This window comes from Scyliorhinus torazame, chromosome 7, assembly GCF_047496885.1.
Source record: "Scyliorhinus torazame isolate Kashiwa2021f chromosome 7, sScyTor2.1, whole genome shotgun sequence".
NCBI lineage: Eukaryota > Metazoa > Chordata > Chondrichthyes > Carcharhiniformes > Scyliorhinidae > Scyliorhinus > Scyliorhinus torazame.
The window spans coordinates 234,779,387-234,923,565 of record NC_092713.1 but is presented as its reverse complement, the minus strand read 5'-3'; the positions used below and the strand labels follow the sequence as shown (position 1 = coordinate 234,923,565).

Here is a 144,179-nt window from a genome sequence, read left to right as displayed (position 1 = left end):
AGTTCAAAGTGCAAGTTGCCTACAAATACAGTGCTTAGACAATGGTGCTTTTTGTCTGTTTTTTACAGTAAATGTCTTAAATTGGGAAATCCTGTCATGTCATCCAGTCAGCTATTAACTAGAATTTCTGTTTGAAAGCTTTTGTTTTTATGGGTGTGTAACAAAATGAAGCAAAGAATGGTCCTTGACAGATTGTGAAATGCCCTCTGCTTCTTTGTCACTTACCTTACTCATACCCCAGTCTTTCTCTGGATAATTCAAAATCACTCATTATTATGACCTTCTTTAATGTATCTCTTCCCGCTGTTATCAATCTATAATATAACCAAAAGAAAGTAACATTTAAGTTCTTACTCCTTGCATAACAACAGAGGAACTGTGTTAGGAAAACAAAATAGTTTTCGGGGATTTATATTTGTATTGGTAAACATTAGAAATAAGGTATAGTTTTGAGTGGGTTTAATGTAATGCTTCGGTGTCTGGAAGAGTAAAACCTATAGTTAGATTCATGCCGGACAAATGTGTTTGTATGTATGGGGGATTCATTTCAATTTCAAATAGGCTGGTTTAGCACAGTGGAGGGGCTGGTTTAGCACAGTGGGTTAAACAGCTGGCTTATAATGAAGAACAAGACCAGTAGCGTGGGTTAAATTCCCGAACCGTCCTCCCCAAACAGGTGCCAGAATGTGGTGACTAGGGGCTTTTTACAGTAACTTCATTGAAGCCTATGTGTCACAATAAGTGATTATTATTCTGTGTTTCTATTGTACTTAGAGAAGGTTACAGCATGAAGAATAAACTAGCAGTGGTTGCTTAGCAACTAGAGGTCTTGTAAGGTAGAAAAACTTTTGAATTTAGTTTTAAGCTGAATTTGTTGACAGTTGAAGGACACCAGGGAATTAACTTCTCTCAACTCTGCCAGAAGAAAGGCTGGACATGACCAGGAAGCTGTAAAGTGGCAGGCTTCCAAAGAACCAGATATGGTCCAGATAACTAGGGAATTGGGACAGGAAGAATGTCTTAAGAAGATTGAAGTTAACAGAATAGAGATCAGGGTATTTCAGTTCAACGCCATCTTAATAGATTCTGGGGGTTGATAGTTAAACCAAGCGTGAACAGTTTGTAGATCAGTCAATACAAATAAATCCTATAGGGGAAGAGGTAAAACCTGGATGCTGGATTTATTGTTAAAAGTGGAGCAGAAACTTTGTTTAAAAGAGTCAATTGAAATACCTGGACTGGAATTCTGAATGCAAACCATGAATGGAAAGCATTATTGTCAAAGAAGATCTTAAAATATGTTTTTTTGGAGTGGAGTTTGGAAACTCTCATATGACAATCATCTAGGGGATTCTGAGGGGAAATCCAGAGGGACAGCACCATTATTTTGAGGAGCCCGAGGACGCGATGGACTTCGCCAAAAAGAAGAATGAAGATCGCGAGAGAATGGCTGGTGCCGAACTGAGGATTTTTGTACTTAATTTAAAAAGTTACTAAGTGATGTCTACATGTTTTTCTTGTTTCTTGTTTTTTTCTTCTATATTCGAGTTTTCGTTGGAAAAGAGGGAAGTTAAGGTATTTGGTGCTGGGGGCTTTTTGTGTTTTGATCGGGGTGGTTGGAAGTACCTATTACTTATTTGTAATACTTGATCTGCACTAGCGCGGGGTTTTCTTTGTTCCTTGTTTTTTTTCAGAGCAATTGCTCGAGGATGGCTGGTTTGGGTGTTAATGAGTGGGGGAGATGGGTCAGAGAGAACAATAGGTGAGAGACTTGTTGGCGCCGGAGTCGAGAGTCACCAGGCTAGCTGGGTGAGCTGGCCTATGGAAGCCAGGTGAGGGGTGTGTTTATAGCTAGTTAATGGCAGGGGTTGGGTTACAGGGTGTTGTTGCTGGGGGGGGGGAGAAGCGGAGTAGTTGATCTGCTGACGAGGGAGGGAGTTGGGTTTGGTAACATGGAGGAGATCGGAGGTGGGGGCTGCCAGGAGGCAGGCCAGGGGAAGCGCGGCACAGGGGCTAGGGGTGGCCCCAAGAAAGGAGATGGCTGATCTACGAGGGGGGGGGGCACGGTGCCCCCAAACCAGGCTGATCACCTGGAACGTTAGAGGGTTAAATGGGCCGGTAAAGAGGGCACGTGTGTTCGTGCATCTGAGGGTGCTGAAGGTGGACGTAATAATGCTTCAGGAGACTCATCTGAAAGTACCTGACCAGGTCAGATTAAGGAAGGGCTGGATTAGCCAGGTCTTCCACTCGGGGCTGGACACTAAAACCAGGGGGTCATGATTTTGGTTAACAAGCGGGTGCAATTCGAGGTGGGTAGCACAATCTTGGATGTGGGCGGCAGGTTTGTCACGGTGAGTGGCAAGCTTGAGGGGATGAGGGTAGTTTTGGTCAATGTATATGCCCCAAATTGGAATGATGTGGATTTCATTAAGAGACTGCTGGGGAAGGTACCTGTCCTGGACTCGCACAGGCTGATTATGGGAGGTGATTTTAACACAGTCCTTGACCCCGGCCTGGACCGGTCGTGTTCAAAAATGTGTAAGGTGCAGGCGATGGCAAAGGACCTGAGGGGGTTCAAGGAGCAAATGGGGGGGTTGACCCATGGAGGACTAGTCAGCTGACAGGGGTGACAGACGTAGAATATTCGGCGATCGCTATTTCGGGCCACATTGGGTTGATCTGCAGGTCTGTGAGGAAAGTTTTCAGCACCCTCAATGGAGGCGAGAGGTCGGTCTGTTGGCGGACGAGGCGGTGTGTGAGAGCGTGAGGAAATGTATGCAAAACTACCTGCAGGTCAATGACACTGGGGAAGTCTCAGCTGCGGTGCTCTGGGAGGCGCTGAAGGCAGTGGTGAGAGGGGAGCTGATTTCGATTCGAGCACATAGGGACAGGACGGACAGGGCATAAACGGACGGCCTGGTGAAGGAGATTTTACAGATAGACGGGAGATTTGCGGAGACCCCGAGGGCAGAGCTTTTAAGGGAACGACGAAGGCTAAAGACGGAGTTTGGGGTGTTGTCCACAGGTAAGGCAGTAGAGCAGCTTAGGAAGGCAAGGGGCGCGATTTACGAGCATGGGGAGAAAGCCAGTCGAATTCTGGCACAGCAATTGAGGAAGAGGGAGGCGGCTAGGGAAATAGGGAAGGTAGTCGATGGTGGGGGGGGGGGGGGGGTGCGGACGGACTTGGTAGGAGATCCGGCAGGGCTGAACAAGGTGTTCAGGGACTTCTATAGTCAGCTTTATACCTCGGAACCCCCCGCAGGGCTGGAGGGGATGAGGCTCTTTCTGGATGGACTGACCTTCCCGAAAGTGGGTAGACGGGCTGGGGGCCCCGATTAAGTGGGCTTGAGAGCCATGCAATCGGGTAAAGCCCCGGGGCCGGATGGGTATCCGCTGGAGTTCTATAAAACGTTCTCTGAGATAGTGGGGCCGGTGCTGGTTAAGGTTTTTAATGAGGCAAGAGGCAGAGGGGTTTTACCCCCGACAATATCACAGGCCACCATCTCCCTGATATTGAAACGGGACAAAGACCCGGAGGCAAGTGGGTCCTATAGGCCGATCTCTCTGCTCAATGTAGATGCAAAATTACTGGCTAGGCTCTTGGCTGGTAGGATTGAGGACTGTGTGCCGGACGTTATTATGGAAGACCAAACCGGGTTCATCAAGGGCAGGCAGTTGGTGGCCAACCTAAGAAGGCTGCTGAATGTGATCATGATGCCCCCGGAGAGTGGGGAGGTAGAGGTAGTTGTGGCAGTGGATGCCGAGAAGGCTTTCGACCGGGTTGAGTGGGACTATTTATGGGAGGTGCTGGGACGATTTGGGTTTGGGGAGGGCTTTATCGACTGGGTTGGGCTGCTGTACCAGGCTCCGGAGGCTAGTGTAAGGACGAATAGGACGACGTCTGACTATTTTAGACTGTACCGAAGGACAAGGCAGGGGTGCTCCCTCTCCCCCCACTGCTGTTTGCGTTAGCAATAGAGCCGCTGGCAATTGCCTTGAGAGCTTCTAGGGTTTGGAAGGGGCTGGTACGGGGCGGGGGGGGGGGGGGGGGGGGGGTTCAGAGTTTCATTATACACCGACGACCTGCTCTTATACATCACGGATCCAGTGGCTGGGATGGATGAAATTATGGGGATCCTGAGGGAATTCGGCTGGTTCTCATGGTATAAACTAAACATGGCAAAAAGTGAATTGTTTGCAGTCCAGGCGACGGGCCAGGAGGGTCGGCTGAGGGGGCTGCCGTTCAGGTTAGTAGGGGACAGTTTTAGATACTTAGGGATACAGGTGTCGGGCGACTGGGACCGGTTGCACAAGTTGAACTTATCTCGGTTGGTGGAGCAAATGAGAGTCGAGTTCCGGAGGTGGGATGCGCTCCCGCTGACATTAGTGGGGAGTGCAGACGGTTAAAATGACGATCCTCCCGAGATTCCTGTTCATATTCCAGTGTCTCCCCATATACATTCCGCGGTCCTTTTTTAAGAAGGTCAATAAAATGATTATGTGATTTGTGTGTGCGGGAAAGTCCCCGTGGGTGAGGAGATTGATGCTCGACAGGAACCGAGGGGAAGGTGGGAAGGCGCTGCCAAACTTTAGTAATTACTACTGGGCGGCCAACATAGCTATGATAAGGAAGTGGATGGTGGGTGCGGGGTCGGTTTGGGGGCGGATGGAAGCCTATTTGTGCGGGGGCACCAGCTTGCCGGCCCTGGTGGCAGCGCCCCTGCCGCTCCCGCCGGCACGGTACTCCACCAGCCCTATAGTGGTGGCAACTTTGCGGATCTGGGGCCAATGGAGAAGGCACGTGGGGGAAGTGAGAGCATCAGTTTGGTCCCCAATTTGAAACAATCACCGGTTTGCCCCAGGGATTATGGACGATGGGTTGCAAGCATGGCGAAGGGCTGGGATTGAGAGGATGGGGGATCTGTTCTTAGAGGGAGCTTCCCAAGCATGAGGGCGGTGGAGGAGAAATTTGGGCTGGCGAGAGGGAATGATTTCAGGTACTTGCAGGTGCGGGACTTTCTACGCAGACAGATTCCATCCTTCCCACGCCTGCCGCTTAGGGGGATCCAGGACGGGGTAGTGTCCAGTGGATGGGTGGGGGAGGGGAGGGTCTTGGATATATATAAAGAACTTATGGGGGCAGAGGAGACGCAGACCAAGGAGCTGAAGCTTAAGTGGGAAGAGGAGCTCGGAGGTGAAATAGAAGAGGGCTTATGGGCGGAAGCGTTGAGCAGGGTTAACACGACCGCAACATGCGCTAGGCTCAGCCTGATTCAATTCAAGGTCATTAACCAGGCCCACATGACAGTGGCCCGGATGAGTAAATTCTTTGGACTGGAGGACAGGTGCGCCAGATGTGCGGGAGGACCAGCACATGTGGACTCATCCACATGTTTTGGGCATGTACAAAACTCAGGGGGTACTGGCAGGGATTCGCGGACGTTATGTCCCGGGTACTGAAAACATGGGTGGTGATGAGTCCAGAGATGGCAATTTTTGAGGTCTCGGAGGACTCGGGAGTCCAGGAGGAGAGGGAGGCTGACGTTCTGGCCTTTACTTCCCTGGTAGCCCGGCGACGTATTCGGCTGGCATGGAGGGACTCAAAGCCCCCGAAGTCGGAGGCCTGGCTATCGGATATGGCGAGCTTTCTCGGACTGGAGAAAATTAAGTTCGCTCTGAGAGGGTCACTGTCAGGGTTTGCCCAGAGGTGGCAACCATTTATCGACTTCATGGAAAATTAACCATCAGAAGGGGGGGGTTAGGGCAACGTAGATTAGGGGGTTAGTTAGGTACGTCCTTGTGGGATGAGTGCTGGTTTTTTGCACTATGTTGATTGTTCTTTGCACACTGTTTTGTATTGTTGTTGTTTACTATGCCAAAATGCCTCAATAAAATTGTTTACCAAAACTCAAAAAAAAATTTAAAATCTGTGTGTAGTTGTTAAGCTAAGGGGGTGTAAAGGGGTAGTGGATGATAATCCAGTTTTTTCAGGTTGAATATATGTTTTTTTTCTTGTTAAAACGAACTAGCGGTCCTGTGACTGTTCCCCAAGTGGTAGAAACCATTCGGCCCTTTGAGCCTGCTCCGCCAATCTTATGATCATGGCTGATCATTCAACTTAGTAGCCTGTTCCCGCCTTCCCCCATATCCTTTGATCCCTTTCACCCCAAGAGCTATATATAACTCCTTCTTGAAAACACACAAGGTTTTGGCCTCATCTGCGTTCTGTTGTAGTGAGTTCCACAGGCTCACCACTCTCTGGGTGAAGAAATCTCTCCTCATTTCAGTCCTAAATGGTCTACCCAGTATCCTCAGACTGTGATCCCTGGTTCTGGACACACCCACCATCGAAAACATCATTGCTGCATCTAACTTATCTAGTCCTGTTCAAAGTGTTTAGGTTTCTATGAGATCCCTCCTCATTCTTCTGAACTCCAGCGAATATAATCCTAATTGACTCAATTTCTCCTCATATGTCAGTCCCAGCCTCCCAGCAATCAGTCTGGTAAACATTTGCTGCACTCCCTCATAGCAAGAACATTCTTCCTCAGATAAGGAGACCAAAACTGCACACAATCCTCCAGGTGTGGTCTCACCAAGGCCCTGTATAATTGCAGCAAGACATCCCTGCTCTTGTGGTCGATTCGTCTCGCTATGAAGCTAACATACCATTTGCCTTCTTTACCGCTTGCTGCACCTTAATGCTTGCCTTCAGCGACTGGTGTACAGGGACACACAGGCCTCATTGCACATTCTCCCATTCCCCTCTTAATTTACATCCATTCAGATAATAATCTGCCTTCCTGTTTTTGCGACCAAAGTGGATAACCTCACATTTATCCCCATTATACTGCATTTGCCCACTCACTCGGCTTGTCCAAATCATACTGAAGCATCTCTGCATCCTCCTCACAGCTCACCCTCCCACCCAGCTTTGTTTCATCAACAAATTTGGAGATATCACTTTTAGTTCCCTCATCTAAATCATTAATACATATTATGAAGAGCTGGGGTCCCAGCACTGATCCCTCAGTACCCCACTAATCACTTTGGAAAAAGAACATTTATTCTGACTATTTGTTTCCCGCCTGCCAACCAGTTTTCTATGTATCTCAATACATTACCCCCAATTCCATGCGCTTTAATTTTACATGCTAATCTCTTACGTGGGACTTTGCCGAAAGCCTATTGAAAGTCCAAATAAGCTAAATCCAATGGTTCCTCCTCACCAACCCTACGAGTTACATCCTCAAAGAATTACAGTAGATTTGTCAAGCATGGTTTCCCTTTTGTAAATCCACCCTGACTCTGTCCAATTCTGCCTCTGTTTTCTAATTGCTCTGCTATTAAATCTTTTATAATGGGTCCTAGAATTTTCCCCACTACTGATGTCAGACTGACTGATCTATAAAGTTACACTCTTTTGAGACAGCATTCCATTCTGGGATCTTCCCATCCAGTTATAACATCAACTGGGATTGTAGCAACAGGGGTTTGCCATTCAACTCTGCCAGCCTATTCTGCCAATTAGATCAAAATGTATCTGTATCACAACTGCATTTACACACTTTTGTTCCATAATCTCTAATCTCCTTACCCCTAACCAAATACGTATTCTCTGTATTGTTCCCATGTTCTTGTACTTTTTAAAGTTAACATTGGCACCTTGCCTCCTGTTTTTTAAATTATTTATTGAGTTGATTTGGTCTTCTGGTTGATAATGTTGCCTCACCTATATTGTCACCCAACCCCTTGCATCATCACACAGCTCAAACCTCGCCTGACAGCATTGCTCAACTTATTGTGCCCTGTTTCTGACCTTTACACTCCTCTCTTTTGCTTTACTTTCTGTTTCCTCATCTTGTAATTTCTCTTTACCCGGCAATCGTTGTAAAAATTTCATTATATGTCAATAATTACAATACCACCAATACCTTGGTGTAGAAATTGATCTTTGTTACACCTGTTTTACAGGTAGAAACTGGGAGCAAAATGGCCCAACATTGTGGTGCACTATCAGACGTTTGATTGGTGTAATATTGGTAAAGGTGGCTTCATAGGTGCCTCTGGCAGCTGCCTAAAACAGACATTGGCCTCCTGACACACGTGAATGAACAACAACTGCCACCAAAACATTACTTTACTTTTTCTCTTGAAATGTTTGTAAACGTCACTGGGATTGGAGTAGTAGGCTCCCTCAACCCCACATTCCTTGCAATTACTTTCACCTCCCTCTTGGTACATATCTTTGAACCACTACTTCGAGTGTGACCAGTGGTTCCATTTTCTTCCAAGTAAGATATGAAGACCAATTTCTGGCTGGCCTTGGGGTGTGCGCTGTCGGTGTGCAACTAGTTAAGACCATCTAAAATGGGCATGGCCCATTTCTACCCCATTGCTTTAAAACCTTGAAGTAGAATAGAACATCAGAACCACAGAATCCCTGCAGTGCAGAAGGAGGCTATTGGGCCCATTGAGTTTGCATCGACCCTCTGAAAGAGCACCCTACCTAGGCCCACTGCCACACGCTATCCCTGTAACCCCACCTAACCTAAAGGGCAATGTTATCATGGCCAATCCACCTATCCGGCACATCTTTGGGCTGTGGGCACCCAAAGAAAACCCACGCAGTCACGGGGAGAAAGTGCAAACTCCACACAGTAACCCAAGGCTGGAATTGAACCTGGGCCCCTGTCGTTGTGAGGCAGCAGTGCTCTCCATTGTGCCACCATGCTACCCCGATGGAAAGTTATTAAAATATTCAAATGGGATTGGACTTGTTTATAATTTTTTACATTCATTACAAGTACTGACATTTTCAAGATGAATGATTAAATTCTCTTTCATTTTCTCATATTTGCTAGTAAATGTGAATTTAGGGGCAGCATGGTAACACAGTGGTTAGCACTGTGACATCACAGCGCCAGGGTCCCAGGTTCGATTCCCCACTGGGTCACCTTCTGTGCGGAGTCGGCACGTTCTCCCCATGGCTGCGTGGGTTTCTTCCGGGTGCTCCGGTTTCCTCCCACATTCCAAAGACGTGCAGGTTGATGTGTTGGGTAAGCTGGGTCTGCGAGGACTGTGTTTACTGTAGCAGAGAGAGAGAGACAGGCTTCCAACACTTAAAGAAATGCAACTCTATTTTATTAAACTCTTAACTATTAAACGTGCTTGAACTGTGGGTTGACACTCTGCTGAGTTAGAACATAGAACATTACAGCGCAGTACAGGCCCTTCGGCCCTCGATGTTGCACCGACCTGTGAAACCACTCTAAAGCCCATCTACACTATTCCCTTATTGTCCATATGTCTATCCAATGACCATTTGAATGTCCTTAGTGTTGGCGAGTCCACTACTGTTGCAGGCAGGGCATTCCACCCCCTTACTACTCTCTGAGTAAAGAACCTACCTCTGACATCTGTCTTATATCTATCTCCCCTCAATTTAAAGGTATGTCCCCTCGTGCTAGACATCACCATCTGAGGAAAAAGGCTCTCACTGTCCACCCTATCCAATCCTCTGATCATCTTGTATGCCCCATCTAAGTCACCTCTTAACCTTCTTCTCTCTAACGAAAACAGCCTCAAGTCCCTCAGCCTTTCCTCATAAGATCTTCTCTCCATACCAGGCAACATTCTGGTAAATCTCCTCTGCACCCTTTCCAATGCTTCCACATCCTTCCTATAATGCGGCGACCAGAATTGCACGCAATACTCCAAATGCGGCCGCACCAGAGTGTTGTATAGCTGCAACATGACCTCATGGCTCCTAAACTCAATCCCTCTACCAATAAAAGCTAACACACCGTACGCCTTCTGAACAACCCTCTCAACCTGGGTGGCAACTTTCAGGGATCTATGTACATGGTCACTGAGATCTCTCTGCTCATCCACACTGCCAAGAATCTTACCATTAGCCCAGTACTCAGTCTTCCTGTTATTCCTTCCAAAATGAATCACCTCACTCTTTTCTGCATTAAACTCCATTTGCCACCTCTCAGCCCAGCGCTGCAGCTTATCTATGTCCCTCTGTAACTTGTAACATCCTTCCGCACTGTCCACAACTCCACTGACTTTAGTGTCATCTGCAAACTTACTCACCCATCCTTCTACACCCTCCTCCAGGTCATTTATAAAAATGACAAACAGCAGTGGCCCCAAAACAGATCCTTGTGGTACACCACTAGTAACTGGACTCCAGTCTGATCATTTCCCATCAACCACCACCCTTTGTCTTCTTCCAGCTAGCCAATTTCTGATCCAAACGGCTAAATCACCCTGAATCCCATGCCTCCGTATTTACTGCAGTAGCCTACCATGGGGAACCTTATCAAACACTTTACTGAAATCCATATACACCACATCAACTGCTTTACCCTCATCCACCTGTTTGGTCACCTTCTCAAAGAACTCTATACGGTTTGTGAGGCACGACCTACCCTTCTCAAAACCGTGTTGACTATCTCTAATCAAATTATTCCTTTCCAGATGATTATACATCCTATCTCTTATAAACCTTTCCAAGATTTTTCCCACAACAGAAGTAAGGCTCACTGTTCTATAGTTACCGGGGTTATCTCTACTCCCCTTCTTGAACAAGGGGACAACATTTGCTATCCTCCAGTCTTCTGGCACTATTCCTGTAGGCAAAGATGACTTAAAGATCAAGGCCAAAGGATCAGCAATCTCCTCCCTAGCTTCCCAGAGAATCCTAGGATAAATCCCATCCGGCCCAGGTGACTTATCCATTTTCACACTTTCCAGAATTGCTAACACCTCCTCCATATGAACCTCAAGCCCTTCTAGTCTAGTAGCCTGAATCACAGTATTCTGCTCGGCAACATTGTCGTTTTCCTGTGTGAATACTGACGAAAAATATTCATTTAGCACCTCTCCTATCTCCTCGGACTCCAAGCACAACTTCCCACTACTGTCCTTGACTGGCCCTACTCTTACCCTCGTCATTCTTTTATTCCTGACATATCTATAGAAAGCTTTAGGGTTATCCTTGATCCTACCTGCCAGAGACTTCTCATGTCCCCTCCTGGCTCTTCTTAGCTCTCTCTTTAGGTCCTTCCTAGCTAACTTGTAACTCTCGAGCGCCCTAACTGAACCTTCATGTCTCATCTTTGACTGGAGACCTGAGGCTAACCTGACCAGACTATCTTACTACCACATGGTGAATCTCCTAGTTGTTGCTCACAGGCTCTGACTGTCTCAGAGGCTGCATCCCAAGACATCGGGAAAACTAGTGCCCCCTGGTTATATAGTGGCCGTGTCCGGTCAGGTGATTGGCTGCTGTGTTCTGTATGTTCATTGGTCATCCTTTGTGTCACTCACTGTCTGTCTGTGCACCATCATATACTTGTGTGTATATTATGACATCTCCCCCTTTCACAAAAGGTGTGGAGGTGTCAATAAATAGTGGGTATGTGTATGAGCCTGACTATGTACAAAGTATGTGAGCGTATTTACATGAGTAGGAGCTGAACTATATACAAAATACGTGAGCGTATTTACATGGGAAGGTGTCTAGTGCAGATAGAGTGCATAGAACAAATTAGGAAGAAACAATATGTACAGATGTGTAAACGAAACACAAGGCAATGCAACATTCAGTCTGTAAGTTCAGTCTCTGTGGCGGGCGACAAATTCTGGTTGACCGCCTCAAGGGTGGGTCAGGGGCCGCCTGCACTGGAATGGGCGGAGCTGCGTCCAACGTAGACGGTGGCAAAAGAAACGGCAGATCAGTGACCTCTTGGAAGGGTGTGTCCTGAGGAATCAGCAGGTGAGGCAGGACATCACGTTCAGGTGGCGAGTGTGGAAGCAGCTGCAGTGCCCACCTATCACGGCGAAGAAAAGAGCCATCATGCATGCGAACGAGAAATGACCTGGGCGCCACTTGCTTGACCACCACAGCTGTGGGAGACCAGCCACCGTCAGGTGTAGCTGAACATGAACTCGGTCAGCAGGGACCAGAGCAGGGAGATCTGTGGTGTGGGCATCATACACCGACTTGCATTGGGTCCGAGACAGTTGCATTCTTTGCAGGACCGGAAAATTGATACGGTCCGGGACGTGGATAGCTGGCACCGTCGTCCGTAGTGAGCGGTTCATTAGCAGCTGTGCTGGGGACAGGCCAGCAGACAAAGGAGTCGCCCTGTAGGCTAGCAGTGCCAGGAGAAAATCTGAACCCGAATCAGCAGCTTTACACAATAGTAATTTTACAATGTGTACCCCCTTTTCTGCTTTCCTATTTGACTGGGGGTAGCGGGGGCTTGAAGTGACGTGCGTGAAATTGTACTGTCGGGCAAAGTCCATCCACTCCTGACTGAAGAAGCACGGGCCATTATCTGTCATGACCATAAGTGGAATGCCATGATGGGCAAATGTCTCTTTGCACGCCCTGATGACTGTTGCTGATGTGAGGTCATGCAGTCTGACCACCTCGGAGTAATTTGAAAAATAGTCCACGAGGAGGACATAGTCCCGGCCTTTTGTGTGGAAGAGATCAATGCCAACCTTGATCCATGGGGACGACACCCGTTCATACGGCTGTAAAGTCTCTTTTGACTGAGCCGGCTGGAACCATTGGCACGTTGGGCAATTTAGGACAGTGTTGGTGGTGTCGTCATGGATGCCAGGCCAATATACTGCCTCTTGGGCTCACCGGCGACACTTTTCCACCCCCAGGTGACCCTCGTGGAGTTAGCCGAGGACGAGCTCTTGCATATTCTGTGGTATCACTATCCTGTCCAGTTTCATTAGTATGCCAACGACCACTGCCAGGTCGTCTTTTATATTGTAGAACTGTGGGCACTGGCCCTTCTGCCAACCATCTGTGAGATGGCACATGACCTGTTGGAGTAAAGGATCCCTGGCCGTCTCTTGACGAATCTGCACGACCCTTTCGTCAATGGTCAGAAAGTTGGATGCGCAGGCCTTCACATGGGCGTCGATCTGGCAGACGAAGTCCGACTGCTCGCACAGCGTGGTGTTGGAGCGAGAGAGTGCAGCAGCCACAATGAGCTCCTTGCCCGGGATGTAGACCAGGTCGAAATCATAGCGTCGGAGTTTGAGGAGGATACGCTGTAGGTGTGGCGTCATATCGTTGAGGTCCTTCTGAATGATGTGAACCAGTGGCCTGTGGTCCGTTTCGACTGTAAACTTGGGGAGTCCATACACGTAATCATGGAATTGGTCAATCCCCGTGAGGAGGCCCAGGCACTCTTTCTCGATTTCAGCATATCGTTACTCAGTAGGGTTCATGGCTCTAGATGCATATGCGACTGGGCCCAGGAGGAGGATTCGTCGCGCTGGAGGAGTACTGCCCCAATGCCAGCCTGGCTCGCGTCGGTGGAGATCTTCGTCTTTTGCAGGGTCAAAAAACGCCAGGACCGGGGCCTTGGTGAGTTTCGCCCTGAGCTCATGCCACTCTCACTCATGAGCGAGTCACTTGAAGTCGGTGTTTTTTTTTTACAAGATTGCGGAAAGCTGTGGTGTGAGATGCGAGGTTGGGGATGAACTTCCAAAGGAAGTTGACCATTCCTAAGAAGCGGAGGACCGCCTTCTTGTCCTCCGGTGTCTTCATAGCATTGATCGCCGACACCTTATCTGCGTCTGGCTGCACACCAAACTGCAAAATATGGTCGCTGAGGAACTTTATTTCTGCTTGACCGAACGAGCACTTGGCTCTGCTGAGTCTGAGGCCATGCTCGTGGATCCTATGGAACACTCGCTTGAGGCGATCGATGTGTTCCTGAGGAATTGTGGACCAGACAATGATGTAATCGACGTACACTTGCATCCCCTTGATGCCCTCCATCATTTGCTCCATTATTCGGTAGAACACCTCCGAGGCGGAGATGATGTCAAAGGGCCTCCAGTTGTGACAGTAACGACCAAATGGGGTGTTAAAAGTGCAGAGCTTTCGATTTGATGCATCTTGCTGTATCTGCCAAAACCTCTTGGAGGCATCCAGCTTCGTAAATAACTTGGCGTGAGCCATTTCGCTAGTGAGCGCTTCTCGCTTAGGGATGGGGTAGTGTTCCCTCATGATGTTACGGTTCAAATCTTTGGGGTCGATACAAATGCGAAGTTCCCCTGAAGGCTTTTTGGCACAAACCATGGAGCTAACCCAGTCCGTGGGTTCCGTGACCTTAGAAATGACGCCCTGGTCCTAGAGGTCTTGCAGCTGCTGCTTCAGGCGGTCCTTAAGGGTCGCCAGCACCCGACGCGGTGCATGAACCACGGGTGTGGCATTCCATTTCAGAAGTATCTTGTATGTGTAGGGTAGTGTGCCCATACCCTCTAAGACGCTGTGGTATTGTGCAATGATGTCATCTAATTGGGTTTGAAAGTAGGCATCTGGCGAGGCTGATGCCTCAGCAGACGACATGGATTGAACCCGCTGCACAAGATTCAGGATTTTGGAGGCCTGAGAACCGAGCAAGGAAGCTTTGTTGGATGCTACTATTTCGAAACGCAGGGTGGCTCTTGAGGAACGATGAGAAACCACAAGCTGGCATGAGCCACTGGCAGCAATGGCATTGCCATTGTAGTCGATTAGCTGGCAGGCCGATGGAAGAATGCTCGGCTTGACGTGGATGGTATCCAGGTCAGACTTCGAAATGAGGTTCGCTGAAGCGCCTGTGTCCAGCCTGAAGCGTATGCGAGATTCGTTGACCGTAAGGGTGGCACACCACTCGTCGTCTGGATCAATGCTCAGCACTGGGAGTGGATTAGCCTTTTTTTTGGAAAGCATCGTATGCTTGGTGATGATGCCCACCCGGAATGGGGATAAAAATGAAATGAAATGAAAATGAAAATCGCTTATTGTCACAAGTAGGCTTCAATGAAGTTACTGTGAAAAGCCCCTAGTCGCCACATTCCGGCGCCTGTTCGGGGAGGCTGTTATGGAAATTGAACCGTGCTGCTGGCCTGCCTTGGTCTGCTTTCAAAGCCAGCGATTTAGCCCTGTGCTAAACAGCCCCTAAATGAAATGAAATGAAAATCGCTTATTGTCACAAGTAGGCTTCAAATGAAGTTACTGTGAAAAGCCCCTAGTCGCCACATTCCGGCGCCTGTTCGGGGAGGCTGGCCTACCTTTGTCTGCTTTCAAAGCCAGCGATTTAGCCCTGTGCTAAACAGCCCCTGATGTGAGGTCCTCGGCGTCGGGATCTGGAACCATGTCGGACTCGGAGTCTGCAACGGGTTGCTGCACTGACCGGGCGTTCCTGCGCTGCGGCTGGGATCGCTGTGTGGTGGGCAGTTGAGCAGATCTGCACAGGGCTGCATAGTGACCAAGCTTGCCACACTGGAGACAGCGTCGAGATTCGGGGGACATTGCCGCTTTAAGTGGGCGGAGCCACAGTTGTTGCACGTCATGACGCCGACGTCAGGACGTTCCGTGCTCTACCACGCATGCGCGGTGCAGTCGAAAGATGTGCGCACATGCGCAGTTCGATCCTCGGCCTCGCCGTCCCCTAGGTCATTGTGAGCATGCGCAGGAGCCCGGGAAAAGGGCGCGAAATGGCTGCCCTCATCCAGACTCAGGCCCTGGAGCTGTTTTACGGCCTGCACCCGCTCTGCATCATGGGGGCCTTGCCGCGCCGTCTCTGCTGCCTTGATATGGGAGTATCGGTCATTAGCGTGCTCATGTCGGACGCAGGTTTCGGTGGCGATGGTGAGGGTTAGCTGCTTAATTTTGAGGAGTTGCTGGCGAAGGGGATCGGAATGGACACCGAAAACGACCTGGTCGCGGATAATGGAGTCGGAAATGGAACTGTAGTTGTAGGATTGCGCGAGGATACGGAGATGGGTTAAGAAGGACTGAAAAGGTTCATCCTTACCCTGAAGCCTCTGCTGGAACACATAGCGTTCAAAGCTCTCGTTGACTTCGATGTCACAGTGGCTGTCGAACTTCAGCAGGACTGTTTTGAACTTTGTCTTGTCCTCACCTTCAGCAAAGTCAAAGTGGATAGCGTGGTCCCCGGCTGTAGAGAGGAAGAGGGCAATCTTTCTGCTATCCGATGCGGTTGATGGCTTCAAGATACAGCTGAAACTTCTGCTTAAAAATCTTCCAGTTCGCACCGAGGTTGCCGGCGATGCGGAACGGCGGGGGAGGGCGGACACTGTCCATGTTACCGGATGGCTGATCGCTGGTCAAAGACAGACTATCTCAAGGTGGGTCCGTCAAACTCAAACATAACTCACTAGTACCATGATGTGTTGGGTAAGCTGGGTCTGCGAGGACTGCGTTTACTGTAGCAGAGAGAGAGAAAGGCTTCCAACATTTGAAGAAATGCAACTCTATTTTATTAAACTCTTAACTATTAAACATGCTTGAACTGTGGGTTGACACTATGCTGAGTTGACTGGAGGCCTGAGGCTAACCTGACCAGACTATCTTACTACCACATGGTGGATGTTCTAGTTGTTGCTCACAGGCTCTGACTGTCTCAGAGGCTGCATCCCAAGAGAGCGGGAAAACTAGTGCCCCCTGGTTATATAGTGGCCGTGTCCTGTCTGGTAATTGGCTGCTGTGTTCTGTATGTTCATTGGTCATCCTTTGTGTCACTCACTGTCTGTTTGTGCACCATCATATACTTGTGTGTATATTATGACACAGGTTAGGTCAATTGGACATGCTAAGTTGCCAGAGTGTCTAAAAAGGATAGGAGGGGTTATTGTGTTACGGTGGTCGGGTGGAAGTGAGGGCTTAAAGTGGGTCGGTGCAGACCCGATGGGCCAAATGGCCTCCTTCTACACTGTATGTTCTACGTTCTAGGAAACAAATCTAGATAACTTACTTGTACTTCAGAGTCCTATGAGTTATTTGGGTTTCAGAGACTCCGTGTCACCCTGTTACGTTCCCACACAACTTTAAATAATTTCCTGTAAACACTTGAAGGTTGACAGGGACCAAAAATAAAGGGATGGAAACACTGCAATGATGGTAAATAAAAAATACTGCGAATACTGGAAATCTGAAATAAAAAGAGAAAGTGCTGGGAAAACTCAGCAGGGTTGGTAGAGTTCCAAAGAAGAGTCATACTGAACTTGAAGCGTTAACGCTCTTTCTCTCCCCGCAGATGCTTCCAGACAGGCTGAGTTTTACCAGCACATTCTGTTTTTACTACAATGGTGGTGTTGTTTGGCTAAATGACAAACAATGTTTGGCTTACTGTTCCTCAGTCTGTTTTTTGCCACACTGTCACAACGTGCCATTTTGCAAAATAATAAATCCACACAGCCTGATGTTCCTCAACCACTTCTTTGCAACACTCTCACAATATACTCCTTCATTTTAGCATGCAATAGCAATACACATATTTGCTGTACTTTTTTTACTTCCTACATCTGCTTCTGGGATTTGTAGGCAGCGGGGCTGTTACAGGCATTTAATGCCTTTAATAATGTTAAAAAAATTCAAGAACAATGAGTTGTGTGAGATACAGGATAAACCTGAGGAGTAGAACAAACTTGGAAATTCTATCTCCAGTTAACATGGGATAAGCACTTGCTCTAATTCAAATGGAGCATTCATGACAACATTTGGGATTAAAGTGCCTGTGTGATGCCGAAGATTTCCCATTTCAATAATTGAATGATTTCCTTCATTTAGGTTTATCATATTCCCCCCCCCCCCCCCCCCCCCCACACACATTACCAGAGGAAAACATGAGAAAACATTGCACAATCTAAATTCAGCTAGTCAGAAATGTAAATTCACTCCTCAGCCAGAGGCTGGATGAATACAGACTCCAGTTCCTGATAATTAATTTAGTGTAATCTGTACTGGAGAGTGTGAAGGCACTGGGAAGCATAAAGAAGCTCAAGAGTTTGTCAGATAGCTTTCTAAGCGCATTAAGTATTGAGTGCTCAGGAAAGGAAGAATCTGCATGAGGCACTGAAGATCTGTCTTTCAGGGCCTAGAGTCCACCATGTGCTGCTAATGATCTGAAGATCTTTCACCTGTTTGTTGTATCCTCCCAAAAATCCTTCTCTGAAGTGTACAAGATTATGATGGGCATGGACAGGGTGCATAGGGAGCAGCTGTTCCCCTTAGTTAAAGGGTCAGTTAAGAGGGGACACAAGTTCAAGGTGTGGGGCAGGAGGTTTAGGGGGGATTTGGTGATGGTCTGGAATGCACTGCCTGGGAGGGTGGCAGAGGCGGGTTGCCTCACATCCTTTCAAAAGTAGCTGGATGAGCACTTGGCACGTCGTAACATTCAAGGCCAAGGTCGTAACAATTGACCAAGTGCTGGCAAATGGGATTAGGTAGGCAGGTGAAGTGTTTTTCATGCATCGGTGCAGATTCGATGGGCTGAATGGTCTCTTCTGTGCTGTATTGTTCTGTGATTCTGTGACACCATTTTAATTAGGATATCTGCGACAACAGTCTTGATACATAGCAACAGCAATGAGTGTATGCTGGCCAGAACGATGCCCAAATTCACCTCAGAGCTGCTGGAAGAGGCATTAACTTTGTTTCATCGGGGGTGGCATGTGGCCCAGTGGTTAGCACTGGGACTGCGGTGCTGAGGACCCGGGTTTAAATCCTGGCCCTGGGTCACTGTCCATGTGGAGTTTGCACATTCTCCCCATGTCTGTGTGGGTTTTACCCCCACAACCCAAAGATGTGCTGGTTAGGCAGATTGGCCGTGCTAAATTGCCCCTTAATTGGAAAAGAAAAATAATTGGCTACTCTAAATTTAAAAAAAACTTTGTTTCATCTGGCCTCTAACAACATCCATACCAGTCATCTATTGGGAAAATCCAAACATACACCAACCTGTCCGATTTTGTGTAACACAATAACTGAAAATGTCAGCCAGCCACCCAAAAGTTAAAACCTACCCAGTAACATTTTTGGGCGATGGGTACGATTCCGTCAATTAATTTACAAGCTTCCTTCTCTGAATTAATGAAGAATTGATTCAAAAGATGTATCTTTGTGCTAGGTTATGCCTTATTTATGTTTGGCACAATGGTATTCACATTTACTTTGCTCAAATCTTTCTGTGCTTCAATGACCATCAAGGTTAAATTAATTGGACAAAATGCAATTTTCACAATGTCAATTTCAGTCAAAATCATAGTACAATCAGGCAGAACCAACATGATTTTGTGAAAGGGAAATCACATTTCACTAATTTATTGGAGTTTTTGAGGAAGTAGCAAGCAAGCTGGATAATGGGGAACCTGCGGATGTACTGTGCTTGAATTTCCAGGAGGCATTTGGTAAGGTACCAGGTCAAAGGTTACAACGCAAAATAAGAACTCAAGGTATAGGAGGTAACATGTTAGCCTGGATAAGACCATAAGACAAAGGAGCAGAATTAGGCCATTCGGCACATCGATAGAGGATAGGTTAGCTAACAGGAAGCAGAGAGGGGAAATAAATTCATCTTCTTTTGGCTTAGCAAGGGCAGCACGATAGCACAGTGGTTGGCGCTGTTGCTTCACAGCTCCAGGGTCCCAGGTTCGATTCCCAGCTTGGATCACTGTCTGTGTGGAGTCTGTACATTCTCCCCGTGTCTGCGTGGGTTTCCTCCATGTGCTCCGGTTTCCTCCCACAAGTCCTGAAAGACGTGCTGTTGGGTAATTTGGACATTCTGAATTCTTCCTGTGTACCCGAACAAGTGCTGGAGTGTTGTTGCTGGTTTCTTTAACTACTTGGTTTTCTGTGGGGCTCTGTTCCAATTAGGGCAATCAGTGAATTTGCCTTTCTTTCTATGCTATCTATGTCCGAATGATTAGAGTCGCCAGGTATCGAATGACACCACCACAAGTTTCAACTGGCTATCGATCAAAGAACCAAACACCAGTTAGTTAGTTCAAGGTCAAGGGTACTTTATTTACATACAATCAGTCATGCAACATAAACACTACTAGTTAACTATACCTATCAGCTAAGACAACCTGTACTTAACTTCGGGCACCCGGATTAGGTCAGAAAACAGTGGCCGCTGTTCAATTCTGGATCTCTTGGGTTCGAAGGAGTAGCTGCTGCTCAGCTGGGCTCATCCGTCTGGTAGCGAACGTTCAACTTGGACTCGCTTCTGGTGTTGCTACGATTGGCCACGACCGTGACCGGGGTACCAAGGCCAAAAGAGAGCGAACATATGGCGAACTCTTCTTCTTATACTCAGGGGGTTTTCGCGCTCTTTTGGGCAATCCTTCGACTTGGGCCTTACTAATTGTGTGATCCCTGATCACTCTGTTCGATTCCTTTGCCAATAAGTGGGTGGGGATCTGGATGGCTGGGCATGTCCCAAGCGGTCACTGACCCCGTTGCTTGCGTTTCCCTTGAACAGGGAGTGGCGCCAAAATGGCTGGGACTGTCCCGGTTGCTTGAGTACCAGCCCTTTGATTTGGGGAAGATGGGCCATCAAATACTAATCGGCCTAATTAACATGCTAATGGGACAGAGTTTCGATACCATCTGGACTTTTGGTGACAAATATGCATTTCAGGCTCTGAGCCTGCGTGATTCTTGGCTTCTCCATTTTACTCGCCAGTCTTTGCGAGTTCCTCTGCACCTAGTTGGAAGTGGCCATCCCAGATGGCTACACTCCGTCCTCTTGATCCTCAAAGCAAAGCGTGAAGGATCACAATACTGTTATAATCGTGTTGTTTAACATCTTGTATGTCCGTCTGTGTCTCCTTAATGTCACTTTTCCCATTATAATCGTCACCATATGTGACTCCCTCATTTTTTTTTTTTGAACAACCATTTGCGGAGACAAGACATCCCAAAAAATTCTGTGTCACAGCGCGAGCACTCTCGCAGCCTGTGGTCGATGAGCTGAGTGGGTGGACAATTTTGCCGTCCTCTGCAAACTTGTTTTTCCAACCGAATGTTTCTTACATGTAAATAGTATGTGGGGGGATAGCAACTGAAGGGTTGCCGGGGAGGGCAAAAGTAGTGGCAAAGAGCATTCTTTAAACCACAGGACTCGAAAAGAACAGAAAAAGAGTTTCGAAAACAAGCATCAAATTGGGTGGTGCGTATGATCTGTGGCAGGGCAAGAATGGGTGAGATCCCCGGGTAGGGCGGTGATCAGTGCCGTTGCTCCACTACCCGAGCTTGGCTGACCAAATGTATAGGGGGTCCCCAGGCAGGGCAGGGATCAGTGCCGTTACTCCACTGTCTGAATGACCTTCCAAGAGCGGTAAGAATTTGTAACTATATGGGCTCCAGACAAACTTGTTTCACTAACTGCCATGTGGCGTCAGACGAGTAATTATGGCTGCATCAAGAATTTTGGTGTAAGGCTGAAAGAATAAACTGTATCAAGAAATTCAGTGAGATCGACACAAATAGTCACACAAAGAACAAACATTCAACATTCAAAAATAACAAATTAAAGAAAGAAAAAGCGGACAGGCTTCATCAGGGTACAGGGCACCGTTAATGTCAATCGGTTCCTGGCTCTCATCATCTGAACATCTCAAGATTCCATTTCAAAAAGATTTGCAAAAGGGTTACCATGGTGGGAGTGAGACTCTGAGTTGTCACCATCTCCCGGGTGTCAAACTCTTTCCTTCAGTTTGCGTGCCGATGTGGGGTCCATTTCGTCATTTCTCGTCAAACGACAGGAATTGTCACGGTGCCAGTGCTTGATGTTCCGTAGGGAGATTGCAAGGGGGTTGTCGCTATCGTCGGGTGCCGGGTCAAGTTCTGGTGTGGGCAAATAAATCATTTCAAAGAGGCTGAGCGTATCGTGGTCGGGGTCTCTGGGCCTGTAGTGATTGTGGCCTGTTTCGTGGGATCTCTATTCGGGTCTCTCAGGGGCTTCAGTAGTGCTGTCGCTGTCGCTGTCGCTGTCGTTAGCAGCCGAAACAAGCGTCAGGGTGAAATGTGATTCTGGGGGCGTGGTCAAGGTCGTGTCCGTGGATGTGCTGCTGTTGCTGGGGGAGGGGGAACTCGGGTTGCCAGTGGGCGGGTCCTCATTGTCTGCCATCACCAATCAGAGGTGGTGCGAGTGGCTGCACTGCGTTCCATAAACCTTAAGCTGATTTACATGGAACCATCCTGATTTTCCGTTTGGAAAAGTGATTTTATAAACCAAAGGGCTTACTTTGTCTGAAATTGAATAGGGTCCTGCAAATTTAGGGAAGAGGAATGAGCTGGGGTTGTATAAGGTGATCATTACTTGCTGTCCGACCGTATACTCTGTCGGGTGTACTGCTTTATCAAAGCAGGCCTTACTCTGCTTTCGTTTAGCACCTAGTCGAACAGCTGCAGCGAGCTGTGCTGCTTTAATATTCTCTACCATGTGCTAGACTGTTTTCTCATGGGTCAGGGAGGTGACTACGGGGCTGGCCAAATCAAGTCCGAATAAGTATTTGGTACCCTTGATGGATTGTACGGTCATGAGGGTATGGGGAGTATATCCTGTTGAGCTCGACACTGTGTTCCTAATAAACATCAGTGCGAATGGGAGCACTGTGTCCCATGTTGTATTGTGCTGCTGCACCATTTTCCTAAGGTTGTCTGATTCATGCGCTCCACAATGCCGCTGGACTGCGGGTGATAGGCAATGTGGAACTTTTGTTTAATTCCAAATATCGTCATTACATTTTTCATGACCCTTCCCGTAAAGTGTATTTGTTCTCAATAAAAACACTTCGACCCATTTCGTAAATGTGTCTATCACCACTAACACATACTTCTATCCATTGCTCCAGGGCGTGAAGGGACCAATATAATCCAATTGGAGATTTGACCACAGGCCATTTTGTAGCCAACTGAGTTGACCACTTCCCGACTTAAAATGGAGAACCGCAAAGGCTGAAGGGAAATTCAGCCAACACAGGTAAAGACTAGCAAATACAGAAATCATGTGTATTGAGACCTGTAAGGAACCAGACAGCACTGAAACCAGCAGCCATCTGCACAGTAATGTTGCAGCCATCTACATAGGAATGTGCGATTCCCAGGCACAATGGCAACAGTTAAGGTAAACAAAGCCAAGCCAGACCCCTCGGTGCCAGCAGGAGCCAAGACAAAGGAAGGCCAACGGACACTTAGGGACTGCCTAGCGATCATATAGCTACTCCAGCATTGGAAAATCGATCCAAGTGATCGGAAAGTAGTCCAATCACTTGGAACCAGGTACGGGGTCCGCCCCGAAGGGTGGGAAGCCCCTGGGGACTATAAAGTAAAGCCCCCAAGTTCAAATCATCCTTCTTTGGCAGGGTCACTCAGCAACTTGAACCAACTCTTGACAGTGACCTGTCTTGTTGCCTCCAAGCAAGTAAGTCTCAAGTCAATGCACGCTACAAGATAGGCGCTCCTAGCTACCAGTCCATACCAGCTTTTGAATCCCGCAGACTCAGGACCTGAACGAAAGGCAATTTGTTCCCCTGACCTGGTGGGCCAGTCCGAAGCTAAGTATAGGCCTGTAGTTATAGAAATAGCCTAGAAAGTAGAGTTTATGCATGAGTAGCGATTTACTATGTATAATAAATGTGTTTTGATTTGAATCTTACTAATTGGTGTGTTGAGTTATTGTTCATTACTTGAACTTGAACCTCGTGGCGGTATCATAAAGATACCTGGCGACTCTACAGCAAATGTTATAAAACAGAGCCAATTGAACCAACCAAAAGTTAGCAACATATTACTGGCGACTCTGGTGGGACTCAAACCCACAACCTTTGAATTAGAAATACAATTGGGAACAGAAAAACCACAAGTGTTCAAGCAGTTCTGATCAATCCTCATAATTCGGAAGTGTGTTAATGCATGCATAACTAACAGGGCAATAAGGTAAACTGATCGATTTTTTGTTGCGACAAAACTGTCGGGAGTTTGTATTCCGGAAAATAGCGAAAGCCGTACCCGTAATTACAGCACCGCCTTAGTACCCCTTGTTCCAAATTTTAAGAGAAGTATTCAGAGAGGAAAAATGGCAATGCAGGCAATGCAACGCCTCATGAACCCCGAAGAATCCGTGGTCGCAGTGACCAGCAGTAGAGTAGGACAGTGTCCCGCTTAGGAAGAGGAAATCAGAAAGTACCTCAAAGGGAAAGAATGGCCCCTTTGGAGCGAATTCTGTGACAATGAGGAAACAGGTCCCAGGAGTATAGGACATACTTGGTGGGAGAACCCGAGCGAAATCCACAAGAAAAGCTTGGGAAAAGCTCGCAAGCCGATGGCCATCGTGTCCTGTTTGGCATAATTGCGAGGCACAGAGGAGGTCGTTCGGACGCTCCGCAGAGAGATAGAGGAGGCACATCGAATGAGTAAGGTCGATGTGAGCGAGATAGAGAAAGAGAACCTAGAATTAAGAAGGAAGTTAGCAGCAAAGGACGGAGAGGTGGATGATGCCAAGGGGGCACACCAGTCTTGTCTGGCGCACCTAAGCAGCTTCCAGACACAGTACGAAAAGGTCTATCAGGACACGCAACGTGCAGTCCTGGTAAGTGGGGAAACAGAGAAACAGGTAGAGGCATTGCAAAGGCAGTGTTGCGACCTGAAAGCAACATTACGAGCATGCCATACTACCACCACGGAGCACAGACAAAGCTCACTGGATTAAGCAAAGTGCCGGAAGCAGAATGCATAACTGCAGTCTTTGCTTTCTGTTCAGAAAGGATTCCAGAGCACCTTTGGATCCCAGTTAGATGAGGAAGACGGCCCTGATTGGGAAGAATTAAATGAGACCGCGCATAGATATGTTCAGGGAACATGTGCACAAGGAATGCCCCAGAAGAGAAAACGCCCCAACCCCCCACAGAGCAGATAGTTCAAGCACCAATGAATCCAGTAACCACCCACCGCACAGTCACGTCAGACAGAGATACAGAATTTCTTTGTACCACCCCCTTAACCGTGACCCAATTACGGGACACGTGCGAGAAAATCACACCGTTCCTCCCCACCTCAGACCCCCACCACTTCTTTGCCAGAGTAAAGCAGCAGGTGACCATATACGGCCTGGACGAGTGTGAGCACGTGAAGCTCACAGTTTTGAGTTTAGACCCTTCAGTCGTAGCAGCCCTTCCCGACCCACAGAATGTAGGAGGAGGCACCCTTGAGGAAATGCACGCAGCGATCCAAGACGCGATCGGTTACAACAGAGGTGACCCCGTAGAAGGCCTGAATAAGTGCAGGCAGAAAAAGACGGAACACCTCACATCATTTGCTGGACGCCTGTGGATCCATTTCACAGCAGCTTTTGGAAATTTACAGCAACAATATACAGGGCAGGTGTGTCGTAGCTGGACTTTTCTCGCATACCTATCGGGGTTGTTTTGAGTGCAAATTAAACAGTTTTCGACGTAATGGGACACGTCGGGTTTCAAATTGGGCCACCAGCAAAGGGGTCTGAGGTGGGTAAGGGTGGATTCAATCCCTTGGTGTCCATGTCCATCATGGAACTTACAAATTATCTCATTCCTGTCCTGGGTGGGGACTACATAAATTCCATCTTTTAAGATGATTCCCTCATGGACCGTCAAAGAATTTCTAAATTTTTCTTAGGGAGCTGGGAAGTTTCTTTTTAAAATGTCTCTTAACGCTTCGTCTTCTTCCTGTGCCTGGGCTAGGTCTTGGATGTTGGTCTGTGAGACCTGAACTGCGTGTATTGGGGCACTCTCGGGGGGTGCCAAAAGTGGCCATGTCATGAGCCAGATCAGATTTCACATTACCGGGTGGGGAGGAACAATGCCTTACTTTGACGATGCCGTATTTTCTGCCTTTAGCTGCCTGAGGGATATGTTTGAGCAGTGGGGCTGAGGGTAGAGGTTTTTCATCCACGGAAATAAATCCTCTCGATTCCCACAGGGGTAGGAATTCTGTTAGGCTGTTGCAGACGTACAAACTGTCTGAATATATGTCTGCAGGAGTCGGGAATGAATCGGGGTGCTGGACAATGTAAGCAATGGCCGCTAACTCGGCTGCCTGCGAACCTAAGTGTCCAGGCAACTTTAAAGCAATTTCTTCTAAAGTGCATCCCTGCGCGTCCTCTACATAAATGCCACAGCCTGTTATCCTTTTTCCCCTCAAGGACTGTGGAGGAGCCATCTATATAAATTCTCAGTGCTTTGTCTGTGGGCTGGGGTCTGAGACCTGTCTTTCTTGGTACCGACTTGGGAGAAAGGGTCCTGTGGTGTGCTTTGGGGCTATGATCTCGCACTCATGTGGGGTCCCTGAATAATGCAAATTATCGGCCAGAAACGTGTGCGTTTTTGTCCGTTTTACAGTAATGTCACGTCCCTGTAGGAGTAGGGTCCATCACGCTGCTCGAATTTGGCTTACTGTACCATCCTTTAGTCTTCCATCCAATAAAAGCTGTGTCGGGGTGTGCTCAGTCATAATGGTTACTGGGTTGAGTCCGGTTATGTACGAGAAGTACTGTACCGCCCAGAAAACTGCTAACAGGTGCCTCTCGCAGGCTGAAAATTCTTGTTCGACCGGATCTAAGACTCATGAGGCATAGGCTACGTGTCCTAGAAGATCGTGCCTTTCCTGCCGAAAGGGTGCGATCTGTGGTCGCCACCTCGATCGCGTATGAGGAGTGGGAATCTGAAGCTTGCAAAGCGGGGGCTGTGCTCAGGGCGCGTTTCAATGCATCCACAGCATCCGTGTGCTGTGGAAGCCATTTCCATGGTGCCTGCTTCTTTAGTAGCTCGGAAATAATTCAGAAAAAAGCGAGATGTGCTCTTCCTTGGTGTCAGTCTGTAGGAGCAAGTCATTCACATACTGAACAAGGCATTCAGGGCGGGAAAATTTAGGTAATCCGTTTGCCAATTGTCTGTGGAAAATGGAGGGGGAGTTGTGGAAGCCTTGTGAAAGGCACGTCCACGTGAACTGCTGTCCCTGGAAGGTAAACGCAAATTTATACTGGCATGCGTTGTCCAGTGGTATGGACCAAAAGCCATTACTGATGTCTAATACCGAAAATTTTTTGACTGGAGTCCCTGTCTCAACATGGTCTCGGGACTTGTGGCAATGGTGTGGGCTGCTAGGGGAGTCACTTTATTCAATTCTCTGTAGTCGATGGTCAGTCGCCATGATCCATCGGGTTTTCTTACTGGCCAAATCGGGGCATTATTTGTTGATGCAATGGGTCGATTCATGCCTTGATTCAATAAATTTTGAATTACCCTGGCTATCTCTCCCTCGGCTTGCTGGGGGAAGCCGTACTGTTTCTGGGGCTTGGGATCAGGACCTGTAATGTTTACTAACCTGGGATTTTGCCGCAGTCGTGCTTGTGCTGGGCAAATGCTGTCTTATATCTTTTCAAGACCTCCACAACTGCTTTGTCTGTGGTAATGATTGTGGATCAAACCAGTACTCTCCTACTGAGCTGATTCTATGGGCATATTCTCCTACTGTGACCGTGGAGGGGACTCGTGCTGCTCTAGCCATTTTCCATATGCATCGGTTGACTGGGTCGAATGAAAGGTTGCGTGCGTTCATTAAATCGATGCCTATGATGTGTTCTGCTGCCTGGGGCAAGTCTACTAAAACAACCAAATGTTTTGTCCTAATATTACTGAGCTGTACGTCCACAGGGGCTGTGATGTGTCCCTGCTGGAGGTGACCTGTAAAGCCACTAAGGGTAATAGTATCCGTAGTAGGCCATATCTCTTTCTGGAATATGATGGAGGAGTTTAACGTGATTCGGGATCCACCTGTGTCCCAAAGGAACTCTACGGGGTGTCCCCGGACTGTGCCTGCAACTACCGGTCTTCCGGACTTATCCCAAAGGGTATCGCAGACCCAAGTTGGGGAGCCCGAACACCATCAATCAGTGCCACTTGTGGCCGAATTATCTGGTCGGACACTAACGCTGTGAATGGGTCGGGTATTGTTTCTGGGGGGGGGGGGCGTTTGGGTGCTGATTCCTTTGCTGCTTCGGGGGGGGGGGGGTTTGACATTCTCGGGCGTAATGTCCTTTCTGTCCGCAATTATAGCATTCCTGTGTCTTGAGGTGTTGCGCTGTACCTCTGCCTTCATTTACCCATGCGGGGTCTTGGTGTCCCCTTACTGGATTCATGGTGGCATCTACCCTCTCATGCTCTGTCTTTTTCTGTACAGACTGTTCCCAAGCTCTGGACAATCGTTTCAGAACCCACACTTCATTGCGTGCTGGGTCTGAGGGGTCATAACTGGCGCATGCCTTCTGTCCTGCCTCTGTGGCATGGGACACTAACGTATGGGTCCATTTGGCCGTATTGTCTGCTGATAAATGGGCGTGGGCTAACTCACCGAATACCGCAGTAAAATGGATCCAAAGGCGTCCAGCAAACGCTGTTGGATGCTCTCCCTTTTCCTGCTGCACCAATTGAGTCCGCTAACCGGGTCTCCTCTATTATATCTTATGTCGTCTAAAATGGTCTTTTTCATTTCGTGGAGGCTACCTCATCCTACATTTTATGGATCGGGAAGGGCTGAACTAACTGAGGGGTCCAAGCACATAACTATGAGCTTGACCTGCTCGTCTAAACCATACATGAGGGTTTGTTGTTTCACTAACTCGAAAAAGTGATGTGGGTCCGGTGTGGGGTGGAAAGTATCAATCTTTTCTCGGGCATCTCGTAACTGGGCGATCGATAATGGGGTGGTGTACACAAAATCGGGTTGGCCTTCCGTGGTAACCCTGCGCTGCGTGGTGATGGGGTTCATTGGGTTAGGTGCTGCCTATGCAGTTGGTGGTGCGGGTGCTTTTCTTTTCGGGGCCTGGGGGGCTCAATTTTGATTCTCAGTCTCGCTTACGTATCGTTGGGCCGTTTCACTGAGTTCCTACCAATCGGGACTGTCTTCCTGGTCTAGCTGTGGGCCAAAGGTGTCTTTAAACCCATTTTGAACTGATAGCAGGGATTGTAACCTTGCAATTTGCTGCCTGCATTTGGCATGGTCCAGCGAACTCTGTCTCTGTTCCGTGGTGGAACTGTGGAGTGCTCGAAGGGCTGCCTTTAGGTCTTCGCACTGTTTCTTTAGCTGCTGTACCTGATTCTCTGTCTCTTCTCTTACCAGTACAGCATTCTGTGTGTCCTGGTAGGCCTTATCATATTGGATTTGGAAGCTGCTAAGGTGGGCGAGAAAGGATTGATGTGCCCTCTTGACACCATCCATTTCCTTGTCCTTCGCTGCTAACTGCTCCCGGAGCTGTACATTTAATCTCTCACATTCACTTAAATCTCCCTCTGTACGTTTCTCCTTCTCCTCTAGCTGCTTGCGGAGCATCTTCACGACCTCCTCTGTGCCTCGCAATTGTGCCAGACAGGACACGATTGCCATCGGCTTACGAACCTTAGTCACACTTTTCTTCTGCATCTCGGTCAGGCTGTCCCACCAAGCCTGTCCTCTGCTGCCAGGACCTGTCTCTTCATTCGCCCAAAACCCAGACCATAGGGGCCATCCTTTCCCCTTTAGGTACTTCCTGATCTCTTCTTCCCATACGGGACACTGTTCTGATCTGTTGGTCGCTGCGACCTCGGGCTCTTGTGGATAAATAAGGCATTCCATTGCCTTCATGGCCATCCCTACAAGTACTTCTGTCTCTTACCGAAAATTTGGACCAAGGGGGAATAAAGCGGTGGTGCAAACATGGGTACGGCTCAAGCTATTTTCAGGTTTACGTAACTACTGAAAGTTTCACGCAACAAAATCTACCGAGTTTCCCTTATATCCCTTTGTTAGTACGCATGCAAATTACACACTTCCGAATTCTGGAGGTTTGATCGATACTGGTTTCCCTTGTGGTTTCTTCTACTTTGCCAATTTGGATTCTAATTCAAATGCTTTTGTGGTTCTCTCGGAGTGACACGGTCACTTCTGGGTCAAATCCCACCAGAGTCGCCAATAACTGTTGCTGGTTTCTTTAACTACTTGGTTTTCTGTGGCTCTGTTCCAATTAGGGCAATTAGTGAATTTACCTTTCTTTCTATGCTATGTCCAAATGCTTAGAGTCGCCAGGTATTGAATGATACCACCACAAGTTTCAACCGGCTATCGATCAAAGAGCCAAACACCAGTTAGTTAGTTCAAGGTCAAGGATACTTTATTTACACATAATTGGTCATGCAACATAAACACTACTAGTTAACTACACCTATCAGCTAAGACAACCTGTACTTAACTTCGGGCACCCGGCTTAGATCAGAAAACAGTGGCCGCCGTTCAATTCTGGATCTCTCGGGTTCGAAGGAGTAGCTGCTGCTCAGCTGGGCTCATCCGTCAGGTAGCGGGCGTTGAACTTGCACTCGTTTCTGGTGTTGCTACAATTGGCGATGACCGTGACCGGGGTACCAAGGCCAAAAGAGAGCGAACATTTGGTGAACTCTTCTTCTTATACTCGGGGGGTTTTCGCGCTGTTTTGGGCGGTCCTTCGATTTGGGCCTTACTAATTGGGTGATCCCTGATCACTCTGTTCAATTCCTTAGCCAATAAGTGGGTGGGGATCTGGATGGCTGGGCATGTCCCAGGCAGTCACTGATCCCGTTGTTTGCTTTTCCCTTGAACAGGGAGTGGCGCCGAAATGTCTGGGACTGTCCCGGTTGGTTGAGTACCAGTCCTTTGTTTTGGGGAAGATGGGCCATCAAATGCTAATCGGCCTGATTAACATGCTAACTGTGTACAGTGTTAGTCTCCTTAGGTAAGAAATGGCATAATTGCATTAGAAACAGTTCAGAGAAGGTTCACTTGACTCATTCCTGCGATGAATGGGGTTATCTCACCAAGAAAGTTTAAACAGGAGGGCCTGTACATATTGAAGTTTAGAAGAATGAGGCCTGATCTTATTGAAGCACACGTGATTCTGAGGTAACTTGAGAGAGCAGATACTGAGAGGATATTGCCCCTTTTATGTTAATTAGAATTAGGGGACGCAGTTTTTACATTAGGGGCCTCCCATTTAATACTGGGATCAAGAGGCTTGTTTTTTTTCTTTCAAAGGGTCTTTAGTCTATGGAATTGTCTTCCCTAGAGAATAGTGGAGGATGTTCAATGGAATGTATTTAAGGCTGTTTAAGATAGAATTTTGATCAACCAGGAAGTTAAGGGTTATAAGAACATAAGAACATAAGAACTAGGAGCAGGAGTAGGCCATCTGGCCCCTCGAGCCTGCTCCACCATTCAATGAGATCATGGCTGATCTTTTGTGGACTCAGCTCCACTTTCCGGCCCGAACACCCTAACCCTTAATCCCTTTATTCTTCAAAAAACTATCTATCTTTATCTTAAAAACATTTAATGAAGGAGCCTCTACTGCTTCACTGGGCAAGGAATTCCATTGATTCACAACCCTTTGGGTGAAGAAGTTCCTCCTAAACTCAGTCCTAAATCTACTTCCCCTTATTTTGAGGCTGTGCCCCCTAGTTCAGCTTTCACCCGCCAGTGGAAACAACCTGCCCGCATCTATCCTATCTATTCCCTTCATAATCTTATATGTTTCTATAAGATCCCCCCCTCATCCTTCTAAATTCCAACGAGTACAGTCCCAGTCTACTCAACCTCTCCTCGTAATCCAACCCTTTCAGCTCTGGGATTAACCTAGTGAATCTCCTCTGCACACCCTCCAGTGCCAGTACGTCCTTTCTCAAGTAAGGAGACCAAAACTGAACACAATACTCCAGGTGTGGCCTCACTAACACCTTATACAATTGCAGCATAACCTCCCTAGTCTTAAACTCCATCCCTCTAGCAATGAAGGACAAAATTCCATTTGCCTTCTTAATCACCTGTTGCACCTGTAAACCAACTTTTTGCGACTCATGCACTAGCACACCCAGGTCTCTCTGCACAGCAGCATGTTTTAATATTTTATCATTTAAATAATAATCCCTTTTGCTGTTATTCCTACCAAAATGGATAACTTCACATTTGTCAACATTGTATTCCATCTGCCAGACACTAGCCCATTCACTTAGCCTATCCAAATCCCTCTGCAGACTTCCAGTATCCTCTGCACTTTTTGCTTTACCACTTATCTTAGTGTCGTCTGCAAACTTGGACACATTGCCCTTGGTCCCCAACTCCAAATCATCTATGTCAATAAATTGTGAACAGTTGTGGGCCCAACACTGATCCCTGAGGGACACCACTAGCTACTGATTGCCAACCAGAGAAACACCCATTAATCCCCACTCTTTGCTTTCTATTAATTAACCAATCCTCTATCCATGCTACTACTTTCCCCTTAATGCCATGCATTTTTATCTTATGCAGTAACCTTTTGTGTGGCACCTTGTCAAAGACTTTCTGGAAATCTAGATATACCACATCCATTGGCTCCCCGTTATCTACCGCACTGTTAATGTCCTCAAAAGATTCCACTAAATTAGTGAGGCACGACCTGCCCTTTATGAACCCATGCTGCGTCTGCCCAATGGGACAATTTCCATCCAGATGCCTCGCTATTTCTTCCTTGATGATAGATTCCAGCATCTTCCCTGCTACCGAAGTTAAGCTCACTGGCCTATAATTACCCGCTTCCTGCCCCCCTAATTTTTTAAACAGTGGTGTCACGTTTGCTAATTTCCAATCCGCCGGGACCACCCCAGAGTCTAGTGAATTTTGGTAAATTATCACTCGTGCATTTGCAATTTCCCTAGCCATCTCTTTTAGCACTCTGGGATGCATTCCATCAGGTCCAGGAGACGTGTCTACCTTTAGCCCCATTAGCTTGCCCATCACTACCTCCTTGGTGATAACAATCCTCTCAAGGTCCTCACCTGTCATAGCCTCATTTCCATCAGTCACTGGCATGTTATTTGTGTCTTCCACTGTGCAGACCGACCCAAAAAACCTGTTCAGTTCCTCAGCCATTTCCTCATCTCCCATTAATAAATCTCCCTTATCATTCTCTAAAGGACCAATATTTACCTTAGCCACTCTTTTATGGGGCAGGTCAGACAGGAAAGTGAGGTTGGGACCAAAATCAGATCACCCATGATTTTATCAAATGGCAAAGGCTGCCTGAGGGACTGCTGCTGTTCTTATTTCTTGGGTTCATCGAGTGTTTCACTGTCTAATATAGATCAAAAGGAAGCCCTGTTACAATCTTTGGCCAGACCCCAGGACATGGGGGGAGAACCTATTTGGGACCAATAACGTTTTGCTGAAAGTAGATAAAGTTTGAGAATCAAGATGCTTATTAGAGCCATAAGATTCCATGGGTTTAAAACAAACAAGTTAGAAAGATAAAACAATTTGGAATATCCATCTTATACTCTAACATTCAGGATAAGTATGAGTTCATAAAATCCCTACCGTGCAGGCGAAGGCCATTCGGTCCAGCGAGCCTGCGCTGACCCTCTGAAAGAGCACCCTACCTAGGCCCACTCCCTGCCCTATTCCCACAACCCCACCTAACCTTTGGACACTTGACAGGCAATTTAGCATGGCCAATCCACCTAACCTGCACATCTTGGACTGTGGGAGGAAGCAAGAGCACCCGGAGGAAACCCATGCAGACACGGGGAGAAAGTGCAAACTCCACATAGACAGTCACCCGAGGCCAGAATTGAACCAGGGTCCCTGGAGCTGTGAGGCAGCACTGCTAACCACTGTGCCACCGTGCCTTTGGCGGCCTTCTTAAATCTTCAGGGATTTTCTCATGTCCACTTCGCTTAAGGGCTGCTCCCTGCAGCTCTTTCATGAATTCAGAGCCTATTACCCTGTTTTTTTCCTATAACCTTACTTAACGGGACCTATGTTTATGCCCTGGCTTTGTCCCTTACCCGAGACTGCCTTTTAGGATCTTCTCCCTCCTGTATCCTGCTCCCTGGGACACTTACAAGATGATAGTGCTCCGATCCAGGTCATCTGACCTAACTCTTTGTACTGATCTCTCTTTTCCTTCCTGCGCAGGCACACAGGGATGGTCCTTCACCTAAAGAACCTTTAAAAAAATCTAACTGTGGATGTTTGCCTATTTTGGGACTGACAAGAAGTTTAAGGTTCACTGGGAACTGCAATTCCTAAACTACAAACTAAAGATAAGTATTTGGTTTCTTAAAACCCTATCAAGTGAACTTCAGATACATTGAAAAATGAAGTACTCTTTTATCTTTAAAATGAAGTGAAAATATTATTTGTATTAAGCTTGGCAATTTGCAGCATTTATATCACATTCTCAAATGTATTTGGCATGTTTTTTGATAATGATACAAGATTGAATATAACAAGGGAATCATTGCTGTCATATAATTGAGACTTCTTTCTGTTTTTATAAAGTCCATTCAATTTAAATAAAGTTTACAAAATTGACTACTTGTATTGGTGAAAGGGATTTAGCTTCATAAACAATCTGTTCATGTAATGTTACCCATTGAGGATTGACCGACCTAAGACTTTAATCATCATTATCGATAAACATTTAGGGTGATCTCGGAAGATTTTGTTTCTCTTTGATCAGTCTGTGGATTGAATGCCAAAATTGTGCAGCGACCACCAATGGCGAACAAACAGATAGTATTGTTTATACAGTCAGAGAGAAATCTAGACCAAGTGATTATTACAAGAAGTGTTCACAATGCAAGATTCCACACACAACCATTACATTTCACAAAGCAACTGCTTTTCATTGAAGACCTATGTAGGTTGCAACCGACTTTATTGGGATGTTCACCTTAAGTGGCCTCTACTATGTACCAGGACGTGGGTTATGGGGAACTATTTTCCTTCCGCACTGTTCAAAATTTTGTAGGCCAAAGTCAACAGCCCCTGAGTACAACTGCTGGGATCAAAGTGTGGAATTAACCTGCCCTCATTAATTTTGATGCAAGCAGCATGCCAACTTTGTTTGTCTACGAATTTACATGATTGCAGCGTGCAGTATATTGAGCGGTGGCAGGCAGCCCATAGTAGGGGCCCCAGAACCATTAGAGGTGAGCACAAGTTAAAGCCAGCCAGCACTCCTTAAAGGGAAGGTGTGTTGTGGCTGAAACAGATTCAGGAACAGATTCTACCCTGAAAAAAAGCACACGATGTGACAGGGGGCTCTAAGGTTTTCCAAAGTTAAACCAGAGGCTTTGGTCAAGGAGTTGTAATACAAGAGAGATGGGCACCCTCACAGGGGGATTGAAATACACACTTCCACAGAAGGCAGTGGGACCAGCCATGGTGGTCAATTTCAACAATTAAGTCTCAAGGACTTGGATGCAGTGCAGCAAAACTTTCAATGACCCCACAAGTGTGTTCAGGTCAGTGAATGCGTGTCCAAATTCTCACAAACTACAGCATCAGCCTCACACTGCTGAAAGCACCACACGCTCCTACAAAGTATTGTTATCAATCAGGGCTCATACCTCACATTCATAGTTTCACTCACCCTCACACACCCAGCATTGTTGTAAAGTCTCAAACTCATATCTCACAGCTTTCACACACTGCCAGATATTCAATCATGGCATCCACATCACCCAGGTTGGCCACACCGCTCTCACCAACACATATTTCTCTCTCTTGCTGGACAAGAGGAAGACAGCTGGAGGCAGCAGTATGAACTGGTTAGAGATAGGCATAGCTGCACATCTTTACCCTCGTGGAGGAGATTACTGAGGCCATGGCTAGCAGGGACATCAAACCACCAAAGATGACAATATCATCTTACCCTCCCCTCATTCTCACAGATAACCTCCCTGCCCACCCCACATCTTCCAATCTCTTCTGATTTAGAAGCTGTAGATAATGTAAGAATGCACTTCCTTCTTCCCTACACTCCACACATCACAACTGTACTCTTTTGCCTTTTTACTTTCAGACATCCAAGAACAGCATCCAGGACAAGCAATGGTGGAAGAGGAACAGGACAGTGATGATGAAGAAACAGAGTCACTCAATCTCACATTCGCACTTATCACCTCGGATTCTGACATTGTGTGTACTTTACAGGATAGTTTAGGGCAAGGAGCTGCACACGATGATGCACCGGCCATAAGGGAGCTGCAGTCAAGGCATATCAAAGAGGACAGCAGAAATGTCGGCTTGCTGGAGAGCAAAGACACATGAGTTCTGCTAGAGGACACAAATGAGATGTCCGATGGAACGAGCTACAGGGTAGAATGATTTGTATGTACAAACCTGCCAGAAAAGCTTTCATCTAATGTAAAAACGCCTGGAGGAATCTGGCATCAACTTTGCATAGGGTTTTGCTCAGAGCTTCGAGCTCATCCTCTCCAATGTGGAACTGGCGGCCAACTCTATTGGCATACTTGTGGAACCAGCCATGGTGCTGATGGTCTGATGGTCGATGTCTGAACTTACATTGCAACACAAGCAGCAGCCAGCCAATGCCTGGAAGCTCAAATTAAAGTCATGCAAGCTCAGCTTGCTGCTGTACAGGCTCATATGGCGACCATCATAGTTTCAGATACCAGCTTTCAAAGGAGTTTTAGGATGTCACAACAGTTCACCAATCTGTCCTCCAGCAGATTGCTAATGTTTCTAAAGCAGCGGCAGTGCCGCAGTTGAGCATGAACTTGTTGTCTGCATTCAGGTCTTCCCAAGATCGACTCTGCCTATGCCCTTGCCTGTCACTCAACCAGTCCAGGCTGCTGCTGCCCATTTGAGTTGGCGCAGTGTAAAAAGTGGGTTTCTAGTCCAAAAGCTGCTCAACATTATCCTCCAGGACCATCCTCTGTTCCTTCATTGATAATCAGCAGCCCTCCAGTTACACTGTACCCACGAGTGTCGCACTGGATCTTATGCTCTTTAAAAATAATTGCAAAATGGAACCATTTCCCCCCTCTTCCAACAATCTGCCCTTATCTGTGTGCCTCTGTTAATTTCCAAGTTATGCTGTATTCTGAGGGAAATTCCTACAACTGTTCTCATGGCCAGAGGTATCCAGGTTTCCCCACGGTGGAACCAATGATACATGAAATCTCCGTTCACATCGGTGGGGCAAGAAGGTCCCACCAGCGTGAAGTGATAGAAAACTCCAACCCATTTCTGGGAGCAAATGAGTGTCGAAACCTTAGGTCAGTACCAAGGCCTTCAATATCTTCACACTGCTCGCTGTAGATTTCACCAACCTTAAAGAAATCAAGAATGCATCATAAAATCACACAATCTCAGCAACCTTGGGTAGAATTCAATCAGCAACTAATTTTAAAGTAATTGATAATTCCTTTAAATATCACGGGTGGGAATGATTGTTCCTGCTGCTGACCATGTTTTGACCCGTGCTCAAATAAGAGACCGTTTAAGTTCGATCATTGAGCTGCAAAATGGTGATGCCAGCATCAAATCAGCCTGATATACTGATAGGCATCCGTAACTTCCATACAATCTTCTGGCATACGGAGATCGTATGCCGCACATGCACGCCGCGATTATGCGGAAGTCCCGACGCAGAGACATGCGTGCTGAAAACGCACCACATTTAAACTCCCGACCTGTTTTTTTAAAGTGTTTTTCTGCAAACACATTGCTGAACTGGCTGAATGAAAATTAATGGGGCTGCGCTAACTTGGCCAGTTTGCCCTGATATTTGGTAAGTTTTTACGCTTTGTTATTTGCACTTTTGTTCCCATCCAGAATCATCGAGCAGAGGCATGAGTCATCGGACAACATTTTTTGGTGGGTTATTCTTTTATAATCGTGTTTATAAATATTTTTTAAACGCATATAAAATTAAATTAAGATATATTTAGATTTTTTTTTAAACTTTGGCTGTTAATTCCATTAAAAATTACTTGAATGCATTAAGTGGGTTTGGACTCACAGAAAGTCAAAGTTTTTTAAAATTTTGTTTGAGGGTGTCAATTACATTAAAGGAACTATAATGGATAGAGTGAGTTTGGCTTGTATGTAATCTTCGGCAATCAATTGCGGGCGAGTATGATTGTCTACCTAAGAAACGCTGTGTTACTGGTCATGGGTTCTGGAGGTCCTTGTGTGGCTGATGAGCCCTATCCTAGAGCCGCATCTTAGACCACAATCTTGGCAGGTGTTTCCAGAAGGTGGGATCAGTCCAACACTGGTATTCCTTTCTCAGGCTCCTTCTAGGACACTGATGTTAGTATGGCTGCCCACCCAGCTGATGCAGAGCTAAATTAATTTTGAATTTTGCAATGTATTTTAAGCTGCGTTGTAAAGAGTCTCTCTGATGTAATGTTGCTCCTTACAAGCATCAGTGATTACTTCAAATACTTTAACAAAGTTTAATGCCTTAGTTGACATATGTAAACCTCCTGTAAGAAATGAGAACTATCTCTCTGATGGGTATTGCAGAATCCAGTGCACATTCAAAATCAGATTACATGTCCACTGGGGCATCACACTTAAAGCTTGGCTTCTTAAAGTCATTGATGTTCTTTGAGGCTTTGATGTAAGTGCTGGGATTATCAGAGAAGAGTCAGGCTACATGTCATTGTGAGGAAGCAAATCAATTACCCACCTCTAAGAATGTACAGGCAAAGGAAATCATCTGAAATGATGTCAGAAGATGAGTGCCAGGAAACTGTGGTTCAGCAAGGAAGCAATGGGATGCCTTTGTGAAATGTTGAAGGCCTGAAGGTGAACTCTTAACTACCGCACTGCCTTAACAGTTGAAATGAATCTGACAACAGTGCTGAATTCATTTATGTCTGGGTCCTTTTGATGTGGCATTAGTGACATATGTAACATTTCACAGAATGCTGCTAGGACCTGCATTCACCAAGTAATTAATGCAATTAATCGTAGGGTCTCGGAGCTTATTATTTTTGACAGAACCCTGTGAAGATGAGGGAGAGGTCCATTGCATTTTATAGAATCGCTGGTTTCCCCAAAAGTAATTGGTGTTGTCAATGGAACACATTTCATTGAAGGCATCAAGAAATGACAGTTTCATTCATCAACAAGAAGGGGTTCCATTCTTTAAATGCTACGATAGTGTGTGATGCACAAATGAGGATCCTCACTGGGTGGCACGGTAGCACAGCGTCAGGGTCCAAGGTTCGATTGCTGGCTTGGGTCACCGTCTGTGTGGAGTCTGCACATTCTCCCCATGTCTGCGTGGGTTCCTCCGGGTGCTCTGGTTTCCTCCCACAAGTCCCGAAGGACATGCTGTTAGGTGAATTGAACATTCTGAATTCTCCCTTTGTGTACCCGAATAGGCATCGGAATGTGGCGACTCAGGGATTTTCACAGTAACCTCATTGCAGTGTTAATGTAAGCCTACTTATGACAATAATAAAGATTATTAATATTAGAAATGCAAATAACCGGGGATGGGCCCATGACTAATTTGTCCTTGAAAGCTTAATGTTACACCGGTCCATGCCAACACCACCAGGAATTAAAGGATGGTTACTAGGTGACAAGGGATACCCATTGAGAACATGGCTTATTCCAGAGGACCAACAATGAAGCACAGGAATGATACAACTGTGCACCTGTAACAACATGGCAGGTAGCGGAGAGGACAATTGGTGTTTTGAAATCATGTTTTCAATGTCTGGACAAGTCTGGGGGCATGTTACAGTATGCATTGGAAATAGTCACAAAGATTGTTGTAGTGTGTTGTGCATTGCAGAACTTTGCTTTTCAGGATAGACTGAGCATTCAGCCGGAAGATGTCTTGCCATCAGAAATGGATGAGGTGGAGGAGGGCAATATGAAACCAATGCAGGCAAACCTCCTGGTGTAGGTGTGCAAGCCCAGGCTCCAGGTGACATAAGGGTGGTTCGATATTGCATGGTTCTGCTGTTTTCGGACTAGAGCTTGTAAAATTAACAATTGATATGTCAAAGCCCTCCCGCCTTCCTCATCTTCTACACCAGTCCTCATACACTGATGTCCTCGTGCACCAGTCACTGAAAGTAAGCATGCAGGCACAGCAGATGGTAGAGAAGACAAATGGTATGTTGCCCTTCATTGTGAGAGGACTAGAGTACAGGAGCAGTAGGTCTTGCTGCAATTATGCAGGGCTTTGGTGAGACTACACCTGGAATACTGTGTGCAGTTTTGATCTCCTTGTCTGACGATGAATTTTATTGCTGTAGAGGGAGTGCAGCGAAGCTTTTCCAGGCTTATTCCTGGAATGGAAGGAATGACGCATGAGGAGAGATTAAGTCAGTTAGAATTGTATTTGTTGGAGTTCAGCAAATTGAGGGGGGATCTCATTGAAACCTTCAAAATTCTAACAGGACTAGACAGGGTAGATGCCAGAAGGATGTTCGCGATGGTGTGGGTATCCAGAACCATGGGTCACAGTCTGAGGGTACTTGGTATACCATTTAGGACAGAGATGAGGAGAAGTTTCTTCACCCAGAGAGTAGTGAGCCTGTGCAATTTGTTACCACAGGAAGTAGTTGTGGCTAAAACATTGTATTTTCAAGAAGCTGATAGATATAGCACTTGGGGTGAAGGGGATCAAAGGATATGGGAAGAAAGCGGGATTAGGCTACTGGGTGGGATGATTAACCAAGATCTTAATGAATGACGGAGCAGGCTCCAAGGGACGAAAGGCCTCCTCCTGCTCGTATATTTCTATATCCCTCCCTCCCGCTCCTATTCCCTCCTGCTCCCCCACCTTGCTTCCCTCCCTCGCTATCTTCCCTACTTCCCTCTCGTCCCTCCCCTTTACAAAAAGACAGAACCATTGTGCTTAAGTGGAAAATTATTTTATTGACCATTGTGTTTAAGTGAGAAAATATATTTTATTGCAAGAAATTTGGAAAAGTTGCGGTAGTTATTCTTAAACAAAATGTCACATTGCAGCTGGCCTCAACACGTCCAGCCACTGCTATTACAATATCACATATTCCTGAATAAGCAAACATCAGTCATGTCTGTATGGTTTACAAATAGATGTTTAAGAGGTGCGTGGTCTGCCACCGACAATGTCAAAGGCTCCTAACCTACTGAAGATTCTGAGTGCTCCTGTTCCAACACATCTCCAAGGTAACAACATTTTATGGCACGTAAGAAGATTATGAAGGAGACAGTCTCATTTACATTGCATGTCCTAATTAGTTTAAGCATTGTTTGTAAATGTTATGGCCTGTAACCTAACCCCTCTGCAGCTGATGCTACATTTACATCATAGCAGGCTTGTGACTGCTTTCCTTTTTTTTTAACATTTGCATGCAGATTCAAGTTTTAACAATAAATTTTTTATTATATACATACTCTCTGGCTGAACGCTTTAGATCATTAAGTTTCTTTCGGCACTGATCAGTTGTCCTGGGCACTTCACTGCTTGCAGACAGATTCTCCGCCACTTGCTTCCAAGCCATGGATCGAACTTTCTTTGGTGGCTTAGATTTTCCATTGCCTAGAATATGAGCTCTCCTCCCTTCCACCTCATGCAATAAGGTATTCAGGTCATCATCTGTGACGTTCTGGGTTCTCTTCTTCACGATAAATTTTCAGTTGCCATTCTGTAACTTAAAACATACAACACTTTTAAGCATGGCACACGTAAGGTTATAGTGCAGATTTATATAGTAGTTTCATAAATTTAAAACAAATAGCAATACCTATGTTCACTTATAAATATAACGTAATAATCATCAAAACTCAGGAAAAATAAAATTAAAAATTACACTTTAAAATAACCAGTAACAATAGGATTAACTGTTCAAAAGGAATAACAAAAAACAAAGAATTAAAAAACTTCCACATACCTTTAAAACAGCTGGAAGGACTGTTGCTTGCTCTGTGTTCAAGGCAGGGCTGTAGTTTAAATCTTTGCCCTCAATGGACGTTCCCTTAGCCCACCATAAGAGGGCGTGGCTGAACTGGAACTACGCCACGCTGGGGCCTGCACTGTGTTCCGACTCTTCCGAGGCTGCTGCCAGACGGAGGGAATTTTTTTTAAAAAATTATTTCATGGGATGTGAGCGGTGCTGGTAAGGACAGAGTTTGTTGCCCATCCCTAATTGCCCTTGGACTGTGTGGCTTGCTGGGCCATTTCAAAAGGGGTAGTTCAGAGTCAACCACATTTCTGTGGGTCTGGAGTCACACGTAGGCCAGGCAAGGGTGACAGATTTCTTTCCCTAAAGGGCATTAGTGAAACCAGATGAGTTTTTATAACAATCAGCAATGGTTTCATGGATTTCATTAAATTCTTAATTCCAGATTTTTTATTGAATTCAAATTCCAGCATCGGCCATGGTGGGCAATCAAACCCGGTCCCCAGAGTCTGTGAACAACCTGTCCAGTGACACAAGCTCTACGCCACTGCCTCCCCAAATTGGAGAACTTTGGACCTCGGCATTTGAAAGCATGGTTGCCAATGGTGCACCAAGAAATATGAGGAAACGCAAGTTGTCGGAGAAGCATAGAGACTTCAGAGGGTTGGAGGTGTTTATAGAGGTGGGGAGGGGACAAGGTATAGAGGAATTTGAAACATAATTTTAAAATTGTGTTGCTTTGGACCAGGCACTAATGTTGGTCAGCAGGCACAGGGGTAATGGGTGAATTGGACTTAGTATGATTTAAGATACAAGCATTGGAACTCCAGATGAATGAAAAGGTGAAGTGGGCAAAAGAGCACTACAATAGTTAAGACTAGAGGTAACAAATGCACTGATTATAGTTTCAGCAGCAATTGGGCTGAGACAGCTAAGTATGAACAATGTTTCAGAAGTAGAAGTAGATGACCTTGGTGATGTTGGCCAGAATTTCACCCCACGCTCCCCCGGCAGGGGGTTCTGAGGCAGGGGATGGGGTGGGGGACTATAAACTTGCATGGACGGGATTCCTACCCTGCCCTGACCCAGACGCAATGTCACTTAATGGCACTTAAGGGCCTTTTCCTGCTCAGCCTCATTTTTATGGCAAACGAGCGCTTGATGACTGAGGGTGGGAAACTGAAAAGGTTTTTAATCCTCAATATTGGGTGGGAATGGCACAGGGGAGGGCTCTCCAATAGAAAGGCCTTTACAGATTGAGGACGCACTCCCCTAAGGACCTGGGAGCTCCGACTGTCGCCTCCCAACCCAACACCACCCCGTCCTGACCCTCCAAAGCATCCTGTACCCTCACCTCTCTGGGAACCCAGGGGCGGGATTCTCCAAGCCTCCGCACCAAAATCGCGATCGGAGCGGGGGCGGAGAATGGGCATCAACTCCGGGTAGGGGGCCATTGACAGAGGACCCCGCGGTGATTCTCCGACGAAAACTGGCCGAGTTCACGACGGCATGGTTCTAACCGTGTTTTGTCTGTCGGGAATGGCCATTGGCGGCTGCGGAGTCAGTCGCATGGACGGCCAGGCTAGCGATCGGGGGCCTCCGATCCGCGGGTGCGCGATCTCAGGGGGGCCTATATCTTCGGGGCTGGTCCGTGGTGTGAGTCTGCCATGTCGTATGGGACAGCCGCCAAAGGCCGCCGCAGTGCGCATGCCGTGGCACCCGACCAGAAGTGCAGGGCCTTGTATCAGGGCCCTACTCGCCCCCTCCAGGTAGGAGAATCACTCTGGACTTTGTTCAGGAAAGTCCAGAGTGAAATGCCCACGTTTTGATGCTGGAGTGAGGACATAGCCCCATTATTGGAGAATCCCACCCCTGGTACCTGCCTGAAGTGCGGCCTGGGACTGAGGCTCATGCATGACACTGCAGTACTTCTTCTGGCCACTGCAGAATTGTACCTGGAAGGGCTGGAGATGTCGGCCAATCAGATTGGCTGACAGCTCTCCACGGCAGGGCTTCCATCAAGGACAGAGGGAAGTCCTGCTGCTGCCAGTCAATGCTCAATTGAAGGTAAAATGGCAATGGGCCTGTCAGAGTGGGCAGTTCCAATCCTGAAAGTCCAGTCCATGGGGTTGAACGATTAGCTCAGGATTGAATTGGAAACCAAGATTGTTAGCAGTCTGGTTTATCCTCAGGAGGTAGCCAGGCTCCATAGAGAATGACGGCAATGACTTCAGCCTTTCCAATAATTAGCTTGAAGGAAGTTTCTACTGTTCCTGTGCTGGGTGTTAGATCAACAGCAATACAAATCAGAGGCAACAAAAGGTTTGAGAGATGGTGAGGTAAGTCTGGATGTCATCAGCATTCATGTGCAATCAGACATGTCACCGAGGGACAACGTGTGCATATGAAATGTAGGGGAACCAAAGATAGATCCAGAGCCCTTCCATTGTAACAGTAAGGGAATAGAAAACAATCTATTGCCAGTGATTTTCTAGCTATGACAGGAATAGAACCAGGTGAGGGTAGTCTCACACAACTCCAAAGCAGAGAAGACACATGGTGGAGGATGGTGTGATCAACTGTGTCAAAGATTGCAGGCGGGTCGAGAAAGACGATGTGGGAAAACAGCATAAATTCAACAGAATCCAATCAGCCTATAACACTGTGGTGATTGTCACTTTAAGGGCAACATAGGAGAGTAAAGGTCAGCTGGCCTGTATTACCAATTGGGATTCAGATGGGGAATCACCCCAGGGGAGGAGTTGTCTTAGGTTGAGTTATTTCAGAACTAGCAGCATCTGCTCGAACACTGAATAAAACCCCTTTTCTCACTAATGGAGTCTCTGAAAATGCATTATTAGAAACACCATCCAGGACAAAGTAGCTTGCACAATTCACACCTTTGACAATAGATTGTATATCCACGTTCCCCATTACAAATGCACTGTGACTGCATATGTACAGCTCACAAGATGCTGTTGCTAACTTTTGGTTGGTTCACTTGGCTCTGTTTTATAACCTTTGCTCTTGAGTCGCCAGGTATCTTTATGATACCGCCACGAGGTTCAAGTTTGAGTAATGACCAATAACTCAATACACCGATTAGTAAGATTTAAATTAAAGCACATTTATTATACACAGTAATCGCTACTCATGCACAAATTCTACATCTAAGCTACTTCTACGACTAACAGGCCTGTACTTAACTTCAGACTGGCCCACCAGGTCAGGGGAACAAATGGCCTTTCGTTCGGGTTCTGAGTCTGCGGGATTCAAAGTTGGTACGGATTGATAGCTAGGAGCGCCTATCACGTAGCGAGCGTTGACTTATGACTTACGATCTCTCGCCGGCCGTTGGACCGGTCACGGTCAATGTTGGTTCGCGTTGCTGGGTGACCCGGTCAAGAAGAGCAGTGCCAATTTGAACTTGGGGCTTAACTTAATAGTCCCCAGGGGCTTCCCGCCTTTCGGGGCGGACCCTGTACCTGGTTCCAGGTGATTGGACTTTGTTCCAATCGCTTAGTTCAATTTCTCCAATACTGGATCGGTTCCCTGATCGATGGGTGGTCTTGAGGTGTCCATTAACCTCTTTTGTGTTGGCTCCTGCTGGCGCCGGGGAGTCTGGCTTAGCTTTGTTTGTCCCAAATGTTGCTATTGTTCCCGGGGATTGCTCATTAGTATGTAGATAGCTGCTACATTATTATGCTGATGGTCGCTGGTATCGATGCTGACTGGGTTTTGCAGAGTTAAATACACAGCAAACCTGCACCTGCTGGTTTCTGCCTGTGTTGGCTGAATTTCCCTTCAGCCTTTGCCGTTCGCCATTTTAAATCAGGACTTGGCCAACTCAGGTGGCTACAATGCAGAAACACAAGAACAATGTCAACCTCCTCTGAATGGTCTACCAACAGGAAGGTCATACACAGCATTTACATGAGAAACAATTACAAGATGGCGCCGGAGCGTGGCATCTCTCTGTGAGCTCTCCCCAACAGAGCCACTTTTTATTTAACTTACAATCATTCTTTTCATGTACTTAATGATCTATTGAGCTGCTCGCAGAAAAATACATTTCACTGTACCTCGGTACACATGACAAAAAACAAATCCAATCCAGAAGTCCATCATGCGCAAATTATTTATCAGGTGGCATGGGCATCTATCAACATTCCTGAAATTCCTTAAATTGTTCACCTAAAATTATTGTGGGAGCACAATTAACATGGTTCAGGAAAGCTCACCATCATTTCTCGCCAGGGATGAGGAATAAATGTAACCTTGTTCACATCATCCAGATTTTGAAAGCAAAGGGATATTCCGGTCCCGCCGACGGCGACCCCCTGCCACGGGTTTCCTACCGGCGTGAGGTGAATCCAATGGGAAATCCCATTGAAAGCAGATGAACCAGAAGATCCCACCCCTGGCCAACGGTGGGCTGCCTCCCACTGTCGAGAAACGCATTGCTTCATCAGAACTTAAAATTCTCTGAGGACTTGACATCGAAAGAGTAATTGTTGATCTCATCCAACTTATTGGTCCCGTTAGAGCGATCATGAAGAAAAAGTGAGAGCTAGATCATGCACATCCTGCCTGGCGTTTAGTCTGCAAGAGAAATGGGAGGAGAATTCCTTACCTTATGTTATATTGTGAAAATGTCTTAAATTATTGTGGAAGAATATATTTTAATGCACCAAGCAATACATTGCTTTCAATGGCAAAGTCAGATAAGTAGCACCAGCTATAAGAGAGATAGGCAGGAGGTCCCTTTCTGCGCTCTGGGTACAGGACTTCCCTCCACCTCTGGAAAGCTGTGCACTATGCTACTTTGTCCCTGAACCATATGAATATCCTGGCTGCTGTGCATCAGCCAGCCTTCTCCACATGGGAAGCAGATATATGGCGTTCACGTATGGGGGGCAGGATTCTCTCATCCTGCAGCAGAGTGTCCACGTCGTCATAAACGCCGTCGCGTTTTACGACAGCGTGAACAGGCCGCTGCCAGGAGTAATTCTGGCCCCTACAGGGGCCAGGATGGCGCTGGAGCAGTTTGCGCCGCTCCAGCTGCCGATCCTGGCGCGAACTATGCGCATGCGTATCCACGCATGCACAGTGGCGCCGGCGCTAACGCACGGTGGCCTCCTTCAACGCACCGGCCCCGACGCAACATGGCGCAGGAGTACAGGGGCCGGCGTGTGGGAAAAGAGGCCGGGCGACAGCGAGGCCAGCCCGCCGATCGCTGGGCCCCGATCGCTGGCCAGGCCGCATCGAATGCCCCCTCCGGGGCCAGAGGCCCCCTCCTCCCCCACAGGCCATCACCCGACCCTTGCACGCAGAGTTACAGCCGGCTGCGAGCAGGTGTGGATGGCGCCTGCAGGACTCAACGTTTTACCTGCAGCCGGTCGGCCCATCCCGGGCCAAGAATCGGCGGACCGGCCGCGTAGTGCGGCCCACGACCGGCGCCGCGCCAAACACACCAGTGCCAATGGCGCCGATTCTCCGCTCTGCGTGTCAGCTTGGGTCGGCGTGGCCCGGTGGCGGGGATTCTCCGGACCGGCCCAGGGCCAGGAGAATCCCGCCCCCTGCTTCCAATAACACTGCAGAGGTCAGTTTAATGCTCCTGTGATGTTGTATGAATTAAGTAATGGCATGATGGGAAAACTGGTCAACTACTTGGTACAATGTAAGAAAGTTGACCTAGCCATTCCAATATGCCAGACCCCTGTAAGACCGATAAGGCTGACTCCGCATAAACCTAAAGCATGAATAAGATCAGAGAAGGTCAAGCTATACCAAAATGCCTGACCTCTGTAATTTCTGATAAGGCTAACTCGTCATAACCCAGGGCGGTATGAATAAGACAAGATAAGGAATGGATGAGTCTCCTCCGACCTTTTAATGTTCTATCAAAGGACAAGATAATGGTATGAGGGATGAGACAAAGAGTCCGAGAAGATCAACAGGTCATGCCTCTTTCATGACATTGCTTACGTTTCTACTTCCGATCGAATCCCTGACTAAGCTGTAGTCACGCAATCTTAATAATGATAATGTATAAATATTGAACTGATTTTCTGTAAAAGCGCGGACTTGACAAGGAATCAACAGTGGTAGTAACTGCTCTCTGACCTCAAGTTTCAGCCAAAACCGCATGCGGTCTTTTCGTAAATAAAGCCTTGTTATTTTACCATAACAATCTATTGTTGAGTCTTCCTACCACAGTCAAAGAAGCAGGAAAATATTGACTTCTACACTCCAGGTAAGTTCAAATGATAGTAATCGATAATTAGGTTCAAATTTGTGAGCTAAATACAAAACAACATACAAACATTCAAACAGATGTGCCTTATAAGTATAGCAGCCACCTGCTGCACACGTTCCTCAAAATAATGCCCTTCGCCTCTTAAGGCATGATTAGAGAGCAGTCCATCAACCTGCTCAACTCCATGACACCTGGACTGGTCATTCATAGGTTTGGAGAGGGGCCCGTAATAACTTGCCCATTGATTTTCCTGTACTTATGACAAAGTGCCTATGCTCCATCTCATTCCTCCGAATGAAAGGAATGAACCTGTATCCTCCCATATCTTGGCACTGAAGTTCCACCATCACCTTTTCTTATTTTTGTATAGTGTATCAGATGTTAGTCGCTATTTCATTCTCGGTTTTCTTGCACTGAATCCTGATCTTGTGCAGTTACCTATATTACAAACCAAATAATATCTGTGAGACACAGTGACAGTTATTATGTGTTGCATTTGGTCATGTGTTCATAGCAGCATTGCTGCTGTGTTATTAGTACATAACCTTGATCATAGGATTGTGATACACTATTATAACTCATTGATTCCAATTTCCCTCAATTGGGTCCACTCATACAGATACAGAGAAAGAGAAGTTTGCAAGTCAAATGATGTTTTTGATCGTTGTGAGATAATGCTAAATTAATGGTGAAGAGAATTGGTAAAATCTTGACAGATGGAATATAATGTAGGAAAATATTAAGTTCTGCACTTTGGTAGGAAAAAAATAAGAGCTGAACATTATTTAAAAATGAGAAAGACTGCAGAAAGTTGCAGTAGAGGGAGATTAGGGTGTCCTCGTGCATAAATCACTAAAAAGCTAGCATGCAAGTTCAGCAGGTAATAAGGAAGGTAAATGGATTGTAGGCCTTTATTTAAAAGGGAATGGACTATACAAAGTAGTAAGTAGTAAAATAATATACCCATAGCACGATAACTGGTCACATGGAGTTTTTAATGGAGAAAGGGGACACAGTCTCAGCTACCATCACAGCCACACCTAGCTGCAGAAAACCAGTTATTGCTAAATGGGCAGCTGGTTAAGATCCAAAACGCAAACATTTCACCTTCGTTGAAACTGAAGTTTGTTTTCCCAGTGGTTAAATAACCTGTGCATGGTAATTATCTACTGGATTTAGCTCAAAAAGTTATATAATATTGGATGTTGTTTGGAAATAAATGGGTGTCTCAGAGTTCAGAGAACAGAGGTAGTTTGGAGCCAAGGGGTAACATCATGCAATACTGTGCATGTATAGCCATCAGTGTAATTAAGTGTTGCAGTGTATTATAGACTTTCTTGTTGTGCGTTTTTTTTAAAGTTAATAAATATTCTTTATTAGTTGTTCACACACCAACTGGACTATTCCTCCCTGGTTCACATATTTGTCCTCACAGTATAAAAATTGAACCGGTGTGCCAAGTTACCTGTCTAGGCTTTGGGATACTCTCACATTTATCATGAGTGGGGTCTGTAACACCACACCCGGAATACTGTGAACAGTTTTGGACCCCTTATCCAAGGAAAGATACACTGGCATTGGAGGCAATTCAGAGAAGTTTCACAAGGTTGATTCAGAGTATGGAGGAATTTTCTTATGAGAAGAGGTTGAATAGGTTGGGCCTGTACTCATTGGAGTTTAATAGAATGAAAGGGGATCTTTTTGAGACATACAGGGTTCTCAGGAAGCTTGACACGGTAGACAATGATGAGGAATTTCTTCTCTCACAGGATAATGTATCTGTGGAATTCTTTACCAGAGAGAGCTGTAGAAGCTGGGTCATTAAGTATGTTTAAGGCTGAGATATTTTTAATCAGTAAGGGAATCAAGGGTTATGGGGATAAGACAGGAAAGTGGAGTTGAGGATTATCAGTTCAGATCAGTCATGATCTCATTGAATGGCAGAGCAAACCTGAAGGGTGGAATAGCCTACTTCTGCTCCCATGTTTTATGGTCTTATGCATTTAGAGTGAACAGAAAATAACTTTTCCCTTATTGCATGGTTAGATCAAATTAAATAAATCGTCAAAAGACATGAACACTGATAAAAGGAATTGGCTGATAAATAATTTATTGAGGTTGATCTGATGCTTTCCATATGTTATCCATGTCATTTATAAATATCAATATCAGCATAATTAATTCAATTGGAGCAACATAAATGAACGCAGGTTTAAGGATTAACTTTCAGATTCACATGTAAACTTTGAACTTCCACCTTTTTGTTTTACAAACAACTCTAAAGCACACTTTAAGGACAGTCACATCAAGGTGGTTTTCAGTAGACCAATCAATATTGCACATTTATTGCTTATAGAAAGCAACAGCATAAATTAAAAGTTTGGTAGTTCAGTGCCCAGGGTCCAACATCCTTTGGGATCCCATAGGTTCCACTTCAGTCTCTTCATTTTCAGGACTCCACAGGTTTTTCATCAATCTGACCTTTGTCAGCCATAAGTCTCTGCAGTAACAGATCATCTCTGCTGACCTTCCACAGGTAGTGACAAAATCTCTGAAGAAACAAACGAGAGGCAATGATAAAGGAATGGATATATCTGTCTGTGATGTGCATAAATAACAATGAAACAAAAACATAACATAAACAAATACAGGGGTTGACACTGACAACATTAGCTAGTATATAAATATAGTCCTGAAATTTCCTGCATACTTGCATCAAAAAATTGTTTGCATCGGTGATGCATATCAATATCATGGCATCAAAATTCCAGGAAATTGTGGCATAAGTGACTTATGCTGCTTGTCTGCACTGCGTTGCTTCATCCGAACAGTTAATTACACTGGCCTAGAAAAGAATTGCACCACCAATAACTGGTAGTGCAAGCTGATAACAGCACATCAAGTTCAGGAGGATATATCGGACCTTTGTGAATGACAGAAGCAACCATCAATCTCCTTCACTCCCAACGCAGTTTCAGAGTAATTTAAAAAAACAGAAGAATGCCAGAGAATGAAATAAGGTCAATTAGAGTCAAATGAGACACAAAAAGTGAGATAAAGAGAAGTAAAGATTGGATTAGGAGAGTGAAAGAAAGAGAAAAAGGAAAAATAAGAAAGCAAAAATTACAATTTAAAATGTTATAAGCCCCTTGTAGCGCACAAAGACTCCGTGAGACGAATAGAGTGAAGTCGATGAGGCTTTATTAAGCGTGTCTGTTCCCCCGCAGCTCGATAGTAGAATGGCCTGCGGGGGAGGACTCCGGCTTCTTATACTCCGCCTTCAGGGTGGAGCTAGAGGTCAACGGCCAACCAGGACCCGGGATCTGTCAGCCAATGACATTAGGGCTTCCAGTCCCACATGACCCCTAATACATACTACCACACCCCTAGGAATAATTTACGACCTACAGGAGTGGGAACGCCACTTAACCCCACATAGCAGGATCATAAACCATGTCACGAAAAGGTGCCTCACATTGCTAATACCAGTGCTAACTTTCTGTGGCTAGTTCAGTTCAGTTTGTTGGTGCAAATGCAGCACTGTTTTGGCAATCATAGGAGGACTGATGACATTCTTTTGAATCAACCCATTTCCAAGTTTGTATATAATTATAGCTGAGTACACTTCATACAATAGCTGTTTAATTTACTATGCTGACTACCTCTTTTTCCAACTAGAATTCACCTGTGGAAGAAGCTTAACAATAAGTAATGTGTTGCATTATAGAGAGGTCTGTAATCATATATCATTTCAAATCATATCTGAGGAAAAATTATACAATTGGACTGAAACACAGTGTTTTGTAAGTGATATTTCAATTTTAGTCTGCCCGAAGCTGATATTCTGCCAAGAGTTTCTCAAGTATTTGGGTGTATGTGGTAGAAAAGGTGGCTTAAAACACATTTTAATGTTTATATCTAGGCAGCACTTACATATTGCATTAATTAAATCTCTGCATTTCTTTCAGAAATGGCTGGTTGTAGTTTTTAGCTCTTGGTCTGTAGTCTTGTCAGTTATGGCACTAGAAATACATATCCATGTACTTTTAAAAATGTAATAAAGGTTTCTGCCAGTATCCAGGTAGTGAGTTCCAGATCCCTGTCACCTGTTGGGTAAAAAGATTATTCCTCAACTCCCCTCTAATCTTTCTACCCATTACTTTAAGTACATGCCCCCCCCGGTTATTCACCTTTCTGTAATGGAGATAAGTCCTCCTATCAACACTATCTCGACTCCTCATGAAAATATACACCTCAATTGTGAGCAGCCTTCTCTGCTCACAAAAAATAGCCCATCCTGTCTTTCCTCATAGCAAAAAACTTTCCAGTACTGGTAACATCTCATTAATCTCTTCTGTACCCTCTCTATTGTAATTGCATTCTCCCTGTAATGATCAGGACTCTAACTGTGGCCAAAACTACTACAAATTTATATAATTCTAGCATTACTTCCCAGCTCTTACATTCTATGCCTAGCTAATAAAGGAAAGCACTCTATGACTCCTTAGCCACCTTATCTACCAGCCCTGTTTCAAGTATCTACTGATATGTACTCCGAAGTCCATTAGCTCTGCTACACTTCTCAATATTTTTGCCATTTGCCTTGTTTGATCTTCCCAAACAAATTACCTCACACCTCTCCAGTTTCAATTCCATTTGCTACATTTGAGTTTCAATCACTAATATCGTCCACAAAAAACAAAGGACCTATTACCCAACCCGGTTGAACAGTGTTCTAGTCACAAAAAAAATCCTTTGCTTACATATGTTCCTATGCTTCTGTCACAAAGGCAATTTAGGATCCAATTTGTCAATTACCCTTGGATCCCATGGACTTGTACTCTTGTACTTTTTTGACCAGTTTGTCCTGTGATACTTTGCGGAAAGCCTTGCTCAACTGAATGTGGACTGCATCACGCGTGCTGCAGTCACTGACCTCCCGTTATGTCCTCAAAAAATCCAATGAAGAGCAGTCCAACATGACCTATAAATCATTGATTCTTATTTTACAGAAGGAGGCCATTCAGCCCTTTGTGTCTGTGCAAGCTCTTTGTCCAGTTCCCTCTGTTTCTTCCCCCTAGCCCTTCACACTTTTCCTTTATATGTACTTTCCTTTAAAGTTATCGAATTTGCTTCTATTGCCCTGTCAGCCAATGTATTCTAAGTCATAACAACTCGATAGTTTAAAAAAAAAGTCTTCTTGTGCTTGTTGTTTTGCCAATTATCTTAAATCTGCATCATTTAGTTATCGACTCTCCTGCCGGCAGGAAATGTTTCTTCCTATCTATTCCATCAGAGCCCCTCATAATTCTGAACATCTCTATTCATAGAATCATAGAATTTACAATGCAGAAGTAGGCCATTTGGCCCATCGAGTCTGCACCGGCCCTCGGAAAGAGCACCCTACCTAAACCCTTACCTCCACCCTATCCCCAAACCTCTACCCTACCCCGTAACCCCACCTCACCTTTTTTGGACACAAAGGGCAATTTAGAATAGCCAATCCACCTAACCTGCACATCTTTGGGCTGTGGGAAGAAGCCGGAGAATCTGGAGGAAACCAACGCAAACACAGGGAGAATGTCCAGACTCTGCACAGATAGTGACCCAAGCCGGGAATCGAACCTGGGACCCTGGAGCTGTGAAGCAATTGTGCTAACCACTGTGCTACCGTGCAATCTTCCCTTGACGATTTCTGTTTTAAGGACAGCAATCCCAGCTTCTCCATTCTCTCTGAATAACTCCCAGGTACCATTCCAGTAAATCCCCTCTTCTCACACTTTTGGTGGCCTTGACAACCTTTTTAAAGTGTGATATCCACAGTTAGGCACAGGAATCGATCTGAGATGTCACCAGTGATTAATAAAGAGGGAGATATTGATCTTGAAACCAGGGTGCCGGACTGGTTTTCTGTATTGAGGGCCCATTATGGAAACCATTCAATTCTCATTCAAGCAATCCACAATGCTAGTTTTAGCCTTACATTTAGGCTGCAAAATCATCACATATTCTCCTAGCAGATCATCACCTTATATGGGACCTGGGGCGGGATTGTCCGACCCAGCATGAATCCCGCCCCCCTGCTCCGACACCGGCTGCCGAATTCTCCGGCGCCCATTTTCGGGCGGGGGCGGGGATCAAGCCGCGCCGGTCGGGGGCCGTTGGCAGCGGCCCCACCCAGCAATTCTCTGGGCTGCCCGTTTTCGGCCAGTCCCGCCGTCGTGAAATGGACATGGTCCCACACGGCGGGACCTAACTGTGTGGCCGTCTAGTGGAGTCCTCGGGGGGGCGCTGGACCGCGATCAAGGCCCACCGATTTGCGGGCAGGCCTGTGCCGTGGGGGCACTCATTTCTTCCGCGCCATCCACTGCAGGGCTGTGCCATGGCCGGCGCGGAGTAGAAACCCCCTGCGCATGCACAAGAACATGCTGGCGGTTCTGCGCATGTGCGGGACCACGGCGGCCCTTCGCCGCTGGTTGGCGCAGCGCCAACTCCTCCGGCGCCGGCCTAGCCCCGGAAGTGCGGAGGATTCCGCAGCTTCCAGGTGGCCCGACGCCGGAGTGGTTCGCACCGTTCTTGGCACCGGGCCATCGCGCCAAGTGCGGGATAATCCCGCCCATGATCTTTCATTCTTCTTGAATGTAGCGTAGCCAAAATTTAGGATTGCCCTGGTGATTCTAGGGTGTGATCTACCGGTTGCGTTAACCCCTCTTCCGGGATCGACCCGGCTTGCCATACTTCGCAAAATCTAATGCAATCTTGCAAGACGGTGCGATGTGAATCTACCCTTTGTGGGCGGCTCACATTTTGGCATATCTGCATATTGGAGTGAGACAGCTAGTCTCACTCTAATATGCACTCCCACAATCTACCCAGGTGATTGCACTGTGGGCAGGGTGGTACCCGGTACACTGAGGATTTCTGGCAAGCGGAGCCCCCCAGTACAAAAAATGGGACTAAATGTGGCCTCGTGGTGTTCTCCGCTGAGGCCCTGTGTCTATCCAAATGGGAGTCCAATAGCATAGCGTTTCTCGCCACTCTGAGCACCACGAAACACCTGGCTAAACACACTCGCTACAGGTCTCTGATCCCATTCGCGCCCTACATCTCTGGATCACTGTTTTCAAAATTTTTAAAGAAAAATCAGAGAACATAATTTTAAAAACATATTAATTCTTTTGAACACTTCCGTTTAGGAGTTATAAATATCTTGGTGATGGGAGAATTGGCTTTTTGACTAACTATCATGAATCATCCAATTGGGAATGAATATTCTGTTTTTTGTTCACCTGACAGAGTAAACATGCAGTTGGATGGGCGATACAGTGGGATGCAATGCATTGAAGAAAATATTTCATCCAAAGATTGTTTGTTTCACACATGTAGAATAATAATAATCTTTATCCACGTCACTAGTAGGCTTATGTTAACACTGCAATGAAGTTACTGTGAAAATCCCCTAGTCGCCACACTATGGCACCTGTTCAGGTACACTGAGGGAGAATTCAGAATGTCTCATTCACCTAACAAGCTTGTCTTTCGGGACTTGTGGGAGGAAGCTGGAGCACCCGGAGGAACCCCACGCAGACACAGGGGGAACATGCAGATCCGCACAGACAGTGACTCAAGCCTTAGCAGTACCACCTTGGCAAGAATCCTCACAACACTTAACTATTTGGATGAGCACTTAGAGTGCCATAGCGTACTAGGCAACAGGACAAGTGCTGGAAAATGGGATTAGAGTAGATAGGTGCCTGATAGCCGATGTGGACCCGATGAGCCGAAGGGCCTCTCTCCGTGCTGTAAAGATGCTAAAACAGAGCCCCGTGAAGATTGACGAGCTGGATGACCAATGCCAAGAGGTTGGGGTGGGGCATTTGGAGGCAGAAAATTATGTGATTAAACCTCCAGGAATATCTCCATCCAGAGTTGGCAATCCTACTTATACTCGATAGATATTGTAAAACTTAACTTTGTGCAATGTTTATGTGGAGGAAATCACATCCACAAAAACTAGACAGGTTGCAAATTGTGGCGGTTGAATTATTTTCCCTTCTTGCATCCCTTAATTCATTGTACCCATTGCCTTTAGTCTGTGTTTTTACCATAGAGGACAATGCTGATTTAAATAACCAGAACACCCTTAGGAACACAGCAAGATAGGAGCAGAAGGAGGCTATTCAGCCCATCGAGACTACTCCACCATTCAATATGATCATGGCTGATCATCCACTTCTATGCCTTTTTCCCCACACTATCCCCATTTTATCTCACCGGTATTTAGAAATCTGTAAATCTCTGCTTTAAACCTACTCAATGACTGAGCTGCCACAGCCTGCAGGTAGAGAATTCCAAAGAATCACATCACTCTGCGTACAATAATTCTCTTCAACACAGTCCCAATTGGCTTCTCCTTTATTTTAAAATTGTGTTCCCTAGTTCAAGACTCCCCCAACCAGGGAAGCATCTCACCTGCACCAACGACCCTGTCTGTCCCTTTAAGTATTATGTAGGTTGCAATTAGATCATCTCTCAATCTTTGAATACAGGACCAGTTTCCACAATCTCTCTTCAAAGGACAGTCCCAGCATCCCGGGAGCAAGTCTGATGAACTCTTGTTTCCCTTATTCGATGGCACTAATATCCTTCCTAAGGTAAGGAGACCAAAACTGCACACAGTACTCCAGGTGTAGTCTAACCAAGGTTCTATACAATTGAAGCACACGTTGCTATTTCTGAACTCAAATCCTCTTGTGATAAAGGCGAACACGCCATTAACCTTCCTAATTGCTTCCCTGAATAAATCTATGCTGACTGTCCTTGACTGATCCACATGTTTCCAAATGATGATTAATGATGCCCCCAAAGGGCAGCACGGTGGAGCAGTGGTAGCACTGCAGTCTCACGGCGCCGAGGTCCCAGGTTCGATCCCGGCTCTGGTCACTGTTGGTGTGGAGTTTGCACATTCTCCCTGTGTTTGCGTGGGTTTCACCCCCACAACCCAAAGATGTGCAAGGTAGGTGGATTGAACATGCTAAATTGTCCCTTAATTGGAAAAAATGAATTGGGTACTCTAAATTTATTTTTTAAAAATGTTTAAATGATGCCCCCAGAATCTTTACAATAATATGCTTACTATCGTAGTTAGGTTGACTAGCTCCTTATGTTTTGGCTCTTTACTATCACTGAACACCTCAATTCTCATATATTCAGAAGTGTTTATTCTAGCTGTGAAATCTAGTAAGCATTTGGTTAAACACCTTTGATGATGAAACAGTGAACTCTGCCTTTTAATTGCCTTTAGCTACTGGGAGTATCCTATGTTTTCAGTGGGTTTATGTCATAGTTGATGAATGGAACATCAAATCATTCCTTCAGATTGCTCTCTACATTATGCTGTGAAATTAACTGATTAATGCCTATTGAAGCTGCTCAGAGGATATATAGTCAATTAAATGGTTGAAAAGCAGTTATTATTTTGCAAATTATTCCCTGTATACCTGTTCACTTCAACCTGATAATTTATTGATTTTAAGAATTTACTGTATGTCATTTGAGGAACTGTAGGTACAATTAACAGCTGAGAATCCCATCAGAAAATCATTGCTGTGAGCTATCTTTAGCTTGAGAAGCCCAAGTTGAAAAGAAATGCATTAGACAAATGTTATCAAAATCTGTTGGCCAAAGGCTAATGCCTGTATTTCTGTAGAGTTGGCTGACTCTGGAGATTTTTAAAAATGGTAGCTGGACCCAGACACCCGTTTCCAACAGGACTATTTTGCAGGCAAGGGGGTGGGGACAAGGCTCGATTTACACAGGATGAAAACTCGATCTCAGGAGGGCGATTTGAATTTGATGCCGAGATCAAACTGATTCAGTAAGTTTTAAAGTTTTAAAGTACTGGTGGACAAGGATAAGAGTGGTCCGAGGATGAATGTGCTAAATTGGGGGAAGGCTAATTATAACAATATTAGGCGGGAACTGAAGAACATAGATTGGGGGCGGATGTTTGAGGGCAAATCAACATCTGACATGTGGGAGGCTTTCAAGTGTCAGTTGAAAGGAATACAGGACAGGCATGTTCCTGTGAGGAAGAAAGATAAATACGGCAATTTTCGGGAACCTTGGATGACGAGTGATATTGTAGGCCTCGTCAAAAAGAAAAAGGAGGCATTTGTCAGGGCTAAAAGGCTGGGAACAGACGAAGCCTGTGTGGCATATAAGGAAAGTAGGAAGGAACTTAAGCAAGGAGTCAGGAGGGCTAGAAGGGGTCATGAAAAGGCATTGGCAAATAGGGTTAAGGAAAATCCCAAGGCTTTTTACACTTACATAAAAAGTAAGAGGGTAGCCAGGGAAAGGGTTGGCCCACTGAAGGATAGGCAAGGGAATCTATGTGTGGAGCCAGAGGAAATGGGCGAGGTACTAAATGAATACTTTGCATCAGTATTCACCAAAGAGAAGGAATTGGTAGATGTTGAGTCTGGAGAAGGGGGTGTAGATAGCCTGGGTCACATTGTGATCCAAAAAGACGAGGTGTTGGGTGTCTTAAAAAATATTAAGGTAGATAAGTCCCCAGGGCCGGATGGGATCTACCCCAGAATACTGAAGGAGGCTGGAGAGGAAATTGCTGAGGCCTTGACAGAAATCTTTGGATCCTCGCTGTCTTCAGGGGATGTCCCGGAGGACTGGAGAATAGCCAATGTTGTTCCTCTGTTTAAGAAGGGTGGCAGGGATAATCCCGGGAACTACAGGCCGGTGAGCCTTACTTCAGTGGTAGGGAAATTACTGGAGAGAATTCTTCGAGACAGGATCTACTCCCATTTGGAAGCAAATGGACGTATTAGTGAGAGGCAGCACGGTTTTGTGAAGGGGAGGTCGTGTCTCACTAACTTGATAGAGTTTTTCGAGGAGGTCACTAAGATGATTGATGCAGGTAGGGCAGTAGATGTTGTCTATATGGACTTCAGTAAGGCCTTTGACAAGGTCCCTCATGGTAGACTAGTACAAAAGGTGAAGTCACACGGGATCAGGGGTGAACTGGCAAGGTGGATACAGAACTGGCTAGGCCATAGAAGGCAGAGGGTAGCAATGGAGGGATGCTTTTCTAATTGGAGGGCTGTGACCAGTGGTGTTCCACAGGGATCAGTGCTGGGACCTTTGCTCTTTGTAGTATATATAAATGATTTGGAGGAAAATGTAACTGGTCTGATTAGTAAGTTTGCAGACGACACAAAGGTTGGTGGAATTGCGGATAGCGATGAGGACTGTCTGAGGATACAGCAGGATTTAGATTGTCTGGAGACTTGGGCGGAGAGATGGCAGATGGAGTTTAACCTGGACAAATGTGAGGTAATGCATTTTGGAAGGGCTAATGCAGGTAGGGAATATACAGTGAATGGTAGAACCCTCAAGAGTATTGAAAGTCAAAGAGATCTAGGAGTACAGGTCCACAGATCACTGAAAGGGGCTACACAGGTGGAGAAGGTAGTCAAGAAGGCATACGGCATGCTTGCCTTCATTGGCCGGGGCATTGAGTATAAGAATTGGCAAGTCATGTTGCAGCTGTATAGAACCTTAGTTAGGCCACACTTGGAGTATAGTGTTCAATTCTGGTCGCCACACTACCAGAAGGATGTGGAGGCTTTAGAGAGGGTGCAGAAGAGATTTACCAGAATGTTGCCTGGTATGGAGGGCATAAGCTATGAGGAGCGATTGAATAAACTCGGTTTGTTCTCACTGGAACGAAGGAGGTTGAGGGGCGACCTGATAGAGGTATACAAAATTATGAGGGGCATAGACAGAGTGGATAGTCAGAGGCTTTTCCCCAGGGTAGAGGGGTCAATTACTAGGGGGCATAGGTTTAAGGTGAGAGGGGCAAAGTTTAGAGTAGATGTACGAGGCAAGTTTTTTACGCAGAGGGTAGTGGGTGCCTGGAACTCACTACCGGAGGAGGTAGTGGAGGCAGGGACGATAGGGACATTTAAGGGGCATCTTGACAAATATATGAATAGGATGGGAATAGAAGGATACGGACCCAGGAAGTGTAGAAGATTGTAGTTTAGTCGGGCAGTATGGTCGGCACGGGCTTGGAGGGCCGAAGGGCCTGTTCCTGTGCTGTACATTTCTTTGTTCTTTGTTGTTCTTTGTTTGATCTCATTGTGGTTATTCTAAGGAACTTAAACTGCAGTGCGGGAGTCATGGTAGAGTAGACATACTCTTAAAGGATAGATAGGACTGTTTAAATGTGATGATCTGAAATGTTTGTTTATATTCCCTGCTCTTTAAACATGAAAGATGAATAGATTTAAGCTGTCAGTGAGATATAATGCATAACCCTCTGTCGACTACTTTGAATGATAAGTTATTTGGTGCAGGTTTGAAAAAAAATTGCCATCTGTTCGTGCACTCTCAATAGAATCATAGAATCTCTACAGTGCAGAAGGAGGTCATTCGGCCCATCGAGTTTGCACTGACCCTCTGAAAGACCTTGGGCTGTATTCTCTGTTTGAGAGACTAAGTCCCGTCGCCGGTGTGAAAACAGTGGTGTTTTACCCCAGGAAAGCTGGTGCAAAACGGCCACCGATTCCCTGCTCTGGGGGAATGGAGGGGGCTAGCAGCCAGGCAGCATAGAGCTCCCAGCTCTAGCTACTGATACGGACCAAAGGATTGGCGGGTCCGTGGCGCGTATGTGCAGGGCGGCGACCTGCAGTGGCTGCGCCGTGCTTCATGGCGGACGCAACTGTGGACCGCAAAAATAGTCCCCTCCTTCGGCCGGCTCGCAGGCCCTGGACCGCCACCACGGCCCGGACCGCCCCCCAAAGTGCCCCCAACCCCAAATAGTGCCCCCCACTGCCCACGGATCGGCCCTCCCCAGACTGTGGTGACGCTGGACTGAGTCCGCAGCCGCCACGATGAGTTCCCGACGGGTGAGACCATGGATATGGCGTGCGGTGTACTCCTAGAGAATCCCGCTTTTCAGGGGGCGGAGCATCGCGAAAGCGGCACCGCCCCCGATTCTGTCATCATCGGGGATTCTCCGCCCTGTCGCCGAACCCAGGTGCCTGGTGCTGTGAGACTGTAATGCTAACCACTGTCCCACCGTGCCGGCCTACTTAGAGTGCTTTTAGAGCTCTTGTTTGACGTTCTCTTGGATTTTTATTACATCATGAAATCTTGACTGAGTTTCAAACACAACAGTTATCTCAGTAAGGGGTTCTGAGTTCACAATTTGATCGATGCTTATTTGTTTTTGATTCAAAGTTTTGAATGGGTTTCATGAATTTGATACTATCAAGTGTGTATGAGTGAAAGCTGAATTAGATTGTTAGAAGGTTATTTTTTCATTCTACATTCCTCCTGAGGTCTTCTCATGATGGACACTAGGTGAGTGGCTACTGAGGTGGCATGGGGACATGGTGGCATGTGTGGACAGCATAAGTTGGTATTGGGACATGGAAGAATGAATGGGGCCATCAGTTGGCATGGAAATGGCATAGAGCTATGAGAGGGAATGGGAGCGGGTGTAAGGCATGAGTTGGCATGGAGATGGCATGGGGGCTTTTGATGGTGTGGGGGTGTGAAGGGTGAGAGCTAGACACCCTCCCATTATCTAAAACAACTGTTCCCTCTCCCAATGAATCATTATGGGCCTTCTAACCAGCCTACCTTGGCACTCACCCGCCCCTGGGTGACAAAGAACTGATTCTGAGGTCAGTGTGCCTAACTCTATCCCACCCCACAGCCAAGAACAAAAATAGCTCCATTGAACAAAGTCAGATCTGCCCAAGTTAGCAAATTTCCTGATTTGTGCTGCTCACCTTGGTACCAAAAATCCAGCCCCAGATAATAGCAGCAAAATATTTCTATTGCTGCATTTGAAAAGATAAATAAAATACTTTTTTAGACCTCTAATATAATTTGAGTTAAAACGCTGGTGGTATATTTCTTCCATCTATGTCTATTGCATGCAAAATTGGTTTTACCTTGCAATATACAACCTGCACATGGTTCAGTGGTGATTGTTTATTGTGACTGCTGCAATTTCTACAGAACAAACAAATATCAGCCTAGAAATTGCAGTGTTGAACCCCAATTAAGCCTCTTTTACTGAGGCATATGAACAGATGCTCCCCCTGTACCATATTAAACTATCTAAAAATCTTATATACTTAGATGTCAAGTATACAAAAATGGTGTTCCTGTTTCTGTCTCATTGGGTATGTGTAGGGTCAGTTCTTGTTCTTTCTCATCCCATAATTAATCTCATTCACTGGTCATTAGATTTTATGCGTTTGTGAAAAGTCTTTTATATGCCAGTTGAATATTCTATTTTCCTGGCATTCACTAGAACACAGGCAACTTCCAATTAGAAGTGCAGGTTAATTAATTTCAAAACCTATTTCAGGTTTTATCTTCTTTGTTAATTTGCTGCCAAACTAGCAGTTAGTCCCACTGCCTCTCCTGCCATCCTTTCTCGCTTTTCTATCGCTGCCACTATTGCCATTCCTGTTCCTTTCCCATTGATGTCTCTCCTGCCATTCCTGCTGACTTTCCTGTCTTTGTCACTCCAGCCATTCCTGCTGACTTTCCTGTCTCTGTCTCTCCTGCCATTCCTGCTGACTTTTCTATCTCTGCCACTCCTGCCATTCCTCCTGACTTTCCTATCTCTGCCACTCCTGCCATTCCTCCTGACTTTCCTATCTCTGCCACTACTGCCATTCCTGCTGACTTTCCTATCTCTGCCACTCCTGCCATTCCTGCTGACTTTCCTATCTCTGTCTCTCCAGTCATTCCCTCCTGACTTTCCTATCTCTGCCACTCCTGCCATTCCTGCTGACTTTCCTATCTCTGCCACTCCTGCCATTCCTGCTGGCTTTCCTATCTCTGCCACTCCTGCCATTCCTGCTGACTTTCCTATCTCGGTCTCTCCAGCCATTCCTCCTGACTTTCCTATCTCTGCCACTCCTGCCATTCCTGCTGACTTTCCTATCTCTGTCTCTCCAGCCATTCCTCCTGACTTTCCTATCTCGGTCTCTCCAGCCATTCCTCCTGACTTTCCTATCTCTGCCACTCCTGCCATTCCTCCTGACTTTCCGATCACTCTCTCCTGCCATTCCTGCTGACTTTCCTATCTCTGTCTCTCCTGCCTTTCCTCCTGACTTTCCTATCTATGGCCCTCCTGACTTTCCTGCTTACTTTTCTATCACTGTCTCTCCTGCCATTCCTGCTTACCTTTCTATCACTATCACTCCTGCCATTCCTGCTGGCTTTCCTGTCTCTGTCTCTCCTGCCAATCCTCCTGACGTTCCTATCACTGTCTCTCCTGCCATTCCTGCAGACTTTCATATCACTGCCTCTCCTGCCATTCCTGCTGGCGTTCCTATCACTGCCTCTCTTGCCATTCCTCCTGACTTTCCTATCACGGTCGCTCTTGCCATTCCTTCTGGATATCCTACCGCTGCCTGTCCTGACATTCCTGCTGACTTTCCTATCGTTGTTACTCCTTCCATTCCTGCTGACTATCCTGCAACTCTGATACCTCTCTTTCATTCCCGTTTTGCTCTCACCCCTCTTGAGCTTGTAACATATGCTTGACTTGAAAGATATATTTTTTCTGATGAGACATCATCGACCTGAAAAGTTAACTGTTTCTCTCTCCACAGATGCTGCCAGACCTGTTGAGTATTTCCAGCATTTTCTGTTTTTGTTACATAACCTTTCTTTGTCCCCATCCCAAATCTCTGTTCCGCCTCTTACTGAAAAATCCGTCCCATATGGGTTACATAAAAATTTGAGAAAACTTTTCAATTGGTTGTTGGAAGTTGATTCTTAGACAAGATAATAATGAAAATACTTCGGAAGTGTCTTGGAACACTTTTGAGTTTACGAATGATGTCGGAATGAAAGTTCTTTCTTCCTTTCCTTATTCTATTCGAATTATCCAACACACACTTCAATGTTTTTACAGGAACAGAAAGCATGTATTAGCCATTTGTGTAACATTTGTTTCGCTATATATTTTGGCCCCTACATTGTACAACCAGGACCAGTAGAATCAATTATAGTGACGATTTAAAGGACAGGATTCTCCTTTTCGGAGACTAAGGGCGTGTTTCTCCATCCCGCTGGTGCGGCACGCCGTCGGGTTTCTCTGGCTAGTCAGTGGGGTTTCCCATTGTGTGGCAGCCCCACGCCATTGGAAACCACTCGCCTGTCGGCAAAATAGAGAATCCTGACGGCGGAGAATTTAGCCCCAAGTGTGGACGCCAACACAGAATTCGTGGACTTTCAGGACAGAAAAACCGGCGCCACACCTGGACCGATTCTGCTACTGCTAAGGGGCGAGCGGTGGCGCCACATGGAACACAATCGATTCTAATGAGAAATGGTGCTGGATTTGGCGGTTTCGCGATTCACAAGCATAGGCTGATAAGCTGCAACCGCATATACATACTTCACTCCCCACACACACCATCCCAGCCAATAAGATGGCAGTAAGGAGAGTGGCACCAAGGTTCGAGGATGCAGAGCTCGACACTCTCCATGGAGGATGACCCTGTACCCTGGTCTGAGAAGGAGGCTGCCAGCCACTGCCATTCACCGTGCCTGGGCGCAGGTGGCAGAGGCCATGAGAGCCATGGGCAACGCTGTCCGGACGGGCCAGCAGTGCCAGAAACAACTGCATAACCTCCTCAGGGCAGCCAGGGTGAGTACTGTGCCCTCAGCACTAACCTGCGGCCCACACACCCCTACTGCGACACCGCCCCCACACCAGGAGGACGGGCAAATCCCCACCCTGCACCACAGGCCGGTACCCATACTGGCCGCCATGGCCTTGTGCGCTGGCCACCAGCTACCCACCCCCTTGGCTACATACGTCGGACTGCATAACACTGTTGTTTTCTATCCGTCATCCCCCTCCCCAGGTGAAGGCCGCGCACAACTCCCGGGAGGGGTGTTAGCCTCTGGCTGCTGTTAAGGAAAGAGTCAAGAGATCTGTTCCTTCTCCCAACACCTTTATTTTTCCTTGAACACACTCAGCACCAAACTCTATCATCTCATCACATCACATGCTCCAAAGGCCACCTGTAGCCTCTTTACATATCAGTGCCAATTATTGGATTAATGAGATATCTAATTGGAATGTTTCTTAACCAATTCCTCAACAGTCTCCCCTTCATTGCAGAAAAAAAATAATTTGGTGAAAACAAAATTTCAAGAAACTCAAAAACACATGCAATTTCCCTCCCTCTTTTTTTTTGAAAGGAAAAAACCAAACAGTCATAGAAACAGGCGCCCTTCATTAACAATATCCAAAAGGTTCTGTGAACTAGCCCCTCTTTTCGTTAAACAGTTGGACAATTGATAGCTACTGTCGACCTATTTAATTTTTGCTATCTCCCCCCTGTCCAACATCTGCTTCAAATTTGCGATGTCTATCCTTAGCCTTTTCTCATTGACACTTTTTTTGTAGAGTGCACATTTTCCACAGGGATTTACTGTCAATGTGACACTCAATGGGTATGTTCCCCAAATCCCCTAATCCCAAAATGTCTGTCAATATCTGAGATATATAAAAGGCCATATCCACCGCCTCTACAAGGCTTACAGTCTCAGCAGCCAAAGTGCTTTTGACCACTCTCCTTATTTTCTTTGTTTCCCACACAAGAGGGCAACATTTACCATTGTTCCCCAAAAGGAAAATTATAAAACCTCCTGCGCTTGAAACCCCATCACATATATTTGCATAGAACGCATCACTATAATCCATGAGTTTCAAGTGCCTAAGATCACCTAAAACCGGGAACCTCAAAACACACTCCTGCATTTTTAGTTTGACCAATGCTTTATTTGCTCTCATTATGACTTCCACTTTAGGATCATTTTTGTACTCAACTTTAAGACATCAAAACTAACATCCGGTCTAGTCTGTCTACCTAACCAATTCAGTTGCCCAATTAAACTTTGCAGTTGCTCTTTTTCCATCTTTGAAACCACTGCGTCTTTTTGTGAAACCCGACCACAACTAATTGCTATTGGGCTGATGTTCTCGAAATAAGATTGTTGGTGTAAAGTTGCCCCTAACCTAGTCTGTCTGATTTCCTGTCCAATATATTTAAATGCACAGGAAGCCTGACTTCCAACCCTGAATTTTTTCCTCAACCCAGAGATTAGAATAGCTTTGAAATCATTAGTCCTACTCCACAAAAAATTATCAACATGCATCATAAAGATGCCAGAAAGATTTCCCTTATGGTGCCAGTAAAACATTGCCAGATCTGCTTTCAACTGGCAACAGCCTAACTTTTACAAAACTGACCTTACCGAAAAATACCAGACTCCAGACACATCATTTAATCCATATACACATTTGTTGAACTTCCAGGTTACCCCTTCTGTGTTGGCTGCCTCTTTAGGAGGACGGAGAAAAATGTCTCTCTGAAGCGGATGCCCCTGCAAAAAGGCAGCTTTTATATCTATAGATTTGCATTCCCATGCCTTTGTGGCTAATAGAGCCTGGAAGATCTTTAAAATAACCTTTCCTGCCGTAGGTGAATCTACCCTTAAATCCTGATCTTCTAAGCTTTCTTCAAATCCCCTTGCCACAAGCCTGGCCTTTGCCTTATAAGTCCCATCTGGAAGAACCTTTTCCGTGCAAATCCATCTGTGGGATAAAGCTCTTTGTCCCCTATCCGATACTTCCGTGTAAATCCCAAATTCACTCCAACTATGCAGTTCTTGCTGTTTGGCATATTTGATAACTTTTTCATTATATTTATTGGAGGCCACCAAAATCTCACGTGCATGTGGGTTTCTACTCCTAGAAGCATTCATAGTCTTACCCATGTTCTGAGTCTTGACAAACTATGTCCCCTATCCCGCTTGGTATCTCATCCTGTACTGCTACTGCTTTATCTTTCCCTTCTGCTGTGGGATATCCTTTCAATAGTTCTCGGCTTTTCCTGTGAATCTAACTATCCGATGTACTATCTGAACTGGCACTGTGTTTCTGTGTCCTCCATTTTTGAACTTCGTGTTCCCAATCCATTGTCTTGACACCCTCCCCTGTATGCTGTATATTCAACCAGAGTTTATACTTTCCAGTATCCTTCCCTGCTCTACTAATAACAGTTGCATCCTTCCATTGACTAGACACTTCAGGCAAATACGTCACTATTGTACCAACTTTTGGCAGTTGTCCTTTCGGAAAAATGGCCTGTTCTAACTCATCAGAAGTATTGTGTTCCTCTACAGAAACCATGTCTATATCAGTTAACTGGTCCTCATAGTTCTGCAACAAGTGCATACCAGATGACCCTGGTTTCTCATCATGTCTGTCTGCACTGTCTAAACTTGAAAATTAGTCATCTATACCCATTATCCTTGATGAATGTACCCTACAGTCAGATTGTCATGTTGCAAAATAATTGTTTTGCCATCTATGCCTAAGATCTTCCCTGGGCCTTTCCATTCATTAAAATTGTCTCTCTTATAGTATACTATGTCTCCTTGCTGAAAAACATTATTTGATGGTCGTACATTATGCCTTAAAGCTCTGCGAATTCTTTCAGAGACTTCTGCTTCCAAAAAAGCTTTTCTACTGCTATGTAATGCATTTAAATGCTCAGCAAAGGCAGAGCTAATTGTAGTCCCTTTCCAAGCTGGAGGCTGGTCATCCAAAATGGATGGAATTTTACGAGTTCTACCAATCACTAATTGATAGGGATTATAGCCCCCAACCATCGGCAACAAATTCTTTGCATGTACCGCTCATGTTAAGGCTGAATTTAACTTGCAATTTGGTCTATCTGCCAAAATTATCTGGATCATGTCTTCTATTACTGCATGGTTTCTTTCGCACGTACCATTACTAAATGGGCTTTCTGCAGCTGTATTCATAACTGTGATATTTACGTTTTCACACAAACCCTAAACTCATCATTAGCAAATTCTGGAAAAATCCGTTGTCTGGAAGGAATTTTGCCGGTGAGCCCATTCCTGTCCCTATCCATTTTTCCACGATCTGATCCAGGATTACTCTCTTTTCTTTACTTCGTACAATGGTTGATTGACTAAATCTGGTTGCTAAATCTACAAAATGCAAAATAAATATATTGTTAGCTTTACCCCAGATCTTAAGGTCCATGACCACAATGTTGTTAAAATCCCTGGCCAAAGGTAGGGTTACTATTGGTCGTGATGGTATCCTTCTGTACTTCCTCTAAACCTCACAGCGATCACTAACCTGTTCTATCAGCTTAGTATAGTCTTCATCCCTTATTCCTGCATCCTTTAATAAATTTTTCTGCTTCCGAGGAGACAGATGCGCAAATTGCCTATGCAGTTTTAATACAACAATCTTTTTATCAGCTAAAGTCCCATTTCTAGCTGCCAATAACACATCCTTAACAACTGCACCTGAAATATTATTTGTCATTAATGGAATACAATAGTGTCCCGACTGTGTAAATTGTAAGTCCATCGTCTTTCCAAAAACTATTGCCGTATCCCATTCCATATCCAGTTTCATGTGTGCTTTCTTCATCGACGGTCTGCTCAGAAGCAAAGATATGAGCGAGAGGCAGCACAGTTTTGTGAAGGGGAGGTCGTGTCTCACTAACTTGATAGAGTTTTTCGAGGAGGTCACAAAGATGATTGATGCAGGTAGGGCAGTGGATGTTGTCTATATGGACTTCAATAAGGCCTTTGTCAAGGTCCCTCATGGCAGACTGGTACAAAAGGTGAAGTCACACGGGATCAGAGATGAGCTGGCAAGATGGATACAGATCTGGCTTAGTCATACAAGGCAGAGAGTAGCAATGGAAGGATGCTTTTCTAATTGGAGGGCTGTGACCAGTGGTGTTCCACAGGGATCAGTGCTGGGACCTTTGCTCTTTGTAGTATATATAAATGATTTGGAGGAAAATGTAACTGGTCTGATTAGTAAGTTTGCAGACGACACAAAGGTTGGTGGAATTGCGGATAGCGATGAGGACTGTCAGAGGATACAGCAGGATTTAGATTGTTTGGAGACTTGGGCAGAGAGATGGCAGATGGAGTTTAATCCGGGCAAATGTGAGGTAATGCATTTTGGAAGGTCTAATGCAGGTAGGGAATATACAGTGAATGGTAGAACCTTCAAGAGTATTGAAAGTCAAAGAGATCTAGGAGTACAGGTCCACAGGTCATTGAAAGGGGCAACACAGGTGGAGAAGGTAGTCAAGAAGGCATACGGCATGCTTGCCTTCATTGGCCGGGGCATTGAGTATAAGAATTGGCAAGTCATGTTGCAGCTGTATGGAACCTTAGTTAGGCCACACTTGGAGTATAGTGTTCAATTCTGGTCGCCACACTACCAGAAGGATGTGGAGGCTTTAGAGAGGGTGCAGAAGAGATTTACCAGAATGTTGCCTGGTATGGAGGGCATTAGCTATGAAGAGCGGTTGAATAAACTCGGTTTGTTCTCACTGGAATGAAGGAGGTTGAGGGGAGACCTGATAGAGGTCTACAAAATTATGAGGGGCATAGACAGAGTGGATAGTCAGAGGCTTTTCCCCAGGGTAGAGGGGTCAATTACTAGGGGGCATAGGTTTAAGGTGAGAAGGGCAAGGTTTAGAGTAGATGTACGAGGCAAGTTTTTTACACAGAGGGTAGTGGGTGCCTGGAACTCGCTACCGGAGGAGGTGGTGGAAGCAGGGACGATAGTGACATTTAAGGGGCATCTTGACAAATACATGAATAGGATGGGAATAGAACATAGAACATAGAACGATACAGCGCAGTACAGGCCCTTCGGCCCACGATGTTGCACCGAAACAAAAGCCATCTAACCTACACTATGCCATTATCATCCATATGTTTATCCAATAAACTTTTAAATGCCCTCAATGTTGGCGAGTTCACTACTGTAGCAGGTAGGGCATTCCACGGCCTCACTACTCTTTGCGTAAAGAACCTACCTCTGACCTCTGTCCTATATCTATTACCCCTCAGTTTAAAGCTATGTCCCCTCGTGCCAGCCATTTCCATCCGCGGGAGAAGGCTCTCACTGTCCACCCTATCTCACCCCCTGATCATTTTGTATGCCTCTATTAAGTCTCCTCTTAACCTTCTTCTCTCCAACGAAAACAACCTCAAGTCCATCAGCCTTTCCTCATAAGATTTCCCCTCCATACCAGGCAACATCCTGGTAAATCTCCTCTGCACCCGGAGGAATAGAGGGATACGGACCCAGGAAGTGTAGAAGATTGTAGTTTAGTCGGGCAGCATGGTCGGCACGGGCTTGGAGGGCCGAAGGGCCTGTTCCAGTGCTGTACATTTCTTTGTTCTTTGTTCTAACCCTTTACATTTGCACAGCAACCAGCTTCTGGCTGCCTTTGAGTAGAGTCACGATATCGTCTCCTTTTCCCAACATCTTTATTTTTCCTTGAACACACTTAGCATCAAACTCTATCATCACATTATATGCTCCAAAGGCCACCTGTAGCCTCTTTACATATCAGTGTCAATTATTGGATTAATGAGACATCTAATCGGAATGTTTCTTAACCCATTCCTTAACAGGGGAACCGTGGACCTGTGCCCCCTCACCGTGACCGAGCAGAGGGCCCTGGATGTGATCGGCGGCCCGGAGGAATGAGAGGTCGCAGTGGTGGAGCTCAGCCTCGGGTGAGGAAGTGAGACCCCGGCATAGTCCAGGCACTGGCCAACGTGACGCAGACACAGAGGAAGGTGGCCCAGACCCAGCGGGAGATGGCACAGTCACTGGCTGATGTGGCAGAAACCTAGAAGGTAGTTGCACAGTCGCAGCGTGATGTTGCGCTATCCCAGACGGAGATGGTCCACTCCCTGTGCTCTATGGCCGCGAACATGTGGACCTTGGACGAGATCAGAGCGGGCCTCCAGGTGGCGGGGGAGCCTCAGGGGATATCTCCGTTCGCATCCTGATCCCATGGAGTAGCCCAGGGGTCATCGGGCCCGAGGGAGGAGGAGGTGATGGGGCCGTGATAGTGACTCCTGCATCACCTCGAACTCCACCCCATCCCACCCTGTCATTGGCGCATCTGGTGGGCAGAAGGCAGAACGGGACGGCACCATGCCACCCAGGACACCTGAGCAGCAGCTGGGCCCACCCAGACCTGGTCGCCCCAGAAGACACCCGCCAACGGGGACCCAGATTGCAGGGCAGGAATCACAGGAGGGCGCCTCCACTCCTGCTGTACCATCTGGGGAACCACCTAGATGTAGCGTTATGTCCCGTAATGCTGGAAAAGTAGACACCAGTTAAGTTGGCATGGGTGCAGGGCACAGTTTAGTTATAGGGGCTGGGGCACACATCTGTATATATTTGTTCACATTAAACACCTGTTGACACCGTTACAACCTGCCTCGGTGCTCTGTCAGATGGGTCTGAGGGGTGGGCTGGATGGGGGGAGGGGAAATGGGCGGACACTGTGGGTGGCCCAGGCTCCCTACTCCACTTCCCACCTGTCCCCACCACCGCCAACCCAGTGATCCGATGGGACCATGCGATGGAACAGCCAGCTTGAATGCAGGGATCACCCAGATGGGCAGTGGGCAGTGCTGCCGTGGGCGGAAATCAGATGTTGGCATATGATGCGGAGCATCAGAGCTCATCGCAAAGTGGGTTGTCGTCATCCTCCGTCCCATGGACCAGACGCGATGCAGTACTTCAGCCGGGGAACACTGCCTCCCAGTCGGAGAAGAGCGTTTGCAGTTGGATCGCTGCAGTGGGGAATCACCAGGCGGTGGCTGGATGATGATGGCAGAGTCTGAGATTTCAGGACTGGGTCTCCATATCAGAATCCGACGATATCGTGGACCCGGACACGGAGCCTACTTGCAGCATAGCCTGTGTGGACAAAATGTTGCCCCGCTCTCAGGCGATGCAGCCAGCGATTCCGATGGCCACACCTTTCTCATAATAGGCCGTCAGCCCCGTCCGCATCCAGCAAGGGTGTTCGACGAGGATTTGAGTCACGAGGTTGTGGGCTGGTCGCCTTTGGGCGACTCATCCTGAGTGGCGAAAGGCAGAGAGGCACGGCGCCGCATTGCATTAACCTCCATCCACTGTAGCTCTTGTACACCCCGGGCCGCACTTTGCTGTGAGAGAGAAAGTTGCAAGGCTTGCTCGAAGATTAGCAACCCTTGACTCAAAAGCCTCTTCTGGACTTCATGATTATTGATCCCATACTAAATGGTCCCGAAGCACATCTGCAAGAACAGGCCCATAATCGCAATGCCGCAGGCCATCAGCAGGATTATTATTTGGCGCTCTATCTCAGTGATGTCGTTGGCCCTGAAGAAACATTGGAGTTGTTCCGTATATTGCTTCCGTGACTCAATGGCAGGGATGAAAACATCTAGACAACCAAAAAAAGGCATAATGCAACCAGGCGTTCCTTAGGTCGAGGCTAACAAATTTTCAAAGACAGCGTAGGTGGCAGAGTAACATGTCAATGGCTTCCAGTTTTATCTTCGTTGCCAGTTTATTAACTGGAAAAAGGAGTCAGTCGAGTAACAAACAGAACATATTTATTCACACAGTAGTATGTACACAAGGGACCCAGTTGAAAGTCACTGGTCCTTTCTCTCTGTCGCCGTTACATGTATCTCCACCCCGTAGTTTATCCCTTATGTCCTATGCGGGTTACTACATAATGCGCGATTGGAAATAGAACTCTAGATTCACAAGAAACACAAAATTAAGAATCATTGTTCTTTCTTGCATTGTTAGTCCAGTATTTCAGTGCCTTCAGTTAAATATAAATGCTCCATCTAAAATCTACCACGTTAACTACATGGAATCTGCACAGCTCATGCACACTCTATGGTTACAAGTAATCACATTAGCAAACCAGTAGTCTTTAAAATGTTGCTGCTATCAAATCTCTTCCTTTATACTTTCTTTGCCCTCTTGACTGGTCCTCTAGTCATCAGTGTCATTTAATAAATCTGACTTTGGGCAACATCGACTTTGAGATCAAACTAAGGGCTAGCATGTTGGCCGTTGGGTTAATGATCTTGCTTACATTAAGCTGAATTTATTTTGGGGTTGGTTTTGTTGACATTTAGGGGAGCCCCCATCCTAGATGTATCTATCAAAGGGGGGAAGGTAAATCTGCTAATGATCCACCAAAATTCTTAAATTGGCTTTTCTGCCATCCTTGTTTTGTGAAGTCTATATTATAGTTCTCACGCTGTAGGCCCTTGAGGTTTCAAAGATGGAAGGCGGGATTCTCCAACCCCCGCCGGGTCAGAAAATCCCTGGGGGAGCGGCGTGAATCACGCCCCGCCGCCGGCTGCCATATTCTCCGGCGCCGGTTTTCGGGCGGGGATCACGCCACGCTGGATGGGGCCCGTTGACAGCGGCCCCCCGGCAGTTATGGGCCGAGCGGCCGTCGGTTTCTGGCCAGTCCCGCCGGCATGGATTGGACATGATCCAACATGGTGGGACCTGGAAGGTAAGTTGGCTGGTGCAGTCCTTGGAGGGGCGCGGGGGGATCCGACCCCGGGCGGGGGGGCCCCCCACAGTGGCTTGGTCCGCGATTGTGGCCCACCGATCTGTGGGCGGGCCTGTGCTATGGGGACACTCCTTCCTTCCCCGCTGGCCCCTGTAGGGCTCCGGCTCCGCATGGCCGGCGCGGAGATGGCACCCCCCTACGCATGCACCAGAATATGCCGGCCGGTCTGCGCATGCGCTGAACCACGCGGCGCCAACCCCTCCGCCACCGGCCTAGCCCCCGTAAGTGCGGAGAATTCCCAACTTCCGGGCAGCCCTACACCGGAGTGGTTTGCGCCGTTTGTTACGCCGGGGACAGGCCATCTCGCTGATCCGGGAGAATCCCGCACGGAGTTATAGAGAACAAGTTGAAGCAGTGTTTCTTAATGTATACATTTTACTGCTTCTGTGTGTTTGCAGCATTTTTGTCTGTATTTCATATTTCCAGCAACATGAATTATTACTTGTTGTTTTGTAACTCCTATTGTTTAATAATACCAATGCTGTAGAAACTGATTAAGTTCTTGAACTAAATTTGTTTACAATTCTATTTCATGTTGTCAAACTCAGACATTCCTGAAGTTAAGTTTTACTTCCTATCCTGATAATTTAATATCTCACAACTGTATGTCAGTTATTTCATCTGTTCACAGTCCCTTTCTTTGAAATATGTATACACACATACATACATATGCTAAATGATCACAGACTGTGCCAGTAAGTCACTTTACAAAGGACTGACTTTATGAATTTGGATCAGTGATTGTATTTACAAATATGTTTTACAGCAAACAGTTAGCTTTGCTTATTTCAGGTTCATTCTTAATTGATGTCAGATGCTCCTCCCCGCCCCCATTGTTGATTGTGAATCTGTAAGGGAGGCGGGAGGATCCCAAGACGATCTCTGAGAGGGCAATTTTCAAAGCTTGCCTCACACGTTCCTTCCCCTGCCTGCTGTTGAAAATCCAGCCTATTATAGTTGAACTATAGTTGAACTGCAATATTGCACTTTTTCTAGCTTACGAACATAGTGATGATAATATCATGTGTTACTGCCACATGCTGAATGGAAGACCAAATAACTCCTACTGAAACAAATCTATCCAGTAATTAGCAATGGAAAGCAATGGACTATTTCTTAGGATGTCACTGAATGATATGATGTTACTGTGGGAATCAATTGATATAATTTCATTCTGGAATTGCAAAGAACAAAGAAAAATCATTCCAACACTTTTTCTAAAACATTTGAAATTTGCACTATGATCAAAAGGATTTAAAATGAATGGGTTGGACTGTGCTTTCTAAATAATAGGGTGACTGTGCTCTCTGATATTTGTGGGTAACTGGCACAGCAACTTCAGGCAAGATGCGTGGTGAACTTTGACTATCCAGTGGTTGCTGTCCACACTGCTTTGCTCTGCCATTAGCATCACAGTCGGGGTTTTTCATTACTTGCTTTACCACTGTCCGTATTGAGTGTTGTGAATGTGTTGTATTTGGGCAGTAGAAATAAAGCATTCACAGATACTTAGGGCTATTAATTAATAAGCAACCCTTTTAATAATGTTAACTGTTAATTTCTGTGAATAAAGAACTCTGCCAATGAAAGTTAACTATTACAAGTGTAGGGTTTCATCTCTACAGGTTTTTAATTTTTCAGAAAGATTTTAAAAACATCTCTCTCTCGCTCAATCCAGTTTTTCTTTCCTTGCTTTATTTTTCTCTCTCTGGTATATCATTGGATTCATTGCCTCCATTTCATTTCTCAATCTTTTGACGTTTATTTCCCAATCTTTTAATATCATTGGTTGAGGAGATAATAGGATTGGAGATAGAGGTCGGCTTTACCTCATTCTTGCTTGTTGGATCTTTCATGCACATTTTGGGCGTCATGTTCTCCTTGGCGAGCCCAACCAGTCGTGCGTACTTCTGGTGCAGAATTGTCAGGTTCGCCATGGGGCCTGCTGAACTTCATTAGTGGTTGTCTTTTAAACAACTCTGCCTTGCACATCTCTGTCCTCCTCCTTCCACCCCCGGGGAGCTGCTTGCTCAAAACAGCACGCAATATGGCTGCGGTCTGCTGGAACCAGGTTTGCAGCTCCCCCTCCTGGACTTGCTCAGCATCTCTAAAAGTGACTGTTAAGCTCACCTCCTGTCCAGTTAGGCCATGTTGAATGTAAAAATTACACCATGAGAGCGACACAGCCCGGGCACGGCATCAGGACCAGGCATTTATTTTGTGTGTCCGATTCCTAATCCCACACTGTAAATCTGGCCCAATGCCTCAGATTCACTGCATCATTTCCAGCTGTTGTTCAAATAATTTTTATTATATTTGATTTAACTAATTTCTAACAATACATTTTTAAAGCTTTCACCATGTAAACAAATTATAATCAAATGTCTTAAAAAAACTTTCTTCATCTTTTGAGTGGACATACTTCAACACCATGACTAAATATTTTCGTCTAAGACTGGACAGAATTCAACCGATGACTAAATATTTTCATCTAAGGCTTAAAAAAATAGAAACATTTTCAATTTAAAATGTTCTAAATGATTAAGATGCAGTATAAGCAAAATAATTTACTTGCGGCTAAATTCTTAAAAGAAAACTCTCAATAATTCCAACTAAGTAAATTGGACATTACAATTTCACAATCAAACAGAGAAACCAAGCAATTTTTTTCTCTATTCCAAGTATACAACACTGTCAGTTCTACCATCCCTACTCAGGGTCTGTCTGCAATGAACTAACTCAAAGCAGTCTAGGGGCTGCATTTTATATGACACAGCTGGGCATGTTTTCTACATCCCACCACCTTCCCAACCACCCCTGAACTCACCCCTATAATACAAGGGGTTGGGGGCAGGAGGGTGCTACAATTGGCAGCCCGCTTGTCATATTTAAATAGATAATCAAGGGTTAATTAGGTTCATTACCAAGTCAATTAAGATTGATAATATGCCACCCAGACCATAAAACATTTGGCATGGACAATCAGGCGGGAGTGGGCAGCCTGAATTTTAAAATAAATTCTTCAAAAGGCAGGGAGAAAAGGGGTATCTATCATTGGAGGCTGCCCTTTGCTAATCAGAACGCAGACTATCAATGGTAGATGGTTAGATTAGCTCTTGCTGGAGATGGTCGTTCAATGGCACTTGTGAGGCGTGAATGTTACTTGCCACTGATCAGTCCCGGCTGAATGTTGCCCAGGTTTTGCTGCATATGCACGCACACCACTTCAGTATTAAACAGTCGTGAATGGTACAGACTGAACAATGTGCACTCTTGAGTGAACATTCCCATTTCTGACCTTTTAATGGAGGAAGGTCATTAATGAAGTAGCTATAAAGATTGTTGAGCCCAGGATACTACATTGAGGACCTCCTGCAACATTAGCATGGGAATTAGATGATTGACTTCCAACAGCCACATCATTGGAGAGTTTATTTCCTGATTCCTATTGACTTCACTTTTTCTACAGCTCCTTGATGTCACACTCGGTCAAATCAATCTCGCCTCACTTCTTTTGTCCAAGTTTAGAAGCCGGGAAACCCTGATAGAACTGAAACTGAGCATCACTGAGCAGGTTTTTCTTTATAAGTACTGCTTAATAGCACTGTCAACAACACCATCCATCACTTTGTCAATGATCGTAGATTAATAATGTGGTAATTGGCTGGGTTGGATTTATTCTGCTTCTTCTGTACAGGACAAATCTGGACAATTTTCCACATTGTCAGGTAGATGCCAGTGGTGCAGCTGTACTGGAAAGGTTTGGCTAGGGGCATGGCTAATTCTGCAGCACAGTCTTCAGTACAACTACTGCCATGATGTGAGGGCCCATAATTTTGCAGTATCCAGTGCATTGAGCCAATTCTTGATATCAATTGGAGTGAATCAGATTGTTGTTGAAATCAGTACAATTGGAGGCCTCAGGAGGAGGTCGTGATGGATCATCCACTCAGCACATCTGGCTGAAGATGGTTGCAAATCCTTCAGTTTTTACTTTTGCATTAATGTGCTGGGCTCCTCTATCATTTCAGGGTGGGGATATTTGTGGAGCCCCCTCCTCTGGTTAGTTGGTTAATTGAACCATTCACAATAGGTTGTGGCAGGGCTGTAGAGCTTTGATCTGATCTAGTGGTTGTGAGATTGCTTAACTCTTGTCTATCACATGCTGCATCTGGTATTTTGTATGCAAGTAGTCCTGTGTTTCAGGTTTACCAGGTTGACACCTCATTTTTTGGTATGCTTGGTGCTGCTCCCGGTATGAATTTTTATTGAACCGGGGTTGATCCCTGGCTTGGTGGAATGGTAGAGTGGGGGATATGCCAGGCCATGAGGTTACAGGTTAAATGCAATTCTTCTATGGCCCACAGTGCCTTATAAATGGCCAGTTTTGAATTGCTAGGTCTATTCTAAATGGATCTCATTTTGCACAGTGTAGTGCCACACAACACAATGGAGGATATCATCAGTGTAAAGATGGGACTTTGTCTTCACGGAGGTCACTCCTGGGGCTGTGATCAGATGTGTGGGCAGAGCTGGCTTCTAGCACAATGAATACTAATGCAAAAGATCACAGAAACTCAATTTACGCCAAACATAATTTGCGCTTAAATTCCACAATCTTTGTACATTAGGTGAACTACGCCAAAAGAACAATGCAATTGAGCAAAATCTCTAACCCATGGAAATTAAAATGGAGGAGAAATACATCTTAAATGGCAAGATTTGGCATGGAATAAAAAAGTACAGGACTTTGCAGTTTGTTAAATGCGGAAGAGCAAGAAGGCAAACTAAATCTTTGTGGTCTTTTTACTAAATTCATAGAAAACAAAAACAAGATAAACAAAGTATTTTTAATGTCAGTTTAGTTCTACATCATTATAGAAATCCATAAGCAATAGGAAATTTACTGTGCAAGTTCACTAGGATACTTCTAGGAGAATTATAGTGATGATGAGATATTTAAAACGTTAAGACGTGCTTTGAACTGGAACCTTATGAGTGAATGCAGCCAAATGGTCTTTAGATAATGAAAGAAAGAAACAAGTTGCATTTATATAGCTCATTATACAACCTGAAGAGGTCCTGAAAGCTTCACAGCTAACAAATTACTTTTGAAGCATTTTCAATGCCATTAGGCAAACTTGTGGAAGACAATGATTCTCAGACAGCAATGAGATAAATAGCCAGTTTTGTGGTTACAAAATGGAATATTAAGAAGAACATAGAAAAACTCGTCTACGTATTATCAAAATGCTCTGGGATCTTTTACAACAATCTGAACAGGCAGATAGAGTCATGAATTAACATTTAATTTGAATAATGGCAGCATTCACAATGCAGCACACCCACAATACCCCACTGAAGAGTCAAGGTTATAGGGCAACATTGTCTCCTCTGTAACCGAGAACCATAGGATCCCTACAGCCGGCCCATCAAGTCTGCACCGACCCTCTGAAAGAGCTCCCTACGTAGGCTCACTCCCCCGCAACCCCGGCTAACCTTTTGACAGACACTAAGGGGCAATTTAGCATGGCCAATCCACCTAACCTGCACATCTTTGGAGTGTGAGAGGAAACCGGAGTATCGGGATGAAACCCACGTAGAGACGGAGAAAATGTGCAAACTTCACACAGTCACCCAAGGTAGTTATCGAACCCAGGTTCCTGGTGCCTTGAGGCTGCAGTGCTAACCACTGTTCCACCGTACCGCCCCTGTCGGTGACTGCAAATTGGCACTTGTACAAAAGCCTGTCCACTTTCATTAAAGGGGAGGTATGGCGTGGTGGTATTGTTGCTGGACCAGAAATCCAGGACATGTTCTGGTTTGAATCCTAGATGACAGATAGAATAAAATATTCCTAGACATGTCCTGTGTCCCCAGCAGGACAGGCCCAGCGCAGATAGATAGTCGGGGAGGGAGTTGCCCTGGGAATCAGCAACATGGCACCAGATCAAACATGGGCAAGGAAACCTCCTGATTACCACTGACCACCCCTCCTCAATTGATGAATCAGTACTCATCCATGTTGAACACCATTTGGAGGAAGTAGTGAAGGTGACTAGGGTGCAGTGTGTACTCTGGGTGGAGGACTTCAAGGCTTAGCCGCAAGACTAGGTCGGTGGCAGGTGGTGAGGGAAAAACAACCTGCCTGCCACAGATGCCGTGATGCTCATGTCAATATTGGTACCAATGATCACTGCACAATCCTTGCAGAGATAAGGTTGCATCTTCGATTGAGGATATCCTCCATTGTGATGTGTGGGATAGGTTTCGAACAGATCTAACAACTACTGAGCAACCATGAAGCACTGTGGCCAGCAGTAGTAGCAACAGAGTTGTACTCAACAACAATTTGAAACCTCATGGCCCGGCATATCCCCACTCTACCATTATCAATAAGCCAGGGGTCATCCCTGGATCAATGTAGAACAACACCAGGCATACCCAAAATGAGGTGTCAGCCTGGAGAAGCTACAACACAGGATTACTTGCATTACAAAAAGCAGAAGCAGCTAAAAAAATATGGGCCGACTGTAGGGATTCTATGGTTCTCGGTTACAGTGGAGACAAAGTTTACCCTATAACTTTGACTCTTCAGTGGGGTATTTTAGACAGAGCTAAGAAATTCCACAACCAATGGATCAGATCAAAGCTCTGCAGTCCTGTCACATACAGTTGTGAATGGTGATGGACAATTAAACCATTCACTGGACGAGGACACTCCATAAATATCTCTAACCTCAATAATGGAGGAGCTCAGTACATCAGTGCAAAAGATAAAGCTGGAGCATTTGCAATAATTTTCAGCCAGAAATGCGGAGTGGTGATCCATCTCAGCCTCTTCCAGGCGTCCACAACAACATAGATGTCAGTCTTCAGCCAATTTAATTCTCTCTATGTGATATCAAGAAACGGCTGAAGGCACTGGATACTACAAAGGCTATGGATCCTGACAATATTCTGGCAATAGGACTGAGGACTTGTGCTCCAGAACTTGCGGCACCCCTAGCTAGGCTGTTTCAGTGCAGATACAAGACTGGCATCTATCTGATAATGTGGAAAATTGCATAGGTGTGACCTGTACACAAAAAGCAGGACAAATCCAACCTGGCCAATTACTGCCCTGTCAGTCAACTCCAGATCATCTGTCAAGCAATGGACGGGATCATCAACATTGCTATCAAGCGGCACTTGTTTAGCAATAACCTGCTCACTGACGGTCAGTTTGTGTTCCACCAGGGTCACTCAGTTCCTGACCTAATTACAGCTTTAGTCAAAACATTGACAAAGAAGCTGAACTCCAGAGGCGAGGTGCGAGTGACTGCCCTTGAACTGAAGGAAGTATTTGACTGAGTGCAGTGGAAAGAAGCCCGAGCAAAACTGGAGTCAATGTTAGTCAGGGGGAAAGCTTTCTGCTGAATGCAGTCGTACCTGGCACAAAGGAAGATAGTTGTGATTGTTGGAGGTTAAGCATTTCAGTTTCAGGACATCACTGCATGAGCTCCTCAGGGTAACATCTTAGGTCCACTGCTTCATCAGTGAATATGAGAATCAATCCCATCATGTATGGATATCAAGTGAGTGAAGTTTGAACTTTGCTACACAGGGCAGATTGTCAATTACCCCATCAACATTCAGGTTTTAGGCCCACACATGAAGAATACCCCCTGGGGCAGGTTGTTACGGAGGTCTCCTCCAACAAGTGATATTGGCAAGGAGAAAAAAAAAGTTGAAATAAAAAAAGGCCCATAATTTTATTCTATCACACCAAACACCAGTACCCTAAAATACATGAAGAATATCATAAATAATTGGTTTAAATATGTTTTTCTTTTTGTCCTTCTGATAGCACTCACCACTTTGTTTTCTTCCAGCTGAGGTGGCCTGTGATGGAAACTTGTCCATGATTTCCTTTCAGGGTTTGCTGCAGTTCTGCAATTTGTTGGCTGGAGACATAATTCTACTGGGATGTATCTGGTTTCCCCCTCCTCCCGGAGACACCTCTCTACCGTATACAACTCCACCTAGTGGCTTGGGTGAAAACAAACAAAATTCACCCAGGAGAAGGACACAAGGGTTTGAGTGACAAGCATCTCTTAAATGTGAAGATATGATAGTTGGCCAAGAAGCATTCAATTAGCTGAACTACTTGGCCACCACCTATCAATTTTGATCTGATGTTACGATGCCTTTTTCACCTCTGCATTATTTATATCATATGCATAACCTACTTCCCAAATTAACAGTTTACATTTTCACGTGCATTTTTAACAGCATAACCAATAGGACAGGAGATCTACACTGTGTATTTAAGTCTCTTCATGCTATATACCGTTCTCTCCCTCTCCTAATCTTCACCCCCACCCACTTCACTCTAAGTGGAACCATCTTGCTATCAGGAGTGAGATTAAGATCTTTGTGTGGTCGCAATGGATGCTACTTAATGGATTATTTACCTACCTAAAATACTAAACCAACAAATTACAGGATGCCTATCACTTAGCCATACTAAGTATGGCTTATCCAGTTTATTTTGCATGGGCTAATGATGCAGCTAAAATCAGAGATGGTTCAAGGCACTATAAATGTAATAAGAATTAATAATTCAGTTCATCATAGAATCATAAAATTTTAGAATGGATACAGCACAGGGACAATTTGGGTCCATGTTAGTTCTCTGGCAAGCGTAATTCAGCAAGCCATCCTCCCCAGTCCTTTCCGAGTAGCCTGACAAATATTTTCCCCTGTTATTTGCCTGATTCACTTTTGAAAACCACAGGTGAATTCACCCTTTGCCAGACATTCCACATTCTAAGCGCTTGCTGCGTAAAGATACAGGGGGTGATTCTCCAAGGCCCGCGCTGAGCCGGAGAATCGGCGCAACCATGCCACGACGCCCCGAAGTGCGGAGAACCAGCGCCATTTGTGCCGGCGCTTTTGGCGCGGCGCCGGCCGCTGGAATCGGCGGGGCCGCCGATTCTCCGGCCCAGATGGGCCGAGCAGCCGCGCCGATATGACAGAGTCCCACCGGCGCCGTTCACCCCTGGTCGCTGCCGGCGGGAACTCTGTGGGAACGGTCAGGGGGGGCGGCCTGTGGGGGGGGGGGGGGCTCCTTCACTGGGGGGGGGGGGGGCTCCGATGGGGTCTGGCCCGCGATTGGGGCCACCGATCGACGGGCCCGCCACTCCCCCCCCTCCCTGGGCCTACTTTCTGGCGCGGCCGGCCCCTGAACACCGACCTCATGTTGATTTGGGGCCGGTGTGCGTAAGAAGTCCCCCACGCATGCGCAGGTTGGTGTGGCCCAACTCCACATGCGCGGAAGGCAAGGCGCCCATTTGGCGCCGCAAAAGGAGGCTGGAGCGGCGTGAACCGCTGCAGCGCCATGCTGGCCCCCTGTGGGGGCCAGAATCTGTCGTACCCGGGCCCAGTTCGCGCCGTCGTGAAATGCAACGCCGTTCACGATGGCGCGAACACTTGGGCTCCATATTGGGGAATCACCTCCACTTTTCTTCATATGTTCTTCATCTGGGGCTGATTTAGCACAGTGGGCTAAAAAGCTGGCTTGTAATGCAAAACAAGGCCAGCAGCACGGGTTCAATTCCCGTACCGGCCTCCCCGAACAGGCGCTGGAATGTGGCCACTAGGGGCTTTTCACAGTAACTTCACTGAAGCCTACTTGTGACAATAAGTGAATATTATTATTATCTTAAATCAGTGTCCTCTGATTCTCAGCCCTTCCATCAACAGGTACACAGTTTTTTTTTTGGTTATTTTGTCTAGACTCCTCATGACTTTGAACACTTCTATCAAACCTCCTATCAACCTTCTCTTCTTCAATATTACCAAAAGTATGTTCCAATCCTAAATGCCATGGTTTTAACAATAGCTCAAATCTCAAGGACAAGGGATAATTGTTTATGGATCTCTTTCTTCCTGTTACTATTTGAATCCAATTTTTCAACACTGAAACTGGAGATGAATTTAAATAGAACTTGAAGGACTAGCAGTCTTACAAAATATTCCTGTTCACTACCATGGGAGTCATACTCCACTGTGCTCAGATTCTGGGAAACCAATAGTGTCGGTTCCGGTGGGAAAACCGGGGAGACACCGGCGGCCAATGAATGTTTAATGCGGGGGTGATATCTCGGCGAGAGGGCTCGCTAATGATATTGTAATTCAAACATTTTCCATTTTATACATAACACCAAAACAACACAACTCCTGCAATTGCAACCCCCCTCTCCTCCCCCGCCCCCCCCCCCCCCCACCCCTCAGCCGGCAAGTCTGACACCCCAAATATCGCAACTCAGGAATAGGGCTCCAGTTCAATTTTCAACATCGCCGACATGGTGTTAAAGGAGACCCAGAATCCCATGAGTTTGGAACATGCCACATGATCAGTCAGACCTCTCCCACAATGCTCGCAGACAACCCCCACAAACAACCTACTCATCCTAGGCCTAGACAAATGAGTCCTATGCACTACCTTAAGCTGTATGAAGCCAAGCCTCGCACATTAGGACATGGTGTTCACCCTCCGCAGAGCCTCACTCCACACCCCATCGTCCATCACTAGCCCAACACCTCCTCCCTTGGCCTTAACCCTCTCAATTGGGACTTCCAGTGACGAGGATGTGCTGAGTAGTCACAAATCAGGAGGCTCTTCTCCCGCTGTTATAACCTGCCTGCTTACCTTTGGCTGGGGACTAATGACAATCCCACAATCCTGTGGGAGTATGAGCTTCCCCAATGAGGGGGGCGGAGAAACCATTAGTAAACTCCAAGTATAAATAAAGCCAGTTTGGAACCAGTTTTGGCCAGTTTGGAACCAGCAGGAAGGAGTGTGCAGCAAGGGAAGTTGCTGCTGCTGTTATATATATATACATATGTTATTGTAAATAAATGTTATTACTTTGTATCCTTAAAACTCGTGCTGGATTCTTCGTGGCTCTCACAAAACTGACGACGAGGGTTAAAGTGAATAGCTGTCTACACTGCTGAAGCCACCTCCCTGGATTTTTGTTGGATACAGGTTGGAAGTTGTTTTCTATTATACCATGCCTCTGTACGGACGTTTGGATGTTTTTGATGCTGCGCTGGAAAGCTGGAACCAGTACACACAATGGATGCATTACTATTTCCGGGCAAACAATATCACCGAAAACGAGCGCCAGGTGGTCATATTGCTCACTGCCTGCGGCCCGCATACGTTTGGGGTGATTAGGAGCCTTACGTACCCAGCTGCGCCGGACACCAAAACGTTTGATGAACTTGTGAATATAGTGGGGCAACATTTTAACCCAACCTCGTCCACGATAGTCCAGCGTTACCGGTTTAATACCGCTGAGAGGACACCTGGAGAATCCCTTGCCGATTTTCTCTCCAGGCTACGCAGGATTGCGGAGTACTGTGGCTATGGTGAGACCTTGTCAGAAATGTTACGCAACGGTTTGGTTTGCGGTATTAACAATGCGGCCACCCAAAGAAAGTTGTTAGCTGAGCCAACATTGACTTTTCAACAGGCCATTCAAATAGTATTGTCCCGAGAGAGCGCAGAACGAGGCGTGCAGGAGCTACAGGGAATGGAAGTGCATGCCTTGGGGCGCACCCCCTTCCGTCTGAAAACGTCCCCCGCACTCCTGTGGTACCTTGGGCGAGACGACGTCCGGACCGACGCCAGTGGCCATCGGACATTCCTCCCCGAAGGGAGCCTTCTCCAGAACCAATGGATGAGGAGCCATGTCCGTGTCAGACTTGTAGGCGCGACCCCGTCGCGGACGGCGGTCCTGGGGGCGCCAGAGGCGCCGTCGTTCCGACCGAAACTGGGACCAGCCCAGGGGTCATACCTTCCATGTGGATGAACCTGTGGCGACTACTCATGAGGACGTGGAGATGGAGGATGACTGCCTGCAGCTGCATTGTGTGGTAGCTCCCCGTGTGGCCCCCATTAAGGTGACAGTACGGGTCAATGGTCACCCGCTTGAGATGGAGTTGAACACCGGCGCAGCGGTCTCCGTGATCGCCCAGAGGACATTCGACCGCATCAAGCAGGGTATACAGACCCTTACATTAACCGACTCACAGGACAGGTTGGCCACCTACACGAGGGAACCACTGGACATTGCAGGAACTACAATGACCCCTGTTGTTTATGGACGTCAGGAGGGGCGTTTCCCACTTATCGTGGTGCGCGGCCATGGGCCCAGCCTGTTGGGTCGGGACTGGTTGCGCCATTTGCGGTTGCAATGGCAGCACACCCTCCAAACAGTTTCTGAAGGGTTGACTGAGGTGCTAGGACGATACCCAGATGTATTCCAGCCTGGTTTGGGGAAAATAAAAGGGGCCGTAGCCCGTATCCAAGTCGAACCAGGAGCCACGCCGCGCTATTTCCGGGCGCGCCCGGTGCCTTACGCCTTGCTCGAGAAGGTAGAAAGGGAGGGAGCTCACTCGTTTGGAGAGGTTGGGTATTATCAGGCCCGTCCGTTTTGCTGACTGGGCAGCACCAATTGTACCTGTAATGAAGCCAGATGCCACAGTTCGCTTGTGTGGCGACTATAAACTTACAGTGAATACGGCTTCCCGACTCGACCGATATCCAATGCCTCGCATAGAGGATCTCTACGCGAAGCTTGCAGGTGGACTCTCGTTCACAAAATTAGATATGAGTCACGCCTACCTGCAGTTGGAGCTGGACCCTGCCTCCCGACCATATGTAACGATTAATACACACCGGGGCCTGTATGAATATACACGGTTGCCCTTTGGAGTATCCTCTGCCTGCACAATTTTTCAACGTGTTATGGAGGGCATTTTGATAGGTTTACCACGTGTCGCTGTCTACTTAGATGACGTTTTGATTACAGGGACGTCGGAGCAGGAACATTTGGAAAATCAGGAGGCTGTCCTTAGATGCTTTTCGGGGGCTGGAGTCCGTTTACGTCGCACAAAGTGCGTATTTCAGGCTAAGGAAGTTGTCTACCTAGGTTATCGGGTGGACCGCGAAGGTTTGCACCCCGTCGCAGAGAAGGTACGTGCGATTCAACAGGCCCCCGTTCCGACTGACACTTCGCATCTTCGTTCTTTTCTCGGTCTCCTAAACTATTACGGGAAGTTCCTCCCCAATCTGGCAACTACGCTGGCCCCGTTGCACCTTCTGCTAAAGAAAAATCACACCTGGGTTTGGGGTCAGACACAAGAAACCGCTTTCCGGCGGGTAAAGCAACAATTGTTGTCGTCTGGGTTACTAACCCACTATGATCCTGGAAAGCCTTTGCTCGTCACATGTGATGCATCCCCGTATGGTATTGGGGCCGTCCTGTCCCACAAGATGGAGAACGGGGCCGAGCGACCGATAGCTTTCGCCTCCCACACATTGACTGCAGCGGAGAAAAAGTACGCGCAGATCGAGAAGGAGGGCCTGGCAGTGGTCTTTGCGGTGAAACGCTTCCACCAGTACGTGTATGGCCGCCATATCACTATCGTGACTGATCATAGGCCTCTGCTGGGACTTTTCAGAGAGGATAAGCCAATACCGCCCATTGCTTCCGCACGGATCGAGTGCTGGGCTTTGTTGCTTGCTGCATATGAGTATTCTCTGGAGCACAAACCAGGAACGCAGATAGCAAATGCCGACGCACTGAGCCGGTTGCCTTTATTGACCGGCCCCATGTCGACCCCCACGACCGGTGAGGTGGTTGCAACCCTAAATTTTATGGACACCTTGCCTGTCATGGCATCACAGATCCGTGAGTGGACCCAGACGGAGCCAGTCCTGTCAAAGGTTCGGCACATAGTCCTGTATGGTGGGCAGCATAGACAGCTCCCAGGCAAGTTGTCGGCATTTTCCTCCAAGCTGTCAGAATTCAGCGTGGAAGACAGCATCCTCTTGTGATTGTCCTCTTGGACGCGTGTGATTGTCCCGGAAAAAGGCCAGGAGCTGATACTAACAGACTTGCACAATGGGCATCCAGGTGTGACCAAAATGAAAATGTTGGCCCGGAGTTATGTCTGGTGGCCAGGCCTCGACCCCGACATTGAGAAGGTGGTCCAAAACTGCTCCATTTGCCAGGAGCATCAGAAGCTTCCACCGGCCGCGCCCCTACATCACTGGGAATGGCCAGGGCAGCCTTGGGCACGCTTGCATGCAGATTTCTCGGGCCCTTTTCAAGGATCCATATGTTCCTTCTATTAATTGACGCCCAGTCTAAATGGCTAGAGGTGCATAAGATGCAGGGGTCAACGTCCTACGCAACAATTAAAAAGATGCGTTTGTCCTTTAGTACGCATGGCCTCGCCGAGGTGCTGGTCACGGATAACGGCACTCCATTCACGAGTGAGGAGTTTGCGAGGTTCACGAAGATGAACGGCATCCGCCATATCCGCACTGCCCCTTACCACCCGGCTTCAAATGGGTTGGCAGAGCGCGCAGTGCAGACATTCAAAAGAGGCCTAAAGAAGCAGTCTTCCGGATCAATGGACACGAGACTGGCTCGCTTTTTGTTTACGTATAGGACCACCCCCCATGCGGTGACTGGGGTAGCTCCCGCAGAACTCCTAATGGGCCGGAGACTTCGCACCTGCCTTAGTATCGTTTTCCCGGACATTGGCGCAAAAGTACGCCGCACACAGGAACGGCAGGGACAGGGATTTTCTCGGCATCGGCCGATTCGGCAGTTTGCGCCCGGTGACCCAGTGTTCGTTCGGAATTTTGCTGGTGGTGCCCAGTGGGTTCCTGGCGTAGTCTTTCGCCAAACGGGCCCTATATCTTACCAGGTGCAAGCCCAGGGTCGTCTCCAGCGCAAACATGTAGACCACGTTTGGTCCAGAAGACTATCCCCTCAAAGGATTCTCCGTCCCCGGAGCTCATTTCTGCAGCCGCAGAGACAAGGGAAGGTAGTCCTCACAATCTTCCACTGGTGCCTCACTCGAAGCCTGCGCAGGTCATTACAGAACCGAATGGAGATAGAGACGCTGACATGACGGAGGCAGCAGACTCTGACTCCGAGATGGAGACACAGGATGCATTAGAGGGGGAATCCTCGGGTCCACGGGCCGTGGATGTACAACCGTTGCGCCGTTCATCACGGAAGCGCCGGTCTCCGTCTCGTTACACACCGCCTGTTCCAGCGCCGCGTGCAAATGGTGTCCGGCCTGCGGCCAAACGAGTCCGACGCCCTCCTTCGCCAGGGTCTACGGTGGATTCCTTGGGCTTTGGGGGGGAGGGATGTTATAACCTGCCTGCTTACCATTGGCTGGGGACTAATGACAATCCCACAATCCTGTGGGAGTATGAGCATTCCTAATGAGGGGGGCAGAGAAACCATTAGTAAACTCCAAGTATAAATAAAGCTGGCCAGTTTGGAACCAGCAGGAAGGAGTGTGCAGCAAGGGAAGTTGCTGCTGCTGTTATATATATATATGTTATTGTAAATAAATGTTATTACTTTGTATCCTTAAAACTCGTGCTAGATTCTTCGTGGCCCTCACAAAACCCGCGAACCTGCAAAATAGTCACTTTTCACTTAAACACAATCCTGCAAAGTGAACAAATCATTCCCATGGCATTAGCAGAACAACAGGGGAAATAAAGGATGCCGAACAAAAGCCAATCGAGGGGTTGAACTGGAACCAGGAGTGGGAAGAGCCTGGACCAGCAACGGACAATGAGCCGACCGGTGCACAAGGTGGAGAAACCCTAACCTTGTCGGAGCGAGAGGGCTAGACCAGCCGCACAAGACGCCCTTCCTCACCAGGGGATGGCTGGATGACGTTCTTCTAAAGAGCATTGCGGGAGCACAAAGACGAGACAAAGTTGGACATCTAGGCAGCAGTGAGGGGCGCGGTAGCCGAAGCTCTGGCACGCATGCAACTGGCCCTAGACAAAGCCGAAAAGTGACATGGGCCCAGAAGGCGATGATCATAGACCTGGAAATTGCCACAACGGACCAGGGAGGCCGGATCGTCGTGCTAGAAACAGAGGTGATGAGGCTGGTCGCGACACAAGACAGCTTGAAAGGAAAGGTCAAAGACCAAGAGAACCGTCCAAGGCAGCAGAACTTGCAAATCGTGGGCCTACCGGAGGGGATGGAAGACAGGGACCCAACAGATTATGTGGCCCAAATACTGGGTAACCTGGTGGGAAGGGAGAGCTTCCCCAACCCACCAGAAATAGACAGAACACACCGGTCGCTCCAACCAAAGCCCAAAGGTGGGGACCAGCCAAGGGCGATTATTGCGAAAATGCATCAGTATCAAGACCGGGAGAGAATCCTGCGCTGGGACAGACAGTCCAAAAACTGCAGCTGGGAATGTCACCAGATCCGGATCGACTAGGACACTGGGGCTGACCTGGCCAAATGCCGGGCCGAATTCAACAAAGCAAAGCGTGCGCTGTACAAGAACGGTGTAAGATTTGGAATGCTGTACCCAGCCAAGCAAATGACACTTTTTTACAGTCCCTGCGGAGGTGGACAAGTTGCAGAGTGCTGGCTGGAAAAGCAGCAATGGGGAAGGGATGAGGAGCCCACAGAGCAAGATATATGAATGGGCGGGGAACAGAGGGAAGTAAATCCTTGGAAAATAAGTGACAGGTTTAGATAAAGGACCTGGATCGGCGCAGGCTGGGAGGGCCGAAGGGCCTGTTCCTGTGATGTAATTTTCTTTGTTCTTTGTTCTCAAGACTGTAGCAATGCAATGTTCTACCATGAGGGGGGAATAACTCCTCCCCCCCCCCCCAAAGCCTGTTCAGCCGACACAAACCACCGCCACAGAGACCGCTTTACGCGGGAGAGCGTGGCCTCACTTTGGAAAACTAAAGTAGCGAAAGAGGGAATGATGCGCTGTGTTCAGACAAATACAGGGTAGGACGGGGGATACAGCGGGCAAGGAGTCCAGTGAACGGGTGAGGGGGATGATTACAGTAACTCCTGGGAGGGGAGCCACCACACTAGCGAGGTAGCTCGTACCGGAACTCATGAGAAGGAAAGAGGCTGCGACGCGCCCCCAGCAAGGGGGAAGGCGCCTGGCAGAGTGGTGCCAGCCTCCTCGAACTGGCTCCGGAATTTGGCGACTAGGAACTGTTCACAGTAACTTCACTGAAGCCTACTTGTGACAATAAAAGATTATTATTATTAATGTGGACATGGAGGCAAGCGGGGAAAGAAGTGGGGGAAAGGGGGTGTGGCTAAGGGCAGAAGGGAAAGAGGATGGGGAGGGGGGCACCACAAAAGATGAATAGGCAAGGAAAAACGGAAGATGTTAAACTGGCTACAACAGGCCACACGTGGCAACTTGGAACAAAATGGCGTTGTAAGCAACCGCCTTGAAGGGTCCTTGGGCAAAGCGAAACCCCGGAGTGCAGGGGCTTATCCACGAGGCAAACGCACAGCTGGTGCCATGTAGGATGACCCCAGGACAAAGGTAAACCCCGGAGCGCAGGGGCACATCCACCACACAAATATGGTTAGTCCCACAGGAGCGGGGGGACAAAAAAAACAACATTAGGATAGTTACCTGGAATGTCAGGGGACTTAACGGCCCAGTGAAAAGATCCGGAGTCTTCACTCACCTGAGGAATATGAAAGCCGACATAGTCTTCCACCAAGAGATGCACCCGAGGGAGAAGGACCGATACGGGTAAGGAAGGGCTGGGTGGGACAGACCTATCATTCCTGCTACGGGGGTTGCCATTTTGCTAAATAATGTGGTGTCCTGGAAGGGCCACCGGTAGTCCTGGTGAACTGGGACCACACAAAGTTTATAAAGACCATGGCGGAAATCCCCGACATAGATACGCACCGACTGATCATGGGAGGGGACTTTAACTGTGTATAGGACCCACGGACGGACAGGTCGAACCCCAAAACAGGAAAGACCTCCAACCTGGCAAAAGACCTCGGTATTTTTATGGAGTAGATGGGGGTGGTGGACCCATGGTGTATCACCCACCCAGGGGAGAAGGGGTTCTCCTTCTTCTCCCAAGTACACAACGTCCATTCCCGGATCGACTTCTTTGTAGTCGGGAAATCGGTGCTTCCAGGGCTGGTTAGGGCAGAATGCTCCGCGATCGTAATCTCCGAATGCTCCACATTACATGGATACGAGGCTGGAGACGGACAGTGCCCAATGCCCCTCATAGAGGTTGGACACAGCCCTACTGGCCAACAAAGCTTTTTGTGAGAAAACATCACAGGCCATAGACGGGTGTACTACTAACAACCAGAATGGGGAGGTCTCTGGAGGCGCTAAAGGGTGTGATTAGGGGAGAAATTATCCCTTTTAAAGCACAGAGACAGGGAAGAGAGGATGGCGTGGCTAGGCAACAGCTGGTTGACTCATACTGGAGGTGGACCGGCGATACTCCGAGGCCCTGACAATACAGCTCTAGGCGGAAAGGAAAAAGGAAAAGATAGACTTTGACTGTTCTCCACGAGGAGAGCAGTGCACCAACTCTGCCAGGCACGGGGGACCCTATACGAACACTGAGTCAAGGCCAGCCGTCTTTTGGCGCACCAGCTGAGAAAGCAGGCAGCCACAAGGGAGATTGCACAAATTAGGGATAGCGGAGGCATACTAGTAACAAATCCAGGCAAGGTCAACAAGGCCTTTGAGACCTTCTACCATTGGCTGTACACCACGGAGCCACCAGCGGGGGACTTGGGGATGAAGCAGTTCCTTGATGGACTGGACATGCCGGTCGTGGGGGAGGACAGGAAACAGGGCCTGGAAGCACCACTAGAACCGGGAGGGGTCATGGAGAGTATTAGCTTCAAGTAGGCAGGGAAGGTGCCGGGACTGGACGGGTTCCCGGCAGACGTCTACAAAAGATTTGCAACAGCACAGGCCCCGCACCTTTGGGAGATGTTCACAGACTGCCACCTACCCTGGCACAAGTCTCAATCTCACTGATACCTAAATAAGACAAAGACCCAACAGAGTGCGGTTCCTACAGAACTATCTCACTACTAAACGTTGATGCAAAAATACTGACCAAAAGGCGAGAGGACTACGTGCCGGAAGTGGTTGCAGAAGACCAAATGGGCTTTGTCAAAGGTAGACAGCTAACTTTGAACATTAGGCGCCTGCTGAACGTGATCATGACCCTGTCCGGGGAGAGAACTCCTGAGGCGATCGTCTCCCTGGACACAGAAAAAGCCTTCGACAGAGTCAAATGGAAGTACCTCATAGTGGTACTGGAGCGGTTTGGGCATGGAACAGGATTCACCGCCTGGGTGAAACTCCTGTACAACACTCCCACAGTGAGCGTATGGACAAACACCACCAGCTCTAAGTACTTCCAGCTGCACAGGGGCATGAGGCAGGGATGCCCGCTGTCCCCACTGCTGTTTGCCTTAGCGATAGAGCAACTAGCGATCGCGCTCAGAGCGGCAAAGAATTGGAAGAGGAACTGAAGAGGAGGCAGAGAGCACAGAGTCTTGTTCTATGTGGGTGGCTTGCTCCTCTGCATCTTGGACCCGCGAAGCAGCATGGAAGGACTCATGGCGCGGCTGAAATAGTTTGGAGCCTTCTCGGGCTACAAACTTAACGTGAGCAAAAGCGAGATCTTCCCGGTGAACCCGCAAGGGGGAGGGGCAGAGGTGGAGGGGCTGCCGTTCAAACAGGCCCGGCACAAATTCCGCTACCTGAGGATGCAAATCGCCCACGACTGAATATTGTTATGGGTCCGGGTTTACAGAACCCCAAAGTGTTTCATGGAGTTCAACCGACCCACAACTTTTAATAGATTGTGGTGTGGGAAGCACACGGCGTGCTCTCCAGGTGTGATACAGCAGAAATGGACTAGTGGTTTTTAAAACAAAACAATGTTTATTCTATGAACTCAGGTTAACCTTTTAAAAACAAACATTGAATATCTTAACACCCATTACTTCAAAGATAACCCAAAAAGACTACAACACTAAATAATCCTCCAAACTGTTCATTGAAACATCTAAAAGACTTCAAACCTTCAAACATAGGAGCACATTAGGTTACATTCAATATATTTATAGTCTTTGGATTGCAGAAATCAACAGACCAGCTCTGTGCTTCTTCATGCAGCTCACAACAAAACACACAGACACTCCCAGCTGCGTTCTCAAACTGAAACTCAAAACGCAGAAGTGAGCACAGCTTCCCCCACCCTCTGACATCACTTCAGTAATATAATCAGCTCCATTTCTTAAAGATACATTGCTTAAACATCCATTTCTTAAAGGTACTCTCACATGACACCTCCCCCCACCCCAAGAAGAAAACCAAAACCATCAACTTCAAGATGGTTTCATTTTTCACCTTTGCACCATCAAATAAGAAATGCACACAGTAAAAACACTTTCCCGGTTCAAAAAAACCAGCACACACAAACAGGTATAATAATATAGTCCATTTTTTTGTTTTGTTCTTCTTCCTCCAACCGAAATCCTTCTCGATTGACAGTCACTTTGAACAAGAAAGTCTCTGCATGATCCATCCATTCCTCTACGCCTCGGCATTTCTCTTTAAAGTTAGATACTTCAGTTCAATCTGATCACAGAGTCCCATGCAATTCTCCAATACAGGAGCATCGGTTACCACAGCTTTCGGCAGTCAAATGCATGTTGAAACTCCGCTGTCCATTGACATTTTTTTACATTTCTTCAGCAAGTCCATCAGTGGAGCAATTACACTGCAAAACTCTTGCACAAATGTTCGATCAAATCCACTCATGCCAAGAAATCAAATTATTTCCCGTTGTGTTGGGGGTATCGGAAACTCCCCAATAACTTTCGTTTTCACATCCCGTGGGACCAATCTTTCTATGTCTGGTTGAAAACTACCAGACGGGCGATATATACCGCACAATTGGGTAATCCTGAAATGACTGTATTAGTTAACCGTTGAAATGTGGCTGGGGCGTTTTTCATGCCAAATGGCATAACTTTGAATTGGTATATACCATCTGGAGTCACAAAAGCAGAAATCTGCTTCGCCCTTTTGGATAAAGGTACCTGCCAGTATCCTTCAAGTAAATCCAATTTGGAAATAAAAGTGGATTGTCCCACTTTCTCAATGCAGTCCTCCAAACGTGGGATAGGATAAGAGTCCGTTCTTGTAACTGCATTAACCTTTCGATAGTTCCACACACAACCATTGGGTACCATCTGGTTTAGGCACTATCACTATGGGTGAGCTCCATTGGCTGCAACCCACTTCAATTATGCCATTTTTAAGCATACTTTCAATCTCTTTGTTAACCTGTGCCAATTTTAAAGGGTTAAGGCTGTATGGATGTTGTTTGATCGGAACAGCATTTCCCACATCTACATCATGTATAGCCATTTTAGTACTTCCCAATTTATCTCCACAAACTTGCCCACGTGATATCAATAACTCTTTCAGGTCAGTTCGTTTTTCTTCTGGAAGATAACTCAACAATTTATCCCAACTTTTAAGAACATCCTCATTTTCCAATTTAATTTGAGGTATGTAAAATTCACAGTCATCTGGATTTGGTTCGTCACTTTGAATTAGAATCATTAAAACCTCCTTTTTCTCTCCTTGCCTTTCAAAGTACCTTTTAAGCATATTCACATGACACACTCGGTGAGTCTTCCATCTATCTGGTGTTTTTACCCATAATTCACCTCACTTAATTTCTTTTCAATCTGATACGTTCAACAAAACCTAGCTTTTAAAGGCTCACCTACCACTGGTAACAACACTAAAACTTTATCTCTACTGGTAAAACTACGAACGTTGGATTTCTTGTCCGCTACCCATTTCATCACATTTTGTGCAACTTTCAAATGTTGTCTAGCCAATTCACCCGCTCTATTTAATTGTTCCCTAAAATTTGACACTAATCCAATAGTGTAATTTCCGATTTCTCACCCACCAATTATTCTTTAATCAATTTAAGAGGTCCTCTTACCTCATGACCAAAAATTAGTTCAAAAGGACTAAATTTGGTTGACTCATTAGGTGCATCCTTAATTGTAAACAGTACGAATGGAATTCCTTTATCCTAATCCTCCGGATAATCTTAACAATAAGCTCTCAGCATTATCTTTAATGTCTGATACCACCTTTCTAACGCTCCCTGCGATTCTGGATGGTACGCAGTTGATTTAAATTCCTAAGTTATCCATAACTTCGAGGTAAAATTTGATCCTTGATCCGATTGAATTTCTGTGGGTAGTCCATATATAGTAAAGAATTTAAGTAACTCCTCCACAATCTTTTTAGCTATAGTATTACGTACTGGAATGACCTCTGGAAACCTAGTAGACACATCCATTATAATCAAAAGATATTGATTCCCACTTTTTGTTTTAGGAAGCGGTCCTACGCAATCAATTAGGACACTTGTAAAAGGTTCCTCAAATGCCGGAATGGGTATTAAGCGCGCTGGTTTTATCACTGCTGGAGGTTTCCCTATCACTTGACATGTGTGACATGATTGTCAAAATTTAACTACATCTTTATGTAGTCCAGGCCAATAAAAATGTTTCTGGATTTTAGCTTGAGTTTTCCTTATCCCCAAATGACCTCCCACTGGTACCTTATGTGCCACTCGCAACACCTCCTTTCTATACCCTACCGGCAATACTACTTGATGAACTGCTGCCCACTTTTCATCCGCCTGCATATGTACAATCACCATTTTCTCATCAAGACATCACTTTTACTATAATGACACTCTGGTATACTCTCAGATTCCTCTTCCGTATTTGCTTTCTGATATATCCGTTTTATTTCTACATCTTTCTGTTGTAACTCCGCCAATTTTCCTGAACAAAAAATATCCGCCTCATCCTCCACCTGTTCTTGTTCCTTTTCAACTATTTGATCAAAAATCGTTTCTGATAATTGCACTTCCACTTCATCTTCACTCTTTGATTTCTCCTCTCATCTTAACCTGTGACTTTGCGACCTTGTTACTACACAATCCGTCGAAATCCCAGAATATTCATCCTTCAACACTTCAGTTGTCTGATTTTCCACTGGCTTATCAACCACAGTAGGCATCACTCACACCTGAGATCCAGCTATATCATTACCCAAGATAAACTGTATTCCTGGACAAGATAGTTTCTCTATTACTCCTACTACCACTTCACCACTCTTCACTGGACTTTCTAACCTTACCTTATATAATGGAACGCTACTCGTCTCACCCTGAATTCCACATATTACCACCTTTTCTGGCAACATTCTTCCCAAACTACATAATTCCTCGTCTCTTACCATTAAAGATTGACTAGCTCCTGTATTTCTTAAAATTGTGACTTCTTTACCTGCTCCTCCTGATACACATGAGTAAACTTTACCCACACAAGTAAATTCTTTTCAGACATCTGGCACCTTCTTATCAATTACTTCTTGAACAGGCTGTACAATCGTTTGCACCTCCTTCGCTTCCCTTGGGCTTTCCTTTACCACTCTAACAAACCCCACTGTCGTATCCTGTTTTACCACATCAACCACCAACACTGTGACTTTACATGGCCTAGTTTATTACAGTGAAAACATTTGAAACTTTTCATTTCTCTTCCACCCTCCTGGATTTCTTTTTTAATCTGAGGTACACTCTCTTTATCATCTCCCATTAGATCACCTTTACCTTTACCACCTGAGTATTTGTCATGTCCCCAGTTTCTATCCCTCACCGGCTGAAACTGATGTCGGAAACCAAGCCTTGATTTATGAACTAATTCATAATCATCTGCTATTTCTGCTGCTAACCTCGCAGTTTTAACCCTCTGCTCTTCCACATGAGTTCTCATTACATCAGGAATTGAATTTTTAAACTCCTCCAAAAGTATAATTTCTCTGAGAGCTTCATACGTTTGGTCTATTTTCAAAGCCCTTATCCACCTATCAAAATTACTCTGTTTGAGCATTTGAAATTCCATGTATGTTTGACCAAATTCTTTCCTTAAATTTCTAAACCTTTGTCTGTAAGCTTCAGTTACTCGCTCATATGCACCTAAGATGGATTTTTTCACCTCCTCATACGTTCTAGATACCTCCTCCGGTAGTGATGCAAACACTTCACTAGCTCTACCTACCAGCTTTGTTTGAATCAGTAATACTCACATGTCCTGTGGTCATTTCATTTGTTTAGCTACCTTCTCAAATGAAATGAAAAAGGCTTCTACCTCCTTCTCGTCAAACCTTGGCAATGCTTGGACATATTTAAATAGATCCCCACCACATCTTTGACTATGACGCTCTGTCTTACTATCCTCATCAATCTCATCCAACTGTATGTTTCCCTTTGCGATGCCAATTTTAACTGATTTTCATGTTTCATAGCCATTTTATGAAGTTCAAACTCTCTCTCCTTTTCTTTTTCCTCTCTATCTCTTTCTTTGTTTCTTTCTTCTCTCTCCTATTCTTTTTCCTCTCTATCTCTATCTTTGTTTCTTTCTTCCCTCTCCTTTTCTTTTTCTCTCATTGCATATTCAAGCTGCTTTAATTCTTTTTCATGTTCAAATTGCTTAATCTGCAACTGGAGTTTTGCCATTTCTAATGAGTCAATTTATCCCAGGCAAATTTAAATGCTCAGTTGCCACGGAACTTACCTCATTTTGCCAGGCAATGTTAATTGCAATGCTTTTGCCAAATCTAACAGTCTGCTTTTAGTCTCTGTCCATAAGGTATTGCGTGTTACCATGTCCATCCCCAAAAACTCCTGAGCCTCTGAAAGAGCCAATGTCCACAACACACACCCCACTTAAAGTAAAATACCACACCTGAAAAGCAACCACAATATGCTCACCCCTCACTGTCTTTCAGTTTGTTAAGCCAATTCAATCAGACTTTTATCCCCCTCGAGCCCCCAATTGTTATGGGTCTGGGTTTACAGAACCTCAAAGTGTTTCATGGAGTTCAACCGACCCACAACTTTTAATAGAGTGTGGTGTGGGAAGCACACGGCGTACTCTCCAGGTGTGATACAGCAGAAATGGACAAGTGGTTTTTAAAACAAAACAATGTTTATTCTATGAACTCAGGTTAACACTTTTAAAACAAACATTGAATATCTTACCACCCATTACTTCAAAGATAACCCAAAAAGACTACAACACTAAATAATCCTTCAAACGGTTCCTTTAAACATCCAAAAGACTTCAAACCTTCAAAAATAGGAGCACATTTGGTTACATTCAGTATATTTATAGTCTTTGGATTGCAGAAATCAACAGACCAGCTCTGTGTTTCTTCATGCAGCTCACAGCAAAACACACAGGCACTCCCAGCTGCGTTCTCAAACTGCAACTCAAAAAGCAGAAGTGAGCTCAGCTCCCCCCACCCTCTGACATCACTTCAGTAATATGATCAGCTCCATTTCTTAAAGGTACATTGCTTAACCATCCATTTCTTAAAGGTACTCTCACATGGCAATATGTCCACAAATGGAACCTGGCCGATCTGATGGAGAAAGCAAAAAAGGACCTGCAGAGATGGAACACGCTCCCACCCTCCCTGGCGGGAAGGGTGCAGATGATCAAAATGAACGTACTGCCCAGGTACATCTTCGTGTTTAGATACATCCCGATCTATATCCCCAAGGCATTTTTCAATTCACTGGACAGATTGGTTATGGCGTTTATATGGGGGGTTCGAGGGGAGGAGAATGCAAGGATCCCAAAGAAAGTACTAATAGAATGCCCTCCCAAACTTGCAGTACTGCCATTGGGCAGCGGCAGCAGAGAGAGTAAAGGGGTGGATAAAGGAGCCGGAAGCCGAACAGGTGCTCATAGGAGGAGTATTTCTGCAAGGGGACCTCCCTCTGGGCCCTAGCCATGGTGGCACTCCCATCCCCATCCCAGAAGCAGCCAACCAGCCCAGTCGTGGTGGCAACACTCCAGTTGTGGAATCGACTGCAATAACATTTCGGCCTAACCGAAATGTCCGGCAAAGCCCTCATCTGCAACAACCACAGATTCGCGCCGGCGCTCAAAGACACCTCCTTCAAAATGTGGAGACAGAACGGGGGGGGGGACGCTGACAGTTAGGGACCTGTACACCAACAACAGTTTAACAACGCACAAAGAGCTGGCAGAACAATTCCAACTAACAGAGGGCAACAAATTCAGGTCCCTACAACTCAAAATCTTTCTGCGTAAAGGAAAAAGGACATACCCACGACAGTCACTACTAGAGGAACTGCTGGCCGCAGACATGTTAGGGAAAGGGAACTGTAGTGACATGTATGGACCACTGCTAAGGGGGGCCGACACCTAACTGGATGAGAGAAGGGAGAAGTGGGAGGAAGTCTTGAGGGTCGGGACTCTGGAGCGAAGCACTGTACAGGGTCAACTTAACCTCCACATGCACAAGGCTTAACCTAACGCAGCTAAATGTGGTACACAGAGCCCACTTGACCAGAACCTGAATGAGCAGGTTCTTCCCAGAGATGGAGGACAGATGTGAATGGTGCCAAGGAGGCCCGGCCAACCACGCCCACGTGTTCTGGTCTTGCCCCAGACTTGCTGGGTACTGGACAGCCTTCTTCTAGGCAATGTCCGAAGTGATGGGGATCAGGTGGAGCCATGCCTGAGAGTGGCAGTTTTTGGGGTATCAGACCAGCCAGATCTCTTCATGGGAAGGAGGGTGGACGCCCTTGCCTTTGCCTCCCTGATCACCCGCCGGAGAATCCTGCTCAGCTGGCGGTCAGCAGTGCCACCTAAAACTGCAGACTGGCTGTCCAACCTGTTGAAATTTCTCCAAATGGGGAAAATCAAATTTGCCATCCGAGGGTCGGAAGAAGGTTTCCACAGAACGTGGGAGCCATTCACTCGGTTGATCGAAGACCTGTTTGTAGCCAACAACTCGATAGTCAAAGAGCAAGAAAGAGTTGCCACGACGCAGAATGAAAGAAAGGGGGGAGGGGGATTGGGGGGGGGGTGAAAGAGAAGGGTTCAGGGAAACAAGAAATTCAACCAAACCCAACAGGAGAGCCAGCGGACACAAGGAAGGGGAGGTGAGGGCAGGAGTAACAACACTGGGAACTGGGGGGGGGGGGGGGGGGGGGGGAGAAAAAGAGAGGGGAAAACAGGGGGGAGCGATACACAGGGGACCACAACTGCCACAGCAAACACCGAGGAAAGGGCAAAAGAACGGAAAGGGGAAACTATAATATATCCATGCAAATAGTTCAAACCGATCTCGATGTAAATAACTCTGATGGTACTCCCTATATACTCTCATGCATAACTCCCACTATTCTGTTTGTATTTATATTCATGTACACCAAAAAAACCAATAAAAACACTTTTTAAAAAACCCTCTCAACCCATCCTGTATCCTTGGCCATGATCTTTCCATAGATATCCGAGGTACTCCCTTCCTCCGACCCTGCATGCAAAAGAACCCTCCCCATCAACGAGGTTGACGATGCCACAGGCAAAGTCAGAAAGATCTGTATCGCAAAATTGCGAACTTGTGGTTATCTGAATGAGTCAAACTGCGAGAGCCAAAATTTCTCCGACAATTCCTCCAAACCCGCAAACCATCCCACCAAGAACAGATCCCCCATTCCTTCCAATCTCTTCTCTTCCCACCCCCTGAATGTGGCTTCCAACTCGCAGGCTCAAACATATGGGGCTGGATTCTCCGTTTCAGGGACTATGTCCCCATGCAGTCGTGAAAACTGTGGTCTCAAAAGTCCACAGATTCACACCCCTGCAGGGGGTTAGCAGGGAGCCGTTGTGGAGCTCGCAGCTCCAGCTACAGATATGGCCCCCTGCACTTCCGAGTCAGAGGCCGCGCATGCGCACAGCGGCGGCCTCCAGCAGCCGCACCATGCGCCATGGTGGACTCAGATCACGGACCTGTACGGCGGAAATAGTGCCCCCGATCGGACACACGCTGGCCCGGACCGCCTGCACAAAAAAGGCCCAGCCCATATGAGCTCCCCACTGCCCTCCGATTGGCCCGCTCCCGACCATGGCGGCCGCAGACTGAGTCCGCAGTTGCCACGTGAGTTTCCCAAATGGCTGGGACCATATCAGAATTACGTCAGCCGCTTTTCAAGGGTGGAGAATCGCCGAACGCCGCCAGTCGCAATTTCATGTGGGAAACTGGATTCTCCGCCCCATCACCGAACGCAATTTCAGCGTCGGGGTACGGAGAATCCAGCCCATGGTTCTTGCGGATCGGAGCCAGTCCCCAATTAAAATATTGCCGAAATTGCCTTCCTATCTTCAGGGTGGAGACAACCACTGGAATTGCCGAATATTTTACTGGTGAAAACAGGAGTGAGGCCTTGCTACTGCCCTCAACCCTGACTCCCGACATGATTTTGACTCAATCCATACCCATGTAGCCTCCAGATCCCTCCACTGCCCCAACATCTTCTGTGCATTAATATATTCAGCTAAGCCTCCTGACGGCCATCCCTCTGAAGGACCGTCCGTCGCATCCTCATCACTTTGCCTGCCCAAATAAAAGGATAAAATCAATTTCTCAACTCCTCAAAAAAGGTAGAAAAACCAACAAACACTGGAACAGGATCAGAAATCTTGGTAAAATATTCATCTTGACTAACTTGAATCTTGCCCACCAAGGGCAACGGAAGACTATCCCACCTTTGCAAATCGGTCTTGACCCTTCCCACCAAGTCCGTAAAGTTAAACTTACGGAGCTAGGCCCAGTCCCAAGTTACCTGAACCGCCAGGTCCCTGAAATGAGAACCAGCTAAGCGGAATGTCAACATCCCCAGATTAGCTCCCTGCTCTGTGGGAGTGATCAGAAAGCACTCATTTTTCTCCAGGTTCAATTTATACCCTGAAAAAGTGCCAAGACGTTTCAACAGTGCCATTATATCGCCCATTGTGGGGATCGGGTCTGTCACATGAGGATCATCAGTGAACAGGGACGCCCTCTGTTCCACCCCACAGCCCCCCTCATTATCCCCCTCCACCTATCCAAAGCCAGCAGGGCAGTGGCAATGGGCAACGGTTCCATCGCCAACACAAACAATTGAAAATACCCTGAACTCAGGGTGTTTGTACGGACACTGGTCTTTGGTGCCTTATACAACAACCTTATAAAACATGGCATAAATTTAGGCCCTATCCAGAACTCTTCTAGAACCGCAAACAAATACCCCCATTCTACCGTATCAAATGCCTTCTCGGCATCAAGTGCAACAATGACCACATTTAACAACTGCCGCACATCAGAGAACAATCGCTGACCCTTAACGAAACCCGTCTGATCCTCCCCAATAACTTGAGGGAGACACAGCTCCAGCCTTAGTGCTGGTATCTTGGCATCCACATTTAATAGGGAAATCATGAGTGACAATGGTCCTTGTTTTGATTGCTATGAGTGGACCGAATTTCCAACATGTAGCCTCCAGCCCTCTCTGCCCTCAGTCGAACGGCAAGGCTGGGAAGGGCGTTCATATCGTTTAACAGCTCCTGAAAAAAAAGCACTAAACAGCCGAGATGACACCTATCTCACGCTCCTAAGCTATCGTTCAGCACCACTCGTCATTGGACTCTCGCCGACTCAGATGCTGATGAACAGGCAACTGTGAGCGACCCTGCCCAGTATTCCTCAAGAGCCAGTGAACCACACATTACTAAGACAATTAACCTCTCAAAATAGGAGGTAGAAGGGATTCTGTGATAGGTCCATGAAAAGACTCCAACCTCTGCAGCCAGAGGACATGGTGAGATTAGAAGATTCCAAAGGAAATGGATGGTCTAAGCAGGCGAAGGTACTGTGACAAGCAGGTCCAAACTCGTATCTCATCATTACGGATGAAGGTGCTGTCTTGAGAAGGAATAGAAGAGCTTTGCTCAAAGTCCGGAAACCGTTTATGATGTAACCACCAGAAGAAGCATGCAACAGTCCTAAAACAGCTGAAGAACATACGGTGCAACCAATGAAACAAATACAAGAGGAAGATACTTTGACACATGAAGAACAACAAACACAATCAACAAACACTAAAGAAGATGAAGTAACTTTGCAAGTTCAGCAGCCACTTAGAAGATCCACAAGGCTAAGGCACAAACCCAAAAGATTGAACTTGTAACAGACTGTAAATACTCCAAAGATATAAATAGTTATGCATATCATGGTGAATTGTAAAAATAATCTAATGCATGTAAATAAATTCATTTTCCAAAGGAAAGGGGTAGTGATGATATGCATAAAGTAATTCTGTAGATAATATACATGAACTCCGACCACCAGGTGGCAGTGTGAACCCACCACGTGACCCTGTGTCCAGGGTGTTGGGAGTAAGTTGTGTTGGAGGATAGACGTATTTTGCAGTAGCTCTATAGCAGTTTAGTTAGTGTTAGTAGTTTATTATTTTATTTATCCTTTAACCTAGTTATCTTTATCACACAGTTGTTTCATAACAAATTATTTGAACTAGATGTTTTGTAGTTCATCATTCATATTGTGGGTTTCCTCTGAGTGCTCCAGTTTTCTCTCACAAGTGCCGAAAGTTAGGTAAGTTGGGCATTCTGAATTCTTCCTCAGTGTACCTGAACAGGCGCCGGAGTGTGGCAACTAGGGGCTTTTCACAGTAACTTCATTGCAGTGTGCATGTAAGCCTACTTGTGACAATAATAAAGATGATTATTATATCGCCCAGTCTACAGAACGTGACAGTCAGCCACCTATTTTTTGACTAAAAATCTAGCCTAATTTTTACACAAGTACATATAGTCATTCCCAACCATCAATCAGTCCAAAGCATAAACCTAGCCATTGTTTAGCACAAGTTTTCCTCCTCCTCCTTGCACAATTCGCTAAGAGGGCGTTGGCGACCATGGACTGGTCCATGATTATGTTTTGCAAAAGTGCTGCATTGGTTTACCATTGCCTTATGCAGTAGTAAGAAGTCTTACAACGCCAGGTTAAAGTCCAACAGGCTTTTTTCGAATCACTAGCTTTCGGAGCGCAGCTCCTTCCTCAGGTGAATGAAGAGAATGCAGTAGGACTGACCAGGAAACTCTCCCAACTCTTACTATCTGCCATTCGGCAATTGGAAGGATTTACAGGCTGACATCAACTTGTGTGTGGCCACATTATGAAAGCACATTCAATGACAATCAAGTCCCAGAGTGGGACTTGTTGAACCTAGAGCTTCTGGCCAAGAGGTGGGGTGGGGGCCCACTGTCCCACAACCTCCTGCTGTAAAATGCCTAGAGATATGTAAAAAGGCAGCTGGTGTGGGATGTGGAAACAGGCCACTGGTGCAGCAGGAGCTGACCTTCTGAGGTAATAACTAATGTTTTTGGCATAAAACCAAGATGCTGTATCTATTTCAATCACAAATGATCTGATCTGGTGGTATGTTTCATTTCTGATAACTAAAATCAATTTCCCTATGAAAGAAAATTACAGGCCATGTAAAGTACTGGAAAATGTGAACTCACATCAGTGTTTTTCTAGGTTGCAGCTGAAGTTTTGAATTTAACTTTATCTCAACCAAAGTGGTTTTGTGGCCTGTGACGCATGACGGACACACACATACTCGGCTTCATTTTGCCTAAGTAAACCAATGGTTACATGCTGTAGTACTCGTTGCAATTGTGACCGTGTGAAAAATAAACCACTGCTGAAAGCGCCAGACTTATCTTAAAATAAATGAATCATTTTTTTAATATAAAAAGTAAGGCATTCAAACTTTAACCTTTCACAGACGATGCAAGGTCTCATGTCATTAAACAGTAGGGGCTTCAGCTCTAAACAAATAAGGATATGAACTCTGCTCAGAACATTTTTTTAAAATTAAGTCCTTAAGACTCATTTGGCATCGAGGCAAAAATGTTAAATGATAGATCAAACTTTGTAATGGGGAATATGTTGATTGTGGATTCGAGAAACACTTTCTGGTTCTACAATTTGTTTGGTAATTCCTGGTATCCAGTGAACCAACAATTCCCATGATATTCAAATCCAGTTAAATATAGAATTCATGGAATCATAGAATTTACATTGCAGAAGGAGGCCATTCGGCCCATTGGGTCTAAACCGGCCCCCGAAATAGCACCCTACCCAAGTCCATACCTCCACCCTATCCCCGTGACCCAGCAACCCCACCTAACCTTTGGACACTACAGGGCAATTTAGCATGACCTATCCACCTAGTCCGCACATCTTCGGACTCTGGGAGGAAACTGGAGCACCCGGAGGGAACCCACACAGACAAGGGGAGAACGTGCAGACTCCCCACAATGACCCAAGCTGGGAATCGAGCCTGGGTCCCTGGCGCTGTGAAGCAACAGGTGCTAACCACTGTGCTACCGTGCTTAGTTTTTTCATATGTATCACAAGATAATTGCAAAAGAGGTAAGTCTAACAGCTTAACTTTGTTTGTCCATACTGAAATTCCACAAACTGCAGAACATATTGGGCTGGATTCTCTGTCCCGTCACACCAGATTTCGGGTTCAGCATGCCGCAGGGATGCTCCATTTCGCCGGCTGGTCAATGGGGTTTCCCATTGTGGGGCAGCCACATGCCGTCGGGAAACCCCCGGGCTGCCGGCAAAAAGGAGCATCCCATCCAGCCCATTGTTTCCTAAATGGAACTGGTTAGCTGAGGTGGCTAGCATTTTGTTCAGAATAACGCCAACAATTCCTGCTATGGTTGGAATCAACTGATCTGCCCCCCCACCCTGCACCAGAGTGGAAGCAAATGACAAATCACTACTGATTTTAAAAATCAGCAACAAAATGGCTGCTGACGAAGCATCAAAGACATTGAGCCAAGGAGCTGCCTTCAAGAAGAGCACACATACCATTTCACTATTCCTTAAATGATTCCAGGATTTGGCCTCCACGATTCTATTTGAAAATTCATTGTGTGAGGCAGTTTCCTGATATTAGTCTTATGTGCAATTTATCAATTTGACCCCATATATCTCAGTTCTTCTTATCTGAGAAAATGTCCTGGACTTTCATGGAGCCTTAACAACTCTGAAGCCATTATCTCGATTCCGGAATTCCTACGATTATTCTCAGCACCCCCAATTTTTTCTGGCATGGGATAAGGGTGAAAGTAGTGAGCCCGCACCCTGTACTCCCGATCCTGCCGGCTCCATTGTGGGGGTAGATTCTCAGCGAAGCTATTATGCTTTGTTGAGACCCCATATTAGTAAAAGGAATATCTCAGTGGGGTTCTGTTTGATAGCTGGAGAGAATTTAGCTTGCTGGCATCTTTTCAGTGATTGTAATGCATAGTTCTTTCTGTGAATTCTTTTGACTATGTCTCAATGTTTATTTGTGAAAGATTAAAAGGTATGACGTGTTTGAAGCCTTTATTATTGATACTTTAATGGTCTGTCTGATTGGCGTTTTTATAGGCTTTTTGAAACAACAGTCTTTTTTCAAAAGACGTTTTATGAATGAGTGTTTTTTTTCTGAGCAGTTGCATGCAAGGCATTGGTACTATTTGGCTCATTAGTTCTGTACATAATGTTCACTGGGTGGATGGACATGGAAGGGCCATAGATTTGGCCATCTTTAAGGTAGGTGGGATGGGTGAAAGGACATGGAAGGCCCTTAAGGTCGCATAAATTGGCATGTGCTATACTGGGCCATGTGGTGGGTAAGGGCATGAGTTGGCATGGAGATGGTATGGGGATTGGGTGAGGGTCTGAGGCGGTGTGAGGGTTAGAGGGTTACAATGTCGTAACTGGCCTGCCTTGACAGTTGGCGGCTCTATAGCCACCTATGCTCTGCTCCTGGGGAAGGCAGGCTGGACTCCATCCTACACTGTCACACACCCCCAGAACAAAGATCATATGATTCTGTGTCTTTCTACTGAGGAAAGTCTGGTGAACTAAGACATTTCCCGACTCGATCAACTCACCTCAGTAGAGAAAAGCTGGGTTAAAAGCTTTGTGCATATTAAAGTTGAACAATAGAGGTCACTCATTTGTAGAGGAGGTGAGGGAACATGGTGACATGGAAGGCCCTTGACATGATCGCATGGATGGCATTAATTAATCCCATCAGTTTTAAACAGCACGGAGGAAGATTTATAGGGAATCATCATTAAACAAGGGCCCTTCTCCTGTGCCTCTCTTTCCCATCACTCCAATAGCTCAGATACCGCTGGAGGGAAAGAGACAATGACTTGACAACTCTTTTAAGCTAAGATGTGGAAAACTTGTTTATGTTCAAAGAGGATGCGAACTCTACTCATTGGCAAACATTGGACACATCAGATGTACACTTAACTTAAAGACCTGTAAATATCGTCTGTTCAAAAATGCTGCAGAACTCCACTTAATGTCTGATTAATGCAAACATTTGCTGGGCCCCCTGACACTGCCCCATGCCAGGGGGCCGTTTAAATTCACATCCAACAACCTCGAAGGTTGGACATCCTGCCCTCCAACACTGATTGGGCAGGATGCTTATTGCAATCCTACCCCCTGCTCGCAATCGGATCAATTAGGGTATTATACTTTGAACAGCGGGCCCAGAAGTCAGCAGGCTGTCCACTACAGAGTACAGGCCCACTTCTCCCACCCCCGGAGCATATTATTCTGTCTAAGGACACGGCATAGACCAAATCTAGGATGTTAGCGATAATTTTTCTTTCTGATAAATATTTTTGGTAGAGAAGAACAAAAATGTCAGTGAAGGAAGATTTGTAGCTCTGAACATAGCAGGCTATTTAAACCATGGCGACTGTAGTGATCTGCATAACACAAGGGGTTAATGTATAGATGTAACAACCAAGTAATCACTAGAAGACAGCACTAGAGACGGGTATAAAAGGCACACTCAAGCGAAGATCCACCTCTTCACAAGTACAGGGACTAGGGACCGCAAGCAGACAAAGACAGCTCAGCACAGACGTGGCTAATCATAAGTATTTCTTATTTAATCTTGTTCATGTAACATCTAGTTTAAGCATTGGAGAGAGAATGAACTCACAGTAAATTTAGCAACGTTACTCAATAAAGTATTTGCTCTAATTGGAAGACTACGAGTGTTAATCAACATCGAGTTAAAGATCATTCTGGAAGAAGCAAGTGAGTAACTTATATTGCACAAAGCATACAACATTACTATCAGAAATAGTAATATAATAGGCGACCACAGTATAAAGAAGTCAATGTTATCAGGTGAGATGACCTGAAAATACGACCTGGTTTCCACTCCCTAAGTAAGGAACAAAAAGCCAAAGTGTTCATGGAGAAATCCCAGACAGCATCTGATAACATTTAGAGAATTGGGTGGGACTGAAGGAAGGGAAATGAATAACGTAATGGGGGCTGGAAAAAAATTGAACTTGCTAAGGCACAGAAACAAATATAGTAAAATATCAGATAAAATAGAAATAAAATACTCAGAGAGACATAGGGCAAACAAATAAAAAATAAAACAGATTCTATCAACAAGATAGTGCAGAAAAGTGAGCAGTTGGATAAAGATTTTGACATTCAGTTGCTCAATTATTGAACATGTCATATTAACATGACTCTAGTGTTGAAAGATTGATGTTGCTGTCACCTATGAAGATTTTTTTTTAATTACAGGTGTTTTCTGTTTGCTCTCTCTATGCTTCTAAGATACCTTCTCACACCTTGGCCCAAACTTAATTTTATAAGTTGTGCTGGTGAATTCTGGAATGTGGGCATTGCTGAGGACAGCAAAAATAGAAGTTTATTGGTGCTAGATGTTGCTGCATTCTTCTCCAATCAAATGGGGCCACACTATTATTTAACCTTCTTATCACAATAATAATCCCTTACAATGCAGGCACCCTTACTGACCAGCCTGATGTACACATTTATGCTTGTGGGTGCATAGTTTTAAAACAATGCACTACTGCAGCTTATGCAATGACTTGAAATATTTTGATTCATTGAAAGAAGTCTTACAACAGTAGGTTAAGGACCAACAGGGTTGTTTGGAATCACTAACTTTTGGAGCGTAGTGCCGTCATCATGAAGGATGATAACCAACCAGTGTCCTCAGGGAAAATTAGGCAGAATGTGCCACTGTGCCCATTCCCCCTTATTTTCATGCTTTCAAAAAAATGTATTCTCTCATGGACATGGGCATCACCAGCAAGGCCGGAATCTGTTGCCCATCCATCCTTGCCCTTGAACAGAGTGGCTAAGAATCAACCACATTCCTGTGGACCTGGAGTCACATGTAGGCCAGACCAGGTAAGGATGGCAGATTTCCCGCATTAGTGGACCAGATGGGTTTTTACACCGACCAATGATAGTTTCATAGGTCATCAGTACTGAGAATAGCTTTCAATTTTCTTAAATGGAATTTTAAATTCCACCAGCTGCAATGGTGGGATTTGATCCATATCCCCAGAGCCTTGTAGCCACCTAAATTGGCCAACTCCCGATTTAAAATGGCAAAAGGCTGATGGGAAAGTCAGCCAACAAGTTAAAAACCAGCAGCTGCAGGTTTGCTGTGAAAACCAGACAACATCGATACCAGCGACCATCAGCATAACAAAGTAACAGCTATCTGCATACTGATGAGCAATCCCCGGGAACAATAAGTAACATTTTTGACACACAAAGCAAAGGCAGACTCCGCGGTGCCAGCAGGAGCCAACACAAAGGAGGTGAACGAGCACCTCAAGACCGCCCATCGATCAGGGAACCGCTCCAGTATTGGAGAAAATCGAACCAAGCGATTGGGACAAAGTCCAATCACTTGGGATCAGGTACAGGGTCCGCCCCGAAAGGCGGGAAGCCCCTGGGGACTATAAGAGTTAAGCCACAAGTTCAAATCGCTCTCTTCTCTCTTCACCTCTGCGTCCTGCCCAGGTCACCCAGCAACACAAACTAACATTGACCGTGACCGGTGCAGTGAAGGCCGACAATCATAAGTCTTAATTCAACGCTCGCTACGAGATAGGCGCTCCTAGCTACCAATCCGTACCAACTTCGAATCCCGCAGATTCAAGACCCGAACTAAAGGCCATTTGTTCCCCTGACCTGGTGGGCCAGTCCAAAGTTAAGTATCGGCCTGTTAGTTGTAGAAGTAGCTTAGACGTAGAATCTGTGCATGAGTAGCGATTACTGTGTACAATAAATGTGCTTTGATTTAAATCTTACTAATCGGTGTATTGGGTTATTGATCATTACTCGGACTTGAACCTCGCGGCGGTATCATAAAGATACCTGGCAACTCAAGAGCAAAGGTAATAAAACATAGCAATTGAACCAAGGAGAAAATCAGCAACATTATTTGGCGACATCCTGACGGGACCCGATCTAGAAGTGGAAAACCACTCCGGGAGAACCCAGAATTTGAATTAGAGATCCAATTGGAAACAGAAAACCACAAGTGTTCAAGCAGTTCTGATCAATATTCATAATTCGGAAGTGTGTGTATGCATGCGTAACTAACAGGGCGATAAGGTAAAACTGATAGATTTTTTGTTGCGACAAAACTGTCGGAAGTTTGTATTTTGGAAAGTAGCGAAAGCCGTACCCGTATTTACAGCACCGCCTTAATACCCCTGTCCCAAATTGAAGAGCAGCATTCGGATTAATACCCCTGTCCCAAATTTGAAGAGTAGCATTCGGATAGGAAAGATGGCAATGCAGCGCCTAATGAACCCAGAGGAATTTGCGGTCGCAGCGACCAGCAGTAGAGTGGGACAATGTCCCATTTGGGAGGAAGAGATCATGAAATATCTCAAAGGGAAATGGTGGCCCCTTTGGAATGAATTCTGTGACAACGAGGAATCAGGTCCCGGGAGTATAGGACATACTTGGTGGGCGAACCTGAGCGAGATCCACAAAAAGAGCTTAGGGAAAGCTCGCAAGCCGATGGCAATCGTGTTCTGCTTGGCACAATTGCGAGGCATAGGGGAGGTCGTTAGGACGCTCCAGAAAGAAGTTGAGGGCATACATCGAATGAATAAGGTTGATGTAAGCGAGGTAGAAAAGGAGAATTTAGAATTGAGAAGGAAGATGGCAGCAAAAGATGGAGAGGTGGAGGATGCCAAAAGGGCACACCAGTCTTGTCTGGCGCACTTAAGCAGCTTCCAGTCTCAATACGAAAAAGCCTATCAGGACACGCAACGTGCAGTCCTGGAACGTGAAGAAACAGAAAAGCAGGTAGAGGCATTCCAGAGACAGTGTAGTGACCTAAATGCAGCGTTAAGAGCATTCCATGCTGCCACCACATAACAAAAACAAAGCACGCTAGATCACGCAAAGTGCCGGAAGCAGATTGCAGAGCTGCAATTGCTGCTTTCAGTTCAGAAAGGCTTCCAGGAAACCTTTGGAGCGAAATTAGATCAGGAAGACGGCCCTGATTGGGAAGAATTAAACGAGACAGCGCAGAGATATGTTCAGGGAACATGTGCGCAGGGAAAGCCACAAAAGAGGAAAGTGCCCCAACCCCCCACAGAGCAGATAGTTCACGCTCCAATGAACCTAGTCACCATCCGCCGCACAGCCATAGTGGACGATACGGAATTTCTATACTACACCCCCTTAACAGTGACCCAATTACAGGACGCGTGCGAGAAAATCACACCGTTCTTCCCCACCTCAGACCCCCACCATTTCTTTGCCACAGTCAAACATCAGGCGACCATGTATGGCCTGGATGAGCGAGAGCATGTAAAGCTCACAGTTTTAAGTTTAGGCCCTTCAGTAGCAGCAGCCCTTCCCGATCCACAGAATGTAGGAAGAGGCACCCTTGCAGAGATGCATACCGCGATCCTGGATGCGATCAGGTATAACCGGGGTGACCACGTAGATGGCCTCAACAAATGTAGGCAAAAGAAATCCGAGCACCCCACAGCGTTTGCTGGACGCCTGTGGATCCACTTTGCAGCAGTCTTTGGAGACTTAGACCGTGCCCATTTGTCCCCAGACAACGTGGCCAAATGGACCCGTACCCTTATCTCCCATGCCACAGAAACAGGACAGAAAGCCTGCGCGACTTATGAGCGCTCAGAGGAGGCCCATAACGAGAAGTGGGTAGTGAAAAGATTGTCCCGCGCTTGGGAGCAATCTATACAAAGTTAACCCGCAGTCAAGAATCCCGAGGAAAAGCAGGCCAACGCAGATATACCGGCAGTAAAAACACACCAGAACCCCACATGGGTGAATGAGGGAAAGAACAGCCCCCCACCCAAATCACAGGAGTGTTACAACTGTGGACAGTTGGGACACTTCGCAAGAGAGTGCAATGCCCCTAAAAAGCCACAGAGAGCCAAGCAGACGAGCACTCTGAGTAAGAAAAAGATAGAGCCCATTCATAGCGTTAGCGCCCATTCAGATCCGACGGACTTGACCGGAACGGACTGACGGTGTACAGGCTCCCCCAGTTGGGTCTGCGACACCTTTTGGGATAGGTCCGGACGACCGGTAGTTGCAGCGAAAATTCAGGGACAGCCCATCGAATTTCTATGGGACACATGAGGGTCCCGCACCACAATAAATTCCTCCACCCTGTTTCAAAAAGACACGTGGCCCACGACAGCCACTATCACCCTCAGCGGCTTTACAGGCCACTCACAGCAGGGACACATCACGGCCCCTGTACCCATTCAAATTGGTACCATCACCACCAAGCACCCCGTAGTTTTAGTTGACCTGCCCCACACAGCAGAACACATTCTGGGAATCGATTTCATGAAATCCCATAATCTTTCATTCGATCCAGTCAACCAGTGTGTTTGGAAGATGGCAAAATCTGCAAGAGCCCCCGCAACGCTCAACATAGGAGAGTACGCGAACAAAATTAGCGCAGTGGGCAAATTTTGGTTCAACCCGACCACGCTTAGTACAGACAAGCAGGTTAGGGCAGTTCTGTAAAAGAACAGGGCAGCATTCGCGACCCACAAGCACGATTGTGGACGGATGACTGGCTCCGTTCAAATAACAGGACCTGACCTTAGACCCCCAAACAGTATGGATTTCCCCAAGAGGCAGAGGGAGAAATCTCAAAGGTAATAGAAAGCTTATTAGAGCAGGGCGTACTTAGATCAGTAGCCTCAACTAATAATGCCCCGATTTGGCCAGTGAGAAAGCCCGATGGATCATGGCGACTGACCATCGATTACCGGGAACTCAACAAAATCACCCCCGCAGCAGCCCCCACAGTAGCCACAAGTCCCGAGACCATGCTCAAGCAGGGACTCAATTCCCGATTCTTTACGGTTTTGGATGTCAGTAATGGATTCTGGCCCATTCCATTGGCAAAGGCGTGCCAGTACAAATTTGCCTTCACCTTTAAAGCACAGCAGTGCACGTGGACATGCCTGCCACAAGGCTTCCACAACTCCCCTCCATTTTCCACCGACAGCTGGCAAATGGTTTAGCCAAATTCTCTCGCCCCGAATGTCTGGTTCCGTATGTAGAAGACCTACTACTGCAGACAGACACCAAGGAAGAGCACATTGAGCTTCTGTCCGAACTCCTGGAACTCTTACACTCAATCGGTTGTAAAGTCAACCCCAAAAAGGACCAGATTTTGGAAGATAAGGTGATATATTTGGGAACAATTATCACACATGGTAAACGCGATATCGAACATAAAAGGATTAACTCGATTGCTAAATTGCCCCTTCCCCAGAACATTTCAGCCCTCCGGTCGTTTTTAGGACTGGTTGGCTACTGCCGAAACCACAATGACGGTTTCGCCAGCAAGGCAGCACCCCTCTCAGACCTCCTAAAGAAGGGAGCCCCCTGGGAATGGCTTCCGCAGCATACGGATGCTGTGGACTCTTTAAAACAGGCACTCATAGCAGCCCCCGCACTACACGTTCCAGACCCGCTTTCCCCTTACGCCATAGAGGTAGCGACCACAGACCGCACCCTTTCGGCCATGCTCCTCCAGGAACGGCACAAACAGTTATGGCCAGTAGCTTACGCCTCCAGAATTTTAGATGCTGTGGAGCAAGGATTTTCAGCCTGTGAGAGGCACCTGCTCGCAGTATTTTGGGCAGTGCAGTATTTTTCATATATTACCGGACTCAACCCCATTACAATTCTCACCAAACACACCCCCAACTTTTACTGGACGGACGACTCAAGGACGGTACAGTCAGCCAGATTAGAGCAGCTAGATGGACCCTTCTCTTGCAGGGACGGGACATCACTGTTAAAAGGACAAAGACGCACACCTATTTAGCCAACAACTTACAGTACCCCGGAAACCCCATGAATGCGAAATTATCTCTCCACACCACAACACAGGCCCCTTTATTGCTAAGACACCCCCCAGAAAGTTAGGTAGTTCAACCCAGAGCCCCCAGCACATGGACACGTGTGAGCCCATAAAGATCTATGTGGATGGATCTTCCACAGACTTGGATGGGAAGTGCATAACAGGTTGCGGTATCTATGTTGAGGACGCGCAGGGACGCGCCCTTGAGGAAATATCGTTAAAACTTCCAGGCCACTTAGGTGCGCAGGCAGCAGAACTTACGGCCATCGCATATATAGTGGAACACCCAGATTCCTTCCCCAGCCCAGCAGACATATACTCGGACAGCCTCTTTGTCTGCAACAGCCTGACGGAATTCCTGCCCCTGTGGAAAGCAAGAGGATTTGTTTCCGCAGACGGGAAACCCCTCCCCTCAGCCCCATTGCTCTGCCACATTTTAGAGCGAGCACAGAACAGGACATTTGGGATAGACAAGGTTCGTAGTCACCATCGTTCCTCTCCCCCCTGGAAATGTGAAAGCCGACGCACTGGCTAAAGCAGGTTCCAGGCATGGGTATTTTTGGACACCCCCCGAAAGCGCACCAGTGAGTGCAGTTCAGGTCTCACAGACAAAGATCGAGGATCTAGTGGAGGCCCAGAAGCAGAACAGCAATCTCAGGGAGGAAAATATCCAGCACCCAATGAGAGGTTTAAAAATGCACTGACCACACATGACGGTGTGGTGTTAAAAGACACCCTTTATGTGGTTCCTGAACAGGACAGGAATCAACTGATTTGTTGTTCCATGACAGTCATGGGCATCAGGGAATCAATCCCACTACAGCCCATCTCAAGCAGCTTTGTTGGTGGCCGAATTTAAAGGAAGATGTAAACCATTACATCGAGAATTGTCTTATCTGTGCCCAGAATAATCCGGACAGATATTCCAAAAAGGCTCAACTCAGCCACACCCAACCCGTTAATGGCCCCTGGACTAATCTCCAGATTGATTTTATAGGACCATTGCCCCCTTGCAGGTAATTGACACATTTACGAAATGGGTGGAAGCATTCCCAGCCGCACAAACACTGCAAAAACCACAGCCAAGATTTTGACCCACCACATCTTTACAAGATGGGGACTCCCCCGCAGCATTGAATCCGACCAAGGTTCCCATTTTACGGGACGTGTCATGCAGAACACCCTCACGATATTTGGCATCACCCAAAAATTCCACATAGCATACCACCCACAGTCGAGTGGTATCGTGGAGCGCATGAATCGGACCCTAAAATCCAGCCTCAGAAAAATGGTCCAGCAAAACACCACTTGGGACTCAGTCCTCCCTTTTGCGCTGATGATTTTGCGTAATACAATTTCTACTTCCACAGGTTACACACCACACACCCTCATGACCGGACGCCCCATGAAAGGCACAGAATATTTATTAGGTTTAGACTTGACCAGCCCCGAAGTGACGGCCCTCACACACGAGAAAGCAGTAGAGCAATTTGTTAAAAATGTTAAAACAGCTCAGCTAGCAGTCGCAGTAAAATTAGGTACCAGAAAGAAACAGAGCAAGGCTTTTTTCGACAAGACAGTGCATGCGACTGAGTACAGTATAGGACAGCAAGTATACAACCCCAGCACATTCCTGTCACCAAAATACTCGGGTCCGTACTCCATTGTGGACAAAGTAAGCCCTTCCGTATATAAAATAAAGTATCCCAACGGTAAGACTGCGTGGTTCCATATCAACCAGCTGAAGGCATATGGAACACAGTCCAACCACTCACACCACGTCATGCTCGACGCAGCACACTATGCCCCGCCCACAGCCAACGTAACCCTACCATCCCCCAACACGTCCTGCCCAGCCACGGACTCGACCTCGACTCCACCCCCGAAATATACACTCCGCCCCGGAACGCCCACAGACTGCAGCAGCAGAGACAGCGACTGTGACTCGGACGATAGCCACAGCACGCCTCCCTACTATCCCCATGCAACAGGCCCCACACCCAGCGATTCCGATTACGATCCGAGTGATCCCTTCATGATCACTTTCCTGAACAAACCCCACCACCGACCACCGAACCACACTGACGACCCCGATTCTGTCCCCACACACACCAACTATTGGCACCAAGATAACTCGTTCCGACTCGTCCGCAACGACGAGAGCGACCCCACCTCACACCATGCAGCCCTTTCAGCCCTGATACACTCAAGAGTTTGGCACCCGGGAGAAGATGACGACCTTGGGTCTGACTCCCATACCGAGAACCCCTTTGCGACCCTGTTCGCAACCGAGAACTGAGGTGTCCAAATGATGTTTTAAAAGGAACCGCTTGGGAGAAGTGGTGTCCTTTCTGATGGAACCTGCCGCATGTTTTATGTTGTTTGTAAGTTTGTTAAGTGTTGTTTGTCAGACCGAAAAAAATTTCCACGGCCCCAAGCCCTTTCGGCCGAAACCTCTGAGGACTTGCCCACAGAGACTTGCTACTGTCCCAGATGCCAGTTCAGCGGAACTAGTCTGTCAACAGACGCCCGTTCATAACTGCCCTTCTGGTTCAAGGGAAGAACCATTGCGGCAACCCCCCACACGATGACTACATTTCTTGCCCGTTCTTGTCGGTTGCTCAGGCAGTGGAGAAACGGCTTGGGACCCGCCCTGCCTGGGAACCCCCCCTCTGGTCCACTACACTCGGGTAGGGGAGACACGGCATTGGTAGCCGTCCTACCCGGGGACTCCATCCAACTCTTACCCGTCGCGGCCCATACGCACTTCATTTTGGAAATTTCAGTTCAAAAAGTTTTGTTTTGTTTCAGGTAACCCTTAGGTTGCCAACCACATGCTATTTACATCCTGAAACATTTGGATGGTAAATTGCACAGTCTGCGAGACGGCTCGCACTGGTTCATTAGTTGGAAGTGTGTCTTGTCCTAAAATTCGATTATTGAAAAAAAAAATGAGGGAGTCACACATAGTGACCAATTATAAAGGGAGTAATTGGCACTAAAGGACAGACAGACTATCATACGAGATGTTAAACCAAGATAGTTACAGACACTATGCTTGTTTCCACAGAACTCCAGAAGCTCCAGGACCGGAGAAGAGAAGGAAAGAAAAGAAGAAGCACCATGAGGACTTCCTTCACATGGATCAGCATCATATTTATGGACATTTGGTTGCGGGTGAACGTGAACCCCATGACTTCAAGCCCCCCAGCCGTTAATGTTTCACTTCCCCTCAGTACCCAGAGCCCAGTCACCAGCGACACCACACCATCTTGGTGTGCCAGGTTTATAACCTGGTACTCTCTGTCATATGTAATAGAAACCTTACTAGTATTAGCGATACTCTGCTGCATCGTGCAGACTATGCGTCTAAGGAAATAGAGAAGGAGAGCCTACCGCGCTCGAACCCCGGTATATAGGATCAGATCCCCTATTTTCGGATACGACCAGACCCCCGACCCCCGCGATCTATAATAAAGAGCATTCATTTGCAGTTTTGTTGTAAATAAAGAAATGTTCATGAGCAAATTGTACGATCCTGAGCTTGACTGCCAAGCCAGGAAAAATGTGTATAAACTGCTATGATTTTGTTTGTATGGTTGAGGAAGGTCGAATAATGAAATGTTTAAGTGAGTGTAGTGTATTAAGAATAGTTAGCGGTTCCCATTTTATTGTTTTGTAATGCATGTCCCTGTTTGACATAGCGCCCCTTAGAATTGGCAGTTAAGATTTTTTTGCATAGTTATCGTCAGCGTAGAGGCCAGGAAAGAAGTGCCCCCCAGGTCAGGGAATGGAAAGCAACATAGTTAGGTGATCCTTCACGATTTGCGTTAGGATCGCAAGGAGGGACTGTAGCCACCTAAATTGGCCAACTCCCGATTTAAAATGGCGAACGGCAAAGGCTGATGGGAAAGTCAGCCAACAAGACAAAAACCAGCAGCCTCAGGTTTGCTGTGTATTTACCTCTGCAAAAACCAGACAACATCGATACCAGCGACCATCAGCATAACAAAGTAACAGCTATCTGCATACTGATGAGCAATCCCCGGGAACAATAAGTAACATTTTTGACACACAAAGCAAAGCCAGACTCCTCGGCACCAGCAGGAGCCGACAAAAAGGAGGTGAACGAGCACCTCAAGACCGCCCATTGATCAGGGAACCGCTCCAGTATTGGAGAAAATCGAACCAAGCGATTGGGGCAAAGTCCAATCACTTGGGATCAGGTACAGGGTCCGCCCCGAAAAGCGGGAAGCCCCTGGGGACTATAAGAGTTAAGCCACAAGTTCAAATCGCTCTCTTCCCTCTTCACCTCTGCGTCTTGCCCGGATCACCCAGCAACACGAACCAACATTGACCATGACCGGTGCAGTGAAGACTGACAAAGGCGCTCCTAGCTATCAATCCGTACCAACTTCGAATCCCGCAGACTCAGGACCCGAACGAAAGGTCATTTGTTCCCCTGAACTGGTGGGCCAGTCCAAAGTTAAGTATCGGCCTGTTAGTTGTAGAAGTAGCTTAGACGTAGAATCTGTGCATGAGTAGCGATTACTGTGCATAATAAATGTGCTTTGATTTAAATCTTACTAATCGGTGTATTGGGTTATTGATCATTACTCGGACTTGAACCTCGTGGCGGTATCATAAAGATACCTGGCAACTCGAGAGCAAAGGTAATAAAACATAGCAATTGAACCAAGGAGAAAATCAGCAACAACCTGGGCTTCAGGATTACTAGTCTGGTGACATTACCACTACACCATCTATCTATTACAATGTTAATGCCTATTTTCTTCTATCCTGTCCTCACCACTCTGGCTTATCTGGCCTTATTACCTTCCATTTATTCCACATTAAATGTCAAGCTGCTACTCAACACCCCAAACTATTTAAGTTTGTTTGTATTTGGTTTGCCTTGTCCCTGTTTTTCAATTTCTTCCCGCTCACCTCAGCACTGGAATTCCCTTAGTATAGAATTTCAGGCTCTTCAACCTCTTCTTATAGTTTAAATGCCTCAAACTAGGTTTCAGCTTGGTTGACTCTCAAACCCGATGTATCTGACTGTAGTACGTTAATCAGAGTCACACAGTTCATTCACAACAACTCCTTCCTTCTGGTTAAGCCAATTTTCAAGTCACCTCAGAAAATGACCATCTTCACTGTGCTTCTAGCTTGTGGGCTAACCACTTATGCAGCAAAATATTAAATAGTAAGCATTGCTAAAACATAAATATATCAGCATCAGTAATTCCCTGACTGACTCTTACCTTACCATACTGTCAGGCATAGAACAGTACAGCACAGTACAGGCCCTTCGGCCCACGATGTTGTGCTGACCATTTATCCTAATCTAAGATCAACCTAACCTACACCCCTTCAATTTACATGGCCGGGATTCTCCGATCCTGCAACCAAGTTCTGACGCCGGCGTCAAAAGCGGCGCGAGCCACTCCGGATTCAACGGGCCGCCAGGCCCGGGTATGCACCCCTTCCTAGGGGGCTAGTACGGTGCTGGAGTGGTGTCCGCCGCTCCAGCGCACGGAAGCAGTGCGCCACGTCTGGCACGTGTCCGCGCATGCGTGTGGGTTTCCGTCTCCGCGCTGGCCCCCAGGCAATATGGCGGAGCCCTACAGGGGCCCAGAGCGGAGGAACATAGGCCCCCCACGGAACTAGCCCGCCTGCCAATCGGTAGGCCCTCATCGCGGGCCAGGGCACCGTAGAGGCACCCCCCAGAGTCGGATCCCCCCACCAGGAGGGCCCCCACAGCCAGAACTCGGAGGTCCCGCCAGGTGGGACCATACGTAACCCACGCCGGCGGGACTCGGACAAATTCAGCCCGTCGGGGTGCGGAGAATCGTCGGGGGGCGGGGGGGCGCGTCGGCCACTTTCAACGGCCCCCGACCAGGGCGACGGCGATCCTGCGGGCGCCTGAGAATCGGCGGCGGAGAATCGTCAGGCCGCCGTCGGAGCGGCATGGCACGATTCTCACGCCCTCCCCCCCCCACCCCCACCCCCGGCGATTTTCCGACCCAGCACAGGGTCGGAGAATCCCGGCCCATGTGCCTGTCCAAGAGTTGCTTAAATGTCCCTAATGACTCAGACTCCACCACCTCTGCTGGCAGTGTATTCCACGCACCCACCACTCTCTGTGTAAAGAACCGACCTCTGACATCTCCCCTCTACCTTCTTCCAATCACCTTAAAATTATGTCCCCTCGTGACAGCCATTTCCACTCTGGGTAAAATTCCCTGGCTATCCATGCCTCTCATCACCTTGTACACCTCTATCAAGTCATCTTTCTTCCTTCTTCGCTCCAGTGAGAAAAGCTTAGCTCCCTCAACCCTTCTTCATAAGACATGCCCTCCAGTCCAGGCAGCATCCTGTTAAATCTCCTCTGTACCCTCTCCAAAGCATCCACATCCTTCCTATAATGAGGCGACCAGAACTGGACACAATATTCCAAGTGTTATCTAACTAGGGTTTTATAAAGCTGCAGCAAAACCGGCTCTTAAACTCAATCCCCCTGTTAATGAAAGTCAACACACCATACGCCTTATTAACAACCCTATCAACCTCGGTGGCAACTTTGAGGGATCTATGTACATGGACCCAAAGATCCCTCTGTTCCTCCAAGAATCCTGCCTTTAACCCTGTATTCAGCATTCAAATTCGATCTTCCAAAATGAATCACTTCACATTTATTTGGTTGAACTCCATCTGCCACTTATCAGCCCAGCTCTGCATCCTGTCAATGTCCTGTTGTAACCTGCAACAGCCCTCAATACTATCTACAACTGCACCAAACTTCGTGTCATCGGCAAACCTACTAACCTACCCTTCCACTTCCTCATCCAAGTCATTTATAACAACCACAAAGAACAGAGGTCCCAGAACAGATCCCTGCGGGACACCACTGTTCACCGACCTCCAGACGGAATACTTTCCATCCACTACCACTCGCTGTCTTCTTTCGGCCAGCCAATTCTGTATCCAGACAGCCAAATTTCCCTGTATCCCATGCCCCCTAACTTTCTGAATGAGCCTACCATGGGGAGCCTTATCAAATGCCTTACTGAAATCCATATACACCACACCCACTGCCCGACCTTCATCAACGTGTCTCGTCACATCCTCAGAGAATTCAATGAGGCTTGTGAGGCATGACCTGCCCCTCACAAAGCCATGCTGACTATCTTTAATCAAACTGTTTTTCAAAATAATCATCAATCCTATCTCTCAGAATCCTTTCCAACATTTTGCTCACCACAGACGCGAGACTGATGGGTCTGTAATTCCCCGGGATTTCCCTATTCCCTTTCTTGAACAGGGGAACAACATTCGTCTCCCTCCAATCATCCGGTACTACTCCAGTGGAGAGTGAGGACACAAAGATCATCACCAATGGCACAGCAATCTCCTCCCTCGCTTCCCGTAGTAAATTTGGGTATATCCAGTCCCGCCAAGGGGACTTTCCTATCCTGATGCTTTTCAAAATTTCCAGCACATCCTCCTTCTTAATATCAACCTGTTCGAGTCTATTAACCTGGTTCACACTGTTCTCGTGAGCCTCTCTCTAGTGAATACCGAAGCAAAGTATTCATTTAGGGCCTCCCCCATCTCCTCAGACTCTAGGCACAAGTTCCCTTCACTGTCCCTGATCGGCCCTACTCTCACTCTGATCATCCTCTTATTTCTCACATAAGTGTAGAACGCCTTGGGGTTTTCCCTAATCCTTCCCGCCAGGGCTTTTTCATGCCCGCTTCTAGCTCTCCTAAGTCCATTTTTTGAGTTCCTTCCTGGCTACCTTGCAACCCTCTACAGCCATGCCAGATCCTTGCTTCCTCAACCATACGTAAGCTTCCTTCTTCCTCTTGACTAGAAGCTCCACTTCTCTTGTCATCCAAGGGTCCTTCACCTTACCCTTCCATATGTGTACAGCCTTAACCGGGACCATGGATTCATGTCGCATTAGATTCACCCCCCACCATCTGGCCTGAGCCTGTGAAATCCTACCAACTGGTCTGGCTTGAGACAATTCACACCTCTTTAACCTGTGATTATCCCTCTCCAGTTGCTCCTTCTGGACCTGTAAAGACTTAATTACCTGCAAAGACTTGCATTCAAAGTATCGTCTTGCATCATTGACTTTGTCTATATATATGTTTCTTGAACCTACCTCTTCATTCACCTGAGGAAGGCGCAGTGCTCCGAAAGCTAGTGATTCGAAACAAACCTGTTGGACTTTAACCTAGTGTTGTAAGACATCTTACTATATTAAATAGTGTTCATGCTCTTGGAACGCTTTAGCAATTGTCATCATAAGCATTCCATTTGGTCCATTATTATGCAGTTCAATGTGTATATGAGAAATGGAATCCCTCCACGAAATATTCTTCCACTCTTGAGAAAACAATATCAAAGCCAGGCAATTGAGGTCAATGAAGAAGACAGCATTTCTATACATATATGTTTTTTTCTGCTTTACACTTGGCATTAATAAATTGGCACATTAATGTAACGGTTTTACATTAGCAAAACTTTTGGACATTGAAAACTGAAAAGAAACAAAATGTTTTATTAATTGAAAGGATAAGGAAATGAGTGTGTTACCTTTCTGAGGCTTCTTTACAGGGAGGCACATGTTCACCATTGCTGTCTTCTGAATTTAGCTCATTGTCTGCTGAGTCTTCTTGTCCTAGCTGTTGACATTGTTCAATTCTGGCCACTGAGCTGTTCAGCGGCTGGCAAGTCAGGGGGTTGTCAGGTGAGTCTCTGTAATATAAATTCCTCTCACCACATCGCAGTAGCTTTTGGTATGCCTTGCGAAAATCCCGGTTGAGGGCAGCATAAAGAATGGGGTTCAGGGCAGAGTTGACATAACCCAACCACAGGACCACGGCAAAAACAGTCTTGTCGGGTGGATGCCCCGAAATCCCCTCGTGGGTAAAAACTACAAAATAAGGGAGCCAACAAATGACGAAGACCCCCATCACTGTCGCTAGTGTTACTGTCGCTTTATGCTCCTTAACAGTTGGCAGTGATGGGTTTAGTGTTGTGCATCCAGTGACGTTGTTGATTCTTTTGGCCTGTTCCCTTGCGATTTTGAATATTCTATAATAAGTCAGGCACATGATGGGTAAAGGTATGTAGAAAGTGATGAGAGCATCCACGAGGGCGTAAACTTTGTTGAGCTCCAAGTGGCATTGATTGGTGTTGCCCAAGCTTTGAACCGACAGATCTTTGGTATTCCAACCCAAGTTGATGGGTAAGAAGGAGACCATGATAGAAATGCACCAGATCAGACTGAGGGAGATGGCGACTCTGTTGGGAGTAATAAGCGTGGTGTATCTCAGTGGGGATGTCACTGCATAATAGCGGTCCAAGCTGATCATGAACAGATTAAGGATGGAAGCCGTGGACAACATGACATCCATGCTGGTGTAGATGTTACAGAAGGTATCCCCAAATGGCCATTCTGATTCAAGAAGTTCTGAGATGGCTGAGAAAGGTAAGACCAGCAAACCCAGCAGTAGATCGGTGGCCGCCAGGGATACAATGAAATAGTTTGTTTGGTTCTGGAGTTTACGGTTCAATCCCACCACTAAGCATACCAGCACATTCCCAAAGATGATTATTATTACAATCATTCCTAACACTAGCCCAAGCAGGACCGTCGAGAGCACTGTCCTGTGTTCAGAATCAATGGTGACATTCTGGCTCCTCTCCATCTCCACAATGTTGGAATTGGAAAGTGATGGTCAAAACAGAGATAAATTGTGCTGGACAATAAAGTCAAGTTGCACAAAGTGTTTAAAATTCAATATTTCTTAAGTCACAAGTCTGTACCAAAGTGAAATCCATGTTTATTCGAGGGCATACTAATAGTTCAGTTAAAATCCCCTTTGTCATCCCAGCCATATATCTGTAACTTACAAGTGCCTGGCAGGTTCATGTGTGTATGGTGAGCACAACGTTCTAACTCCCATCCATCCTGTGCTTGTTGAGACAAATTCCGTGTTGCCAAGTTGTGCGTGTGGCCATGTTGATAGACAGAGCTGCAATAAAAGTGAATGTCAAATTCATATTGGATCTCGAGAAAACCAAAATGCTGCGGATGCTGGAAATCCGAAATTAAAAGCAGAAAATGCTGGAAGCACTCAACCGATCTGGTAGCAACTGGCAAAACGTTTCTGATGGAAGCTCCCCGAATATATCATACCTGCTGAGTATATCAAGTATTTGCTGTTTTTATTTCATAATGGGCTGAATCACTCTATGACTTCCAACGAATAGGTCATTCTGCCCAACTTATTTTTTTTCTCATGGAATGTAATTTGATGATAATGAGGTTGAATATTTTCAGTATGTGCTTGCTAAATCAGATTTAATGTTACATTGGAATATGGCGACTAGGGGCTTTTCACAGTAACTTCATATTTGTGATAATAAAAGGTTATTATTATTTATTGGTTGGGAGTTTCCGTTCTGTCACATTCCTTTTTTTATCTTTTTGTCCCTCATTATCCAAACATGTGGTATTACTTTGATGTCATTAAATATTATGAGTCTTTCTGTTGCCGAGTCAACTTAAATAGTATACATTTAGGATTGTTCTGAATAGGCATCAACGAACAGCAGTTATTCAAGATGTATATTCAGCAAAACAATATGGCTGACTCAAAGCTTCATTACCATCTTCAGAGCAGGACAGAATGACACCTATATTATTCTGCTCATCTCTGTTTGCTGAAGATATTTAAAAAGTGCTTAATTAGAGTCTGGGGGGTTTCTTCCAGTAATACACATACTGAGTCACTGCTGGTAAAAAAGTGTCTCATTCCTTTAAGTTTGACTGTTGCATTCTCAGGGTGGGGCTACAAAGGCTTGATAAAAACACACACACAAAAAATGCTGTATATCAGTAACAAATTCAAATCTATAACATTTACTCAAAAAACAAGCTTGGTAATCTTATTACATCCAAACTAGCAACTGCATAAGTTACTTGAGGTGCATTAACAGTCAAATCCCAGACAATCTGCAGATTAAGTTACTGCAATGCCTTACTGTCTGCAGTAGTTTAGCAACAGAGTCTTTGTATTGGTTTAAAGATGATTAGATAAAGTATAAAACATACTATTACCAAGGCAACACTTTCCACTAAACTTATGCTTTTACTTACCTGTTGAATGTTTCCAGTCAAACAAGCATATTCTCTTCCATCCAACCAAAAATAACACTGAACAATTTCTGATTCCTGAAGTTTGAAAGGGAAAGATGATGCTCTAACTTCACACACCTGTTGGGGAACCTCAGCTACCACAGACACACATCGGAAATTTGGAGCGCTCCTCTGGACAACCATCATCCAGCCATAATCACTGGTATTTTGCCCACCTTAGAGTGCCAATTTGAAACTGTCTGCTTCATGCAAAATAGTTGGACAGTACCTCAAACATGATTTGAATTAATCTACAGTTAGGTTTCCTAAACTCAGGTTTCACCTTTCTAAGAAATGAATTGTTTTTATAACAGTTAATCTACTGTATTTTTTTAGAAAACCAAAATTATGCACTTAACGAACTCCCTCCCCGACATATGTTCTTGTGTTAGTTATTTTTAAAAATATAAACATGTCAATTAAAATATTTTATATCAATTAATTATTCCCTGTTTTGATAAAAGCTCAACGACTTTCAAAGTCAACTCTTTCTCTCTACAGATGCTGCCTGATTTTCTAAGAGTTTCCAGTCTTTTCTGCTTTTATTTGCAATAAGGTTGCAGCGAAGTGCGTGTAAAATGGTTCTTCTAATCTCTGGCGCGTTCATAATCAGATTTTCACGTTTCACAATGAATGCGCAATAACTGCATTTTAAAATGACAATAATCAGTTTGTCTTTACTAGGTCCAGACCTGGACCACCCAAGGCTCTCTAAACAATCATATGCATCAGGTCTGACCAGTGCTTCTGTTAGTGTTGCTCCTATCCGAGGTGTGTATTGGATTGGATTTGTTTATTGTCACGTGTACCATGGTACAGTGAAAAGTATTTTTCTGCGAGCACCTCAAACAGATCATTTAGTACATGAAGAGAAAAGAAAATACATAATAGGGCAACACAAAGTACACAATGTAAATACGTAGACACCGGCATCGGGTGAAGCATACAGGAGTGTAGTATTAATAAGGTCAGTCCATAAGAGGGTAATTTAGGAGTCTGGTAACAGCGGAGAAGAAATTGTTTTTGAATCTGTTTGTGCGTGTTCTCAGACTTTTGTATCTCCTGCCCGCTGGAAGAAGTTGGAAGTTGGAAGACCTGATTGGGATGGCATCCCTATGAGCGATCTTGGTTAAGGATGTGTGCATGAGAAAGAAAATGAGAATTATTTCCGTCTTTTAAAACATGTTTATCTCAATCCATGCAGTTTCTTTTTCTGGCTTTGAAGGTTTAAGTTCTCGATTAATCATTAACCAAGGTAATATACCACGAGGTTATAGCTTAATTCCAAAGTAGATAATCTTTGTAAATGTTTGTTTCACTAATTTGACTGTTGGTTTTATATAGGTAGGGGTTGACCGATGTAAAAAGTGAAAATGTCACACTGACGGGTCGCAAGCTGACTTTGCAATAATATAATATGTAATAATCTTTATTGTCACAAGTAGGCTTACATTACACTACAATGAAGTTACTGTGAAAAGCTACATTTTGAGAAAATTCCTCTGGAAGGCTATCTTAACAACAACAATAACAACTTCATTTAGACACCATGGATAAATGCAACAAAATGTCTCAAGACAGTTTACGAGAGCATTATCAGGTAAAATTTGATATGGAGCTACAAACAGAGATAGTGCAGCTAAAGACGAGGTATTAAATAGAGCCATAATGGGGAAGAGAGAGTGAGGAAGGTTTAAGGGGGAATTCCAGAGATTGAGCGTCGGCAGCCGAATAAATGACCATCAATGGTGGGGCAAGGAAAATCAGTGTCAGATTTGGAGGAATGCAATGTTGGGTGAACATTGTGGGACTCATGGAGGCTACAGAGATATGTGACGCATACCGATTTGAGTTCATATTGGTTTATTTTTAACTCCAGCCTGAAGTTGCATTTTACAACGCAGAGTCTGATCATGATACCGATCTCCTTGATGAAGAAAATCTGTATGTGGGCGAATAAGCAAACTGTTTCAGAAAATGGAAATATGAAGTTTGAAAACACAGGAGATGCTCAGCTTGTCAAGCAGCATTTGCTGAGAAAACACAAGTCAGTTGTTCAGGGGCAAACCCATTCCCAGGAATAAACATATGTTATAGACCACATGGGCTGATGCATAGTGCTATGGTGTGTATCAGGATCTGGTGAAATGGCAGAAGCAATATGGGGAAAGGTCAAAGAGAACATAACAACAACTTGCATTTCTCTGGCACCTTTTGCAAGCAAAGCATTCCAAGACATTCCAGAGGTGGGTGCATTGGACACTGGGAGTGTAATTCCAGGGTATGTACATTCTAAAGATGTGTTCATAGGGCACTGACAGTGTACATTCCAAAGGTGTGTGCACAGGACACAGAGTACACATTCTAGAGGGGTGAACACTGGGAATGTACATTCCAGAGGTACATTGAACACTGATAGTGTACATTTCATAGGTATGTGCACAATATATTGAGTGTGTAAATAGAAAATAGGAGCTGGAAGAGGCAAATCGACCCTTCGAGCCTACTCTGCCATTCATAGAATCATAGAATTTACAGTGCAGAAGGAGGCCATTCAGCCCATCGAGTCTGCACCGGCCCTTACAAAGATCATCCTACTCAAGCCCACAAATCTACCCTATCCCCGTAACCCAGCAACCCCCACTTAACCTTAAGGACACTAAGAGCAATTTAGCATGGCCAATCCACCTAACCCGCATATCTTTGGACTGTGGGAGGAAACCGGAGCACCCGGAGGAAACCCACGCAAACACGGGGAGAACGTGCAGACTCCGCACAGACAGTGACCCAAGCCGGGAATCGAACCTGGGACGCTGGAGCTGTGAAGCAATTGTGCTAACCACTATGCTACCGTGCTTCATTGTGATTATGGCAGATCATCCAACTCAATGGCCTGATCCTGCTTTCTCCCCATATCATTTGATCCCCTTCGCCCCAAGTGCTTTATCTAACTGCTTCTTGATGTTTTAGCCTCAACTGCTTTGTGTGGTTGCGAATTCCACAGGCCGATCACTCTCTGAGTGAAGAGATTTCTCATCTCTCCTAAATACTCTACCCCACATCCTCACACTATGACCCCTGATTCGAGATATCCCCACTATCGAGAACATCCTTCTTGCATCTACCCTGTCTAGTCCTGTTAGAATTTTATAGGTTTCTACGAGATACCCCTCATTCTTCTGAATTCCTGCTGATAAAATCTTAACCGACTCAATCTCTTCTTATATGTCAGTCCTGCCATTGCAGGAATAAGAGTGGTAAACCTTCTCTCCACTCCCTCTATAGCACGAACATCTTCCTCATATAAGGAGACCAAATCTGCCACAATATTCCAGGTGTGGCCTCACCAAGGCACTGTATAATTGCAGCAAGACATCCCTGCTCCTGTACTTGAATCCTCTTGCTATGAAGGCCAACATACCATTTTCCTTCCTTACTGCCTGCTGCACGAGGACACCCAGGTCTCGTTGCATTCCCCTCTCCTAATTTATGGCCATTCAGATAATAATCTGCCTTCTCGTTTTTGCTACCAAAGTGGACAACCTCACTTTTATCCGAATTATACTACATTCATTTTCCCACCGACTCAACTTGTCCAAATCAGACTGAAGGTATCTTCCTCACAGCTCACCATCCCACCCAGCTTTGTGTCATCTGCAAATTTGGAGCTAATATATTTCATTCCCTAATCTAAATCATTAATATAAATTGTGAATAGCTGGGGTCCTAGCACTGTTCCCTGCAGCACCCCACTAGACACTGCCTGCCATTTATTTCTAATCCGTGTTTCCTGTCTGCCAACCAGTTGTCTATTTATGTCAATACACCATCCCTAACACCATGTGCTTTAATTTTACATGCTAATCTGTTATGTGGGACTTTGTCGAAAGCCTTTTGAAAGTCCAAATAAACCACATCCACTGGCTCCTCTTCATCTACTCTACTAGTTACATCCTCGAAGAATTCCAGTAGATTTGCCAAGCATGATTTCCCTGTCATAAATCCATGCTGACTCTGTCTGATCCTGTCACTGTTTTCCAAATGCTCTACTATAAAATCTTTGATAATGGATTCCAGAATTTTTTCCACTACTGACGTCAGGCTGACTGGTCTATAATTCCCTGTTTTCTCTCTGCCTCCCTTATTAAATGGTAGGGTTACAATAGTTACCCTCCAATCTGTAGAAGTTGTTTTAGAGTCTAAAGAGTTGGCCACCAATGCATCCACTATTTCTACAGCCATTTCCTTAAGTACTCCAGAAGCCCGTACACCGGATGCTGAGAGTGTGAGAAGAACTAAAGTTGGATGGTGTTTGGAGAATGAGAATCATGAAAAATTGGCAAAGTGGAACAAGCTCTTGGAGTTCGGTGGAAGGAAAAGTAGTTCAATAATGACAAGAGTGCACAGCACTCTGTCAGCACAGTGATTGGATTGAATTATGTTATCATTGCTGATCGGTCAACATAAGAAGGAAAGAAGAAGCGATTGGAAATCTGTAACTAAGAAACAGAACATTTCTATATATGTTCAATGAATTAGCCTGCCTGCATTAGAAACGTGGAGATCATGTGGTAGATTGATGTTCAATACTAAAGTAGGATAGGACATAGTAAATGAGAACAGTGAGTAGGGAAGTCTCAAACCAGTGGCAAACAAAAAGACTTGCATTTATATAGCACCTTTCACGACCTCAGGACATCCCAAAAACGATTTAAGTACTTTTGCTGTGTAGTCATTCACACACTGCAGGAAAAGCAGCAGAAAACTCCCACAAGCAACAATGATAAAATGAACAGGTGAAACTCTTTGTGTTATATTGATTAGGGGTAATTGTTCAGTCACCCGAATAGCTCCCCTCCTTCCTTTTGTTCAAAATAGTGTCCTGGGATCGCTAATGTTCGTCTCAGAGAGCAGACAGGCTCTCTTCATTTAACAATCTCACCCAAACGTCATCTCCAATAATGAAACACACGCACTCAGGCCTGCAGCGGAGTGCCAATCTGGATTACTGTGTTCAAATTTCCATTAGAATGGGATTCAAGCTCTATAACCTTCTGACTCAGTCGTGTCAACTGAGCCACAGTGACACCCCAATCGGAGTGGTTTTAGCATGGTAGCACAGTGATTAGCCCTATTACTTCACTGCGCCAGGGATCCGTGTTCAATTCCCGGCTTGGGTAACTGTCTGCGGAGTGTGCACGTCCTCCCCGTGTCTGCGTCGATTTCCTCCGGGTGCTTGGGTTTCCTCCCACAAGTCCCGAAGGACATGCGGTTAGGTGAATTGGACATTCTGAATTCTCTCTGTGTACCCGAACAGGCGCCGGGGTGTGTCAACTAGGGCCTTTTCACAGTAACTTCATTGCAGTGTAATGAAAGCCTACTTGTGACACTAATAAAGATTAGTATTATTATAGGACAGTGAAGTTGGGGTTATAAAAGCTACGAGATGCACTTACAGGAGTTGGAGATAGAAACACAGAGCAGGACAATTTACAAGAAAATGTTAGAAAGGTAGTTGGAAAAACAAGGAGTGGGGAGGGGGGGCTGCTGTAATGGTGATATAGGGAGAACGCGATTGGAACATACGGTTAGGTTTACCACTGCCCTGGAGAAACTGGTCCACCTCAATCGCCCATGTATTTGCTGTGACTCCAGGAGCTCAGCTGAGTTCAGGCACAGCCCCTTGCCTCTGCAGCTGAGATTGTCCATCCCTTCCCTCTCCAGCCTCTTGGCTGAGCTGCTGGCCATTCGCTGCCGAATCGGGGACTGGGGGACTCTTTACACATGTGGACCAAGATCCAGGTTCCTGTTAACATGCCCAATGTGTTATGGACTCGAGCAGCTATAATAATAATCGCTTGTCACAAGTAGGCTTCAATGAAGTTACTGTGAAAAGCCCCTCCAGGGGTTGAAAAGTAGGAAGCATGACATTCTCAAAGTCCTGCAAACTCTCAGCTACCTCACAGCAAAATCCCAGCGCCGTCACCGTTCGTTCCGACCGTCAACCCAACAAATTCGGAGGCGTCCAACATTCACACAACATACCCAACCCATCAGCACCGTTTGGCCGGAGGTGATTTTAGATCTGAAAACCTTCATGATGAGAAAAACTAATCTAAAGGTAGTTGTTCTTGTTAGTTTTCTCTCTCTCTCTCTCCCCCGCAACTCCCTGAGAGACTCCGCCTTAATTTGAAGATAGACGTTTATGAGGAAATGATGGGCCAAATGTGAAAGGCACCCCGCCTGAGCAGAGTGTGAGGAAACTTAAAAAGGCGGAGGCGAGCAGCGACCAGAAATGAACCGGGACTGAAATCCGCACTCCAGGGACTGAAAGATTCCGGTCCTATGCACAAACTCGGCCAAATTGTCTTACATTCCCCTTCACCACTGTCATATTTTCCGAATAAATTCCGTCAAACTGGCGGTGCAGTCGCCGGCCATAATGAACTGCAGAGCAAGTTACCTGGATCGCGCTTCCGCGCCTGTTGACGGGACTGCAAGGCAGGAACAGGTGGATGCGCGGCCGGAATTTCCCCCTCCCCTGGATGGGGCAAAGTGCCGAGAGTCTGGACTGTTGCTGCAATCGCTGTTGAGCTTCAGACTTCAAAGTAGTTTCTATCTCTGATAGGGAGCTCTGCACATGTGCGTTCCTCAAATAAGGCGCCCGGATTTGTGCGGCTGCTCATACAGATGTATATAAAATATGCTGTTTGTTTTTGGTACACGTGGGACAACCCCTCGCACAGCAAGCAAACTGAGAAGCAGCAGCACCACAATTACGCTAAGTAGGTAATACATACCAGCCACCGACAGTGTGTGTTCCCGTCCCACTTTCAGTATTTTCTGGATAAATCTCTACATTTTCAGTACAATTGTTGAGAACATGAACAAAACCTGTGAACCTTCAAGATTATTTCATGTACACTGATCTCGTCCCCTTTTCACGTGTCCTGCTTCCCTATTGATCCTCGGGGACTTGTCCGTCTGCCTGAAGTCTCTGATTTTTCCTACTTCCCGACCTTTGTATGTTCTGTTCTTGTCCGACCTCCTGCCCACATGCAGGCGGGGCCGTTTTGCTTGATCTCAAATGACCCTTTGATATTCTTCCAGTCGATAGGCGATTCTGCAATCGAAATGTGTGTGATTTCTTCAAAGTTGCAATAGTCCTTTCCAGAAAATTGCCCAGATCGCTTCCTTAAACAGTTAGAGCATCAAGTACTCCCCCTTCATTAGACAAATTCATCGTCATTTCGGAAGTTTTCAAAATGCAAGTGCGAATATGGGTATGTTTTCCAGTGACAAGTTTAATTTCATTTTGTGATGTCACTTACTACTATACCTTTAAGGGTTAATTCTGAAAAAGATAACGGGCAGATAGATATCCTCTGTTGTTAGGCTCGCAGGAAAATCATGTGAGCATTTGAACAATGTGCATGTAGGAAAAGGTCAACTGGCCCACAGAGACTCGCCCCATTATAAAGTAAATAACTGAATTTGTATGGCGACATCCTAAAGTGTTTTACAGACACTTTTGAAAGCACTTTTGAAATGTAGGGCGCAATCTTACGGAAAGGTTTCTAAGGGCTCGATTTAATGGCCACGTTGCGCTTAAGCGAGAACGTGACAAGGCCGTTCAATCATGAGATGCCAAAAATGAGAACCGTGCCAGGTGCCGATTGGTTTGCGATCTAACCGGCCCGCTCCCGTTGCCGAGGTCAGGAACGCGCCATAGCGTGCCGATGAACCAATAATCACCACTTAAAACCAATCTCCATACAGTTAATGGGAGCGACCCCCTGTCTAACAGCCTCCCATGATCTAACCACATCCCCAGCAAAAGGTCATGCGGTGCCCATCAGTACACCTTTTCACAGACAATCAGCCCAGGGGCACTGGGGTTCCTATCCTGGTTGTTCGGCGGGGGGGGGCAGTCTCGGTCGGGGTGTCTCGCCATCGGTGATGGGGGCTGCGGAGAGCCGAGGGTCCAGCCCATGGCCTGGGGGAGGGGGGAAGAGATGGGTGTCAGCACCAACAGATCCCCCATGCCACCCCCTGGATTGTGTTTTCCCATTCTGGGGAAACCCCAGCCCCTGTTTGTCTGCCCCACAGACCACACGTTACTCCCACTGACCACGGAGGCCACTGGCCATGCAGCTGAAGGCTATTGCTAATTGGGAATCGTAGTTAAGTGAGCACTTCACAGCTCCCAAGTGGATTCCCATGGGTAGGTGTGCCATGTAGCAAGTGGGAGTTATTGCCTTGCATCCCAGTCAGACCGTGAGGCCTGGACACTGTCCCTGAACACTGCACAAGGCAACAGCACAGATGCAGCAGCCAATATCCGACCACCCAAGGGCTGGGTCCTTGCAACGGGGATATTTTGGCGACCAGACGGTGGATGTGTGCACCGGGGAGGAGATCAGCATCTGGTCCAGGTAACGTTACATGCAGGTGTCTGGGGTACAGGATGTGGGGTCCGGTGAGAATGGGTCCCCACTGCGGTCGGGGCTGCATGGGCAGGGCGTGCCAGATGTGGGTGTGGAACAACGGAAAAATGGAGAGTCCCGGGGTGGAAGACACCACTGGTTGTCAGTCTCACACCCTCTCCAATTCCTTCCAGATGTTACACGGGATGGATGATATCTTGGACCCCACGGAGCGTGAAGGAGGAGGGTACCTTCTCCTGGTGGCTGTCAAGGTCACCCCAACTCTGAGCTTCCAAATCTCAGGTTCATTCCAGTGCTTGAGTGGGGACTTCTGCGACATCTCACAAGCTAAGCCCACAAGTTCATCTGTGAGGTCACCAATGCCCTGTTCGCCCGGGTAGCGAACTACATAAACTTTGACATGGACCAGGCTCCAAAAGATGCCAGGGCAGCAGGATTCTCCACCATTGCCAGGATGCCCCTGGTCCAAGGGTTGCGAAAGGCACACATGCCGACTTGTGCTCACCGGGCCATTTGGGAGCACCCTACAGCAACAGGAAGGGGTTCTACTCCTTAAACATCCAGCTTATGTGTGACCACCACATGAAGGTCATACACACGTGTGCATGCTTCCCATGGAGTATGCACAACAGCTACATCAGGCCTCTTTGAGGACTACCCCAGGATGGCCGGTTGGCTCTTGGGGGATAAGGGGTACCCGCTGAGGACCTGGCTAATGACGCCTGCACAGAGGCGGTGACCGATGTAGAGACCAGATACAACGAGGCCCATGTGGCCACCCGAGTTGTCATTGAGCGGTACAGCAGACTCCTCAAAATGGGTTCCGACACCATGATCGCTCTGGTGGTGCACTGCAATATACCCCCGGAGGATCGCCAGCTTTGTGGTGGTTTGCTGTGCCCTCCTCAACCTGGCACAGCAGCAGGGCGACGTGCTGGGGGTGGAGGAACATGCATGTGGCCATCTCCGAGGAGGGTGAGCTGGACGATGAGGAAGCGCCAGAGGAGGAGGGGCTGGAGAATGAGCCCAGGGACGACTCACAAGACCAGCCAGAGGCTGGAGGATAGGTGGCAGCAGCGAGGATCCGGAAAGCCCGGAGGGCCAGGGAGGCCTCGTCTTCACCTGCTTCAAATAGGACGTGGCCTCATCCATCATTCCTCCACCTTCTCCCCTCCCTCCACATTCCCCGAGGACTCCCTCTCCCTCTTCCCTGTACCCTCTCCCTCCTTCCCCCATCCCTGTCCCACTCTTCCCTCTCCCTTTCCCCTTTAAGTCCCCTAATTCTGTTCCACTCTTCCAGGGCCTGTGTGACAACACTCTGGGTGATGGGTCTGTGTCGGCACTGTCAGCGGGGTCACTGTTGAAGACAAAGGGGTAATGATAACTTGCTGAGATCTGGTGCTCCTCAATCTATGCCATAATCTGACTTCTGCCTGTCCTCTGAGTGCTCGCTTACACCCATCGTCTGCACAGCGCCCATTGTCCGTGACCGGGGGGGGGGGGCAACCACTGCCGCTAGGCGGGCCTGGTACGGGGGAGAAGATGGCGGCGTCCATCGGTCGCACATGGCCTGGGGAGGATAGCGGCGCCCATTGTCCGTGACTGGGCGGGGGGGGGGGCGACCGCTGCCGCTGAGCGGGCCTGGCACACCGCTGCGTAGTGGCCGTTCTTCCCGCAGGCCTTACAAAGGGCAGCGCGGGCCGGGCAGCGTTGGCGGGGTTATCTTTGTTGGCCGCAAAAATAGCATCGGGGCCCCCCGGAGATTACTGGCTGGCGCGTAGCGCAGGCGTACTGGGTGGGTAGCGCCCCGACAGGGCGGCTGCCTGTGGGGCCCATGAAGCATAGGAGGAGTGGGCCGCGCGGTTGGGGGCATAGGACTGTACATTGCCCAGGGCTACCGTCATGGAAAGCGCCAGTGTTTTAGTCTCTGCGAGGTCGCACATGGTCCCTTCTAGGAGCCGCTGCCTGATAACGTCGGACCCAATCCCAGTTACAAAAGCGTCCCTCATAAGGAGATCTGAGTGCTCCTTAGCTGTAACGTCCTGGCAGTCACAGTCCCGAACTAGTGGGATCAGGGCCCTCCAGAAGTCCTCGATTGACTCACCAGGTAGTTGAGTACACGTTGCGAGCGCGTGTCTGGCGAAGAGCGTGTTCGTCTTCTGCTCATAACTCTCTTTGAGTCGAGTCATAGCATCAGCGTAATTGGGCTCATCCTGGATCAGCGGGAAGATTTTAGATTTGAGTCGGGAGTACAAGATTTGAATCTTCTGAGCCTCTGGAACAGGGGTCGCGCCGCGTTGATATACGCTTCAAAACAAGCTAGCCAGTGCTGAAAGTCCTTTCTGGCGTCGCTTGCGTGTGGATCCAGCTGCAGTCGATCTGGTTTAATCCGGAGGTCCATCTTCTGAATCAGAGACTAATAAATTGAGGCACGATCAATTTGGCTGGAGACGAAGTTGAATTCAAACTGAGGTTTATTAGTCTCTGAAGTGTGGCCTCCTACAGCATCTGACGAAATGGCTGCGAGCTGAAGGCCACGCATATTTATAACCCGGCTCCTGGGCGGAGCTAGCATGCATGGGCCCAGGTGAACCTGTAGTGCAGGTTCTACCATACAACCCTTAATATAGGAACACAGTGGTTTACCACATATATTAAGATAGAAATAGATAGATTTCTAGTTATTAAAGATATTAAGGTGATATGAGAATAGTGCTGGAAAATGGGATTGAAGTAGCCGATCAGCCAGGATCTAATTGAGTGGCGGAGCGGGATCGAAGGGCTGAATGGCCTACCCCTGCTCCCATTTCCTGTTTCTATATTCCTAAAATACTCAGCTAGTTTAGCCTGTTGTGTTCTGACTTTTAAATTAGTGATCAAACTTGTGGCGTTCCTCTGATTCTCTTCCAGAACTTCTACGTGTTCAGTATGGGATAAGAATAAAACTGTCCAAATTGATGTGTTTATAAAGAAAATATTTTGCTGCAAAATGCATGCAAGGAACTTTATTCAATTGTAAAATTGCAACTGGTGCAAACATGGGGGAGGCGGCAGTGCAGAGGCATTGTCACTGGACCCGTAATCCAGAGACCCGGGGAAATGATCCAGGATTTGAATCCCACCATGGCAGGTGGTGGCATTTAAACTCAATAGATCATGAAGCTACAACAAAAGGTGACATGCATGCCAAATACCAATTGCAGCATGTGATAGACAGAGCTAGCAATCCCACAAGAGGATCAGATCAAAGATCTTCAGCCCGGCTACAACCCATTGTGCATGGTTCAATTAAACAACTAACCAGAGGAGGGAGTTACAAATATATCCCCATCCTCAACGATGGAGGAGCCCCGTACATCAGTGCAAAAGATAAGGCTGAAGCATCTGCAACAGTTTTCAGCCAGAAGTGCCGAGTGGATGATCCATCTTGGCCTCCTCCGGAGGTCCCCAGCAGTGTGTCAATTCGATTCACTCAACTTGATATCAAGAAATGGTTAAAGGTGCTGGATACAAAGACCCTGACAAAATTCCAGCAATAGTCCTGAAGACTTGAGCTCCAGAGTTTACTGCACCCCTGGCCAAGCTGTTCTAGTACAGCCACAACACTGGCATCTATCCAGCAATGTAGAAAATTGTCGAGGTATATCCTGTACACAAGAAACAGGACAACTCCAACCTGGCCAATTACTGCCCCATCAGTCTACTCTCAATCATTGGTAAAGTGATAGAAGGGGTCATCAAAAGTGCACTTACTCAGCAAGAACCTGTTCCTCCAGGGTCACTCAATTCGGCCTTGATTCAGTCATGGACAAAAGATCTCACAGCCAGAGATGAGGCGACTGGCCTTGACATAAAGGAAGCATTTGACAGAGCCCTAGCAAAACCGAAGTGAATGAGAATCAGTCAGAAAACCCTCCACTGGTTGGAGTCACACCTAGCATAAAGGAAGATGGATGTGGGAGTTGAAGGTCAATCATCTCAGCTCCAGGACATCCCTACAGGAGTTCCTCAGGGTAGTGTCCTAGGCCCAATCATGGTCAGCTGCTTCATCAATCATCTTCATTCCATCATAAGGTCAGAAGTGAGGATGTTCGCTGATGACTGCACCATGTTTAGTGCCATTCGCAACTCCTCAGGTACTGAAGTAGTCATGTCCAAATGCAACAAGACCTGGACAATATCCAGACTTGGGCTGACAAGTAGCAAGTTAAATTCACTCCACGCAAGTGCTAGGAAATGACCATCTCTACCAAGAGAGGCCCTAACCATCACCGCTTGACATTCAATGGTATTATCAACACTGAATCCCACCCCCCTATCAACATCCTAGAGGTTACCATTGACCAGAAACTGATCTTAACTCGCCATATAAATACTGTGGCTACCAGAGCAGGTCAGGGACCAGGAATTCTGCGGCGAGTAACTCACCACCTGACTCCCCAAAGCCTGTCCACCATCTACAAGGCATATGTCAGGAGTGTAATACAATATTTGCCTGGCCTGGATGAGTGCAACTCCAACAACAGTCAGGTAGCCTGACACCATCCAGGACAAAGCAGCCGGTTGATTTCTATTCCTTCCAGAAACATTCAATCCTTCCACCACTGATGAACAGTGGAAACTGTGTGTAACATCTACAAGATGCACTACAAGAACTCACTGAGGTTCCTTAGGCAGCACTTGCCAAGCCCACAACCATTACCATCTGGACAAGAGCAGCAGGTACCTGGGAATGCCACCAGCTGGAGGTTTCCCTTCAAGTCACCCACCATTCTGACTTGGAAATATATCGCTGTTCCTTCACTGTCGCTGGGTAAAAATCCAGGAACTCTCTCCCTAACAGCACTGTGGGTGCACCTACACCTCAGGGACTGCAGTGATTCAAGATGGCAGCTCATCACCATCTTCTGAAGGGCAACTCAGGGTGGGCACTAAATGCTGGCCTAGCCAGCGACGTCCACATCTCTTAAATTAATGTTTTTAAATTAAAAAGACATAACTCTAAATCCTTGTGCTGGCTTCTTTTGGATAATGGGCAAACTTCTGTTGGGGGTAGTGTCATAATATCCACTCATGTATATAATGAGATGCAGACAGGCATTGATTGACACACAGGATAATACAATGAACACACATGACACATAACCAATCACCAGACAGGACACCACCACTATAAAGCACACAGGGCATTAAGACTCTCTCTCTACAGGACACAGCTGCTGAGATAGTAAGAGTGCACAAGCCAATGAGCACTATCACCATGAGGTAGAGAGTTAGTCTGGTCAAGCCAGTAGGAGGTTATCAATTAGATTGATAGAGTGTCAACTGACTATGTATAGCAATCAGGAAGTTCAATAAAACAGTGTCAGAAGCTTGTTTCTAGTTTCACTGCATCCAGTTGCAGTCAACGTTGAACCAACTTACTTAACACATCATGGTACCAGAGTGCTATTAATCCTAATGAACTACCTCGAGTGCATCTGCAATGACCAGCAAGCAGCTATCCAGAGGCATGGAAAGGATCTAGCCTCCTCCGCAACTCCGGATCTCCGGCAGCCTCGGCGCCAACTGGAAAGTCTTCAAACAAAAGTTCCCCCTCGAGGCAGAATCGGATGCCAGAAAAATCGCACTGTTCCCGTCGACTGCGGGGGATCACGCCATCCACATCTATAACTCGCTTACGTTTGCCGATGGCGAAGACAAGACAAAGCTCAAGACAGTTTTGCTGAAATTCGACAGCCACTGCGACATTGAGGTGAATGAGAGCTTTGAACGGTACATCTTCTAAAAGAGGCTTCAGGGTAAGGATGAACCTTTTCAGTCCTTCTTGACCCATCTCCGCATCCTAGCGCAGATCGTTTTCGGGGTCCAGTCCGACTCCCTGCAGGTGCAGCTCCTCAAAATCAAACAGTTGACCCTCTCTGTCGCCATTGAAACGTGCGTTGTCCATGAGAATGCCAGAAATTGCTACGCCCGCATCAGGGCGGCAGAAACTGCAAAACTGGCCTCCCACGAGGCAGAAAGGGTGCAGGCCATAGCGAAAATGCAAGGCCTGAGCATCGAGGAGAGTGGCCACTTCGGGCGCTTTTCTCGGGTCCCCAGGCATGTGCCACGACCGGGTGGATGATGAGGCCGAAGACCCTGAGGCACATGCGCGAACATCGGCCGACCGCACTGCGCATGTGCGATGGCGCACAGAACGCGCTGACGTCAGCGTCATGATGTGTCCGAATTGTGGCTTCGCCCATTTAAAGTGGCAATGTCCAGCCAAAGGCAGGCCATGCCTACAGTGTGGAAAGCCTGGCCACTACCCGGCCTTCTGCAGGTCCGCTCCACCGAACAACAGCCAGCGATCCCAGCTGCAGCGCAGACGTGTCCGTTGCGTACAACAAGGCATGCAGGATTCTGATCCAGGCAGCCCAACGGACCCCGATGCTGACTGCCTCAAGTCTCCATATAGGGTGGGCATCATCACCACACGCGAGTTGGTCTCTACCATGCCTGCCAACCGCCTTTCGACCCTCACTGTGGATCCTGACGACGAGTGGTGTGCCGTCATCAAGGTCAACCAGTCTCGCATCCGATTTAAAGCGCGTCTGCGAACCTCATATCACAGTCGGACCTCGACAGCATCCGACACCAACCCAGCATTCTTCCATCAGCCTGCCAGCTCCTTGACTACAATGGTAATGCCATAGCTGCCAGTGGGTCGTGTCAGCTAGGTGTCTCTCACAAGGCAATCAAGGCGACGTTGAGATTCGAGATCGTCCGGCCTGACAAGGCATCCCTGCTCGGTGCTCGCGCATGCAAACTGGTGCAGTGAGTTCATGCCATGTCCTCGACACCGGCGACGGCCTCGTCCAATGCGAATCTCCAGGCTGAGATAGACGACATTCTCACACAATACCACAGTGTGTTTGATGGGATGGGCACGCTCCCATATCACTACAAGATATTGCTCAAGCCGAATGCCACCCCAGCCATCCATGCACCATGCCGGGCGCCGGCTCCTCTGAAGGATCGTCTGAAAACGCAGCTATGAGAGCTCCAAGACAAGGGCATCATCTCAAAGGTCACGGAACCCACAGACTGGGTCAGCTCCATGGTCTGCGTCAAGAAACCCTCTGGCGAACTCCGCATTTGCATTGATCCCAAAGACCTGAATCGCAGCGTCCTACGAGAGCATTACCTGATCCCGAAGCGTGAAGAATTGATCTGTGAGGTGGCTCACGCCAAATTCTTTACCTAGCTGGGCACCTCCCGTGGCTTCTGGCAAATTCAGCTGGATGAGTCCAGTCAGAAGCTGTGCACTTTTAATACTCCGTTCGGCAGGTATTGCTACAACCGCATGCCTTTTGGTATCATATCAGCTTCCGAAGTATTCCATCGCATCATGGAGCAAATGATGGAGGGTATCGAGGGGGTGCGAGTCTATGTGGACGACGTGATCATCTGGTCCACGATGCCCGAGGATCACATTGCTCCCCTCAAACAGGTTTTCCAGAGGATTCATGAAAATGGCCTCCAGCTCAACAGGAGCTCGTTTGGGCGGTCCGCTATCAAGTTTCTGGGTGACCACATTTCACAGCAGGGTGTGCAACCTGACGCCGACAAGCTGCTGGCAATCAATGCCATGAAGACCCCAGAGGACAAAAAGGCGGTCCTCCGCTTCCTCGGGATGGTACATTTTCTCAGAAAATTCATTCCCAACATGGCATCCCACACCACGGCCCTCCGGCATCTCGTTAAAAAGTCGACAGTGTTCCAATGGCTTCCTGCACATCAAGCGGAGTGGCTTGAGCTGAAGGCGAAGCTCACCACAGCCCCAGTACTGGTGTTCTTTGACCCAAGGATACCAAGATATCCACAGACGCAAGCCAGGACGGCATTGGGTCGGTGCTCCTCCAGCGAGACGATTTCTCGTCCTGGGTTCCAGTGGCATATGCCTCCAGGGCCATGACTCCGACCGAACAATGGTATGCCCAGATCGAAAAGGAGTGTCTGGGTCTCCTAACAGGAATAGTCAAGTTTCATGACTACGTATACGGCCTGCCGAAGTTCACGGTGTTAACAGACCACAGGCCTTTAGTCCACATAATCCAGAAGGATTTAAATGACATGACACCTCGGCTGCAGCGAATTCTTCTTTGTCTCCGCCAATATGACTTCAAACTCGTCTATACACCAGGCAAGGAGCTGATCGTCGCGGATGCCCTATCCCGATCCATCACCATGCCGTGTGAACCGTGACTTCATTCGCCACACCGAGGCACAGGTGCAGTTGTGTGCCAGCAACCTCCCAGCCACTGATGAACGAATTGTCCAGATACACGAAGAAACTGCCAAAGATCCTCTACTGCAGCGCGTGATGCAACACCTTGCCCATGGCTGGCAAAAGGGGCAGTGCCCCCAGTTCTTCAACGTTAAGGACGAGTTAACGGTTGTCGAGGGGATCCTTCTTAAACTAGATAGAATCGTCATTACCCAAAGCATGCAAGCCATGGTGCTCAGACAGATCCTTGAGGGTCACCTTGGGGTCGAAAAATGTCAACGCAGAGCTCGGCAGGCAGTCTACTGGTCTGGCATCAGCCAGGACGTTGCCAACACGGCCCTCAACTGCACAACATGCCAGAAGTTTCAACCAGCTCAGCCCAAGGAAACACTGCAACAGCACGAGATTGTGACTTCTCCGTGGTCCAAGGTGGGGATAGACCTCTTTCACGCAAATGGGCATGATTACGTGCTCTTGGTCGACTACTTCTCCAGCCACCCGGAAGTGGTGAAACTGTCGGACCTCATGTCCAAGTCAGTTATTAAAGCCTGCAAAGACACGTTTGCCAGGCAGGGCATACCACTCACAGTAATGAGTGACAACGGCCCATGTTTCTACAACCAAGAGTGGTCCGACTTTGCACGATCCTACCACTTCAGTCACATCACATCCAGTCCCCATTACCTGCAATCGAACGGGAAGGCCGAAAAAGGGGTCCATATTGTCAAGCGGTTGCTGTGCAAGGACTTCAACCTGGCGCTGTTGGCATACAGGGCAACCCCTATGTCGACTAGTTTGTCTCCGGTGCAGCTGTTCATGAACCGCAACCTGAAGACGACTGTTCCAGCCATCCATGTTCCAGACCTTGACCGCCTCATGGTGCTGGAGAAAGTGCAGTGATCCAGGGGCCAGCAGAAGATCACGTATGATGCTCATGCCAAGGATCTACCTGCGCTGGCTCCAGACGATGTTGTTCACGTCCAGTTGCCTGAGGGAGGTTCGTCAGCACCAGCTATTGTCGTCAGGCAGGCTGCCCCCATGTCCTTCGTTGTCCACATGGCTGATGGCTCCATTCTACGGCGCAACAGGAGGGCGCTACGAAAAGTTCCCTGCCCACCGCTTGACCGCACTTCGCATGTCATCATGCCTCCTCCGGACATCTCGCACCACGAGGCCACCGATCTGACAGCGATCCCGCCTCTCCATGAGGCCACCAACATGGCAGCAATCCCGCCTGTCCAAGTGACGGCGTCCCCCCCCCACCTCTGAGGCGATCGACAAGCATTCGTCGCCCGCCACAAAGAAGAATCTCGACTTAAATCTTGTAAATTTTGTTCAGTTTGCTCTGTATCTGCACGATAGACACCTTCCCATGTACATATGTTCATTCACTCACCACTTGTATATAATCATGCATGTATATATATCGCCACGTTCCAAAATTTACTTCAAAAAGGGGAGATGTCATAATATCCACTCATGTATATAATGAGATTCAGACAAACAGTGATTGACACACAGGATAACCAATGAACACACATGACACATAACAACCAATCACCAGACAGGACACCACCACTATAAAGCACACAGGACTCTCCCTCTCTCTACAGGACACAGTTACTGAGATAGTAAGAGTGCACAAGCCAGTGAGCACTATTACCATGAGGTAGAGAATTAGTCTGGTCAAGCCAGTAG

At 46.7% G+C, this 144,179-nt stretch overlaps 1 protein-coding gene across 5 annotated transcripts; it reads right to left on the bottom strand.

Annotated features, from left to right (window-relative positions):
* Positions 1 to 49,950: 49,950 nt before the first annotated feature.
* Positions 49,951 to 132,919, bottom strand: LOC140426901 (histamine H2 receptor-like). 5 transcript variants are annotated; one of them, XR_011948337.1, is made up of 4 exons: positions 132,226 to 132,396; positions 123,152 to 124,596; positions 81,252 to 81,426; positions 50,268 to 50,402 (listed from the first exon to the last, which is right to left on the bottom strand). XR_011948337.1 is itself a non-coding variant. In XM_072512165.1 (3 exons), exons 2-3 carry the CDS (start codon positions 124,267 to 124,269, stop codon positions 50,240 to 50,242), a joined length of 1,281 nt encoding a protein of 426 aa, XP_072368266.1. In that variant the 5' UTR covers positions 124,270 to 124,596; positions 132,563 to 132,919; the 3' UTR covers positions 49,951 to 50,239. The 5 variants fall into 5 exon arrangements, 3 of the variants coding, with proteins under 3 accessions (XP_072368266.1, XP_072368265.1, XP_072368267.1); XR_011948338.1 differs by having other exon boundaries at positions 124,475 to 124,596; XM_072512165.1 differs by lacking the exons at positions 81,252 to 81,426; positions 132,226 to 132,396 and adding an exon at positions 132,563 to 132,919 and having other exon boundaries at positions 49,951 to 50,402.
* Between the last annotated feature and the right edge of the window lie 11,260 nt (positions 132,920 to 144,179).

Coding starts and splice junctions, on each gene's coding strand:
- LOC140426901 (XM_072512165.1), bottom strand. CDS start 124,269: ATGGAGAGGAGCCAGAATGTCACCATTGATTCTGAACACAGGACAGTG. Junction 50,403..123,151: donor TGTAAAGAAGCCTCAGAAAG/GTAACACACTCA, acceptor TTGTTTCTTCAG/AGATTTTGTCACTACCTGTG.